Below are 144,179 nucleotides of genomic sequence, written 5' to 3'. Positions count from 1 at the left end.
GGTTGCTAAAATGGGAAGAGGTCTGGCCATGTAGCGTTGCTCTGTCTTCTTAACATCTCAGTCGACCAGACAGGTCGTACAGGCCCTAGTTTTGTCGCACCTGGACTACTGTATGGTCATGAGCGGCAAAGAAACAGAAACCCATTGGTAAATTGTAGTTGGTCCAGAACAACGCAGCACGTATCGCACTTACAATGTATACAGAGGGGAAGTGTCAGTAACAAGCATGTAAGTCTCTCCTGGCTCAAAGTTTAGGAGAGATTTACTGCATCACTATTGGTTTTTGTGCAAGGTATTGATGTGTTGAAGGGAACTGTCTGTTCAAGCAGTTGGCACAGTTCGGACACAAGACATGCAACCAGAGGCCGCTTTTCACAGTACCTAGGTTCAGAACAGAGGCAGGGAAAAGCACAATATTAAATAGAGCCATGACTACATGGAACTCTGCCACCCTACGTAACTCAAGCTACCAATACAACCAGTTTAAATTAACATAAAATAACACCTTACTGCACAAAGGGGACTGTGAAGAAAAAGCCATTTCATATATATTGAATTGTAATTTGCATTGTACCATGTATTAGACCTAGTTTGTGTGTATGTACTGATATTTAGGCTGTGTGTGACATTTTAAATGCATGTATTTCAGTCCTTGACTAATAATGTTCTGTACTATGTATTATGTCATGTTTCATGTGGACCCCAGGAAGAGTAGTTGATGCTTTTGCAGTGGCTAACGGGAATCCTAATATATACACCAATCTCGTGAATGCTAACTTAAAAGTAATGTTAAAACATCATTGGTCCAACTTTTATTCACCATTTTTAAAAAAGTGCTTATTCACATCCTAACTTCCACATTCATACCCACAGCTTAAATAAACAAAATAACAATTTATAAGGCACTCAGTAGGCATAAACACAAAATATTTAGAATACTATGAAATACTCATAGGTATGTTTAGTTATAAGAGCATATATAAGTAAGAGCATCTTGCAGCACAAAAGTACAATAAATAAACCTTTTGCCAAGTCATCACAACAGAAGTAACACATCCTTCAATAAACGTAGAAACATTGACAAAAACATGTTTGTGTTTCTTCATCTTTAGCACACATTCATTCAACATGACAGGGGAGTAGCCTACAATTTCTACAGGCAAGAGAAAATACTGCAGACTTAGATTGTCACCATCTTCGCTCCACAGACAGGAGCAACGTCCTGTAGCGTCACCCTTATCCAGCGTCACCCTTATCCAGCATCACAAATGTACACATGATCAGAATCAATTTGTCTGAGGACGCCTACATTTACACCACAAGTCCTCTCACCCAGCCTCTCTTTGCCTTCTCTTTCTTCTTACTTTGTTGGTACTCTGCAATTTTTTGGTGGAAGAATCCTACAAAAAAAAAAAGGGAAAAACAAAATGATTCATTGCTAGGTAAGTGAATCTTGGTAAGTGAATATGCTCCTATGAAAAAGTTATTTTTTGTTGTGAACCACACATCTTCCTACAGCTTTGGTCAGTGCTTGGCCCAAATCTGTTTGTTGTACATCAATGATCTACCATAGATCTGCCCAAGTGCCAGCCTTCAAATGTAGACCAATGACAATTGTCCATGTGTCTGGTAAAACCTGTGCTGATGTCTCTAAACAACTGACAGAACATCTGGACTCCTAGAGAGACAGCCAAGACCCCTAGAGAGAGTCACTGTTCCAATGCTTTGAAAATCCTGGACCAAAAGCTTATACAGTGCCATCACGGTCACATCTTAAAAAAGTAATGTACTGAGCTTTGAACACTTAAAATCAGATTTGCACATGTGAAGCTTGTGTTTAAATGTCTCAATGGTCTTGAGAGGTTCTAAAAAAAAAGTAAAAAATTAAAACATGTCCCGAGCTACTTATTTTTTCCTAGCTTTCAAATAGGCACATTCTTCTAATCTCCTCTCTTACAACTCTTCCCGGGCCTTAGTGTACAAGAGAAAGTAGTGCACTATATTTTCTGTCAATATACACAAAAGTATGTGGACACCACTTCAAATGAGTGGATTTGGATATTTAAGCCACACCCATTGCTGACAGGTGTATTAAAAAATGAATTTAAAAAAGAGCACACAGCCATGCAATCTCCATAAACAAACATTGGCAGAAGAATGGCCTCACTGAAGAGCTCAGAGACTTTCCATGTGGCCCTGTTATAGGATTCCACCTTTCCAACAAGTCAGCTAGAGCTGCCCAGGTCAACTGTAAGTGCGGTTATTGTGAAAATGTCTAGGCGCAACAACGGCTCAGCCACGAAGTGGTAGGCTACACAAGCTCACAGAATGAGACCGCCGAGGGCTGAAGCAACACTCACTACCGAGTTCCAAACTGCCTCTGGAAGCAACGTCAGCTTAAGAACTGTGCGTCAGGAGCTTAATGAAATGGGTTTCCATGTCCGAGTAGCCACACACAAACCGAAGATCACCATGCGCAATGCCAAATGTCGGCTGGAGTGGTGTAAAGCTCGCCGCCATTGGACTCTGGAGCAGTGGAAATGCGCTCGAGTGATGATTCTCGCTTCGCCACTTGGCAGTCCGACACATGAATCTGGGTTTGGCGGATGCCAGGAGAACAGTACCAGCCCCAATGCATAGTGCTAACTGTAAATTTTGGTGGAGGAATTATGGTCTAGGGCGTTTTTTTGTGGTTCGAGCTAGGCCCCTTAGTTCCAGTGAAGGGAAATATTAACGATACAGCATAAAATGACATTCTAGATGATTCTGTGCTTCTAACTTTGTGGCAACAATTTGGGGAAGGCCCTTCCCTGTTTCAGCATAACACTGCCCCTGCGCACAAAGCATAAAGAAAATGGTTTGTCGATATCGGTGTGGTAGAAATTGACTGGCCTGCAAAGAGCCCTGACCTCAACTCCGTCGAACACCTTTGGGATGAATTGGAACGCCGACTGCGAGCCAGGCCTAATCACCCAACATCGGTACTCAACCTCACTAACGCTTGTGTCTAAATGGAAGAAAGTCCTCGCAGCAATTTCCCAACATCTAGTGAAAAGCCTTCCCAGAAGAGTGGAGGCTGTTATTGAGGCAAAGGGGGGGGACCAAGTCCATATTAAACGGCCGTGATTTTGGAATGAAATGTCCGAATAGCAGGTGTCCAAACTTTCAGTCATGTAGTGTACCTTTTAAAATAATGATTCATAAACAACTAAGGGCGTGCCCTCTTAAATCTGTGAAGGCACCCCAAATTTTGTTTTATATTTTCACAAATTATGTTCAGTTAAATATTTGCTGGTTTTAGATTGTCGTTTTTCACTCGTAATTTGTTTTTACAGTTGTTCATTGAGAAACAAAGAAATTGGAATTTCTGAGTCCATGTCAATGCTTAAATCACATCAGAAGACAATAATTTTCTAGGTCTGGAAAAAACTGATTTCAGCGTAATAACCCTTTAATTGCGCATCTAGTGAATGAGGAATGTGCAGGTCTAGTGAGGTTTCAGATCTGCTGCTTCTCATTTCATGGCAAAGATAACAAATAACGTTAGACAAATTCTACAGTCGTGGCCAAAACTTTTGAGAATTACACAAATAGACATTTTCATAAAGTCTGCTGCATCAGTTTGAATGATGGCAATTTGCATATACTCCAGAATGTTAAGAGTGATCAGATGAATTGCAATTAATTGCAAAGTCCCTCTTTGCCATGCAAATGAACTGAATCCCCAAAACATTTCCACTGCATTTCAGCCACAAAAGGACCAGCTGACATCATGTCAGTGATTCTCTCGTTAACACAGGTGTGAGTGTTGACGAGGACAAGGCTGGAGATCACTCTGTCATGCTGATTGAATTCAAATAACAGACTGGAAGCTTCAAAAGGAGGGTGGTGCTTGGAATCATTGCTCATCCTCTGTCAACCATGGTTACCGGGAAGGCGTCAGCATTGCTTTGCACAAAAGGCTTCACAGGCAAGGATATTGCTGCCAGTAAGATTGCACCTAAATCAACCATTTATCGGATAATCAAGAACTTTAAGGAAAGCGGTTCAATTGTTGTGAAGGCGGCTTTGGGCCCCCAAAAAAGTCCAGCAAGCGCCAGGACCGTCTCCTAAAGTTGATTCAGCTGCAGGATCGGGGCACCACCAGTACAGAGCTTGCTCAGGAACGGCAGCAGGCAGGTGTGAGTGCATATGCACGCACAGTGAGGCAAAAACTTTTTGAGGATGGCCTGGTGTCAAGAAGGGCAGCAAAGAAGCCACTTCTCTCCAGAAAAAACATCAAGAACAGACTGATATTCTGCAAAAGGTACAGGGATTGGACTGCTGAGGACTGGGGTAAAGTCATTTTCTCTGATGAATCCCCTTTCCGATTGTTTGGGGCATCTGGAAAAAAAACTTGTCCGGAGAAGACCAGGTGAGAGCTACCATCAGTCCTGTGTCATGCCAACAGTAAAGCATCCTGAGACCATTCATGTGGGGGGTTGCTTCTCAGCCAAGGGAGTGGGCTCACTCACAATTTTCCCTAAGAACACAGCCATGAATAAAGAATGGTACCAACACATCCTCCGAGAGCAACTTCTCCCAACCATCCAGGAACAGTTTGGTGACAAACAATGCCTTTTCCAGCATGATGGAGCACCTTGCCATAAGGCAAAAGTGATAACTAAGTGGCTCTGGGAACAAAACATCAATATTTTGGGTCCATGACCAGGAAATTCCACGGACCTTAATCCCATTGAAAACTTATGGTCAATCCTCAGGAGGCGGCTGGACAAACAAAAACCCACAAATTCTGACAAACTCCAAGCATTGATTATGCAAGAATGGGCTGCCATCAGTCAGGATGTGGCCCAGAAGTTAATTAACTGCATGCCAGGGCGGATTGCAGGTCTTGAAAAAGAAGGGTCAACACTGCAAATATTGACTCCTTGCATCAACTTCATGTAATTGTCAATAAAAGCCTTTGACACTTATGAAATGCTTGTAATTATACTTCAGTATTCCATAGTAACATCTGACAAAAATATCTAGTCACTGAAGCAGCAAACTTTGTGAAAATTAATATTTGTGTCATTCTCAAAACTTTTGGCCACGACTGTATACTTACTCTTGATATATTTCTACCAGGTAAGCCTACTTTGCAGTTAAATGTTAATTGAGGTTTTGGGGAAAGTACTTCTGTCAACTCACAAGACAGTTATCACATCAACTGGCCACACACAAAGTGATAGACAAATGCACGCGCCACACAAATGGGGGCAATATTGCTGGAAATTAATTGGCAGATATTGTGTTAAGGTTGGCCTTTTAAACCAATAGTGGCTAACCAGGGGTGGGATAATGTTGCGTTGATTACATATTAGCTGGGAGCGTGCGGAGTCTGATAATTGTGAGATTTGTTTATGACTGTTTGCGGAGAAAATGGCCCAGAAGTGAAAATTGCATGTACTTTCAGAATTGTTTGGCGAGGTACTCATAGGTGGACTGCTAGCTACTGGTAGCTTATGATCAAACTGTTGGAGACCCCTGCTCTGTATAAAGCTTCTATAGGCCATTCTTTCTCCTACAGAGGAGCACATGCATGGAACACTTTATCAGAACAAACTATTTAACATTTGAATACATTAAAAATAAATACCGAAAACTTGTTGCTACAGCTCCACCAGTGCAATCATATGAACTGATGGGCGTTATCCAACAGACCCATTAAGACCCTCCAAGTCATACATAGGCCTAATAGAGGTGGGTGGGTATGTTTGTACACACACACAGTTGAAGTTGGAAGTTTACATACACCTTACATACACCTTAGCCTAGTGGTTAGAGCGTTGGACTAGTAACCGAAAGGTTGCAAGTTCAAATCCCCCAGCTGACAAGGTACAAAATCTGTCGTTCTGCCCCTGAACAGCCACTGTTCCTAGGCCGTCATTGAAAATAAGAATGTGTTCTTAACTGACTTGCCTAGTAAAATAAAGGTAAAATAAAATAAAAAGATCAGTTTCACAATTCCTGACATTTAATCTTAGTAAAAATTCCTCGTCTTAGGATCACCACTTAATTTTAAGAATGTTAAATGTCAGAATGAGAATTATTTCTTTCTTTCATCACATTCCCAGTGGGTCAGAAGTTTACATATACTCAATTAGCATTTGGTTGCACTGCCTTTAAATGGTTTAACTTGGGTCAAATGTTTCAGGTAGCCTTTCACAAGCTTCCCAGAATAAGTTGGGTGAATTTTGGCGCATTCCTCCTGTAACCGAGTCAGGTTTGTAGGCCTCCTTGCTCGCACACACTTATTTAGTTCTGCCCACAAATGTTCTATAGGATTGAGTTAAGGGCTTTGTGATGGCCACTCCAATACCTTGAGTTTGTTGTCCTTAAGCCATTTTGCCACACCTTTGGAAGTATGCTTGGGGTCAATGTCCATTTGGAAGACCTATTTGCGACCAAGCTTTAACTTCCTGAATGTTGTCTTGAGAGGTTGCTTCAATATATCCACATAATTTCCCTACCTCATGATGCCATCTATTTTGTGAAGTGCACCAGCCCTTCCTGCAGCACAGCACCACCACATGATGCTGCCACCCCCGTGCTTCACGGTTGGGATAGTTCTTCGGGCTTGCAAATCTCCCCTTTTTTCCTCCAAACATAAATGGTCATTATGGCCAAACAGTTCTATTTTTGTTTCATCAGACCAGAGGACATTTATCCAAAAAGTACAATCTTTGTCCCCATATCCAGTTGCAAACCATAGTCTGGCTTTTTTATGGCGGTTTTGGAGCAGTGGCTTCTTCCTTGCTGAGCGGCCTTTCAGATCATGTTGACATACATTTGCCAGCAGCATATCACCCTGCATACCACTGCTGACTTGCTTCTGAAGCTAAGCAGGGTTGGTCCTAGTCAGTCCCTAGATGGGATACCAGATGCTCCTGGAGGTGGTGTTGGAGGGCCAGGAGGAGGCACTCTTTCCTCTGGTCTAAAAAAATATCTCAATACCCCAGGGCAGTGATTGGGGACACTGCCCTCTGTAGGGTGCCGTCTTTCGGATGGGACGTTAAATGGGTGTCCTGACTCTGAGGTCATTAAAGATCCCATGGCACTTATTGTAAGAGTAGGGGTGTTAACCCCGGTGTCCTGGCTAAATTCCCAATCTGGCCCTCAAACCATCACGGTCACCTAATAATCCCTAGTTTACAATTGGCTCATTCATCCCCCTCTTCTTCCCTGTAACTATTCCCCAGGTCGTTTCTGCAAATGAGAACGTGTTCTCAGTCAACTTACCTGGTAAAATAACGGATAAATAAAATATACGACTCGTTTTACTGTGGATATAGATACTTTTGTACCCGTTTCCTCCAGCATCTTCACAAGGTCCTTTGCTGTTGTTCTGGGATTGATTTGCACTTTTCGTACCAAAGTACGTTCATCTCTAGGAGACAGAACACATCTACTTCCTGAGCGGTATGACGGCTGCATGGTCCCATGGTGTTTATACTTGCTTACTATTGTTTGTACAGATGAACGTGGTACCTTCAGGCGGTTGGAAATTGCTCAAGGATGAACCAGACTTGGAGGTTTACAATTTTTTTCCTGAGGTCTTGGCTCATTTCTTTTGATTTTCCCATGTCGTCAAACAAAGAGGCTCCACTTGACTCAAATGATGTGGGGTAACTGTCCACCTGTAGCTCTGTCTTAAACATCTCACAGTACGGACATTGCAATTTATTGCCCTGGCCACATCTGCAGTCCTCATGCCTCCTTGCAGCATGCTTAATGCACGTTTGCGCAGATTAGCAGGGACACTGGGCATCTTTCTTTTGGTGTTTTTCAGAGTCAGTAGAAAGTCCTCTTTAGTGTCCTAAGTTTTCATAAATGTGACCTTAACGACCGTTCCACAGGTACATGTTCATTAATTGTTTATGGTTCGTTGGACAAGCATGGGAAACCGTGTTTAAACCCTTTACAATGAAGATGTGTGAAGTTATTTGGATTTTTACAGATTATTTTTGAAGGATAGGGTCCTGAAAACGGGACATTTCTTTTTTTGCTGAGTTTATATTTGTGGGTCTGTAACTTCCTCACTCATTATTTACGGCCAATTCAGGACTATCCATATCCCAATTATTTTGGTCCCCAAAAATGGGGGGACCATGTACAAGAAGTGCTGTAATTTCTGAACGGCTTACCCAATATCGATGAAAACACACTCAAATGCAAGCTGACAGTATGCACTTAACCTCAATCAATGTATCATTTCAAATCCAAAGTGCTGGAGTACAGAGCCAAAAAAAGGAACATGTTACTGTCCCAATTCTATCCAGGTCTGTACCCAAACAATTTGAACTTCTACTTTTAAAAATCCACCTCTCTAAAAACAAGTCTCTCACCATTGCCGCCTGCTATAGACCACCCTCTGCCCCCAGCTGTGCTCTGGACACCATATGTGAACTGATTGCCCCCCATCAATCTTCAGAGCTCGTGCTGCTAGGCGACCTAAACTGGAACATGCTTAACACCCCAGCCATCCTACAATCTAAGCTTGATGCCCTCAATCTCACACAAATGATCAATGAACCTACCAGGTACCACCCCAAAGCCGTAAACACGGGCACCCTCATAGATATCACCTCCACTCATCACTGTCAAACGCTCCCTGAAACACTTCAGCGAGCAGGCCTTTCTAATCGACCTGGCCGGGGTATCCTGGAAGGATATTGAGCTCATCCCATCAGTAGAGGATGCCTTGTTATTTAAAAAAAAATGCCTTCCTCACCATGTTAAATAAGCATGCCCCATTCAAGAAATTTAGAACCAGGAACAGATATAGCCCTTGGTTCTCTCCAGACCTGAATGCACTTAACCAACACAAAAACATCCTATGGCGTTCTGCATTAGCATCGAACAGCCCCCGTGATATGCAACTTCTCAGGGAAGCTAGAAACCAATATACACGGGCAGTTAGAAAAGCCAAGGCTAGCTTTTTCAAGCAGAAATTTGCTTTCTGCAACACAAATTCAAAAAAGTTCTGGGACATGGAGTCCATGGAGAATAAGAATACCTCCTCCCAGCTGCCCACTGCAAGGAGGATAGGAAACACTGTCACCGCCGATAAATCCACTATAATTGAGAATTTCAACAAGCATTTTTCTACAGCAGGCCATGCTTCCCACCTGGCTACCCCTACCCCGGTCAACAGCACTGCACCCCCCCACAGCAACTCGCCCAAGCCTTCCCCATTTCTCCTTCTCCCAAATCCAGTCAGCTGATGTTCTGAAAGAGCTGCAAAATCTGGACCCCTACAAATCAGACGGGCAAGACAATCTGGACCCTTTCTTTCTAAAATTATCTGCTGAAATTGTTGCAACCCCTATTACTAGCCTGTTCAACCTCTCTTTCGTGTCGTCTGAGATTCACAAAGATTGGAAAGCAGCTGCGGTCATCCCCCTCTTCAAAGGGGGGGACACTCTTGACCCAAACTGCTACAGACCTATATCTATCCTACCCTGCCTTTCTAAGGTCTTCGAAAGCCAAGTCAACAAAACAGATTACCGACCATTTTGAATCCCACCATACCTTCTCCGCTATGCAATCTGGTTTCAGAGCTGGTCATGGGTGCACCACAGCCACGCTCAAGGTCCTAATCGATATCTTAACCGCCATCGATAAGAAACAATACTGTGCAGCTGTATTCATTGACCTGGCCAAGGCTTTTGACTGTCAATCACCACATCCTCATCGGCAGACTCGACAGCCTTGGTTTCTCAAATGATTGCCTCGCCTGGTTCACCAACTACTTCTCTGATAGAGTTCAATTCCAATTCTTCCTTTGGCCGCCTCTCCTTCCAGTTCCCTGCTGCCAATGACTGGAACGAACTACAAAAATCTCTGAAACTGGAAACACTTATCTCCCTCACTAGCTTTAAGCACCAGCTGTCAGAGCAGCTCACAGATTACTGCACCTGTACATAGCCCATCTATAATTTAGCCCAAACAACTACCTCTTCCCCTACTGTATTTATTTATTTTGCTCCTTTGCACCCCATTACTTCTCTCTACTTTGCACATTCTTCCACTGCAAATCAACCATTCCAGTGTTTTACTTGCTATATTGTATTTACTTCACTACCATGGCCTTTTTTTTTTGCCTTTACCTCCCTTATCTCACCTCACTTGCTCACATTGTATACAGACTTATTTTTCTATTGTATTATTGACTATGTTTGTTTTACTCCATGTTTAACTCTGTGTCGTATGTGTCGAACTGCTTTGCGTTATCTTGGCCAGGTCGCAATTGTAAATTAGAACTTGTTCTCAACTTGCCTACCAGGTTAAATAAAAAAAATACTTTGAGCTCACTGTATGTATGATATTTACTTTGTGCATATAATTGCGTTAATGTAGTGATATGTGATTTAGTGATTATGCATTTCTTTCTTTTGTTTCTATTAGAACCTTAGAAAGACATTCACTGGACCATTGTTTATTCAATGTGTTTGTACTTGTCCCTATCCAAATAAACCAAATTAAATTCAAGTTGTAGTCTATTCCATACTATTGTTTCAGAAAGTGATGCAACCAGACCTTCCTGTGTGGGCTGTCTCTCCACTTCCTGGATGAAGAGGTCAAACATCTGTGTCTGGATGAAGCGTTTGACAAATTGGCGGCTGGCCTTCGGCTCGGAGGCCTTGCAGAAGCTGTTGATCTGGAATACTCCAGGCTGCCCGCCGCTTCTGCGTTTAACATGGGAGGGGAAGTGACCCACAGTCTTCACAAAGAAGGAGAGGAAGGCCTCCGAGACCACCTTATTCAACTCCTCCGAGGCTAGATAGAAAACACAGAGTACAGAGAATACAGGTGATACAGTCAGGATGCTGAGGTGTCTACAAACACTGGTTGAAAGGCCTCAGACAACACCCCTCATATATTCTGAGGCTGGACACAAAGTGTACAGAAGATTGTCAGTTTTTCAGTGGCGTCTTCTTTGAGATAGCCAATATGTTGTTGACACAATCATAGTTTGGAAAGCCTCCAAGACAACTTTGTTAAGCTGTATGGCAACCACAACACATGGTGGATTGGCATGTGTGTGGATCGGGGTTGGGTTTGTGTGTGAGCACTGAGGGATTTCAGAAGTGCATCTGTGTCTGAATCCACTTAGGCACCGTCAACAGTATCCAGAATAGAATTTCCAGGGTCGTGACGCTGGTCAAACCCTGGGTGTATGTTTCTACAGTATTTTCTCCAACATCACAACCCTCCCACACACACACTCAGACTAGCATAAACTTGGGACATTCCAGGGTTCATACTGTGTGGTATGTGAGAGGTTTATGTTCATATTACAGCAACCATCCAGAACATTTCTTTGCACATCCACCTCATTATTTCTCTCATTCTGCACAGAGGATCTCACTTCTATCATTGGGTTTGTATGGACTATGATAGAGGATCTCACTTCTATCATTGGGTTTTATAAACTACGATACTGCCTCATGTGGTTTGATTTGTTGCTGATGGAGTCCGTCTTATCTCAAATCGAATGAAAGCCGGAGTCACTGTGTTTACAGAATCCTCTTAAGCCCTATAAACAAGAGTAAAAATTCTAGTCAGTCATCAGAAAAAAAATGGAGAATGGGTTCACTCACTGGAGTTGTCTTTCCTGCAACACAAGGCCTGGAGAAGCTCCTCCTGTAGTTTCTCTGGTAGGATGGTGCTCTCGTCTCCTATCTGTGCCAAAGAGAGGACAGAGGAATCTGAGAGGTTGTTGCCAGACCAGCGAGAATGTTTTGGTATTTCTGAGTATACACACATTCAGCCAGACAGGGAAGAACATTTGAACTGAACTGGTCTGAACCACACACGATCAAGTTGGCTTTCAAAATTAGAATCATGGGAGTAGTGACGCTAGTTTACTAATCTGATTGTGAGATAAGCGTTTTAGTTTATTTATGTACTTTTGTTTATGAACTTGAGGGGAAATATGGGGCATGCAATACTTACACAAGTGATGAAGGTGTTCTCTGCTCCCTCTGTCAGATCTACAATGAGCATCTGTTTATAAGACAGAAATACACACACAAAATCTTCAGGTCGGAGATAATACGCACACTGGCTGGATTCCATAGGCTGTAATTGTTTTAGTGGTAGCTTAATGAGTGTCACTGGATATATATTCTCCCATCTGCAGTCAGTCACAGTGTAGAGACAGGAATGCCTGATCCCAAACATAACAGTAAAACATTGTTTACAGCAATCAGCAACTGCCCTTAACTTTCTTTAAAAATCAGTCTTTGTCCCCAAAACATTTCATCAAATAGTATTTTCTGAAGCCAACGTGTACAGTACGTATACAAAACACATTCCCCTCTGCCATACACACTCACGTCGCTCTGGTCAATGACATCATCCAGTTTGTTCTTTTGCACACCAAGCAGGTAGGGAGTGGGTGCCATGACGACATCAATCAGCACTGAAGGAACGATGGAGATGAAGGTGTGTTGCCATGTGAACGGATAGAGCAGCGCCGCAACCGCATGCAACACCTGGGACAGGGTACTGTAGGAGGGGAAGCAGGTACAAACTTTACACCCATTCAACATGCAGACAACAGGCCTGCCCTTGTCCCAGACAACCCAGGCTCAGTGATGTCCTTTTGGCGTTAGGATTAGGGTTGGTACTGCACCTGAGTTCGTCAGCCATGAAGATGATTCGTCGTTCGAGAACGGTGGAGGCAAACACCCGCAGCACCTCCTCGTCTGTGAGACAGCGGAACAGTGTCCGGAAATCCACATGCTCCAACCACGAGTCCAACGGCCTTGTCAAACTGATGACCTGGAGACACACAGGCCAGGAACAGAGAGACAAAAGGTCTTCAGGAAGAGAGAGAGAGCGAGAGAGATCTGAGAGCTCTCTTTCAGTGTTGGACTCTAGGATGAAGGTCTTGATCCTCATCGTGATGCCAAGGGCTTTGTGTGTGTCTCCAAACTCCAAGTGTCCTCAAGAGCTGCGGGTTTTTGCTCCTTCTCTGTACTCGATTGATCGATGAAGGTTATTGATTAATTAGGAACTCCCCTCACCTGGTTCACTAGGTTTTAATTGGCCATGAATTTAAAGGAATTAACAAAAAACAGAAGACACACAATCCTCTAGGAATTGAGTTAAATACCCGTTATTGATAACTTTGACACCTTCTGGAAACAGAAGATACTCTACAGGAATGACGGAGTCCATCCAAATCATCTTGGCTCCTGGACTCTGTCCAGGCATTTCAAGGCTGCGTTGAAACAATGACTGGTAAATGATCCAAGACCAGCTCAATTAATCCCTACCATTGTGACAATGAGTCGTCATAATGCATGATCTTAGGGGCATTGGCAAACAATGCAAGTCATTTAATTTATGTATCCCTAATTGCGTCAAATACATCCGTTTATCCTACAGCTAATGTAAGCAGTAATCATGAGCATATAAGCCAGAGTTAGAGTTACATTGTTAGCACTGAGGCGGTGTGCAATAGTAGGAGGACCACTTCATGCAGTTCACCCTGCACTATCAGCTCCTATGTAAATAACATGAGTAATTCTACCTCTGTTTTTAATGCTTTACTGGGACGCTTATCAATCAAGCAACCCAGAAAATCACCACTTCATTTTAAGAATGTGAAATGCCAGAATAATAGTAGAGAGAATTATTTATTTATTTCAGCTTGTATTTCTTTCATCACATTCCCAGTGGGTCAGAAGTTTACATACACCCAATTAGTATTTGGTAGCATTGCCTTTAAAGTGTTTAACTTGGGTCAAACGTGTTGGGTAGCACACAAGCTTCCCACAATAAGTTGCGTGAATTTTGGCACATTTCTCCTGACAGAGCTGGTGTAACGGAGTCAGGTTTCTAGGCCTCCTTGCTCACACACGCTTCTTCAGTTCTGCACAGAAATGTTCTATAGGATTGAGGTCAGGGCTTTGTGATGGCCACTCCAATACCTCGACTTTGTTGTCCTTAAGCCATTTTGCCACACCTTCGGAAGTATGCTTGGGGTCATTGTCCATTTGGAAGACATTTGCAACCAAGCTTTAACTTCCTGACTGATGTCTTGAGATGTTGCTTCAATATATCCACATAATTTTCCTGCCTCATGATGCCATCTATTTTGTGAAGTGCTCCACAGCTAACAGTCAGTATCTGTGTGTGAAATCAACAGAGGTATATTTTCTGGGTGACCTAAAAACCGACTGGCTTTCATCAAGCTGCTCACTCAAGAAAAAGCTTCAAACTGTAACCAGTGTCTGCAACCTGGATCAGGTTGTCAGTCAACCTACCAGCGTAGTTACAAACAGCACAGGAATGAAATCATCAACATGTATTGATCACATCTTTACTAATGCTGCAGATATTTGCTTTAAAGCAGTATCCAAATGATGTAGCGATCACTTCAGATATTTAATTCGATTTCTCTTCTTTCCTCGAAGCCAACTGGCTAGTACTTTAGTTAGCTAATCTAGCTAACGTACATGCAGGCACAAGTCCCAGTGCCCTCCCATTAATTATATACTAATGGTAGCCTCAAATATAATCCAGTTAGAATCAGGAATTCCCCAGCTTAGATGTTTAGGCCCCTTGCTTTATTACAATTTTTACTAACAACATGCCACTGACTGAGTAAAGCCAGCGTGTCTATGTATGTGAATGACTCACTATGAATGTCAGCTACCGAATTGACTGCAAAACTCAACAAAAAGCTGCAGTTAGTTTCAGAGTGGATGGCAAGGAATAAGTTAGCCCTAACGATTTCTAAAACTAAAAGCATTGTATTTGGAACAAAACACTCACTAAACCTCAACTAAATCTTGTAATAAATAATGTGGAAATTGAGCAAGTTGAGATGACTAAACTGCTTGGAGTAACCCTAGATTGTAAACTGTCATGGTCAAAACATATCGATGCCGTAATAGCTAAGATGGGGAGAAGTCTGTCCATAATAAAGCGTTACTCTGCCTTCTTAACAACATTATCAACAAGGCAGGTCCTACAGGCCCGAGTTTTGTCGCACCTTGACTACTGTTCAGTCGTGTGGTCAGGTGCCACAAAAAAAAGAAAATCGCAATTGGTTCAGAACAGGGCAGCCCGGCTGGCCCTTGGATGTACACAGAGAGCTAATATTAATCATGTGCATGTCAATCTCTCCTGGCTGAAAGTGGAAAAGAGATTGACTTCATCACTACTTTTATTTATGAGAGGTATTGGCATGTTGAAAGCACCGATCTGTCTGTCTAAACTACTGGCACACAGCTCAGACACCCCCATCCATACCCCACAAGACATGCCACAAGAGGTCTCTTCACAGTCCAAAAGTCCAGAACAGACTATGGGAGGCACACAGTACTACATAGAGCCATGACGACATGGAACTATTACACATCAAGTAACTGATGCAAGCATTAAAATTACATTTCAAAAAACCACAAAAAAACTTACGGAACAGCGGGGACTGTGAAGCAACAAACATTGGCACAGACACACATGATAACATACATACACGTGGATTTAGTACTGTAGGTGTGGTAGTGGTGGAGTAGGGGCCTGAGGGCACACAGTGTGTTGTGAAATCTGTGAATGTATTGTAATGTTTTGAAAATTGTATAAACTGCCTTAATTTAGCTGGAGCCCAGGAAGAGTAGCTGCTGCATTGGCAGGAACTAATGGGGATTCATTATAAATACTCCATACCTCTGTTCCAGACTCTGGTATGAAGCTCTTGATCTTGACAGTGTTTCCAGGAGCAGGGAACGGCGCCTCCCTCAGGCTCTGCATGAATGGATAGATCATCGCCATGGAGATCTGCCTGCGCTTCTCCACCTCATCAAAGATCTGAAAAACACATTTAGAATTATATAAATTGTGAGCACCAATCACACTGTAATAAAGCTCTGTTATGGGTAGACCAGCCTCCATATTAGGCCTACCATTTAGAATGTGTCATCAGCCCTATGTATATGTATTGCAACCTGACTTTTGATGAATGCTATACTCATCTAGTTAACACTTATCCCAACTAGTCAGTGTATGTAGAAGAGTGGCTCTCAGGTTCTAAATATAGTTGTTCATAAACAGTTTGACTCATCCTGGAATTTTGGCCTAATGAAGTAGTAGGGAATGTCATTACTAGACCAGCCCGTTTTTCTCTTCGTCTGACTCACCACTACTTGCCTGCCGCAGCATAGATCATCTACTGTAAGGGTTAGAAGTCACCCTACAACAGGGCATGGAGCTGAAGAACACCCCATTCTCTGTTAATGAACAATTTCCCCATTCAATAGCGGAGAGAAGACATGCCCTGTACCCCACTTTCAAGTCTCAGAGCAGAGAAGCAGAATGTCTACTGGTCGATAAATTGTACATAAACAACCAAGAGTTCAAGGACTCGAAGATTACAACGTGGCTGTGAGTGATAGCTACCTCCTGCTGAAATCGTCCCTGATACATGATTGTAATGTGGTGCAATGTGTATTAAGTGTTTAAATATTTTGATTCATGCAGTGCAGAACCGTGTGGACTTAAAATAAAGTTGGATTTAGGGGAAGGAGAAATGGGTATGATGAATTAATTTTTTTAACTTATGCAATATGGAACTTTGGACTTAAAATCAGGTTTGGATCTAGGGGAAGACTAAGGAGGGTAAGGCTGATCTTTTTCCTTTTTTTTGTTTGTTTATTTAAATTTGAAGACTGCACAGGTAGTAAAATACAAAACCAAGGTTGTTTTTTTGAGTTTGACATAATAATGGCACAATTGTAAGAATCAGGGTATACTAGGACTTAAAAGCGGTTATACAGTGCGGCGCATTTTGGGGATGTGAATCGGAACGAATAGAATTTAAGCTATACGATCCTAATGTGCCATTATCTTTTTTCCATTTAAAAAATAGAGATCTTAAAAATGTAAACGGAATATTGTTCCGATACACACCGGCAGATGGATTGGTTATTGTCAACAGGGTTGTTGTCTATATTAGTGTGCTGCTGGATTGGTTAACACTGGGTTAAACTGACTAAAGTTAAATGGTAGAGCCAGCACAATAACTGGCTTATGGAAGCACTTCTAAGTGAGAAGTGTATTATGTTTTTACATGAGCTACCGCTGAAGTCGAAAGTTTACATACACCTTGGCCAAATATATTTAAACTCAGTTTCCCAATTCCTGACATTTAATCCAAGTACACATTCCTTGTCATAGGTCAGTTAGGATTGCCACTTTATTTTAAGAATGTGAAATGTCAGAATACTAGTAGAGAGATGACTTATTTCAGTTTTTATTTCTTTCATCACATTCCCAGTGGTTCAGAAGTTTACATGCACTCAATTAGTATTTGGTAGCACTGCCTTTAAATGGTTTAACTTGGGTCAAACATTTTGGGTAGCCTCCCACAATAAGTTGTGAACTTTGACCCATTCCTCCTGACAGAGCTGGTGTAACTGAGTCAGGTTTGTAGGCCTCCTTGATCGCACACGCATTATCAGTTCTGCCCAGAAATGTTCTATAGGATTGAGGTCAGGGCTTTGTGATGGCCACTCCAATACCTTGAGTTTGTTGTCCTTAAGCCATTTTGCCACAAATTTGGAAGTATGCTTGGGGTCATTGTCCATTTGGAAGACCTATTTTCAACCAAGCTTTAACTTCCTGACTGATGTCTTGAGATGTTGCTTCAATATATCCACAATTTCCCCTCATAATGCCATCTATTTTGTGAAGAGCACCAGTCCCTCTTGCAGCTAAGCAACCCTACGTTGCCACCCCTGTGCTTCACGGTTGGGATGGTGGTTTTCGGCTTGTTATCCTCCCCCTTTTTCCTCCAAACATAACGATGGTCATTATGGCCAAACAGTTCTATTTTCGTTTCATCAGACCAGAGGATATTTCTCCAAAAAGTACACACTTTGCCCCCATGTGCAGTTGCAAACTGTAGTCTGGCTTTTTAATGGCAGTTTTGGAGCAGTGACTTCATCCTTGCTGAGCGGCCTTTCAGGTTGTCGATATAGGACTCATTTTTACTGGATATAGATACTTTTGTACCCGTTTCCTCCAGCATCTTCACAAGGTCCTTTGCTGTTGTTCTGGGATTGATTTGCACTTTTTGCACCAAAGTACGTTCATCTCTTCTTCCTGAGCGGTATGACGGCTGCGTGGTCCCATGGTGTTTATACTTGCGTACTATTGTTTGTACAGATGAACGTGGTACCTTCAGGCGTTTGGAAATTGCTCCCAAGGATGAACCAGACTTGGAGGTCAACAATTTGTTTTCTGAGGTCTTGGCTGATGTCTTTTGATTTTCCCATGATGTCAAGTAAAGAAGCACTGAGTTTGAACGTAGGCCTTGAAATACATCCACAGGTACACCTCCAATTGACTCAAATGATGTTAATTAGCCTATCAGAAGCTTCTAAAGCCATGACATCATTTTCTGGAATTTCCCAATTTGTTTAAAGGCACAGTCAACTTAGTGCATGTAAACTTCTGACCCACTGGAATTGTGATACAGTGAAAAGTGAAATAATCTATCTGTAAACAATTGTTGGAAAAATGACTTGTGTCATGCAAAGTACAGTCATGGCCAAAAGTTGAGAATGACACAAAATATTAATTTCCACAAAGTTTGCTGCTTCAGTGTCTAGATATTTTTGTCATATGTTACTATGGAATACTGAAGTATAATTACAAGCATTTCATAAGTGTCAAACGATTTTATTGACAATTACATGAAGTTGATGCAAAGTCAATATTTGCAGAGTTGACCCTTCTTTTTCAAGACCCCTGCAATCCACCCTGGCATGCTGTCAATTAACTTCTGGGCAGCCCATTCTTGCATAATCAATGCTTGGAGTTTGTCAGAATTTGCTGGGTTTTGTTTGTCCACCTGCCTCTTGAGGATTGACCACAAGTTCTCAATGGGATTAAGGCCTGGGGAGTTTCCTGGCCATGGACCCAGAATATCAATGTTTTGTTCCCCGAGCCACTTAGTTATCACTTTTGCCTTACGGCAAGGTGCTCCATCATGCTGGAAAAGCCATTGTTCGTCACCAAACTGTTCCTGGATGGTTGAGAGAAGTTGCTCTCGGAGGATGTGTTGGTACTATTCTTTATTCATGGCTGTGTTTAGGCAAAAGTGTGAGTGAGCCCACTCCCTTGGCTGAAAAGAAACCCCACACATGAATGGTCTCAGGATGCTTTACTGTTGGCATGACACAGGACTGATGGTAGCGCTCACCTTGTCTTCTCCGGACAAGTTTTTTTCCGGATGCCCCAAACAATCGGAAAGGGGATTCATCAGAGAAAATGACTTTACCCCAGTCCTCAGCAGTCCAATCCCTGTACCTTTTGCAGAATATCAGTCTGTTCTTGATGTTTTTCCTGGAGAGAAGTGGCTTCTTTGCTGCCCTTCTTTACACCAGGCTATCCTCCAAAAGTTTTTGCCTCACTGTGCGTGCATATGCACTCACACCTGCCTGCTGCCGTTCCTGAGCAAGCTCTGTACTGGTGGTGCCCCGATCCTGCAGCTGAATCAACTTTAGGAGACGGTCCTGGCGCTTGCTGGACTTTCTCGGGCGCCCTGAAGCCTTCTTCACAACAATTGAACCGCTCTCCTTGAAGTTCTTGATTATCCGATAAATGGTTGATTTATGTGCAATCTTACTGGCAGCAATATCCTTGCCTGTGAAGCCCTTTTTGAGCAAAGCAATGATGACGCCACGTGTTTCCTTCCAGGTAACCATGGTTGACAGAGGATGAACAATGATTCCAACCACCACCGATTCACCAAATTACATAATTGATAGAGGAAGCAAAATATTTTAAGAATACAGTGTCTTCGGAAAGTATTCAGACCTAGACTTTTTCCACATTTTGTTACGTTACAGCCTTATTCTAAAATTGATTAAATATTTTTCCTCAGCAATCTACACACAATATCCCATAATGACAAAATGAAAACAGGTTTTCAGAAATGTTCGCAAATGTATTTACTTAAAAACAGAAATACCTTATTTACATAAGTCTTCAGACCCTTTGCTATGACACTCCAAATGAAACTCCGGTGCATCCTGTTTCCATTGAAAATCCTTGAGATGTTTCTACAACTTGGAACCCACCGGTGGTAAATTCAATTGATTGGACATGATTTGGTAAGGCATACACTGGTCTATATAAAAAGGTCCCACAGTTGACAGTGCATGTCAGAGCAAAAACCAAGCCATTAGGTTGAAGGAATTGTTCGTAGAGCTCCGAGACAGGACCGTGTTGAGGCACAGATCTGGGGAACTGCATGCCAAAGTTCTTTCTAAAGTCCGCAATCTGGATCCCTACAGTCCCATTGAGAGCTTGATCACTTTTCTAGCCTCTCTGGACTAAAACCCAATTATGACAAGTATTACCATATTATGTATTGATCGTTAAAAGACAATGTCACACTACCTTGTAGTTTACCAATACTATGAGCGGATGGTGAAGTAGACATACTTGGTATTCATCTAAAAAGATAAATGAACGTAAATTTCAATAGAAAAATCCCATTGATTAACTATTTGGTCTGATCAGTTTACTTAATCATATGAGCAACTTCACTTTATTTGGAATGCCAACCAGAAAAATTAAATGTGCCTATTTATATAATGAATAGAAGTTTGGGGGCTAAAATTATTAAAAGTAGTAAACCTCACTAAAAGCTATACTTAACCTACTGGAGAACCAGCTGGGTTTAAGGCAGGCTCATCCTTTGTTAAATTGCCTTTCTACAAAGTGTCAACTTTCGACCAATTGAAAATGAAACTATTTAAAGTATCGCCCTTTCTTAAAGAAGTCATACAAAACTGGTTACAATTTTGTCCTCCAGAAAAGATCATTTGTACTATGGTTCAAATCAAATACACTGATTGATAAATGTAAAAAAAAAAAATCTAGCTTGATTTCATTATATTTATTAATAATATTATGAATATAAACTGGAGTTACGCAGCTATCGAAAATATATGGGAATGTCTGCTCAATCCAAAGTTACAACCAACTGATTGCAGCACTACTGCAAAAATGGATGAGGCAAGTAGAAGAGGGAGAAGGTAGAGAACTTGTTTGTCTACATATATTAAAATATAGAAATTGGCTGAAAAGGATTGGCATTAATAGAAAAATAACAGTTTCATTTGAGGACAAAAAAAATCTCACAGCTGAGCCACAGGTTGCTAAATAAATGGGAAGAGATTTTAGGATTTCCCAATTCCAAGGCACATGGTATATGAACTGAAACAAGAAAAACACTTGATTCAACATGCTTCTACACCTGCATTGCTTGCTGTTTGGGGTTTTAGGCTGGGTTTCAGTACAGCACTTTGAGATATCAGCTGATGTACGAAGGGCTATATAAATAAATTTGATTTGATTTGATTCAACACTGAGTTGTTGACTATAAATGATAGTACAAAATGCTATAAAATATATATCATAGTCTAAGCTCTGTAGATTTAGCTGCAAACAGACAATCACTAGATCATTTATTTTGGTATGGCCCCTGTGTAGCTAATTTCTGGTAACAGGTTCAGGAATTAAAAAAGATTCACTTCAAATTAACCTTACAAATAGCAGTGTTGAGCGATTTGGAACGTCATAGTCAATCAATAATATTTGTAGGAAAGGTTGTCATCTTTAAACTCACAATCTGTGGATACTATGGGAATAGAAAGGTTCAAAATTGATGTAAAACGTCACAGCACAAACAAAAAAAAGACATGGCACATGGAAACCAAACGAGGGTGGTCCACAGTGATAGGTGGGATGGGCTGAGAGTTGAGGGGTGGGATTAAAGAGCTTGTTAATGTATTATTGTTATGTGGTTGCTGTATATTAAAGTACCACCTATGTAAAATGTAGCAAAAAAGCTGTACAAATATATATATATATATATCCTCTGAAGGGGGGGGGGGGGGGGGGGGGAGACAGGTCGTGGATGAGTTACTAATAATAAATAAAATAAAATAAAGGGAACACTTAAACAACACAATGTAACTCCAAGTCAATCACACTTCTGTGAAATCAAACTGTCCACTTAGGAAGCAACACTGATTGACAATAAATGTCACATGCTGTTGTGCAAATGGAATAGACAACAGGTGGAAATTATAGGCAATTAGCAAGACACCCCCAATAAAGGAGTGGTTCTGCAGGTGGTGACCACAGACCACTTCTCAGTTCCGATGCTTCCTGGCTGATGTTTTGGTCACTTTTGAATGCTGGCGGTGCTTTCACTCTAGTGGTAGCATGAGACGGAGTCTACAACCCACACAAGTGGCTTAGGTAGTGCAACTCATCCAGGATGGCACATCAATGCAAGCTGTGGCAAGAAGGTTTGCTGTGTCTGTCAGCGTAGTCCAGACCATGGAGGCACTACCAGGAGACAGGCCAGTACATCCATGTGCTCGCCAGAGGTAGCCTGACTGCCATTAGGTACCGAGATGAGATCCCCAGACCCCTTGTGAGACCATATGCTGGTGCGGTTGGCCCTGGGTTCCTCCTAATGCAAGACAATGCTAGACCTCATGTGGCTGGAGTGTGTCAGCAGTTCCTGCAAGAGGAAGGCATTGATGCTATGGACTGGCCCGCCCGTTCCCCAGACCTGAATCCAATTGAGCACATCTGGGACATCATGTCTCGCTCCATCCACCAATGCCACGTTGCACCACAGACTGTCCAGAAGTTGGCAGATGCTTTAGTCCAGGTCTGTGAGGAGATCCCTCAGGAGACCATCCGCCACCTCATCAGGAGCATGCCCAGGCGTTGTAGGGAGGTCATACAGGCACGTGGAGGCCACACACACACACACACACACTACTGAGCCTCATTTTGACTTGTTTTAAGGACATTATATCAAAATTGGATCAGCCTGTAGTGTGGTTTTCCACTTTAATTTTGAGTGCGACTCCAAATCCAGACCTCCATGGGTTGATAAATTTGATTTCCATTGATAATTTGTGTGTGATTTTGTTGTCAGCACATTCAACTATGTAAAGAAAAAAGATTTGAATAAGAATATTTAATTCATTCAGATCTAGGATGTGTTATTTTAGTGTTCCCTTTATTTTTTTGAGCAGTGTATAATGTGAGTGCGTATTATGACGCCCTCCCCGCTCACCTTGGAGAAGAGTCCAAAGCAGGCCACCTGGCTGATGATGCAATAGGCCTCCGGAGGCCGTGCCCCTTTGCCACTGGGCTGCAGGAAACAACATCATGTCATGAGAAACTAAACACCGGAGAATAATTCTCATGTCCTATGAATGACACCATGGATCATTTACCAGTAACCTCCTGCAGTAGCCATTCCTCCTACTGCCATCGACCTCTGTCAACACGAAGGAGAATGTCTCACTGCAGAGAGAGAGAATAGAACACGTTGATCAACTGCACATTTTTGTGCTTAGTACTCAGAGGAAAAGGTTCAGATTGAGGCTCAGAAGAATACTCAGATGTCATGATTAGTTCTTAATTATTTTTTTTTACCCCTTTTTCATGATATCCAATTAGTAGTTACAGTCTTGTCGCTGCAACTCCCGTACGGACTCGGGAGGTGAAGGTCGTCCGTGTGTCCTCCGAAACACAACCCAACCAAGCCTTACTGCTTCTTGACACAATGCCCACTTAACCCGGAAGCCAGCCGCACCAATGTGTCGGAGGAAACACCGTAAACCTGGCGACCGTGTTAGCGTGCACTGCGCCCAGCCCGCCACAGGAGTCACTAGTGCGCGATTGGAGGATGAAGCTGGGCCAATTGTGCACCGCCCCATTGGTCTCTCGGTCGCGGCCGGCTGCGACAGAGCCTGGACTTGAACCCAGAATCTCTAGTGGCACAGCTTTAGAACACCGCCCCACTCTGGAGGCCCCATCGGAGTAGTTTTCATTCAGATTTTGTAGCAACGCTAATGAATGCATCCATTCCTCTTGGTATTCTTGCAGTTGTCAATTACGCACACAAACACTGTGTACTCCAAGTAGGTCAGAGTATATAACATTGAGATTATAATTAGAATAGATGAATATAATACAATGACCCATCCTGTTCTTCATTCACAATTGGTGGTTACATAATTATGCTTCCTCTCGCTCATCAACTCATCCTCCCCCATCATACTTTAGCCTACATCATTTGTTTAATCCGATATAATAGCCTGTGTGTGAAAACCATAAACAAATGACAAGTCCTCTTTAAACTCTACAACACCAGTTATGTTTGTGATATTAAGATTCTAACAACTGTATTAAATACACGTATTTAGGTAAAGCCAGCCAAGGATGAGGGGATGCAGGACTTAAATTATGGCAGAGTAATACTTTTTTTTAATTCATGAGCAAATGACTACTTTAGAGGTTTTATAGTAGCGACATGTAATTTAACTGGAAAAATGTATTAACCTACCTTTTAATGTGGCATGAACACAACCTGTCATGAGGTCATCGGATTAAAAACAAATCACTTCAAAAGTAGGTTACCTTGGAACATTAGTCCAAAATAGAATCCGATCAACTGAAACAGCACCCTTCTGTCTTACAGTATGTACCATTTAACTATGTCATGCCATACTCTTAGTCCAGATCGCATCAGATACATGGGCTACACATACTGAGAGAGACAGGCTTGCTCTGATCAATATTTAAATACTTTAATTTGGATGGGCAAGGAGGTACGGTATGGCTGGCAAGGCCCCCTAAGGCCCGCCCATAACACTGACCCTGGTCAAAGCTAGGTTGTTTGCAGTGGTGTAAAGTACTTAAGTAAAAAAATACTTTAAAAGTACTACTTAAGTAGTTGGGGGGGGGGGGGGGGGGGGTGTATCTGTACTTTACTATTTAGGGCAACTTTTACTTCACAACATGCCTAAAGAAAATAATGTACTTTTTACTCCCTACATTTTCCTTGACATCCAAAAGTACTCGTTAGCAGGACAGGAAATGGCCCAATTTACGCACTTATCAAGACAACAACCCTCATCATCCCTACTGCCTCTGATCTGGCAGACTTAAACACAAATGAATCTTTTATAAATGATGTCTGAGTGTTGGGGTGTGCCCCTGGCTATCCGTACATTATAAAAACAAGAAAGTGGTGCTGTCTGCTTTGCTTCATGCAAGTAATTTGAAAGGATTTATATACTTCTGTGATACTTAAGTATATTTAGAACCAAATACTTCCTCTAGTATTTTAATGGGTGACTTCCACTTAATTAACAGTCTATTAAAAAAAGTATCTATACTTTTATTAAAGTATGACAATTTGGTGCTTTTCCACCACTTGTTGTTTGCAAGAGATGACAGATGATGCTTTGCTGTCGTCGCACACAAACATTTCATACTGTAAGCAGATTTGTTCTGCGTGTAGGTAGAACGGTTCATGTAAAGCTCGCTGGAAACACTTCACCACATCCTGAAAACACTCTGCACAACATTGGGGGTGTGGGTTGATGAAGAAAGTAGATGTGTGTGATTGTTTGTCCCAGGTGTGATTGCATGTGCACACACACACACACACACACACACACACACAAGAAAGCAGGTGTGGTTATTTTCAGCCAAGTGTGACACTGAACTGAAAAAATGGTAGAAAGAGAAAACGCTCAGTGAGGGGGACCCAGAAACAGAGATCATCACAGAGAAAGAGAGATGAGCACAGAGAGAGATGGTGAGAAGTGGCATGTACCTGGCGTATTCAGTCAGGGGGGCCCAGTTCACCCCCTCTGGGAAACAGAAAAGGAGGATGGCTTTCAGGGACTTCTCTTCTTCCTCTCTCTGAGAGCGCCTCATGTTAGCCAGCTAAAACACATTTTAGATTAGTGCTAATTTACTATCACAAATACTTCCTTAATGTATGTACACAGCTGAAGTCGGAAGTTTACATACACTTTAGTCAAATACATTTAAAACAATTCCTGACATTTAATCCTAGTAAAAATTGCCTGTCTTCGGTCAATTAGGATCACCACTCAAATGATGTCAGAAGCTTCTAAAGCCATGACATCATTTTCTGGAATTTTCCAAGCTGTTTAAAGGCACAGTCAACTTAGTGTATGTAAACTTCTGACCCACTGGAATTGTGATACAGTTAATTATAAGTGAAATAATCTGTCTGTAAACAACTGTTGTAAAATCAACTGTTGTAGATCTAACCGACTTGCCAAAACTACAGTTTCTTAACAAGAAATATGTGGAGGGGTTGAAAAACGAGTTAATGACTCCAACCTAAGTGTATGTAAACTTCCGACTTCAGCCGTACGTACATACATACATGCATACATACAGTGGGGCAAAAAAGTATTTAGTCAGCCACCAATTGTGTAAGTTCTCCCACTTAAAAAGATGAGGCCTGTAATTTTCATCATAGGGACACTTCAACTATGACAGACAAAATGAGAGAAAAAAAAATCCAGAAAATCACATTGTAGGATTTATGAATTTGCAAATTATGGTGGAAAATAAGTATTTGGTCACCTACAAACAAGCAAGATTTCTGGCTCTCACAGACCTGTAACTTCTTTAAGAGGCTCCTCTGTCCTCCACTCGTTACCTGTATTAATGGCACCTGTTTGAACTTGTTATCAGTATAAAAGACACCTGTCCACAACCTCAAACAGTCACACTCCAAACTCCACTATGGCCAAGACCAAAGAGCTGTCAAAGGATACCAGAAACAAAATTGCAGACCTGCACCAGGCTGGGAAGACTGAATCTGCAATAGGTAAGCAGCTTGGTTTGAAGAAATCAACTGTGGGAGCAATGATTAGGAAATGGAAGACATACAAGACCACTGGTAATCTCCCTCGATCTGGGGCTCCACGCAAGATCTCACCCCGTGGGGTCAAAATGATCACAAGAACGGTGAGCAAAAATCCCAGAACCACACGGGGGGACCTAGTGAATGACCTGCAAAGAGCTGGGACCAAAGTAACAAAGCCTACCATCAGTAACACAGTACGCCGCCAGGGACTCAAATCCTGCAGTGCCAGACGTGTCCCCCTGCTTAAGCCAGTACATGTCCAGGCCCGTCTGAAGTTTGCTAGAGAGCATTTGGATGATCCAGAAGATGATTGGGAGAAAGTCATATGGTCAGATGAAACCAAAATATAACTTTTTGGTAAAAACTCAACTCGTCGTGTTTGGAGGACAAAGAATGCTGAGTTGCATCCAAAGAACACCATACCTACTGTGAAGCATCGGGGTGGAAACATCATGCTTTGGGGCTGTTTTTGTGCAAAGTGTAAAGGAAAGAATGAATGGGGCCATGTATCATGAGATTTTGAGTGAAAACCTCCTTCCATCAGCAAGTGCATTGAAGATGAAACGTGGCTGGGTCTTTCAGCATGACAATGATCCCAAACACACCGCCCGGGCAACGAAGGAGTGGCTTCGTAAGAAGTGGCCTAGCCAGTCTCCAGATCACAACCCCATAGAAAATCTTTGGAGGGAGTTGAAAGTCCGTGTTGCCCAGCAACAGCCCCAAAACATCACTGTTCTAGAGGAGATCTGCATGGAGGAATGGGCCAAAATACCAGCAACAGTGTGTGAAAACCTTGTGAAGACTTACAGAAAACGTTTGACCTCTGTCATTGCCAACAAAGGGTATATAACAAAGTATTGAGATAAACTTTTGTTATTGACCAAATACTTATTTTCCACCATAATTTGCAAATCAATTCATTAAAAACCCAACAATGTGATTATCTGGATTTTTTTTCTCATTTTGTCTGTCATAGTTGACGTGTACCTATGATGAAAATTACAGGCCTCTCATCTTTTTAAGTGGGGAAACTTACAATTGGTGGCTGACTGAATACTTTTTTGCCCCACTGTATGTATGCACGTTTGCATGCATGCACGTTTGTACGCATGTATGTATGCATGCATGTTTGTACGCATGTATGTATGCATGTATGCATGCATGTATTTCAGTTTGACCTTGGGGAACTGATATGTGATCTGGGGTTCGTACGTTCCTTCTCCTCTCTTCTTCCGTAGGCTGACCACCACCAGGTACTCAAAGAAGAGGTGACTCTGGTTCTGGGCTGAGGTCACCACTAGGGCTGGGGCTGTAGGCCGAGGCAGGGTGGAATCCCTATCACTCCCTAAAAGACAGACCGAAGACAGCAGTGAAGACAATTATTCATAAACCTCAATACTAACGGTGGCATGGACTCCAAGGCAGCTTTTCATTCCAAACATCACTCGGCTGGGAACTGAAAACAGTACTTTGGTATGCAGCTAGTCAAGTAGGCCAAATAACTAAATCATGCATTGATGTTTATGGAATAATAAATAAATAAAAATTATGTTAGGATTTAGCACTGTGTAAGTATACTGAATAAATGGCATATTAAGAAGCTGATTAAACAGTATGATCAGTACATAAGTGCACCTTGTGCTGGGGACAATTCAAGGCCACTAAAATGTGCAGTTTTGTTACAATGCCACAGAGGTCTCCAAGTTCAGGGAGCGTGTAATTGGCATACTGACTGTAGGAATGTCCCCAGAGCTATTGCCAGAACATTTTCATTTCTCTACCATAAACTGCCTCCAACGTTGTTTTAGAGAATTTGGCAGTACGCCCAATCTGCTAAACAACCGCAGATCACGTAACCCCGCTAGCCGGGGACCTACACATCAGGCTTCTTCACCTGCAGGATCAGAGACTGGCCACCCAGACAGCTGTTGAAACTGCGGGTTTGCACAACAGAATAATTTCTGCAAACAGTCAGTAACAGTCTCAGGCAAGCTCATCTGCATGCTCGTCGCCCTCACCAGGGTCATCTGACTGTAGTTTGGCATCGTAACCGACTTCAGTGAGCAAATGCTCAGCTTCGATGGCCTCAGGCATGCTGGATAAGTGTGCTCTTCACAGATGAATATTGGTTTCAAGCGTCTTGTGGGAGATCGGTTTGCTGATGTCAACGTAGTGAACAGTGCCCCATGATGGCGGTGGGGTTATGGTATGGGCATAAGCTACGGACAACAAACACAAATGCATTTTTTTTTAATGCACAGATATACCGTGACGAGATCCTGGAGGTCCATTGTTGTGCCATGTATCTGCCGCCATCATGGCAGACAAGTTTCAGCGTGATAATGCACAGCCCCCGTCGCAAGGATCAGTACACATTTCCCGGGATCTGAAAATATCCCACTTCTTCCATGGCCTGCATACTCACCAGTTTGAGATGCTTTGGATCTACATGTACGACAGTGTGTTCCCGTTCCCGCCAATATCCAGCAACTTCACACAGCCATTGAAGAGGAGTGGGACAACTTTCCACGTCACAATCAACAGCCGGATTAACTCTATGCGAAGGAGATGTGTCGTGCTGCATGAGGCAAATGGTGGTCACACCAGATACTGACTGGTGTTCTGATCCACGCCCCTACCTTTTTTTTTTTTTAAAGGCATCTGTGACCAGATGCATATCTGTATTCCCAGTCAAATGAAATCCATAGATTAGGGCATAATGAATTCATTTCAATTGACCGATTTCCTTATATGAACTGTAATATAGTAAAATCTTTGTTGCGTTAATATTTTTGTTCCGTGTAGTTCAAGAGGATGCCTAAACCATGCTCAACAGATTTTAAACACACAATACTCAAAGGAAACCACAGAGCTAAAGAACTAAGAGGGAAACTGTGTTTACCAACCGAAACCACAAGAGGAGAAAACACACAGATATACAAGACTGTATATGTGCACAACTAACCTTCAGGGGACACAATTCAGTCCCATTCAAAACCCTATTTTCCCAAACCCCTAATCTAAAAACAACCTTAACACTAAAAACGAACCCCCTTAGAAATAGTATTTGACCTTGTGGGGAATAACAAAATGTCCCCACTTGGTCAAATCTCTCCCTCCCTCTCCCTCGTGTGTATGAAGTACCACGTTGTCACAAGGCGGTCTGCCATAGACAGGTAGTGGTGGCCTGATGGGTAGAAAATGGCACAGCAGTGTTTCCCATATATTCATTTAGTAGTGACAGGCCGCTGCAGCTAAATCGTTGCCACTACTCCAAAAAATAGGATTTAAAAAAAGTCAGTTGGGAGAATCTAAAATTCCATTGTATGGGGTCCCCATTGATTTTGTTACAATGTTTGAACCACTCATGTCCAGCATGGTCAAGCATCAGGCTGGTTCTCTCAAAAATTGGAATTCCTCACATATCTCCAGAATAAGTGAATTTAGGAAAATGTGCCTGTTTCATAAGTGTTTATAAGAGGTGTCCTTTGTTTTATGAATCCAATGGGTATGCCTGAGTGAGAGGGGAACAAAGCAGTCGAGGCCAAATCTTTGTATGCTTGACAGGCATGTTTAGTTCATGACCAGCATGATTCATGCTTGCCTCTTACTGTCTGTTTGCTTAGAGTTCTGTGTTGAACCTTTTCCAATAATGTATAATTTGTGTTCTATACACACACTTGGGATCAGTTCCATTTGAACCCATAGCCATTTTCCCTAACCCCAAGTCACTATAGGCCCAAAATGGAACGGACCCACTTCTATACAAGACACTCACGGTCTCTGTGGAACTTCTCCTGGAGGGACGAGAACATGGTAGTGAACAGTTTCATTGGCCCATGGTCCCCCACATCACGCTCATTGGACATCTTGGCGCCTGCAGAGGAAGGAAGAGCAGGGGAGTGAAGGACTGATAAGAGGATAGAAAGTAGCATGTTAACATGGTGGAAAGCTCCTTGAGTTACTTTCACTTATCCTTATGGTTAGAAAGAAAAGGTTGGAGGGGATTATTCAGTGATTATCATCATGTTAGAGATTGATAGTAGGAAAAATGACCCTCACTTTAAGTTTGACTTCCCTTTTCTGTTGAACTCAGACAATAGTTAAGGGACAGGAAGTTGACATCAGGAAATTGACAAATAGGTCATTAATGAGAATGTGTCATCTTTTGTTGATGCCCTCTACACAGACCGGAGGTTGAAAACTACATGAGAGAGAGTGCAAGAGAAGAGGTGAAGGAGACAAAGGGAGAGAAATAGAGAAACATTTGGTTGACAGAGATTGAATATGAGAGAGAGAGAGAGAGAGAGAGAGAGAGAGAACTCCCAACTTGAAAGTAGGTAAGAAAGACTGCTTAAACGTGTGTTGAAAGATCAAGCACAACAATTCCCACTTATTCAGCCCCTAAACCACAAGCCTTCAAATCAATTAAGCCAGGACAAAAATGTGGATAAGAGTTAACATGTCACATGCTGTAATTCAACATTCACGGTGTATCATACCAATATATGATAGCAATCTGGAATGGCATTTATTCTGTGGAGGTTGGATCTATAATCAAGCCTGAGAATATAGTGGGGGTAAACAGGAGGCATTTCAGGTGAAGTTGCACAAGTCATATGACCAGCTTTCCATGGCAACAAATCACAGTGGATCTGAAAGATTTGGATAGGTATTAGCACAGCCCTTTTGGTAAGGTATGGTAATAGCTCTGATCATCTGAGTTGGATCACTAATCCCTACACGACAATGTGGATTGCACTACTATAATATTATTTGTGTGTATTTAATGTACCGTCTAATGTATTGTGAATGTACACTAATGCCAGACATCTGAAATTGTCTCTGGAAAATCCAGTTCTATTCTACAGACGTGACAAAGGCAATTTCTTTCCAGCCAGCTGTCACTGAACCAGTAGCACCAGATTGGTGAGTTTTGTTTTTCAAAGTTATTGCCCTGACACACTTATGTAACCATTTGAACATAGTCCCTAAGTTCAATATAAAAAAGTGTGTTTGTAAGAAAGACTAAACAGTCAGATCCTGTAACAGACAGCCATCTAGAATGGCGTAGTTAGGAAAGATGGTTTCTTACTGTCGTCAACAACAGCCATACTTTTACTCATAGGTATCTGAGTAGCCCTGGATTGATTGCTTAAATCTGTGAGCGCTTTAGTAAGATTGAAACGTGTAGATGAACTTCAGACCGTAAAACAAGCTTACTTTACGGTTTGGATTTTTCAGTATTTGATGAGGCAGCATTCTGCCTTCTCCCTCCCTCAGCCGTTAGCGTCACCCAAGATGGGCTCATGTGAACTACAATCCTGACGCTGTGTTTTAAGGTTTAGAAACGTCAATAATCATCACTTGCAATATGGCTTTCGAAACATTTGGCCCTCATCTTTCATCAGCGAGAATGAATCCTTAAGATAAACTGATACAGTAAGTGTTGCCCATAGCTGTCTGGCTCTGTGCGCCTCCATCTGATGAAAGTACACTTCTGCTATACACTTCCCGAGTCACGCTTTCGCAGATGTTCGGAGCAGGATAATTAGCACAGTGGTCACCTCGTCTTCCATAAACAAGCACTGTTACATGGAGATATGGCTGTGTGGGAACACTAACCCTACCAAGGCGTGTATCAATTTAACCTTTAATTTTTTTTGAAAATTATTTCTCGTTGAACTGAAAGAGAATGTCCTCATGCTTCCAAAACTGGGAAGCGACATGTGTTAATGTTCAGATTGAGCATAGGGGCTGTTGAAGCAGAAATCCATGAGGTCAAACAATTCCAAATGATAAACCTTACTCCTTGGCTGGAGCTAAGAGTAAAGAATCTTCCCTCAGACCCTCTAAGACAACAAAACGGGCCAAACAGGAGTGACTGAAAGATAACACACACGGAAGTGAAAAGGTTTCTAGTAAGTAACAAATGAGAGTTGGCCTTGGTGCCATTGAGATTTTAACTGTGGAGATCTACGCTTCCGCTTTAATATTTCCCCATTAGTCTCACAGACCTCTCATCATCCCTGTCTGACATAATGCCTTGAGAAAATATTCATACCCCTTGACTTGTGTGTTACAGCCTGAATTTAAATGGGTTAAATTGAGATTGTGTCACAGTCCTATATACGATACCCCATAATGTCAAAGTCAAATGATTATTTATTTAACAAATGTATTCAAAATGAAAAGCTGAAATATCTTAAGTCAATATGTATTCAACCCTTTTGTTATGGCAAGCCTAAATAAGTAAAAATGTACTTAACAAGTCACATAAAATCCTAGAGGAACACCTGGTGCAGTCTGCTTTCCAACACTGGGAGCCAAATTCACCTTTCAGGAGGTCAATAACCTAAAAACACAAGGCCAAATATACACTGGAGTTGTTTACCAAGACAACATTGTATGTTCCTGAGGCCTACTTACAGTTTACTTAAATGGGCATGAAAATCTTTGGCAAGACTTGAAAATGGCTGTCTAGCAATGTTCAACCACCAACTTGACAGAGCTTGAACAATTCAAAAAAAGAATAAAGTGCAAATATTGTACAATCCCTGTGTGCAAAGCTTTGAGTTAACCATTTTCAATAGCCATTTACAAAGCACAGCATATACAGTATACAGGTGGAACTATATGCCATTGCCAACAGTTGGAGCAATGTTGAGTATAGTTGAGAATAGCCTACTATTGTAACCATTGAAAATCAATACATGCCGATGTGAAAGGAGTCTCTGTGTCTAACAAGCATATCATATGTACAGTTTTCATTAAACAAACAAAAAGAATGAAAAACTTAGATATACACAACCATTACAGCAAGAAAAATAAACTGTATCAATGGCAAAATACTCACTTTCCGCTGAATAATTCAATCAGTTGCTTAAAGTTCCCAAAACGTTTTAGTCGCTGTTCAATATCTGCAGTCTTTCACACCACATAAACAAGCAAGCAACCCGTCGTTCAAATGCCTTAACTACCCCGCACACATGCGATCGATTTCCAGGAACCGTTTCTATTCCGCTCAGTGCTAGATTCTGCGGATGAACACTTGTGGAAGACAGCTAAACCCTGGGCTCTCTTTATTCAGAGATTTTCATTTACAACACAGTTCCTTTGATGTGTAGCGTGAGTAGCCTACGGTTAAATTGGTTGATAGAATATAACCGTACGCAGGTTATCGAGACGAAAATAAAACTCATTTGACAGATACCATGACCCACGTCAGATGTGTGAACCAAGGGGACACTGACACGCCCTTTTCCAAAGGTTTCTTAAAGCCTATTGAAGGGCGCGTTGTCTAATTAATTTAAGGAGGTTGGTCTGCTTTAGAGAATGTGGAAATAATGGATAGTATTATTTAGCCTATCCATGTTTCCTCTAGGCTCTCATATGGTGATGTATTAAGCTAACTAATGTATATTCTCACACTGCACTAGATACTGACATTCGTACATATTAACCATACTCTCTTTCCTAGCTGTCTTTGAACGTGATGAGTAGGTCATCTTTATATTGGGGGTGTGTTTACACAGGCAGCCCAATTATGATTTTTTTCCACTAATTGGTATTTTGACCAATCAGATCAGCTCTGCAAAAGATCTGATGTGATTGGTCAAAAGACTAATTAGTGGGAAAATATCAGAATTGGGCTGCCTATGTAAACGCAGCCATAGTGTCACGACTGATTTCTCACGTCTATGCGCTCATATTATCTGACATGAATACAACAGTCAACAAGCAGGCTATGTTTCTCATGTTCCTGGTTGACTATTATGTTTTCGTTCTCCCTCCTACCATTTTCTAGTCATGCTTATTAAAAATGCATGCATGGGGCAATGGATCATGTACTGTAAATGAATGGCATAGCAGAGGCCCATAGGAGTCATCTCGAGACATTTAACGGAAATGACTCCCCCTGGTGGAAAAGATAAGGATAGCAAAGGCCACTAACATTCCTTTATGTCATCCTTTGTCAGTGCAACAAATGTCCTCTTTATTCCCTTATAATAATACAGTATTTTTTCTTTGTCACTGTAACCTCTAAATCCTGTTTGGGTGTTTTTTTTGCATTTTCTCTGATAACTTGATAACAAAGTTATAGTACCTACTCTCCTACAGATTAATCAAGAGCTTGCTTTGTCCCTGAGCATACACACACTGTTGTGTGTTTGCATAAGAAGCCAACCAGATTCAACCAGCCACCACCGAACCATCCACATGTTCCGGAAGGTGCCTGCTTCTCCGTGATGTGCCCGTTCCTGGTGGGGCCACTGGAGTTGTCAGCGTGTGTGTACCCCATCATCCTGGACAGGCCCTTCATGGAGGGGGGCATGCGCACCGGGGCCCTGCGCTGGAGATTCCTCATGCAGGTCAGTGGGTTAACTAGGGTATCCCGATGAAGGGTTTATAGTAGCACATACAGACATTACCTAGCCTATTAAGTGATTGTTTGGAATTGTTATTTTTATCTGATAGAAAGCAATACAACTCAATATGTTATGAAAGGGACTAGTTGGTCTCTAGAAATGTTAATAGCAACAAGATGCACCAACAGAACTGCAAAATGAGTGGTCGGTCCATACAGAATGGTTTGAAATCAAATTGACATGTTATTCTCCTTGGCCCTGCAGTGTCTGGAAAACCTCCACCGTAGCCTCCAGGCCCTGGGCTCCATACTGTATGTGCTCCAGGGGACCTACCAGGGGACAGTGAGGTGTCTGGTGGCCCAGTGGGGAGTCACCTAACTCAGCATGGACACAGAGATAGAGTCCCACACGACACCCAACTGGACCAGGAGCTTCACATCATGGCCTGGGAACTGGGCCTCAACATACACACCACTGTGGCACACAGTGATATGATGTCCAGGGCCGGATTAATGCAGAGGCTTAACGGGGGTTAAACCCAAGAGGCAGCAAAAAAAAAATGGGGAAAAAAATGTACGAAAAAAGCCAAACGTATATACATTATATATTAAATATGTAGTATATGTATATATATTTTTTTACTGAAACCGCCAACCACAGGAGGATTCAGGAGCCTCAATGAGGGTAGATTAGTAGAGCGACAGCAGACAATCGTCAGATGGGATGAGAAGAGTTGATAGGGCCCCCCATCGTGGGCCCCCTGCCTTGATTGGGTAACTGATAAAAATGTAAAAACTGCATAATAGCCGAATGTGACTGGTCAGTTGTGTGAGTCAGGGGCTGGGCCCAAGCCCATAGGGAGCCCATGAGGTTAATGTTGTATTTAATCCATTTTAGATTAAGGCTGTAACGTAACAAAATGTGGAAAAAGGGAAGGGGTCTGAATATTTAACGAAAGGCACTGTATAAATAGATGAATGGCATACATAAAGCAAATCCTCTGCAATCTGCACACATTACCCCATAATGACAAAGTGAAAACAGGTTTTTTACATTTTTGCAAACGTATTAAACATAAACTGAAATACTTTATTGACGTAATAATTCAGACCCTTTTCATCCTGTTTCCATTCATCATTAAGATGTTTCTACAACTTCCTTGGAGTCCACCTGTGGTAAATTCAATTGATTGATTGGACATGATTTGGAAAGGCACACACCTGTCGATATAAGGTCCCACAGTTGACAGTGTATGTCAGAGCAAGAACCAAGCCATGAGGTTTTAGGGATTGTCAGTAGAGCTCCGAGATAGGATTGTTTCGAGGCACAGATCTGGGGAAGGGTACCAAGACATTTCTTCAGCATTGAAGGTCCCCAAGAACACAGTGGCCTCCATCATTCTTAAATTGAAGATGTTTGGAACCACCAAGACTCTTCCTAGAGCTGGCTGGCTGGCCAAACTGAGCAATCGGGGAGAAGGGCATTGACCAAGAACCCAATGGTCACTCTGACAGCGCTCTAGAGTTCCTCTGTGGAGATGGGAGAACCTTCCAGAAGGACAACCATCTCTGTAGGACTCCACCAATCAGGCCTTTATGGTAGAGTGGCCAGACGGAAGCCACTCCTCAGTAAAAGTCACATGACAGCCTGCTTGGAGTTTGCCAAAAGGCACCTAAAGGACTCTCAGACCGTGAGAAACAAGATTCTCTGGTCTGATGAAACCAAGATTGAACTCTTTGGCCTGAATGCCAAGTGTCACGTCTGGAGGAAACCTGGCACCATCCCTACGGTGAAGCATGGTGGTGGCAGAATCATGCTGTGGGGATGTTTTTCAGCGGAAGGGACTGGGAGACTAGTCAGGATCGAGGGAAAGATGAACGGAGCAAAGTATAGAGAGATTATTGATGAAAACCTGCTCCAGAGCGCTCAGGACCTCAGACTGGGGAGAAGGTTCACCTTCCAACAGGACAACAACCCTCAGCACACAGCCAAGACAATGCAGGAGTGGCTTCGGGACAAGTCTCTGAATGTCCTTGAGTGGACCAGCCAAAGCCCAGACTTGAACCCGATCGAACATCTCTGGAAAAACCTGAAAATAGTTGTGCAGAAACGCTCCCCATCCAACCTGCAGAGTTTCAGAGGATCTGCAGAGAAGAATGGGAGAAACTCCCCAAATACCCAAGAAGATTCTATGCTGTAATCGCTGCCAAAGGTGCTTTAACAAATTACTGACTAAAGGGTCTGAATAGTTAATTTTTTATAAATTAGCAAACATTTCTCAAACCCTGTTTTTGCTTTGACATTATGGGGTATTGTGTGTAGATTGAGGGGAAAAAATGACTTAATCGATTTTCGAATAAGGCTGTAACTTAACAAAATGCGGAAAAAGTCAAGGGGTCTCAATACTTTCTGAAAGCACTATATATTATTGATCCGTGCCCATCCCTGCCACTAAATGAAGCGCTAATTTAGATCAATTAACATTCAGACGTATCCTTATACCCGTCTCCATCTCTCAAGCAAAGACAAGCTTCCCCTGGATCGACGCCATCATGACCCAGTTGAGGCAGGAAGGATGGATCCACCACCTGGCCAGACACGCCGTGGCCTGCTTCCTCACCAGAGGAGACCTGTGAATCAGCTGGGAGGAGGGCATGGAGGCAGGGAAGGATGGGGAGGGAGGGAGGGAGCGGGGGAGGGAGGAGAGGGAGACCTGTGGATCAGCTGGGAGGAGGGCATGAAGGTGCCAAAAATGAGGAGAAGGGGGGCATGCCCTCCTCCCAGCTGATCCACAGGTCTCCCTCTCCTCCCTCCCTCGCTGCTGGCTCTAAAATCAGTCACTCTACAAGGTGTCTCCAGTTGTTGGTGTGCTCCAGTAGCTGACTGCTTCTCTCTGCATCTCACTGTGCACTCTGTGTGTGTCAAGTGTTTGAGGAGCACCTGTTGGATGCAGACTACAGTATAAATGCAGGGAACTGGATTTGGTTGTCTGCCAGTGCCTTCTTCCACCAGTACACATGCATCTTCTGCCCCGTACGTTTCGGATGACACACAGATCCTAAAGAGGGACAGTGGAGCCAAGTCGTTGAACCCTGACACCAACGATCGCAAACGCAATACCAGACCGTGCAAACTGGATCCACGTGGCCGAAGAGGTCATGTGACCAACCACATCCCTAAAAACATAAACCCTGCCCGAGTAATTGAGACCATGCCCCCTGAAAACATATCTGTAAAAACATGGATAGCCTCTTCCCCCACCTTCAACATCTGATCTGAGAGCAGTGGCCAGCTTTTCCATACAGAGTAGTCTTGTTCCTAGCAGTAAGTCTTCAGGATGGGGCGGCAGGTAGCCTAGTGGTTAAGCGTGTTGTGCCGGTAACCATAAGGTCGCTGGTTTGAATTCCCGAGCCGACTAGGTGAGTCGATGATCTGTCGATGAAAGGCACTTAACCCTAATTGCTCCCGTACGTCTCTCTGATGACTAAAATGTAAGACAATCTCTGGTAGGAAGAAGCATCAACTGTGGTGTGGTTGCTTTCCTCCAAGACCTGCTGTAATCCTTTCCAGAGGAGATGAAAAGTTCCCTGTTGGAGCGTATTCTCAAGCCTTTGCAGTAGTCTTAGGTTAAAAGACTGGGATACAGTTAGACTGTGTGTGTGCAAAGACTGTTGGAATGCATTGAATTTCATGTGCACTTGTTTTGTTGCATTTTATCTCATTGTGGTGGAAGGCTGGCTCTGAAGCCGAGGGGTAAACATCGCAGAAATGTTCATTCAACTGCTGTACTTCACCTGCTTTTCACAGGCCTCTGTAAGGTAGAGAGCCAAGGGGCTTAAATCTAGGACATGACAGAGATAAGTATGCTGCAGGTGTGACAGCCAGCCTTCACATCTATTATTGGAAGAGACACATTCTTCTTCAGTACAGTCTCTATGGCACTGCCATCACAGGAGACCATTCAGGAACAGAGAGATGTTATTCTCTAGGCCGGCAGTGGGCCAGGTGGCTGTCTGTTTCAAAGAACTTCGCCACCATCACCGTTGGCATGGCAACCAACACTCACTTGCTTCATGATGAACACAGTGCTTCCTGATGCTATGACTCACTTTGAGATCTCTGTGCATATTGACTACGTTGACGTTATTTGAGGGTATTTTCATAAATATCTGTTTTACAGTTTAGAAATGAAGCACTTTATGTATCCATTTGACTACGGGTTTTTTTTGGGGGGGGGGCAAATTCACTTATAGTGTATTATTATTATATATTTTTTATTTAACCTTCATTTAACTAAGAAAGTCAGTTAAGAACAAATGATTATTTACAATGATGGCCTACCCCAGCCAAACCCTCCCCTAACCCAGACGACGCTGGGCCAATTGTGCACAGCCATATGGGACTCCCTATCACGGCCAGTTGTGATACAGCCCGGGATCGAACCCGGGCCTGCGCCTCTCAGGATCCATTTTAAAGTAGTTAAAAGGTTAGTATTTGTGACTACAAGCTTGTTGGATGCATTTTCAGCTTGTTTTGGATGATGTTTTGCTCGATCGGAACTGCATGGTGAACAATGTATTGTGTCATTTTGGAAACCCTTTTATTGGAAATAAGAAAAGAAGATTTTTCTGACACTTCTACATTCATGTGGCTGCTACCATAATGATGGATAATCATGAATGAATCATGAATAATGATGAGTGAGAAAGTTAGAGGAACAAAAATAGTACCACCCCGCAAAACAACGGGTGAAACGAAAATGTATCTCAGTTGGTAGAGCATAGCGCTTGTAACGCCAGGGTAGTGAGTGGGTTTGAGTCAGACGTAAAATGTATGCACACCTAACTAAGTCACTTTGTATGAAAGCATCTGCTAAATGGCATATATCATTACTTATTATTAGATCAGACTAACCTAGTAATTTGCTTGTGTTACAGCTTTGACGAACGGGTTGAGACCAAATAGACTACACTGAGTCAGTCATGTGTGTCAATAAATGAGGGTCAACACATGGATCATGACACCCGTGTCTTATCTGAAAGGTATCGAGACCACCCACTGAGATGGAAGGTGAGATAGTTCTGAAACACCAGTGGCCCAGTTCAGATACTTCTAGAATGCATTTGGAGAGGTTTTTAACTGGGACCAGTGGCAGTCAGTGCTGTTTAAAATGAGGGAGGACAATTTTAAAGCTATTACATGATACTCAAATTTTCCCTATACCCACCATGAGGTTGCTACAACCTAGCCAATTAATGAAAGTTTACAACGTACAGTTGAAGTCGGAAGTTTACATACACCGTAACCAAATACATTTAAACTCAGTTTTTCACAATTCCTGACATTTAATCCTAGTACAAATTCCTTGTCTTAGGTCAGTTAGGATCACCACTTTATTTTAAGAATGTGAAATGTCAGAATACTAGTAGAGAGACTGATTTATTTCAGCTTGTATTTCTTTCATCACATTCCCAGTGGGTCAGAAGTTTACATACACCCAATTAGTATTTGGTAGCACTGCCTTTAAATTGTTTAACTTGGGTCAAACGTTTCAGGTAGGTTTCCACAAGCTTCCCACAATAGGTTGGGTGAATTTTGGCCCATTCCTCCTGACAGAGCTGGTGTAACTGAGTCAGGTTTGTAGGCCTCCTTGCTCCCACACGCTTTTTCAGTTCTGCCCACAAATTTTCTATAGGATTGAGGTCAGGGCTTTGTGATCGCCACTCCAATACCTTGACTTTGTTGTGCTTAAGCCATTTTGCCACAACTTTGTAAGTATGCTTGCAGTCATTGTCCATTTGGAAGACCCATTTGCGACCAAGCTTCAATTTCCTGACTGATGTCTTGAAATGTTGCTTCAATATATCCACATAATTTTCCTGCCTCATGATGCCATCTATTTTGTGAGGTGCACCAGTCCCTCCTGCAGCGAAGCACCCCTACAATATGATGCTGCCACCCCCGTGCTTCACAGTTGGGATAGTGTTCTTTGGCTTGAAAGCCTACCCCTTTTCCCTCCAAACATAACAATGGTCATTATGGCAAAACAGTTAGATTTTTGTTTCGTCAGACCAGAGGAATATTTCCAAAAAGTATGATCTTTGTCCCCATATGCAGTTGAAAACCGTACTCTGGCTTTTTTATGGTGGTTTTGGAGCAGTGGCTTCTTCCTTGCCTTTCAGGTTATGTCAATATAGGACTCGTTTTACTGTGGATAAAGATACTTTTGTACCTGTTTCCTCCAGCATCTTCACGAGGTCCTTTCCTGTTGTTCTGGGATTGATTTGCACTTTTTGCACCAAAGTACGTTCATCTCTAGGAGACATCATGGGAACATCCTTCCTGAGCGGTATGACGGCTGTGTGGTCCCATGGTGTTTATACTTGTGTACTAATTGCTCCCAAGGATGAAACAGACTTGTGGAGGTCTAAAAAAAACAATTCTGAGGTCTTAGCTGATTTATTTTGATTTTCCCATGATGTCTAGCAAAGAGGCACTGAGTTTGAAGGTAGACCTTGAAATATATCCACAGGTACACCTCCAATTGACCCAAATGATGTCAATTAGCCTATCAGAAGCTTCTAAAGCCATGACATCATTTTCTGGATTTTTCCAAGCTGTTTAAAGGCACAGTCAACTTAATGTATGTAAACTTCTGACCCACTGGAATTGTGATAAAGTTAATTATAAGTGAAATAATCTGTCTGTAAACAATTGTTGGGAAAATGACTTGTGTCATACACAAAGTAGATGTCCAAACCGACTTGCCAAAACTATAGTTTGTTTAAAATAAATTTGTGGAGTGGTTGAAAAACGAGTTTTAATGACTCCAACCTGAGTGTATGTAAACTTCTGACTTCAATTGTAGGTGCACACAGGTCAAGAGAAAAAATGTAGGTGACAGACAGTGACACATTCAATACCGCCTTGCTCACTCTTGCCTGCATCTAGCTGATATAGGGTGTAATTATTAGTCCAACAGTTACAAACAAGATCAATGTTTTTCAACAGAATTGGCGGAATGAATACACCCCTGATCACTCGTAAACACAATTCACTTTCATAGCAGCCACGTTGTATTCCTTCTCGCATCTATGCGCTCTCCTTTTCTCACCTTTTCCCTCGCTTGTGGACTTCAATGCACAACACATCAGCTGTATGTGACCAGGCAAAAAAAAACTTCCCAAGCCAAACCATATAATAACTGCAACACACAGCCTAAATCGTTGTCACCATATTAGTTAAAGTAACATCATAGTCAACATAGCTTATAGAACTAACATGTTAGTAAACCTGCTACAATAATGCAGTAAGGTTACAGTGTGCAGTCAGTAAGCAGTTTAGCAATGGCCCCGGTGGCAATACATTAGTTACACCAAAAGCTTACCTTGACTTGGAAGAGTTCCAGTGTTGTGTTGGATAGTCATAGCCAGCTATCTAACACAGCATTCTTCTGTTTGAGCAGGGTGTTTCAGTAGGCTAAACTAGCTAGCTGCATTTGCTAGCTCAGTAAGTGAAGCTGGAGAAAAAAAACTATGTAATCTCAACTATTGTCTTTCTCTCTCTTTGAGTTAACTACTCACCTACTCACCACTTTTTATGCACTGCAGTGCTAGCTAGCTGTAGCTTCAGTACTAGATGTATTCTCTGATCCTTTGATTGTGTGGACAACATGTCAGTTCATGCTGCAAAAGCTCTGATAGGTATGAGGACGTCCTCCGGAAGTTGTCATAATTACTGTGTAAGTCTATGGAAGTGGGTGAGAACCATGAGCTTCTTAAGTTTTATAATGAAGTCAATGTACCCAGAGGAGGACGGAAGCTAGTTGTCCTCCGGCTACACCATGGTGCTACCCTACAGTGTTATTATGGCTACTATAGACCTTCATTGCAAAATAGTGTGTTCTAATCAATTATTTGGTGACGTGATTATATTTAGTATAGTTTTATCTAAAAATGATAACTTTTTTTTATGTTTTACCATTTTTATTTGTATGAAATTCACTGAGGAGGATGGTCCTCCCCTTCCTCCTCTGAGGAGCCTCCACTGACTGGGACAGATAGAGCTCTTGAACCAGGGGTTGCCATGACATGTATTTATGAATTAGGATGCTGTTACCTAATGATGAACACAATATATTTCCTTCTCTGAAACACAGGATTTATGTGATAAGGGTCCATATAGAGTTGTTATATTGTTGGTATGGTGTAACATATCTTATCTAAACATGGACAAATGCTGAATTAACAAATGTTATATATTACTATATATTACTCACCTGTTGTTATTTAGTTGAATGAATGTATTACCAAAATATAAAACATGTACTGATTCTTATGAATTATATGCCATGTCGTGATTTTTTTGATAGCTATAGTCCAAAGGGTCAATTAAAATTCGTCCATATTACATAACAGTTTGTCATTTTCTCTTTAAGTGAAGCCTGAAAAAGTAAATATGTAGTCCATGTAGTACACGTAAGAAGTGTAGCACTCATGAAGAGAAACAGGCCGCAGCCCGTTTTAGGTGACGCAAGATCCGGAGATCCAGAGCAAACGAGCTCTAGTTGAGGCGCCACGTCGGCAGAACCAACAAGATAAACCGTATACTTTTTTTTTTTTTAGGAAAAGTTTGAAGCCTCACAAGTAGGATTATACGTGCGTTGAAATAGAGGGCAATGCGTTATTCGTAAAGAGCAGCGTTTAATATATATTTTTTTAACAAAAGTAAGAACTCAGAGGCGGAACATTGCGATAGTATTTCTCAAGGAGACAAACGAGCGCACCAGTTATTCTTTGTCTCAGGTGCGTTTTTCTTGAAGACGTAGCATTCTCTTCTGCAAGCGGCCATCGGAAAGTACTGGAAACATGGTGAAGGTAAGGATTTGTTTGGCCTATTATATCGATTTCATTTTCACAATGCATTCCTAAGTGTTTCGACAAGTAAAGTGATACTGCATATAGATTGGGGTATGATAAACCATTGCGTACGAACGAAATGCCAAACCGAATTGATTAGATCCAGAGTGATGCACAGCTAGTCGTTTTACACAACAGGTTAAACTAAAAATAAATATAGTAAAAACGAATATGATTGACGTTTTGCTGTTCGTTATCCACTTTTCGTGAGTGTTATTCACTCAGCGCAGCATACGTATTCCAAACAGAGAAGAGCTTTCACGGCGGGGAGACTTTTTAAGAGCCTTGTTTTTAAAAACCTGTTGCCTTGGCTCTCTTTATTTGTCTTTTGATTAACAAAGGGGCATTAATCTACACGAAACAACCAAGGGTTATAGCCTATTGTTTTACAACAAGAGCATTAACTTTTAAGATCAACAAGCACAGGTTTTGAACATTGTTTGCTTGACGGGCCCCGTCAAATTGAACGTTTTGCGCAAGGAAGCCTCAATAATAGCCTTTCTAATATGCTGTTACTTAACCTACGTATTATGCACGTAGAACGTTTTTCATGGCTGCCCAGTAGGCCTACAGGGTAAAGCCTGAACGCACCCACAACGTGGCAGCGAACATTTTGGATCAGAAAATGTGCACTTATTTCTATTGAGACATGTATTTCCAAGTGAGTTTGATAATACTCTTTTGACTTAGCCTGCAGAGATGTTGTCTATTGCTTATAGGGCTAGTGGGGGTTTAACAACTTCTAAGATATACTACGTGTATCAATTATATATAAAATTGTGTGTGTGTGTGTGTGTGTGTGTGTGTATATATATATATATATATATAATTTTTTTTTTTTTCTGTGTCAGAAGGTGAATGCCACCCCAGAGCCCCAGCCTGAAGGTTGTCTTATTGGAGAAGAACTGGAGCCCACTGAAAATGACCCCACATCAGGTAACTAGGCACAGAACACATCAACAGTGCACTCTGCATTGTGTAATCTTTCTCTGCCGCATCACCCTTGGTGGGCATTTTTAAAGTGCCAGTTTGTCAAGGGACCCTTTAATCATCTGGGATATGGTGCAATTCAGGGTAAAGGGTTGGCTGTTGCTATTTAAGCAACTTGAGAGATGTATCAAGGGAATATATTTGTTTGTGCAAGAGGAAGGGTAAGAGACTGACACGCAGTACAACCATCTTGTGGAAAGATTTCTCAGTAAGTGCATTATGTAGAATACCTCAAAGTATTGACATGTTGCTATTGTTTAACAATATGATTGAATGTGTGTAGGTATAAGCCAATTTCTAAAAAGCAGCCTCTTGAGTGTCTATATCCAAGCACAACCTGTTTTCTGTCTGGTCTCTCACACGCTGGTAATTGTCAGTCTCATAAAAATGGTCTGTCTCTTTCTGAAGCTCTACCGAGGTGTTTTATGTGTGGTCTTTCTAAAAGCTATCTCTTTCTTCTAGATGAGGGAAAGGATGAAGGGAAGGAGCACCCCGTGGCCCAGCCAGGCGTGATCTGGCGGGTCGGGGGTGGCCTGTTCAGCGCCAGTAAAACGATGGTGGGCGCCACGGTAGGAGGAGTCGCCTGGCTGGGTGGGAAGAGTCTGGAGTACACCAAATCAGCAGTCACCTCTGTCCCCTCAATGGGCGTCGGCCTGGTTAAAGGAGTTGCTGGGGGCGTGTCATCGGTTGCTGGGGGCGTGTCATCGGTGGGTTCCACTGTAGCCAGCAAAGTTCCATTCAGATCCAAGACTAAGGACAAGGCAGAGTGAGGAGGAGGAGATGATGGACACAACACACAATGCATTGCCCCCCCCCCCCCGACTGAGCCATAAGAGGATGTGATGAGTTGAGACAAAGCTAGTCACCGTGTTTTCAAAGTTCAATGGACATTTATTTTTCTTCTGTTAGTTTGTACAGCACATTCACTAAGTTGTACTTAGGGAACTTGTTCAGTAGTGCCTTCTGTAGCCTCCCCTTTTTTTGTTTTGTTCTCTAGTCTGTAACCATGTTTTTATGCAAAGTCATATCGTATAAACATTTTGAAATCACGACAGCTGTGATGGAAACAGGTAGTTTTGGTTATTTGCTATTTAACGCAACTGTTATTCTGACAACTATAGGTAGTTGAAAATGCGAAGAAACATTGAACTTGAGATTTTTATTGGTATATGAAAACTTCAAGGGAAAAGTCCATTTTGTGTGCACTACGTCATCACACACTAACTTATCTGCAACAGGTATGTTTGGTGGAAACGCGTGTTTTCTTTATTTGAATATTCGCATCAAAATCTGTCGCCAATTGGATGGAAACGTAGCTGGTGTTGAGGGAGATTCATGTTATTCAGGGCAGGGGTCACATACGTCCCCTTTTTCTGCTGTCCTTACCCCCCTCCGTTTGCCTTCAACACAATTTTGCTGTGCAATGTGTACAGGGGCTTGTCATCCAATACAACATGGGCCCCTGAAGCCTTAAGACATTGTCTAGCAGTTCGAGACAGACATGCTAAGCTGGGTTCTTCTCCAGCCAACTAAAGCCTGGTTTATGATGTGCTGGTATTTTTGTTTGATCTTTTGTGAGAGCTGTCCTAACACAGAACATTGCTCGTTTCAAAATGCTACAGTGAACATGTGTTGAAGATATAGCTGTTTGGGACTTTTGAAAAGAGTTTGATAGCATTTACAAAATAAGAGTTGGAGGTGGTATGATCCCGAGAGAGACAAGGGCCCTGTTAGGTTGCGGTGGTGGCATTATGATAACTTTGACCTTCGTTTTTCAATTGATTTCATATATGAACTGGAAATGTCATCAATTTTATATTAAAAAATATATATTTATTGATGAAGGGCTAGTTTCTCTACTGTCTGTCTGTTTTGGCCCTTTATGTTTATGTGAACATTTCTATGGAAATTCAGCATTTCAATGCAACATTTTGGGTTTGTTTGTCTGCATTCTGCCATGACTGGGCTGTTGCTGGTAGAGAATGCTGATGTCAGAAAGTAAACAAGACATTCACATGGTATTAAAGTGTCATAGGGAAATGTAACTTTGCCTCTGTCTTATTCACAACGTGATGTACCTTGTGGTTTCAAGTCAAAGGCTGCCCAAATCTGTTCCTTTGCTAAATTATTGGTCAATGAACTAAGCAGACCAGACCCAGCTGCTATTGCATTGGTGCCTATGGGAGAGCCACTCTGTTAAACAGACCATTTTTGTTCAATGGTTAACTGCCTGAGTAGGACATCATTTATCCACGGTCTTTGGTACCACCACTAGATGAGGGTAGTCCATTGGGAACTGCATTTCTCTAATGGCATACTCTTGTGTTTGTGTAATGTCTATGTTGCCATGTTGAAAGACTGAGTGTTGCTGATCCTCAAGGGTCTGAGTGTTTGGGTCAATATGGAGTCCTATTATTAGCCTGGGTGCCAGACTGTTGCTGCATGACACAGCACTACATCACTATGGACAAGACAACAGGTTGACTAGTCTATAGCTCAAACTAACTGGCAACCAGCCAGACAAGATATAGAATCCTCTCCTGACAGTTATTTTTACTGCTCTACATGTACCAAAAGGAGATGTGTGCTAAATGACAAATCACGTCTTTTTCAACAGGTTGCTGATAAACCAATGGTGTCTTGTATGTTGTCTCAGGGAGGGATGTTTACAGATGCTTGCCTGCTCCAGATCCTTGGTGTTAGTCTGGAACCAAGATGGTCTCTCAAGTCAACTATTTCCAAACACAGGAGAATGAGTGCCCCAGCTAAATGATTGTAATAACTTTATTACCAATATCTCTTATGAAATATTAATCAAATGTTGCAGATTCCTAAACAGAAATTAAAATACCCTTAGAAATTGGACAAGATGGAAACATTGAAAAGTTGTGTAGTAAAGAGTTGTTTCAACCATTTAATTTCAGTTGAAATAGAATAGTCTACATAGACAAGCAGAGAGAGGTTTACTGTATATACAATACACATTTGAACATATCTGAAGGCTATTTTGGTAATTCTGTAAAAACAAAAGCAGCCATACAAAGTGCCAGAGGGAAAAAAACATGTACAAAAACAACATACTGTTATTTATGTCAACATAACATACACTAGCATTTTCAAACTGAGGATTGACGTCCTGCCTGCTGGTCACTGATATTACATTTGAGCGAGTTGACATTACACTGGAAAACAGTATTAAGGAATGTAATGGTTATACATATTTCAGAATCTGGTGAATCTAAGGTTTTTTCAACGGAGGTGTCTCCAGCAGACTGCTGGATAGATGGAACATTACTGCTGTGTCTAATACTGTCTAGTATAGGACACTGGTCTACCAATAGAAGTACCACTGACCTCGTCTTGGCACTTCATATTCTATACCCAGAATAGCATTCATTCTTCACCCTCCATTTTAGCAGAAATGAAGAAACACGGGAAAATAACATGGACAGCCATATGCTATTACACACACTTTCGCTACAGAGAGCAGCTGGTTTGATTTGACCAATCCACTTGCTGCGATCCTCAGGGTTAGAGGTCAAAGGTAAACACTAAAGGTAATGGGTGATCCAGATCTAAATATCAGGTCTCCTGTGAAATGGTTATATTATTCGTCTGTCTGCTCTGTCAGAATAATTCCAGATGGAATTTGTCTTCAGGCTGTTTCACACATACAGTACAGAAGTAAAGCTACAGTCTTACTGACATTTACATCATCAGTTATGTTCAACCTATGTGAGGAATTTAGAGTCCTAACCTTGGGCTCCAAAAATTAGATTACGATAAATCCAAACTGATGTTAACATTTTTGAGATCACAAATCTGAAAACAGACTCAGGGACTTTCATGTCACATCTCATACAGGAACAGAGGCTTTTCCTTGATACAAAAATGTAAAATATTTTTTTAAACATCTATGTACAGTATGTATAATAATATCCATCTATGACGGCAGCAGCTTATGAAGACACAGCCATCCTCTCATCCTGCTGACCCGTACTCTTCTGAAACACAGAACAAAGGACATTATTATTATGCTTTACTAAGTAAATACCAGATGGGTTTACAGTATCACAATGCAGAATCACTGATAAACTGAGTGTAAAATAAAAAATAAAAAACCCTGGACTTTTCCCCCTACTAGCTCACACTTTGCTGATAGCTACATTATTGAGGAAAATTTTACTTACTATGACTGTGATGTGTGGTTGTTCCACCTAGCTATTTTAAGATGAATGCACAAACTAAGTCTCTCTGGATTAGAGCGTCTGCTAAATGACTCCTAAAAGTCTAACTTCATGAACTCAGAAACATGAATATTCAGATTTTTTTTATAACTTATCGATCCCCCCCAGGTACATTATATTCTGTTTTCTACAGTCTATGTTAACACACACATTCACCCCTGACTTACCTGTTTATTGTGTCGCTGCAACTTGAAGGCGTAAGACAGAGAGTCGTTGCCTCCGACCACTTCCTGTTCCAACTCCCGTCTCCTCTTCCTAGACCTGCACCCGGCCTGGCCCCGGACCAGATAACCTGGATACTGAGGCACAGCAAAGTCATGGGCACATCCTGTCCGACAGAGTTCCTGATTGGACGATTGGGCCTGTTCTGTGTGCGCCATTCCACAGCCTGCAGTGACAAAGAGAAAAACAGAAATATACTGTCTCTAGTTTGATATGATATCCCGTGTCTAGTCTGATATGATATTTGATTAATTTTTTTAACCTTTATTTAACCAGGAAGGGCTCATTGAGATTAAAATCTATTTTTCAAGAGCGCCCTGGCCAAGATAGGCAGCACCAAGTCATTACAGACAGACAACATGAAAAACTACAAGTAATCTAGTAAAAACCATTGAATTCACAAGAGTATAAAACAGCAAATTAAAAACATTGACTGGTCAGGGAATCAACCTCAAAATCCTTCATCAGTGATTTAAAAACACCAATCGGGACAAGTTCTTCCAGTTTAAAAGTATTTTGTAAGGCGTTCCAAGACCATGGTGCAGAGTACATAAAAGCCCTTTTACCAAATTCAGTTCGGACATTTGGAACAGTTAGCAGGATAAAGTCCAGCGAACGAAGAGAGTACCCACCACATTTCTGAACAATAAAAATGCACAAATAAAAAGGTAGTAAACCCAAAATTACTTTGTAAATAAAAGTAGACCAGTGACAAGAGAAGGCCAGCCAACCCTGGTATACAAAGTGCAGTGGTGCGTAAGGGTTTTGCAGTTTAAAATAAATCTCAAAGTGCCGTGGTAAAGGGTGTCAATTGATCTCAAACACTGAGCGGAAGCATTCATATATAAAATATCCCCATAGTCTAGTAAAGGCATAAATGTAGCTGATACTAGCCTCCTTCTGGCTTCAAAAGAAAAACAGGCCTTATTCCTAAAATAAAATCCCAATTTTAGTTTCATTTTATTTGTAAATTGTTGAATATGCAATTTAAAAGAGAGGCCGTCATCAATTAAAATTCCAAGATATTTATATGAGGTTACAACCTCAATCTCCTTGCCCTGACAGGTAGTAATAGGTGAAAGGTTCAGAGGTCTATTTCTTGCATTAGAAAACACCATTAGTTTAGTTTTGTCAGTATTGAGGATACGCTTCAATTGACACAAGGTATGTTGAACAGTATAAAGTTTGCATGTTCTGGAAAGCTTTTGTAAGACGAGGCACAACAGTAAATAACAGTATCAACAGCATAAAAATGAAGTTGTGCATTTTGGAGATTTTTGTCTAAATCATTTATATAAATAGTGAATAAGAGAGGACCAAGTACAGAGCCTTGGGGCACACCATTCAAGACAGACAATTTAACAGACATAAGCCCATCAAATTGAGGGCACTGAGTTCTATCAGACAGATAGCATGCAGTTGCATGGTTTGCTAACTAAGAAAGACCTACACTCGACAATCTCTGCCTTAGTATAGCATGATCAACTGTATCAAAAGCCTAAGAGAGATCAATAAAAAGTGAGACAGTGCTATTTTTTGTCAATGGCTTCAGTGATATCATTTAAAACCTTCATGGCTGCTGTAATTGTGCTATGCTTCTTCCTGAAGCCTGATTGGTACATTGATAAAATAGAGCTAGTAAATAAAAAGTATTTTAGCTGTTCACTTACAAGGGTTTCAAGTATTTTCACCAGGGGTGACAGCTTTGAGATTGGCCTATAATTATTTAAAAGAGCTGGATCTCCCCCTTTTATAAGTGGTAGGAGAAAATGCTGATTTCCAGATCTTTGGAATTTCATTACATTCCAGGGTTAGATCGAACAGAGATGTAAGTGGTTCAGCCATGAAATCAGCTGCCAGATTTAAAAAGCAGGGATCCAAAAGATCAGGACCTGCAGGCGTTCTCTGATCTAAGGATTCCAGGGCTTTATGTACCACCTGCACTGAGAATGGCAAAAAGCTAAACGTTTGACCAGCTCTCACTGATTCATCCACACAGGGTTGTGCAGAGACAGAGGACACTGAATCAAACAGCCTACCAGATGATACAATGTGCTCATTGAAACAATTCAGCATTTCAGTTTTGTCATATATAGCAACAGAGTCCTTCAAAACACATGACGGTAATTCATTAACATTACTGTTACCAGACATAGACTTAATAGCTTTCCAAAACTTTCTAGGTTCATTCAGGTTATCAGTGGTAACAGACATAAAATATTCAGACTTGGCCTTCCTGAGAAGAAAATAACACTTGTTTCGTAACTGCCTAAAAATAAGCCAATCAGCATCAGAACATTATTTCCTTGCTTTAGCCCAGGCTAGATTACGGTCGTGAATAATACAAGACAGGTCAGAAGAAAACTATTATCCCGCCCTTTAACCCTGAATCTGCGGAATGGGGCATGTTTGTTTACTATTTGGGAAAAACCATCATGAAAGAATTTCCAGGCAGGTTCCACATCAGGGATAAGCTCAATCTGCTCCAGTCAAAATAAAACAAATCATGAAAGAAAGCCTGCTCATTAAAACACTTCAAATTTCTCTCACGAATAAAACGTGGGTGTGTCTTTGGAACCATAGTATTTTTAACAGCAACAACAGCATAATGGTCACTTAAATCATTACAAAAAACACCAACCACAGAATATTTATGTGGAACATTTGTCAATATCAAATCAATCAGGGTAGATTTATCTGGACATTTGAGATTTGGGCGAGTGGGTGAGATAATCAACTGGGTAAGATTCATAGAATTACAATACATTTTTAAATCATCAGACTCGGGCTTTAACCAACACCAGTTACAATCACCAATCAATATCATTTCAAAATAAACAAGTTTAGACATAAGGTGCATCAGAGAAGAAAATGCATCACAGAGAGCAGAGGGGGGTCTATAACTGGCAATCACAGTTATAGAGAGCAGAGGGGGGTCTATAACTGGCAATCACAGTTATAGAGAGCAGAGGGGGGTCTATAACAGCCAATCACAGTTATAGAGAGCAGAGGGGGGTCTATAACAGCCAATCACAGTTATAGAGAGCAGAGGGGGGTCTATAACAGCCAATCACAGTTATAGAGAGCAGAGGGGGGTCTATAACAGCCAATCACAGTTATAGAGAGCAGAGGGGGGTCTATAACAGCCAATCACAGTTATAGAGAGCAGAGGGGGGTCTATAACTGGCAATCACAGTTATAGAGAGCAGAGGGGGTCTATAACAGCCAATCACAGTTATAGAGAGCAGAGGGGGTCTATAACAGCCAATCACAGTTATAGAGAGCAGAGGGGGGTCTATAACAGCCAATCACAGTTATAGAGAGCAGAGGGGGTCTATAACAGCCAATCACAGTTATAGAGAGACCCTTTGAAACCTCAATATTCAAAGCATGAAATTCCAACTGTTTACAAATAGTTTCAGACTTTGCCACACTTACATGGAATTTAGATTTTACATATATAGCCACACCCCCACCTTTCTTAACCCGATCAGTGCGATAAACATTGTAACCTCTTATACAAATATCCTTATCAAAAACAGACTTGCTCAACCAGGTTTCAGAAAACACAATTACATCAGCATCAGTTGATTTAGCCCAAATCCTAACCTCATCAATTTTTGACAACAGGCTGCATACATTTAAGTGAAACATACCAAAACCAGATCTAGATTTAAAATCAGAGGGGGTTTGGAGACATTGCATATCAGGGCCAGGGTTAGGTTGCACGTTACCTGATATAAACAAAAGAAGAATAACTAGGCACCTCTGTTTAATAACCTTGCACGCTTCTCTTTTTTAAAAGAGCAAATTCTACAAGTGAGTTTCCAGACAATACAAAACAGTAATTTAAAACCATCAGACTGTGGTAGTGACACAAATTCGTACTGTTCACATCATGCCACAAATACATCAGCACTTGGACGAGTGGACCGAGTGAAAAAGAGCGAGTTCCTGCAGACAAAATGTCTAATGGACGGGAGAGCACATTGTCAGATGTACTCACCCAGCGACAATGTTCATTTTCTCCAGAGTTCAGTAAAGTCAGTGCACAAAGCAATACCACGAAAACAGTCATTTTCTCTGACAAAAATAAATAAAAATTAGAGGCCAACGAAGGTAAGGGGAGAGAGAGAGACAGCGTGTATGTATGAGTCTGAATGTGAGTGTTTGCGCGTGTGAGTAGATTGGGTGTTGAGGTCGATAGGTTAAAATGTACTAGTCACAGACAAACGACTTGACATGCTGCCATCTTGGATTTGAAGTTGGAGAATGATGGGAAGGCTATGCTGTGATGGGAAGGCTATGATATATTTGGCGTGTCTAGTCTGCCATGATATACCGTGTCTAGTCTGCCATGATATACCGTGTCTATTCTGCCATGATATACCGTGTCTAGTCTGCCATGATATACCGTGTCTTGTCTGCCATGATATACCGTGTCTAGTCTGCCATGATATACCGTGTCTAGTCTGCCATGATATACCGTGTCTAGTCTGCCATGATATACCGTGTCTAGTCTGCCATGATATACCGTGTCTAGTCTGCCATGATATACCGTGTCGAGTCTGCCATGATATACCGTGTCTTGTCTGCCATGATATACCGTGTCTAGTCTGCCATGATATACCGTGTCTAGTCTGCCATGATATACCGTGTCTAGTCTGCCATGATATACCGTGTCTAGTCTGCCATGATATACCGTGTCTTGTCTGCCATGATATACCGTGTCGAGTCTGCCATGATATACCGTGTCTTGTCTGCCATGATATACCGTGTCGAGTCTGCCATGATATACCGTGTCTAGTCTGCCATGATATACCGTGTCTAGTCTGCCATGATATACCGTGTCTAGTCTGCCATGATATACCGTGTCTAGTCTGCCATGATATACCGTGTCTAGTCTGCCATGATATACCGTGTCTAGTCTGCCATGATATACCGTGTCTAGTCTGCCATGATATACCGTGTCTAGTCTGCCATGATATACCGTGTCTTGTCTGCCATGATATACCGTGTCGAGTCTGCCATGATATACCGTGTCTTGTCTGCCATGATATACCGTGTCGAGTCTGCCATGATATACCGTGTCTAGTCTGCCATGATATACCGTGTCTAGTCTGCCATGATATACCGTGTCTTGTCTGCCATGATATACCATGTCTAGTCTGCCATGATATACCGTGTCGAGTCTGCCATGATATACCGTGTCTAGTCTGCCATGATATACCGTGTCTTGTCTGCCATGATATACCGTGTCTTGTCTGCCATGATATACCATGTCTAGTCTGCCATGATATACCGTGTCTAGTCTGCCATGATATACCGTGTCTAGTCTGCCATGATATATCGTGTCTAGTCTGCCATGATATACCGTGTCTAGTCTGCCATGATATACCGTGTCTAGTCTGCCATGATATACCGTGTCGAGTCTGCCATGATATACCGTGTCGAGTCTGCCATGATATACCGTGTCTTGTCTGCCATGATATACCGTGTCTTGTCTGCCATGATATACCGTGTCTAGTCTGCCATGATATACCGTGTCTAGTCTGCCATGATATACCGTGTCGAGTCTGCCATGATATACCGTGTCTAGTCTGCCATGATATACCGTGTCTAGTCTGCCATGATATACCGTGTCTAGTCTGCCATGATATACCGTGTCTTGTCTGCCATGATATACCGTGTCTAGTCTGCCATGATATACCGTGTCTAGTCTGCCATGATATACCGTGTCTAGTCTGCCATGATATACCGTGTCTAGTCTGCCATGATATACCGTGTCTAGTCTGCCATGATATACCGTGTCTTGTCTGCCATGATATACCGTGTCTTGTCTGCCATGATATACCGTGTCTAGTCTGCCATGATATACCGTGTCTAGTCTGCCATGATATACCGTGTCTTGTCTGCCATGATATACCGTGTCTAGTCTGCCATGATATACCGTGTCTAGTCTGCCATGATATACCGTGTCTAGTCTGCCATGATATACCGTGTCTAGTCTGCCATGATATACCGTGTCTAGTCTGCCATGATATACCGTGTCGAGTCTGCCATGATATACCGTGTCGAGTCTTATTCTGAGTGTATATTGGTCCAGGTCGTGGTCTAACCCCCCTGGGTCCCATCTGCTCCTCACCGTTCACTATTACACTTCTGTTTTCTCTACCACGGCCTAGATAGAGGAGAAGAGAGGGGGGGGAGGAAAGGAGAGTGGGAGAGGAGGGGAGGGTGAGAGGAGAGTAGAGGAAGAGGAGTTAGAGTGTGCTCACTTTGCAGTCATGGTGTGATAACAACAGTAAAGGTGTTTTAGGCCATGGTCCTTGCTCACCATGATGGCTGTGTTTTCTACCAGTAGTGGGCGACGTCAGCGGCTTGACTGCATTCACATTCAGACTCTCAATAGGACAAGTAATAATGAGCAGGTGTGAGAAAGAGAGAGATAGCGACAAAGATAGAAGGAGACAGACAGAAAGCAAGAGAGAGATAGACAGAAAGAACGAGAGAGAGAGCACTACAAAGAGAAAAATACTTCCCGAGTCCTCTGTATCTGGACAGCTGCTGGTAGATTTGTCTCATCCTCTCTATGTTGAGTCGGCTGGCCTCTGCATGGTTCACCATGGGTTTGGGGTAGTCCACGCCGACCACACACCTGGCCGCCGACTGCACCTCTATGGGGGCGTTCCAAGGGTCGTAGATGTACCTGTCTGGCATGTCTTTCAGGACAGGTAAGTATCGCCTGCAAGCAGAAGAAGAAATTAAAACAGAGCATCGTCACAACTGCCAGAGGAGTTGGTTCAGCACCACATACAGACAGCAGTCAGACAGACTTACATCACAGCCATTGTTAATATATGACTTGTTAAAGCAGATATTTTGATACTTTATGCGTTGATACTTTGTGTGTGTGCGCATGATGTGTGTGTGTGCATGTTGTTTGTGTGTGTGTGTGTGCATGTTGTGTGTGTGTGTGCATGTTGTGTGTGTGTGTGTGTGTGTGTGCGCATGTTTGTGTGTGTGTGCATGTTGTGTGTGTGTGTGTGTGCATGTTGTTTGTGTGTGTGTGTGTGTGTGTGTGTGTGTGTGTGTGTGTGTGTGTGTGTGTGAAGTGTGTGTGTGTGCATGTTGTGTGTGTGTGTGTGTGCATGTTGTGTGTGTGTGTGTGTGTGCATGTTGTGCGTGCGTGTGTGCGCATGTTGTGCGTGCGTGTGTGCGTGTGCGTGTGTGTGTGTGTGTGTGTGTGTGTGCGTGAATTTAGATATACCAACCTGATGAAGTCTCCTTCTGGATCTATTTTTCGTCCGAAGCCCACAGGACAGTAGCAGTGGAAGAACTGCTGGAAGAAGGAACTGCAGGAGTGACACAGCCAGCTGCCTGCATTCACACTCCAGTCTGCATCCAGGAGCCGCTCCTCAAACACCTGACAGACAGGTAAACATAGTCAGATACACAGAACAACACAGTCATTCACACATAATGTCTCTAGTTTTTTTTCATCCCCTCCTCCCAGCTAATCTACATGTCTTCTCTCCTCCAACCCTTATATCCCTCCTTCCACCCTCCTCATTACCTTCATTCCCTCCTCCCAGCTGATCCACAGGTCTCCTCTGGTGAGGAAGCAGGCCACAGAGTGTCTGGCCAGGTGGTGGATCCATCCTTCATGCCTCAGCTGGGTCATGATGGCGTCGATCCAGGGGAAGCCCGTCTTGGCCTCGGCCCACTTGGCCAGCGCCTCTGCGTTGCGGTCCCAGGGGATGCGGATACAGATGGGGTTGCCCTCCATCTTGTCGAAACGAGGGTTGTTAGTGGCAGCAGTACAGAAGAACTCACGCCACAGCAGCTTGTCGTAGAGGGAGATAGGAGGACTGTTGTTCATCTTCACCTGAGGTGAGGACAGAGAAGAGAAATATAACACAAGCAAAAAATAGAAACAACCTTGTGTGATAGTTGTGATCATTGTGAGTTGGGGTTAGTGTTCAGTATGGATAGCTGTGTGTGCATGTACACTACCTCATTGTACAGCTCTGCCAGTTTGCTGTAGAAGAGTCGACAGGACAGACATCCAAAGCGGAGGTAGGGGCTGAGACCCAGAGGACTGGGGAGCAGGGGGCTGGCGGTGTTCCTGGGACGCTCAAAATTCACCTGCCATGTCTGGAGAGAAAGAAAGGTTTAATATATGATACATATATGATATAAAACATAAGTCTGAGTCTGTGTGTGTGTGTGTTACGTACTGTGGAGAGGTCAGGTCTAAGTTGTTTTTCTACCCTGGTGAGAGCTTCACTCTCTCCTCCAGGCCACACAGCTGGAGCCAAGCCGTCAGTGTCAAAGCCTGGGGAGGGAAACAGGCACACAGCATGTTAAGCCACTTGTGGTAAAAGTATTGAGAAAATGTGTTTTTCACAAGTATGGATTTCAATGGGAACAATTGTGAAGTGTCTTACCCAGCTCCTCCAGTAGGGGCACTCCATACTTGTCCGTGTGGTTGTCTAAGACGGGGGTGACACATCAACCCATGCTGGCCTGGGACAGAGCCTCTACTGGGGAGTCCGGGGGCAGCATGGAGCCCACCAACATCTGGAAACGCTTGAAGGTGAGAGGAGGGTGACCCCCGTTCAGCGCCATGATCCTACAGAGAGAAGAGGAGGAGAGGGTTTCAATTCAGGGCTCGGTTTAATCCAAGCCTCCATGTGAAAATATAATCTGTGTGTCCCACTCACTTGTCCAGGTCGTAGAGTGTGTGTGAGGTCCTGCTGACCACCTCCACTCCTGCCTCTGTGGCCAGCTTCTTAATGGCTGCATCCCTCTCCTTACCAAATGGCTCAGAGTCACACTCAAACGTCAGCTGAGAGATGTTCCAGTCCTGAGAGGAGAGGACACAGCAAACACTGATACAGTAAGGTGGATACAGTTGAAGTCTGAAGTTTACATACACTTAGGTAGGAGTCATTAAAACTTGTTTTTCAACCACTCCACAAATTTCTTGTTAACAAACTATTGTTTTGGCAAGTCGCTTAGGGCATCTACTTTGTGCATGACAAGTATTTTTTCCAACAATTGTTTACAGGCAGATTATTTCACTTATAATTCACTGTATCACAACTCCAGTAGGTCAGAAGTTTACATACACTAAGTAGACTGGGCCTTTAAACAGCTTGGAAAATTCCAGAAAATTATGTCATGGCTTTAGAAGCTTTTGATTGACTCAAATGATGTCAATTGGCCTATTGGAGGAGTACATGTGGATGTATTTCAAGGCCTACCTTCAAACTCAGTGACTCTTTGCTTGACATCATGGGCAAATCAAAAGAAATCAGCTAAGACCCCAGAAAAATAATTGTCGACCTCCACAAGTCTGGTTCATCCTTGAGAGCAATTTCCAAATGCCTGAAGGTATCACATTCATCTGTACAAACAATAGTACGCAAGTATAAACACCATGGGACCACGCAGCCGTCATACCGCTCAGGAAGGAGACGCATTCTGTCTCCTAGAGACGAATGTACTTTGGTGCGAAAAGTGCAAATCAATCCCAGAGCAACAGCAAAGGACCTTGTGAAGATGCTGGAGGAAACAGGTACAAAAGTATCTATATCCACAATAAAACGAGTCCTATATTGACATAACCTGAAAGGCCGCTCAGCAAGGAAGAATCCACTACTCCAAAACCGCCATAAAAAAGCCAGACTACAGTTTTCAACTGCACATGGGGACAAAGATTGTACTTTTTTGAGAAATGTCCTCTGGTCTGATGAAACAAAAATAGAACTGTTTGGCCATAATGACCATTGTTTTGTTTGGAAGGAAAAGGAGGATGCTTGCAAGCCGAAGAACACCGTCCCAACCGTGAAGCACGGGGGTGGAGGCATCATGTTGTGGGGGTGCTTTGCTGCAGGAGGGACTGGAGCACTTCACAAAATAGATGGCATCATGAGGAAGGAAAATTATGTGGATATATTGAAGCAACATCTCAAGACATCAGTCAGGAAGTTAAAGCTTGGTTGCAAATGTCTTCCAAATGGACAATGACCCCAAGCATACTTCCAAAGGTGTGGCAAAATGGCTTAAGGACAACAAACTCAAGGTATTGGAGTGGCGATCACAAAGCCCTGACCTCAATCCTATAGAAAATTTGTGGACAGAACTGAAAAAGTGTGTGTGAGCAAGGAGGCCTATAAACCTGACTCAGTTACACCAGCTCTGTCAGGAGGAATGGGCCAAAATTCACCCAACGTATTGTGGGAAGCTTGTGGAAGGCTACCTGAAACGTTTGACCCAAGTTAAACAATGTAAAGTCAATGCAACCAAATACTAATTGGGTGTATGTAAACATCTGACCCACTGGGAATGTGATGAAAGAAATACAAGCTGAAATAAATCACTCTCTACTAGTATTCTGACATTTCACATTCGTAAATTAAAGTGGTGATCCTAACTGACCTAAGGAATTTTTACTAGGATTAAATGTCAGGAATTGTGAAAAACTGAGTTTAAATGTATTTGGTTAAGGTGTATGTAAACTTCCGACTTCAACTGTATTTGCTGTCTCTGGGTTGAGGGTTTGGGTGAGGGGAGAGCGTATGGGTGAGCGGAAGACTGTAGGGGTGATGATGGGGTCTCACCTTAAAGAGTCGGGGGAAGATGTTGGCCGGCTGACCTCGGATCACAAACAGACGGGAGTTGAGCTTCCGGAGGCTTGTGTCTAGATCTTCCAGACACTGCAGCAGGAACCTGAAACACAGGAGTGGGAGGACAACCGTCACTATATGGCCATGCAGGAGAGGACACTGCTTTAAAGGTATTCTCACAGTGTGAAGAGACTCATGTTTGTGAGTTAAACCTGACACCATGTATGATTGAATAAAACCCTAATAAGTGCAACTAAAAGATACATTATTTAGAATGAAGAACGTGGTTGTGGGCCAGGATATAAATAAAAACAAAATTACTTTCCAAGAAGCAGACTGACGCCCTTTGACCATTATTAATATTAAGATGGTGATCGTATATACAGTATAATAGTGCAGGTTTCTGGCACAACCTGCATGACTGTAGGCCACTACAAGAGAGAGCGGTCTACAACAGAAACAGCCTAGCACACAGAGGCCAGTCACACCTTCACAACCTGCATGACTGTAGGACACCACATGAGAGAGCGGTCTACAACAGAAACAGCCTAGCACACAGAGGCCAGTCACACCTTCACAACCTGCATGACTGTAGGACACCACATGAGAGAGCGGTCTACAACAGAAACAGCCTAGCACACAGAGGCCAGTCACACCTTCACAACCTGCATGACTGTAGGACACCACATGAGAGAGCGGTCTACAACAGAAACAGCCTAGCACACAGAGGCCAGTCACACCTTCACAACCTGCATGACTGTAGGACACCACATGAGAGAGCGGTCTACAACAGAAACAGCCTAGCACACAGAGGCCAATCACACCTTCACAACCTGCATGACTGTAGGACACCACAAGAGAGAGCGGTCTACAACAGAAACAGCCTAGCACACAGAGGCCAGTCACACCTTCACAACAAGCATGATTTCACAAAAACATTTGCCTTTTCGCATGTACCTTTCAAGCATTTATGGTCATTGAGGCACAGATTCTGTCCTTACTGTTGCAGCAGTAATATTTGGAATGAAACTGTGCAACGGTTACATGGTTCAGTGATCAGTGTGGGATCCCAAATGGCTGATTGACAGAAAACTCTGATCCTGCTGCCACAGAACAGCCCCCTGAGAGAAGAGCAGCAGGGGGTACATGGTGTGTGTGTCTAGTGTGTTTGTGCAGAGTTAACACCTGAACACCTTTGAAGGCAATAAACAAGCTGTGGATATATCAGGTTATCAGGTTGTCGATTCACAAAAGTTTTACAGATCAAATAAAATTAAAATTAAAAAGAGAAATAAGTATAGGTGTGGACAAATGGACTTATTCCTCAATTTAAAAGATGGCTAATCCAGCTACAGATCTGAGGGCCACTGCTGCTTCCTGCTGCTTGAGCGTATTTAAAGATCCAGCTAGGCCGCTCCACCGCAGCACAGCCTGCTGTAAAGTCGGTCATCCCAATAGCAACCACTAACTCAGGAAACTTAACTCTCTATTGGCCCACTAACCTATCTCCCTGCCTGGAAGATGCCATTTTACAGGCCTTCGCTCTACCCTCGTTGGTTTTGGATGCCAGACAAAATACCCCAGAGAGGACTTAATAATTTGTACAGAAAGTGAAAATATTGTCTGTGTCTATTACACTATGAATGTTCTCTTAACCGTGTCTGGAAGAGAGAAGCTGTTGCTTTTGCCTGCCATTCATTCAATTAGGCCTAGTAGTATTTATTCTATCTTCTGAGTTAAAAGAATCAAGGAATAAGCACCACTATACTTTATTAAATGCTAGCCTACGAAATAACCTAGCAAATAATTGGAGAATACGCAAACATAGAATCCACTAACTTTCAATACAGAAGACAATGCTGTTAACACTACTTGTATCTTCAAAGCAGACAGAATTACAATATAGGCCTACTTCTGAAATCCTGCTCTGTTGGGCCTATACAACTACCTGATCTATGGATGTCAATATCCAGGCCTTCCACTGGCACATCTGATCACTCCATAGCCTACTTCTGTTTTCTCTAGCTTGGCCAGATAGTGGCAACCGTCTAATGGGAGCTGTTCTGAGAACCACTAGATCACTACAACTAACCACTATAACATCTGGTCTGGGTCAATAAATTGGACTTCCAATTCACTTCTTGAATTGAAATGGGTCAGACCACAATCCTGCCTACAACATCAACTTTGTAATACACTGAACAACACTGTTAAATAGTTAACACTGTAATAACACAATCAGAGCATACACAAGTTTGATTTTTTTTGGGTGCAAGTTATACTACATCTTTAAAGAGATGTAGTATAGAGAACTGGTCATTAAACACACTGGAATAGAGCTTTCCATCTTGTAGTCAAAAAAAATGGAAATTAGTTACATCTGTTTCATTCTGCCATTTCTATGAGTGAAATTAATGAGGAAGAATGGGCTTTTGAAACAAATTCCGAAAATAAGGTCTGAGATTAGTTAACACAGGTTTAGGAGATTTTATACATTTTGTTCTATCAGTCAGTTAACATTACCTTTATGAATTAAGCATTTATGTACTTTATATTCTTGTTTAGAATATGTAAATGCATAACAATTCACAAAAAGTGACATTAGCTGATGAAGATTATCACATAGAGCTAAACATTAGATCTCTTAAGCCTGTGTTTACCACATACCTTATTTTCGGCAGTTATCCAAAAACCCTACAATAACCCCATTCACTTCCCTGTTGGCTTTGGCCAAGGAGACATGACACTAAAAAGACTTTAGTCAGAAATAATGTAAAATGCTTGCAATGCTCACAGCACTTCCATTTGTCTTCAACTCTACCATGACATTATTTTCATATTTCTGTGACATGTATATAATATAATACATTTTTATGATGTATACTGTCAAATGGGACTGAAACAAATATGGTCATCCAAAATAGTTTAGTTTCCTTCTACTCACTAAAAATAATAATTACAACAACAATTTTTGGAGACAATTCAAACAAAAATATTATATTCCTAAAAATAACAAAATATTGCTTTAGTTTTTATCAGCAGGCATGAAGAAAATGCAATAAATTTAGTTTCTCGATTTTTGAATAAACAGACGTTATATCACACAGATACAGGGCCGTTTAGAGCATTTCACAATGTAGGTCAATCTGGTGACCATAACAGCTAGACTGTTACAGCATCTGACCACAGCATCTTTCGCATTATATACATTGCATACCTGCACACAAATTGTTCAGAAAACTCAAGACACTTAAACACACATTCTATACCTAATCCAAGGAAATATCACTTTTTTGTTAACTGGCAATGCACAGCCTCGGAAGCGGGTAAATTACACGTACCTTGTGTAAGTGTAATACATGTTCCCCTACTTTATAAGGAATACACCTAATGTGTTATGATAACCAATAATTCCCAAAATGTACCTGTAATGTGTACTCAAGGATGTCTCTTATGTAGAGATTATCAGTGACAGTGTCGTTAAATCCCACGGGTGGTCTCTCAAAATGTAAATTAAACTGTCTAGGGTTTTCTTTCCAGGGTACAGTTCTACCAATGCAATAAATAGTTTCATAACTGTTCTAGCTACAGCTCATGCTCAATGTTCCAGTGAATAACACATGATATAGAAAATATATTAATAGATATGATGTCAGTTTCAAACCACAGTACCTTTACTGTCTAGTTAGAAATATCTATTCTCCCAGCGACAGGTCCCAACAAGCGACCCAGAAAAAAGACGTATCCAAATGGTGGATTTCCACGTTCCGCATTGGACATGAACTCACGTTTCTGTGGCATGGCTCCGGAACACTTTGTGCAATATTTAGAGGCTTTTGGTGCACTAAATATGATTTTTTGGGGGTGAAGTTTTCATTATGTGTTGAGCATTTTTATTTGACATGTAATACCTATATTTCGATGATCCGAATCCCCGCCCGGTTTTTATGTGTAACATGTGATTGGTTACTTTGGGAGAGACCCGGATGATCACTGGTGGTAGAATTTTTGAGTCCACTGGAAGCATTGATGGCTTGTTAAATAAATGGGCACAAGCTCAACTGTGTCGGTATTGCGTATAACGTTAATTTATTCAAATTTTGAATAAGTAGATTAAATCATGCGTACACAAATCTAAGTAACAATAGTTAAACGAAAACACCCCAGTATCGACAAGTGAATCCATTCCTCATTGATTTTTGTTTGGGCAGTTTCAGCATCGCTTTGTTTGGGGTCCTTCGTTAGGTAGGCACCAGTCGCGGTCTTTTTAACGGCAGAGCTACAAACCAGTGTTTTGAATACATCAACTTGACTGTTTATTTTGATAAACGTGGTATCAAAATTGTTCAGCGATGAATTTAGAGTTGCTCGGTAATGATTATTTATCATTCTTCAATAATTGATTGGGGGCAAAAGCGCACGTAAACGAGGATACTGTAATCAGGCAGCAATACTAGCTAACGTTAGTACGTAACGAACGTTAGCTTGTTCGCTACTAGCCCTCAAACAATAAGAAGCAATGAATAGTTCAACTAAATGTCCCTAGTGTTAATCGTACATTGAGGCACAAGGTGAAATCATACAGCAAATGGCAGGAAACGAGTTTACGTTAGACAATGAATGAACGATCTGCGTATGTGAGGAACTGTCACTGCAATTAGAAGGAAAAACAGTAGCTTGATAGTCTATTTACTCTCTGCAGCCTGCGGCTTGTGCTGCCCTATTCCAGTCAGTGATATTGAATCTGTCGTTTTAGCATAACGGCTTGCGATACGGTTTTAGAAACCTTTGGAACTTTACTAATACACAATGGTACTCGGCATCATCTTGATATGTGTAACAAAAGTTTAACATTCACCTTCTACTACCATTTCTGCCAAGCCGTCAACGCATAGTTTGATACATACGTTCGATAAATCCAAGGTATGCACCAGACAACGCAATGCTGCAAGGCAAACGCAGCGTTCCATTGGAAATAAAGTACTTCTGGTATGATCGTGGCGTAATACGCTAGCGTTACCGTCTGAATGGGCAAACCTAGGCATTACAGTACATGAATGGGCTAACCATATTATTTGTTTTCTACTACAGTCGTTCGGGCAGAACTATCCGGAGGTAGGCCATTCTTGTTCTAATGTTACCTGTAACTTGTCAACACATCTCTCACTCACATGCCCTCTCCCTCACAGTGAATGGTTATGCGTATATGCTCATTCTAGTCATCAGAGTAGGACATAGCCAAGCAGTGCTCAACTTGAGGCATAGCAGAAGGTCCATTGAAAATATGACACAAAAATTGTCAACCAAACTTTACTTATTGATACTAATGTAATTCTCGATTTGGAAGGCACTGGTGTCTTATACTATTTTCTATATTTGCCGGTAGGACCCCGATAACAACAAATATTGAGAACAATTTAAAATCCACTTTTTGCACTGAGTTAGTTCTCTTACCATTGTAGCTGCCAGACATCTTACATTTCCCAACATATTTGCTGGAATTAGTTATTTCTAGGCGCCATGGTCACATCATGATAACAGCTTGTCACACATCGATCTACACACATGCTAGAGGCATTTCTCACTTGGTACAAATGTATTTCTGAATATTTCCTCATCGGAGTTCCACCTGCAACTAGAAACATTTGTTTTCCTACATTTTCCAAATCAGGAATGAAGGAAGTTCTATGCTGCTGTGGAGCAGGTTGAGAGCTTCAAGTTCCTTGGTGTCCACATCACCAACAAACTAACATGGTCCAAGTACACCATGACAGTCGTGAAGCGGGCACAACAAAACCTATTCCCCATCAGGAGACTGAAAATATTTGTCATTGGTCCTCAGATCCTCAAAAGGTTCTACAACTGCACCATCGAGAGCATCCTGACTGGTTGCATCACTGCCTGCTATGGCAACTGCTCGGCCTCCGACCGTAACACGGAACCCAAACCGGCTGCGCGCGTGCACTATCGTACATACATTTATTTTGTCCCCCTACACCAAACACGATCACGACACGCATGTTAAAATATCAACACAAACTCAGAACCAATTACATTAATTTGGGGACAGGTCGAAAATAATTTAACATGTATGGCAATTTAGTTCGTTAGCTTGCACTCGCTAGCTAATTTGTCCTATTTAGCTAGCTTGCTGTTGCTAGCTAATTTGTCCTGGGATATAAACATTGAGTTGTTATTTTACCTGAAATGCACAAGGTCTTCTACTCTGACAATTAATCCACACATAAAACGGCCAACCGAATCCTTTCTAGTCATCTAGTAACCAGAAGGTTGCAAGTTCAAACCCCCGAGCTGACAAGGTACAAATCTGTCTTTCTGCCCCTAAACAGGCAGTTAACTCACTGTTCCTAGGCCGTCATTGAAAATAAGAATTTGTTCTTAATTGACTTGCCTACTTGGTTGCCATGGCGCCGACAGAGATGGCCGCCTCGCTTCGTGTTCCTAGGAAACTATGCAGTTTTTAGTTTTTTTACGTGTTATTTCTTACATTAGTACCCCAGGTCATCTTAGATTTCATTACATACAGTCAAGAAGAACTACTGAATATAAGATCAGCGTCAACTCACCATCAGTACAACCAAGAATATGATTTTCGCGAAGTGGATTCTGTGTTCTGCCTTTCAACCAGGACAACGGAATGGATCCCAGCCGGCGACCCCAAAAAACGACTCCGTAAAAGAGGGAAACGAGGCGGTCTTCTGGTCAGACTCCGGAGACGGGCACATCGTGCACCACTCCCTAGCATTCTTCTCGCCAATGTCCAGTCTCTTGACAACAAGGTTGATGAAATCCGAGCAAGGGTAGCATTCCAGAGGGACATCAGAGACTGTAACGTTCTTTGCTTCACGGAAACATGGCTCACTGGAGAGACGCTATCGGAGGCGGTGCAGCCAGCGGGTTTCTCCACGCATCGCGCCGACAGAAACAAACATATTTCTGGTAAGAAGAGGGGCGTGGGCGTATGCCTTATGGCTAACGAGACGTGGTGTGATCACAGAAACATACAGGAACTCAAATCCTTCTGTTCACCTGATTTAGAATTCCTCACAATCAAATGTCGACCGCATTATCTACCAAGAGAATTCTCTTCGATTATAATCACAGGCCATAAAGATCATCAAGGACAACAACCACCCGAGCCACTGCCTGTTCACCCCGCTATCATCCAGAAAGCGAGGTCAGTACAGGTGCATCAAAGCTGGGACCGAGAGACTGAAAAACAGTACTCTATATCATCTACTGCATCCTTATGTAATACATGTATCACTGGCCACTTTAACTATGCCACTTTGTTTACATTCTCATCTCATATGTATATGCTGTACTCGATACCATCTACTGTATCTTGCCTATGCTGCTCTGTACCATCACTCATCCATATATCTTTATGTACATATTCTTTATCCCCTTACACTGTGTATAAGACAGTAGTTTTGGAATTGTTAGTTAGATTACTTGTTGGTTATTACTGCATTGTCGGAACTAGAAGCACAAGCATTTCGCTACACTCGCATTAACATCTGCTAACCATGTGTATGTGACAAATAAAATGTGATTTGATTTGATTTTGATTTACTTAAATAAAGGTTAATAAAAAATCTCTCCTCCTTCCAGGCTTTTTCATCTTTGAACTTAAATGGTGATTGGCATCTACACTTTTACCACACAACCAGCAAAACATTTAGTCTTTCAATTACCCACGTGGGTATAACCAATGAGGAGATGGCACGTGGGTACCTGCTTCTATAAACCAATGAGGAGATGGGAGAGGCAGGACTTGCAGCGTGATCTGCATCAGAAATAGGAATGACTTCTATTTTAGCAACTCAGACTCGTTGGCGCGTGAGAGCAGTGTGGGTGCAATAATTGAATAACATGGATTTCTACATTTATTTTGCGACGGAACGGCCCAGTACATCACTGGGGCCAAGCTTCCTGCCATCCAGGACCTCTATACCAGGCGGTGTCAGAGGATGGCCCTAAAAATTGTCAAAGACTCCAGCCACCCTAGTCATAGACTGTTCTCTCTGCTACCGCATGGAAAGCGGTACTGGAGCGCCAAATCTAGGTCCAAGAGGCTTCTAAACAGCTTCTACCCCCAAGCCGTAAGACTCCTGAACATCTAGTCAAATGGCTACCCAGACTATTTGCATTCCCCCTCCTCCCCATTCTCTGTTGTCATCTATGGTAGTCACTTTAATTAGCTCTACCTATATGTACATACTACCTCAACTAACCGGTGCCCCCGCACATTGACTCTGTACCGGTACCCCCCTGTATATGTTGTTATTTTTTACTGCTGTTCTTTAATTATTTGTTACTTTTCTCTCGGGGCTCGAAAGTAAGCATTTCACTGTAAGGTCTACTACACCTGTTGAATTCGGTGCATGTGACTAATAGAATTTGATTTGAAGTTAAAGGTATAATCCACCCCAAACCACTAATTCCTATGAGCTACACAATAATAGCAATGTCAATTTCAGCATGTGAAGTAACTAGCTAGCTGTAACGTCGCGGTAACAAACTGCACTATCAATTCAGGAGTTTATCTCACCAAGTTCAATTTGCAGTTCTCTACCCTGAGTGAGTGCAAGAGTACTTTTCTGTGGCAACAACGGCCCTTTCCCACGTTTCCGACACAGGGCTCATTGCGTGATGATGGTACTTGAAGGAGAAACTGAGTTGAATAATTTGGTACACTGTTGAGCACCTCTAAGCGAAATATATACATTGTCATGACGATATAAATAGATGGATGTGTTATAGACAAATATGCCCATACCAGCTATTGGCTGATTTGGAGTGCAGGTAATTGTTTTAAAAGTGTTATGAAATGTGATGCAATTATTCCCTATCTCCATTGACGAGAACCATGTAACTTTAGCTAGCTATGACGCGTTCCCACACGATTTTCTAATTTCACAGATGGACCACTTAGAAGTTAAATAATGGGGACATTTTTTATTGAACATAGGCTTTCAACACATTGACAGGAGTCTCATGATTTTTATTTTTGGGGGTGGATTATCCCTTGAAGGTTGGTTGAACTTTTTGTGGACTATCTGCTAGACCACAAGCGTTTAGCTATGCACAGGAGGTTCGAGCACAATTTGGCTAAGTAGAAAATCGATATACAAATATATATGTGTGTTTGTGTGTGTCTTGACATGGTTGATGTCTCGTTGGCAGAAGGCAGATGGCACTCTGGACTATCAGTATGGCTCTCTCGCCTCTGGCGGTGGGGTGCCACGACAGACGCATCGTAATTTCGGACTTCCTGACAAGGGGCATCGCCAAGATTATCAGTGCTCACATCCATCCAGTCTGAAAACAAACTATGGCCACAAGAAAGTAAAAACACCAGCAAGCACACCATTCAGAATCCACAAACCATGTTTATATATGCTCAAATGTTCTTCTTGTATTTTCTCATAAACCATAATTTTGTTCCAGAGCCCTTGTCAAGGGGTGTATTGACTGTGGTTCTGAATCTTAACCTTCCTAAATGTTTCCCTGTGTGTCTGCAGTTGGAGTCGAGATGGGCACAAGCTGGTGAGTGCGTCAACAGATAACATCCCGTCCCTGTGGGACGTCCGAACTGGAGACTGACCAAAGGTTCCGCTTACCCTCGCCCATCCTAAAATTGTATGCAGTTGGAGTCGAGATGGGCACAAGCTGGTGAGTGCGTCAACAGATAACATCCCGTCCCTGTGGGACGTCCGAACTGGAGACTGACCAAAGGTTCCGCTTCCCCTCGCCCATCCTAAAATTGTAGTACCACCCCAGAGACTTGAGTATATATCTATATCTACCTCGTCCTACACCTCAGCCCAGTCTTATCCTTTCTAACTAATTGTAACTCCTAACTTCATCCATCAAACTACAGTTAGTAGTACCGTCCCCACCTACCTGGGAGTATATATCTATACCTCAGCTCAGTATATACCTCCACCTTAGCTCAGCATATACCTCCACCTTAGCTCAGTATATACCTCCACCTTAGCTCAGCATATACCTCCACCTTAGCTCAGTATATACCTCCACCTTAGCTCAGTATATACCTCCACCTTAGCTCAGCATATACCTCCACCTTAGCTCAGTATATACCTCCACCTTAGCTCAGCATATACCTCCACCTTAGCTCAGCCTACACCTATGCCTCTTATGCTTCCTAACTGATTGTCACTCCTAACCTCAACCCATCAAACTACAGTACCACTCAACAGACCTTTGAGTATCTGTATGGAATAATGGAATACTTGTATGGAAAGCACCCCTTGAAATCCCAACCTGTCCCCTCCCGTTGTGTTTCAGGGACAAGGTCTTGGTGTGTCCTATGAAGTCAGCCCCGGTACTGCTGACGCTGTCACTCTAAACATGTGGTTCTGCCCGTGGATGACGACTCTGACCTGAACGTGGTGGCGGCCTTCGACCGGCGGGGGGAGTGCATCTACACCGGCAACACCAAGGGAAAGGTCAGAGGTCACCAGTGGACACAGTTTAGATTTGACACCTTGTTTATTTATTTGTGAATCATACATACTAATTTTGTCATATTATTTTTCTATTTAGCACTTTATAAACAATATATAGGTTGTGTATGTGTGTGTGTGCTGATTGTTTTCATTGATGTGACCTTGCAGATTCTGGTTCTGAACACGGACACACAGGATCTGTTGGCATCGTTTCGGGTTACGACAGGGACCAGCAACACTACAGCCATCAAGTCCATAGAGTTTGCACGCAAGGGCAGGTGAGAGAACTGACAGTGACCTACTCACCCTCACCCCCTTGGTTTTTCTTTGGAGATATTCTTTTTTGCCTCGTTTCTGTTACGGTGAGTGAATGAGGACCCAAAAGCGAACTAACTTAAACAGAGCTTCTTTAATAACCAAACATAGGTAGGCTCAGATAGACCGGCAGATTCCGACAGGACAGGACAAGGTTACAGCAAACATGACGATAGTCTGGTTCAGGCATGAAACACAACAAACAAGAATCCGACAAGGACAGGAACAAAAACAGAGAGAGATATAGGGACCTAATCAGAGGGAAAAAGGGAACAGGTGGGAAACGGGGTGAATGGGTAGTTAGGAGGAGACAAGGAACAGCTGGGGGAAAGCGGGGGAGAAAAGGTAACCTAATACGACCAGCAGAGGGAGACAGGGTGAAAGGAAAGGACAGAAAGACACAACATGACAATACATGACAGTTTCAGGGGGATAAATAATTTTTGTAATTGTCTTTAGACTAACAGGATGAATAGTAACTCATTGTGCTGATGAACTTTGACCTGACCTTGTGCTGACCTATGAACCCTGACCTCTCTTCAGTGGCACCCTTTGCGGCCAATCATCGCCTCCATCTCCAGCGGAGTGGTGTCCATCTGGGCTCAGAACCAAGTGGTTCTGACAACACAGGTTTGACCTGAGTTCTATACCCTGGATCTGGTCTGGGTGCTGGACTGGTCTTTTTGCTATTGGCTAGGTCTTGAGATTGAGTGATTACACTACGTTTGTAAGGCAATGATGAAGGGGTGATTCCATGCCAGCATAATGGGAGGACATTATGAAACTATTCTCCAGACCCTAGCGGGAACACAGAGTACAGAGAGATATAGCAATATAATATTCAGGGCTATCTAACTGGAGTATAAGGCAGCCAATTTCTTTGTGACGTTTTCGGTCCTCAGATACAGAGAGCCGTCAAACCCTGTCTGCAGGTGAAGAGATCCCAATGAATGTCCCAGGAGAATAAAGGTACGTCCTTGTATACCATTGATTATACAGTGCATTCTGAAACTTTTCTGACTACTTGACATTTCCCACATTTTGTGAGATTTTGTACGTGCCTTGTGCTGACATTACATTTTTGGGGTGCAAATTGATCTTTTGTAATCTAGGTGGTGAAATGTCTGACAGCAGGAGATGGGATCCTTAGCTAATAACATACACACAACTACTACTACCACCACGTTCAATGCCAGATACTTTTCTCCAAGGAAGTCTGTGATAATGAAGACCTTTTGCCTAAGACTACCACAACAATGACATTGTCTATGCTAAATGTGTTTAAATTGTAACGAGGAAAAAATAGTTGTGGTATAAGAAATACATTTTATTCAACAGTGCTTGGAAAAGCAGAGATGACAAAATACTTTTTGTTTCACCCATACATCAATATTATTAAAGAACAGTATGTTTATAATATCATAAACCAAGTCTTTTATAAATTACAAATGACATTTTCTATATTCATACGTTTTAAAGGGAGCTTTTGTCATGACAAGGTGAAGGTGCCCTCCTCAAATGGCACAACAGAATCTTTCAGATTGACCAAAGCACAGCATATAGCAACCATCTCGTATACTTGAGGGATGTCTCCTTTCATATCTGGAAAAGGACAAAGAGGTAGAAGTAGATGCTGCTGTAGCATTGCTCATCTTCCCAGTGGGAATCCAGTCGACATGGTGTCTTGATAAAGGTCAACCTACAGTAGTACATCAACAAATGAAAAGCAAACCTGATGTTAGAATATCACTTCTTCAGGTCACCGATACCACCAGGGCTCTTAATAGTTTGCTTCCTGTTTAATTCATTCAGGTGTTTAGTGTCACATAAAGATTACATTTATTGTCGGGCTTGAACAATGAATATATGATATCCACTGGAGTTTTCTGGGACAATAATGTCCTCCAAGCTATATGGATGTCATATTGTATAATTTGTCTCCCCTTTTCATGGTCATGGCTAGAAAGGATCCAGCTTTTGTCAAATGAACATATTTGACATTTCGTAACACATTAGGAGAATTATGTTAAGATTAGGAAACAGGCTAACTAAAATGAACAAAAATTACTTTTGACAAAAGCTGAATCCTTTTAGCCAGGATTCCTTTTTTTATAGGCCTAGATTACGTGGTTGCATTCAAGACAAGGTCGTTTTTATTGATCTGTTGTCAGTAGAGTAGGCCTAGGCTACCGTCCTATAAAAAATGATTTGGCTAATTTCTCCAGTCATATAAAGTGTAGTAGAATTGCATGAAATGTTTATCAAAGGCCACATTTTTCCTTTGGAAAGGAAACAGCTCTGATATAGCCTATTAACCTATGCCACTACGTGCTCAATAGCCTAAATTATCACTATCATATCTAGTCATAACATTAGGAAAAGTAGGCTTACATTTGTCTGCAATTGTGATGAGGCATGCAGTCCTTTGTCATAAAGGACTGCATGCCTAAGACCGAGTGTAAGGTCGCTACTACAGACCCTGGTTCGATTCCAGGCTGAATCACAACCGGCCGTGATTGGGAGTCCCATAGGGCAGCACACATTTGGCCCAGTGTCGTCTGGGTTTGGCGATGGTATGGCTGTCATTGTAAATAAGGATTTGTTCTTAACTGACTTGCCTAGTTAAATAAAAAATGAAAGTAAAATTTGGGGGGTGAAAAATAGCTTCCCCAGTACTTTAAACTCACGCAACACATGCTAATTGCTAGACTACAAGCTCATTTTGGCTAACTTAGTGTTGTTGTTAACACCTAGCATAACAGCTAAACTAAACTCGAAATCATTCAGACTTGATTTACCAGTGAGGAAATGAAACTAATAAATAAGCCTATGTGACAGGGATGATAGGATTTGGCCCACTATTATAAAGTGTTGATATTTACATTTTATTACATCAACTTTTTTTTGCTTATTGTCTCGAGAATAAAAACGTTTTAGTTGGTTCGCGAGTCCTTTATACACACATGTACTGATATTGTATCATATAATAGCACTCACAACTTTCCAAGAAAAACAAAAATGGAGACATTTATTATTATTATGAAAAATAATGTAACCTTATTTAACTAGGCATGTCATTTATGGTCTGTATGCATATATTTTAGGCTATTTATACAGAGAAGGGGTCTAAAATCTGTTTAACCTGGATTTAAGATCATATGACCATAGTTTAGGTTTCTGATATCACATGCCTTACTTTTATTTTCCTGCGTAAGGAAATCAGGATTATGCCTCGACTGCCATTCATTCCAGTTAGACTGATTTGGGTGTCTCCCTGGCCAATATGGCAGCCATTTTAATCCCACTCTGGAACTTTGAGGGTTTATAACATAGCCAGCCAGCACTAGTCATTTAATAGGCTTTCTTTGGTCTGTACCAAGGATCAGAGGGTCTTTAAAAAAAAGGAGGCATAGGTCTATAAAGGTCCTAAAAGGACTACTTTCATCATGATTTAAAAAATAATGTTATTTAGTTTGTTTTGTGAACAACTTTCTATATAGTTTATTTTTTTCAGAAGCGATTTACAGGTATTTTTTTATTTGATTATTTTTATTTCACCTTTATTTAACCAGGTTGGCCAGTTGAGAACAAGTTCTCATTTACATCTGCGACCTGGCCAAGATAAAGCAAAAGCAGTGCGACAAAAACAACAGAGTTACACATGGAATAAACAAATCTACAGTCAATAACACAATGTAAAAATCTGTATACAGTGTGTGCAAATGAAGTAAGGAGGTAAGGCAATAAATAGGCCATAGTGGCGAAGTAATTATCATTTAGTAATTAACACTGGAGTGATAGATGTGCAGATGAGGATGTGCAAGTATAAATACTGGTGTGCAAAAGAGCAGAAAAACAAATATTGTTTGAGGTAGGTAGTTGGTTGGATGGGCTATTCACAGATGGGCTGCGTGCAGCGATCGGTAAGCTTCTCTGACAGCTGATGCTTAAAGTTAGTGAGGGGAAAAAAGTCTCCAACCTCAGTGATTTTTGCAATTCGTTCCAGTCATTGGCAGCAGAGAACTGAAAAGAAAGGCGGCCAACTGAGGTGTTGGCTTTGGGGATGACCAGTGAAATATACCTGCTGAAGTGTGTTCTACGGTGGGTGTTGCTATGGTGACCAGTGAGCTGAGATAAGGCAGAGCTTTACCTAGCATAGACTTATAGATGACCTGGAGCCAGTGGGTTTGGCAATGAATATGGAGCGAGGACCAGCCAACGAGAGCATACAGGTCGGAGTTGTGGGTGGTATATGGGGCTTTGGTGACAAAACGGATGGCACTATGATAGACTGCATCCAATTTGCTGAGTAGAGTGTTGGAAGCTATTTTGTAAATGACATCGCCAAAGTCAAGGATTGGTAGGATAGTCAGTTTTACGAGGGTATGTTTGACAACATGAGTGAAGGAGGCTTTGTTGCGAAATAAGAAGCCAATTCTAGATTTAATTTTGAATTGGAGATGCTTAATATGAGTCTGGCAGAGTTAGCCAGACATCTAGGTATTTATAGTTGTCCACATATTCTAAGTCAGAACCGTCCAGAGTAGTGATGCTAGTCGGGCGGATGGGTGGGGCATCGATCGGTTGAAGAGCATGTATTTCATTTGACTAGCATTTAAGAGCAGTTGGAGGCCACAGAAGGAGTGTTGTATGGCATTGAAGCTCGTTTGGAGGTTTGTTAACACAGTGTCCAAAGAAGGGCCACATGTATACAGAATGGTGTCGTCTATTCAAAGTCATATTCATTCAGATATTTTCATACATTCAGTTATAATATTTGCATTTCATACTTTCCTGTACCTGTGGGCTGCCACTCGAAAGAAGAAAAATGCATACAAAGACAAAGAACTGCATGAACAGTTTTGTAATATTCTGTATGCAAGGAAAATAAAGAAGGCTCTCCAACCCCCTCAGTCCCCATGCACCCGCCCGCACCCTCCCTCCCCACCCAGAAACCATATCTTCCACCCCGCCTAGCCCCCCTTCACCCGCATTATCATATTTCCTCAAACCATTACAATCCATGATATCGCCAAGGGTATAGATACCACATTTGGACCATTGGGGCAAGGCATTATTGTTAAATATTAGAGTGGGTGTGCCATTTCAATCCCAGTTGCATAGATTTTCAATTTTGCAGCAAATAGAAATTGTGTGACTAAATAATAGGGCTAAAGCGTAGTTTACATTTGTTTAAGAGAGAGATCAATGAACACCACATCTTCCAGGGCAATTAGAGCCACCATATTTCTCTCTGTTCTCAGCCAGGGAGAGGAAGAGTCATGTCTAAACCAATTCAAAATTGGGGGATGAAATGCTAAATGCCCTCTCTGTATATTTGTTAATTTAGTCTGGGATCTCTTACCTTTTCATATACATTTTGAATACGCTCTGGATTTTATCCCAATAGCCTGAAGGGGGAGACTCATTCAACCAAGGCAATGTATTCAATTTCACAATAGAAATTCTGCCGGTGAGAGCAACTGCGACTAGTCCATTCTACTGAGGTCTGATTGAATTGATTTTAGCCTTCTGTTAAGTTTTTGGCAATGGTTTTATCTAAAGAAGGAAATATACTGTATATATTCCTAAATATTTAAAATGACAAACAATTGGATTCCATATGTAGAGATGGAGTCATCTGTCGCATTCTTGAGGGGGAGTAAGGCAGATTAGGTTAGATTTATTTTATTTTTGAGATGTAGCTGAATTTGTTCATAATCTTCAAAGTGTTTGGGAGAGATTGAGATACTTTATCTAAATAATGTAAGATATTGTCTGCGTATAATGAGATGACGTAATTCGTAGGCTTGAGAGATATTGGTGTCATTTCTTTTGATTTTCGAACTGCCTGGGCTAGGGGCTCCATTGAAGAAGAAAAACAAATAGCAGAGGTGAGAGAGGTTCACCTTGCTTACTACTTCTAGTGATTCTGAATGGAGCAGAGCGGGTATTGCGTGTTATTACTATGGCTAAGGGAGTTGACATATAGAATCATTACTGCAAAGCTTGCTAGCCAGTAGAACACAGGGTCGATTACCATGGAAGTAATGGTTGAGTCTAACTCGATGGATGGCAAATTCTACTCTCTGTCTAATAAAAGAAAATGGTTTGTGATACAAATGTAAAAAGCATGTTAAAGGTAGACTCAGCGAAATGACGTTACCTCGAGCAGCACCGCAGATATTGAGATGAGTGAGATGAAGACTTCTCTCTAACACAGTCACACACAATGTCTGCACATGTACACGGGTTCATGTCACGCTGTTTACAGTGTGGTAGCCAGTGCACCAAGACAGCAGAGAAGTTGACAGAAATTGACCCATTATGCTGTTTACTTTCTGCATCTACATCATATTGCTGAGTCTACCTTTAAACATCCTTCCTCCCAATGAAGAGTTGAGAATTGCCAGAACAGTTTGGAGTACCAAAAATATTTTGGGGCTATACTGGCTTGGAATCGCTCATGAAGCACTGTTGAAAGAGGAATCATTCAGGAGTCCACAAGATTCCAGAATCATAAACCAAAACTGTCTACTGATGAGGATGGATGTTGTGGATCTAATAGAATGGGTTGGTTAATTCATTCCATCCTGGGATTTTGTGTTCAGGAAAACTGGAGTGCGTTCGCCCCAGACTTTAAGGAGCTGGATGAGAACGTGGAGTACGAGGAGAGAGTCTGAGTTTGATATAAAAGACGAGGATTAAAGTGAACCTGAACATACAGGTACACACACACACACAAACGCGTGCATAAATGGAGAGACATTGCTGCTTGTCAGGGACTTATTTGTGTGTGTGTGCCCCAGGTGCGGATGCTGCGGAGGATGAGGAGGTGGATGTGACCTCTTGACCCCATTGTGGCTTTTTGCAGCAGGTGAGTGTGTGTGATGATGATGAAGGTAGACAGGTGTTGTGGTGGTGATACTTTTATAGCTTTAAATAGGCAAGGCAATTGAATAGAAATATAATTGCAACACAATACTGTGTTAGTGATGAGGAGCTAGAAGACTTCAAGGCCTTGTTCTACCTGCCCATCGCTCCAGAGGTAGAGGACCCTGAGGAGAATCCATTTGGTCCCCCTCCGGATGCAGCCGTCCAGACCGCCCCCACAGAAGATGGTTCTTCCCACACAGGGCGGGGACAAGAAGCAGCACCAGCCATCCTCAGAAGGAGCCCCGCCCAAAAAGAAGGCCATACCACCACCATCATCAAGCTACAAGGGGTGCCCAGTGATGGTGAGAGTCAGAAGAACACACACACACACACACAACCATTTTTAACCATTGATTGGATACCTATTTGACTTGTGTATTCTCCCCCCCCCCAGAGGTGCACCCCTTACTGGGGGTGAAGGGAGACAGCAAGTCCAAGAAGAAGACGGCAGGGCGGCCGAAAGGCTCCAAAGGTAAAGAGAAAGACTTCCCCTTCAGGCCCAAACCCTACAGGGGGGACAGGGTCTACCCTGATGAAGTGGGAGGAGGAGGGAGGAAGGGCAGAGTGGAGGGGGGCATTACTGCTGCAGGTAAGGATGTGATATGATATGACGCCACAATGGGGAGCTATGCTGATCCTGCTAGCTACAATGCTTCACCAGCCATCTGCTCCCGCGGCCTGGCTAGGCCCACCCTACAAACACCCTTTAACTGAGCCCAAACCGCCCACTATCCCCAGGCCCCCAACCCCCCACCCTACATCCCACCCTCCTCCTTAACTCTGCTGATTAGGAACTGATTCTGGGACAGATTTGAAATGTGGTGGGACTAATCTGAACAAAATCAAGAGATTCTCCCCACTGTCAGGGTTTGGGTTAGTTGTAATTCTGGCTTTCTGGTTGTTGGTTTGGTTTCCAATATGGCCACCGGCCAGCCGACTGACCTGGGGCTAGATGGCTTTATACTGACCTGACCTGCGGCTGGTTTGTCTACTTCCTGCTTGCCCTTCCTGCTCCACTCCGGCCTCGCTCTTCCCTGGGCTTGTGTGTCTGTGGTGGATGGGTATATCCAGGTTTGTGTCTATGTTGGATGTGTTTGGGTGTTTTGTATATTTGTGAAATCAATTCTGCTCTAAGATCTGTGATGTTTGCTGTGCTTTTTTTAAAACAACTGTCAAGTCATCCTGCTGGACCACAATGCAATGCAAAACTGAGCTGTCATAAGCTGTGTTCAAAGTTCTTCTCAGTTTTTTGTTGGTTAAAAACAACTCATGGTCCCTTGGGACCTATGCAATGTTATTGGGTCAAATTGCATCAGTGATTCAAAAGGAGAAATTTACAGATGTTTGCTATGAAAATACATTGGTGAAACCTTGCAAGCAAGCAGTGAGGGAATTTCTTCTTTTTATTTTTCAATGCACCTCCAAAAGCATATTTTTTTCAAATTGCATTATTGAAAAACTGTTATGGTAAGAGATTATACACCTGAAATGCCTCCACTTTGAATTCTGTGTTTATTTCATGTTGACCATACTGTCTGTTCTGGGAAAAGCATGAAATTGATAGACTATAATTTCTGTACCTGGGAAGAAGGTAAGACAGACAATATTTAGTGTTCAAGCCAAGGACAGGTCCTGAGTGTTTCTCCTCAGTAGATAAGGAGTATGTTCATTGTGAGATGTCTTCTATTTATTCTATGTGATATTCTTGGTGTCTTTCCTATAGGGAGCCTGGTTTCACAGTCCTTCAAACATCATGATATTGTGGGTCTGGACTGAGACAGCAGCTTGGTTCTGGAAGGAGAAGGACAGGCACCTGAACATTTTTTTTTTACTCTCCTAAACTCAAAAGACAATTTGTGACATCACTCAAGACTCTCATTATGACATCACAGCCTTCTATCAGTCAGGCTGTTGACTGTGGGGTTTCGTAAACCCACAGGCTGTCTCTCTTTCTGTGTTGCCATGGTTACTTGGATTATCTCCCTTCTATCAAAGACTGCTGTATGAGACCTAATAATATCACAGGTTTGGATGAGAGTTCTGACTGGTAACTCTATGCCCCAGCAACATGGCAGATTCTCACTTTCTCTTTTTGCAGTTTTTGGTACTAGTAACAGAAATGGACCAAGAGACGGGTGGCATGTAGCCTAGTGGTTAAGAGCTTTGGGCCAATAACTGAAAGGTTGCTGGTTTGAATCCCCGAGCAGACTAGGTGAAAAATATGTTGGATGTACCCTTGAGCAAGGCACTTAACCCTAATTGCTCTTTTAAGTCTCTCTGGATAAGAGCGCCTGCAAATGACTCATGTAGAAGAGGGAAGCAACAATCTGCAATAGTAAAGGATCACCTCTTCTCCATGTCTGTCTTTTTCTCTGTAGTATGACTACAGATATAATAATCTGCAGTGTAGTGTGTCCCTCCCAACTTGTCTGCTTTTAACTCCTATATATATATATATATATATATATATATTTATTATTATTAAACCTCTTTTGATTTTGGTGATGCCACCTCTGTAATTATTGAGTCTTCCTGACTGGAGTTTCTTGTCTGTGGAAGAATAGGGGGTTTCCTGCCAAAACCCACTGCCTTTTCCCAGGATAAATATGTGAGAAACCGTTAAATTATTTATTTTTAAATTATATGAACAGCATAATGTGAAATGGAACCGTTAAATGATATGAGATGTCTAAACCTGTCTTCTCTGCTATCTGCATGATGAATCATCAACGCTCAGGGTGGGGACAGAGACCGCACCTCAGTAGGCTATGGAGCGCAGTCCATCTATCATCTTATGGGAACTTTTTTTTCTTGTGACAGTTGGGCCTACAGTGCATTTGTGCGTTGCCTATACTACAGTATGAATATATAACAACTGAATGCACATCTAATTTACACATCTCCACCTGGCTTTCAGGGGTCACCTTACTTTTTCATAGTAAAGATCTATATATTTTTTATTTGCAGCTGCAGAGTTTTAAACAGCCTATTACTAGGATACCATTGCTATAAATCAGTGCACATTTGAACACTGTCGTTCTCCATTAATTCCATTCAAATTGAGTCCAAAATAGATAATCCTGTTCAAGATTGGTGTGTGTGTGTGTGTGTGTGTGTGTATATGTGTATATATATAATATGTTTGTATATACAGTTGAAGTCGGAAGTTTACATACACCTTAGCCAAATACATTTAAACTCAGTTTTTCACAATTCCTGACATTTAATCCTAGGAAAAGTTCCCTGTTTTAGGCCAGTTAGGATCACCACTTTATTTTAAGAATGTGAAATGTTAGAATAATAGTAGAGTGATTTTATTTCAGCTTTTATTTCTTTCATTACATTCCCAGTGGGTCAGAAGTTTACATTCCCAGTGGGTCAGAAGTTTACATACACTCAATTAGTATTTGGGAGCATTGCCTTTAAATTGTTTAACTTGGGTCAAACGTTTCAGGTAGCCTTCCACAAGATTCTCACAATAAGTTGGGTGAATTTTGGCCCATTCCCCCTGACAGAGTTGGTGTAACTGAGTCAGGTTTGTAGGCCTCCTTGCTCACACATGCTTATTCAGTTCTGCCGAGAAATGTTATATAGGATTGAGGTCAGGGCTTGGTGATCGCCACTCCAATACCTTGACTTTGTTGTCCTTAAGCCATTTTGCCACAACTTTGGAAGTATGCTTAGGGTCATTGTCCATTTGGAAGACCTATTTGTGTCCAAGCTTCAACATGATGTCTTGAGATGTTGCTTCAAAATATATCCACATAATTGTCTTTCCTCGTGATGCCATACATTTTGTGAAGTGCCCCAGTCCCTCCTGCAGCGAAGCACGCCCACAACATGATGCTGCCAGCCCCGTGCTTCACGGTTGGTTCTTCGGCTTGCAAGCCTCCCCCTTTTTCCTCCAAACATAACAACGGTCATTATGGCCAAACAGTTTTTGTTTCATCAGACCAGAGGACATTTCTCCAAAAAGTATGATCTTTGTCCCCATGTGCAGTTGCAAACCGTAGTCTGGCTTTTTTATGGCGGTTTTGGAGCAGTGGTTTCTTCCTTGCTGAGCGGCCTTTCAGGTTATGTCGATATAGGACTCGTTTTACTGTGGATATAGTTACTTTTGTACCTGTTTCCTCCAGCATCTTCGCAAGGTACTTTGCTGTTCTTCTGGGATTGATTTGCACTTTTCGCACCAAAGTACGTTCATCTCTAGGAGACAGAACGCGTCTCCTTCCTGAGCGGTATGACGGCTGCGTGGTCCCATGGTGTTTATACTTGCGTACTATTGTGTGTACAGATGAACGTGGTACCTTCAGGTGTTTGGAAATTGCTCCCAAGGATGATCCAGACTTGTGGAGGTCTACAAAAACAGACTTGTGGAGGTCTTGGTTGATTTCTTTTGATTTTTCCATGATGTCAAGCAAAGAGGCACTGAGTTTGAAGGTAGGCCTTGAAGTACGTCCACAGGTACACCTCCAATTGACTCAAATGATGTCAATTAGCCTAACAGAAGCTTCTAAAGCCATGACATAATTTTCTGGAATTTTCCAAGCTGTTTAAAGGCCCAGTCACTTAGTGCATGTAAACTTCTGACCCACTAGAATTGTGATACAGTGAATTGTAAGTGAAATAATCTGTCTGTAAACAATTGTTGGGAAAATGACTTTACTTAAAGTCGATGTCCTAACCAACTTGCCAAAAGTATAGTTTGTTAACAAGAAATTTGTGGAGTGGTTGAAAAACAAGTTTTAATGACTCCAACCGAAGTGTATGTAAACTTCCAACTTCAACTGTATAATGTTCGGGAGCCTAGCTAAATATTTTATTTTACCTTTATTTAAGCATGGAGTCACCATATTGGATAACGGCACAATAATTTGGCCTTCTTTGGGCTTGGACTCATAAAGTTTCCATTGTGTATTTTTCATCAGGCTCAGGTTTGAATGTTCAATCAAGGTGTATTTATATGCTTTAGAATGACACTTCCGGGTTTGGCGGGAAATACCGGGGAGGAAAGTGATTTATTCTTGGGATGGAACATTTGTAAAATTCCGGGAAAATATTCAACCCTATTACACAGTACACATACTGTAGTATGCTCTCCACCAATCAGAGCTAATGCAGTCCAGTCACCATTGTAACCTTCAGAATACTATGACACAGGTTTGTGCCACATGATGTCGCTGCTGCAGCACCAATCTCCCAGCACAGCGGAGTGGAGCCTGGTGAGGTATAGCCTTACTGCCTGGCAAAGCTACATGGTGATAATGAATAGCTTTTCTCTGTCATTTGGATTCCATTTTGTGCTTCTGCACAGTTGGATTCCATTTTGCCTTTATTTTAAAAAGAACTGACAAAAAAATTGAGAGAAATATGGATTGTGATTGAGAATAGAGAAAAGACACATAGCCAACTGGCCAGTTCTACATCAGATCCCAGTGTGTGCATTGTTTATCTGGTAGAGTGAACCAACTTTGAGTGTTGCAGATGAAAATGTACCATATAGGAAAAAAATCACAGTTGTCTGACTGTGTGTGTCTGCACATCTGGCCACCCTCTCAGGCTGTCAGGGTGATAAAGGAATGAGTGAATGGGCAGAAAAAGGAGTGTTTCCTTAGCATGGCTGACTGGCTCATCATTCACACTGGTTAAATAAGACTGAGCTCATTAGATGATTGGCCAGATGTATCGCGTGTTGGTGTTCTGGTGTTGGGTGGGTTCTGCTGACGACATGGGTTTGGAGTCAGGCTATGGGCAGGCTGGAAGAATTTAAACCAGGAAGAAGTCTCATTCAGATCAATGTCAGATACTCAAGTGACACCCTATGCTACCTTGGCTGAAGACAGTACTGTGCCATGGCCTATAGCATGCACTATGATGGTGTTGACCAGAGTGTTTATGTGGGGTCGGCGTGCACTTTATGAAGTATGTGAAATAGGGTGTCATTTTAAGGTTTGCTCAAGGAATCTATTTCCCATGGTTGTCAGCTATTTACAGTACATGGTATAATCTTTCCAGATATCAGATCATCTCTGTAATGACTGATGGCTGACCACCAAGTTATCATAATCAAAACCTGTTTATTAGCTAGCCTGTTGTCAACATGACATGAACTACGGAGGCCTACGAGGGTGAACATTGACCACATATTGATGTGGTGTAAAGGGTCCATTAAGAGGAGTGAGTCCATCTACTTGTCTCCTTTTAGTTATCCACACACTGATGTAAAAGTTGACCGGTCGAGTCAAATTCCTGGCAGGCCATATTGCATTCAGCCATCTTGTTTCTTCAGATCAGTTAGGTCCATGTTGGACAGCTCAACGAGGGCAATGGTGTCTCTGTTCTAGGAAACAGAGTGGAAAACCACATGTACATGTGACTCAACATTGTGAATGGATGTGGAAACGACTCCATAATAATACAGATTTACAAAATGACTGGAGGCCAAACTGCTGTGAGAACTAAACACATTAGCCTAGTCTGAAAAGTAAACAACAAGCCCCTCCCCCTTCTGTCTTAGCAAATCTGAAGAAACAGAATAGGTAAGGAGGCTCTATGGAAGGATAGATTAAGCTAAATGTACCTTATCTGATAACATCGTAGAATCTAAATACACTGGACAGATTTTAGTAGCTAATTAAAATATCTTTATTACAACCACATGTCCTCATGTTCCAAAAAGAGTCTTCTGAAAAGTGAAAATGAGCAGAACCAGAGATTTGCAGGGAAACAGTCCGACTGGAAACAGGACAGTGGGGGTAGAGAAAAAACTCTGAGGTGTGCAGAGCTTTAAAACACAAGTGTCTCTCCTGTGTGCTTTCACTTCTCCTAGGAAAGGAGGGCTATTTTCAGCCTTGATAATCCTCACATATAGAGGGAGGAGGGGGATGAAGGGAATAAATCCTATCTTCTCATCCATTATTCAGGGAGTTTGAGTCATGCCGAGTGTGACGTGGAACACCTTGAGGAGAGAGCGAGCAATCCAACATTTTCTCTCTTTTTATTTATTTATCTGTCTATATATATATATATATACAGTTGAAGTCGTAAGTTTACATACACCTTAGCCAAATACATTTTAAACTCAGTTTTTCACAATTCCTGACATTTAATCCTAGTAAAAATTCCCTGTCTTAGGTCAGTTAGGATCACCACTTTATTTAAGAATGTGAAATGTCAGAATAATAGTAGAGAGAATGATTTATCTTTTATTTCTTTCATCACATTCCCAGTGGGTCAGAAGTTTACATACACTCAATTAGTATTTGGGAGCATTGCCTTTAAATTGTTTAACTTGGGTCAAACGTTTCAGGTAGCCTTCCACAAGATTCTCACAATAAGTGGGGTGAATTTTGGCCCATTCCTCCTGACAGAGCTGGTGTAACTGAGTCAAGTTTGTAGGCCTCCTTGCTCGCACATGCTTTTTCAGTTCTGCCCACACATTTTCTATGGGATTGAGGTCAGGGCTTTGTGATGGCCACTTTTCCATGATGTCAAGTAAAGATGCACTGAGTTTGAACGTAGGCCTTGAAATACATCCACAGGTACACCTCCAATTGACTCAAATGATGTCAATTAGCCTATCAGAAGCATCTAAGGCCATAACATAATTTTCTGGAATTTACCGAAGCTGTTTAAAAGCAGTGTATGTAAACTTCTGACCCACTGGAATTCTGATACAGTGAATTATAAGTGAAATAATCTGTAAACAATTGTTGGAAAAATGACTTGCATCGTGCACAAAGTAGATGTCCTAAGCGAAAAATAAGTTTTAATGACTCCTATGTGTATGTAAATTTCCAACTTCAACTGTATATATATATATATAATCTCTCTCTCTCTCTGTTGTTCCTTTCTTTCTTATTTCTTCTGCCTCTCTCTGCTCCACACCAGACAGGTGTGAGTCCTACTTGCTGTGTGTGTAAGAATCACATGCACGCTGAGTGAGTGTGTGAGAAACACACACAGTGCATTAAGGTGTGTGATCCTGCAGCCTCAGTAATGATGAGTGCTGATAACGCTACACAAAAAGCTAATCCCACCTCTGATCACACCTTTCATTTCAGTTATCAATGATAGTATGAGTAGTACCTACCACAGTGACTTTAGTTAACATTTGCTGCATAGCCCTGACATAAGCCTGCATAACCCTGACATAAGCGTACATAACCCTGACATAATCCTGTATAACCCTGTCATAAGCCTATTTGACATCTGACCCCTATCTATTGATCAATTAAGTGAGAAACAAAATGTGACAGACATTAGAGCATGACACCACACCACCAGTGTTGTACCCTAGCGTTGTTCCGTACGTTCCATAATGAATATGTACTAAACAACAACAGCCCCGACCTCCAGAGACCTCCAGCAACAAACCACTAACCCCTGGCCAGCTCAGCCTACACCATCTACTCTGCAGTACCTATCTCTGGAACAACCACTTCAGAATACAGAATGAATACCTCAATAGACATGCAATGTAAACATCATTCCAATGATAGGATGGGTTGCGTTAGTTGTTGTGCAATCAAGAGTACCAGGTAGTTTGAGCACGATCACATCCGGTAGCAAAATCTTCTACTGCAGCACCATTCCCCTTTCAGACTGTCAATGGGATCTCTGTTACAAAAACACATTGATTGTGTAGGGTGGTTATCAATCCACAGAGTTCTCCACTAGCTTTGTTGTGGCATCTCTCCAGTAAGCTGCTGTTTTCTGGTGGATTCTCTTACAATGCAGCATTGCTTTTAGAAATCTCAATCACAACTTTAGTTGAGGCATAAAAGTCAAAATGTAAGAGTTTCATCAATGTCACCAGGCAGCATTTTTGCACTCAAAAGACACCCAAAGATAAAATCAACAAAAATGACATGATATTATATTGTGTTTCAAACTGATTCACAAACCCCATGAGCATGAGGTAGCCATACATGGTGCAGACACACACACAGACCGATCCTCTCTCACACAGACACACAGATTGTAATAGATACACACTTGCAGTGCGTTGCAGTAGTCAGTAAGAAGGTCTGACACATACACACACTTTGTCAGAGGTGCTGTACATTGGTGACACACACTTATATACTCACACGCATACACTTACCCTCAAACAAATGTATTGTCCATGGTGCTTTATGGTGGAAAAACACACAGACATACACGCAGAGACACACTCTATACAGTAGTCACAGTCAGTAGTGAGCTGGGACAGAGGGACATCTCCTCCCCGGTGCCCAGCCTCGTCCCATGAGTGAGCAGCTCCTCCACCGTTGTCCAATCATCTAACAGCTTCCTGTTCCTCAGACGACTCAACTTCTTTTGGCTGAGCTCCAGCACCGTGCTGCACCGGTTGTCTCCCAAAGACCCTCCCCCTCCAGACATAGCCTCTCCTTCTCGGATAACTCCTCCCCTCTGTCCACCCATAGCTCCTCCTCTTGTGTTGACCCCTGTATCTCTCATAGATCCCGATCCTCCATTGGCTCCTGGCCTCGTGTAAGCCTGCTGCCCTCTGGCCTGCTGTTGTTGTTGCTGCTGTTGTTTCTGTTCGCGGGCCAGTAGGAGGTGCTCCCGTCTCTCAGTGCGGCTCCAGTACCTCCCCCTCATCACCTCCTGGCTCTCCTCATCTGTACTCATCCCGCTGCGCTCGTCCGCTAGCCGCGATGCCCGGTCACGGAGAATCTGGTTCCTCACAGCCCTTGGGTTAGGGTTAGGAAGGTTGGTGTTAGGGGTAGTATCAAGGTTGTGGTTAGGGTTGGAGCCCATCCTGGACACTCCAACGACCCCAGATCCGAACGCAGTGTGGCTCTCCAGGGTGCTGTAGAGGCCCCCACCACCCCCGGACCCCTGGCGGGACAGACGGTTGGCTGGTTTAGGCCATGTCTCATGGATGTCCATGGATGTCTGGGGAGGGTGGCTGAGGGTGTGGAAGTGGTGCATCTCTCTTCCTCTCTCTCTTTCCCGCTCTTTTTCTTTCTCTTGTTCTCGTTCTCTTTCTTGCTCTCTTTCTTTCTCTCTTTCTCGTTCTCTTTCTTGCTCTCTTTCTCGCTCCCTCTCTCTTTCTCTCTCTCGCTCCCTCTCCCACACTGGTAGGTCTGTCATGAAGCTCCTCTCCTGCTGCCTCCTGTCATTAACCAGCTGGTCATGACCTCCACTATTGTCCCAGTAATGTCCCCTGGGTAAGGGCATGGCCCCTCTGTGTTCCCCCGGAGAGGTTGCATGGTGCAGAGGTGAGGGGGCAAGTCCTGCTGGGTGTCTGAGCACTAGTTCTGGTTCTCCCTCTTCAGGCAGGCCCAGCTCCAGGCCTCTAAGTGAAGCTACTCCACAGTGCTGCAGGGTGGCGTAAGAGGGGGAGGACGGGTGACTGGCCCGTCTGACACGCTCCTGGGGTGGAGCCCGGTGGTGCAGGGTCCTGCTTCTCCTCAGCTGACCCTCTGAGCTGGAGCCCTGGTGCTGCAGCAGAAGCCTGTGGTGACCGGAGGGGGTACTGCAGGTGGAGAGGACAGGGGCGTGGACAGAGAGGGGGCCAGGGGTGTGCTGGGGGTTGAAGAGGGAGCCACTGCTGGAGCTGTGTTTGCCCAGACAGGGACGATCCGCTTTCCGGAACTGGACAGACGACACCCTGAAGAAACGGAAAACTATTAGACACAGAAGCGATAAATACAATGGTACCGTGGTGAACAACCTGCATTATCATCATTGAACCCTGGACTGAGAACACTTTGAAGATGGGGTTTGGATGGTTATGGATCATGTTATCATGATAAGCTATGATAATCACAGTGATGTTAGTCTGGTGATAAGCTCCTACCTGAAGAGTCCTCGGGGTGGAGGGCCCATGGATGGAGCAGTCAGGCCAGGCGTGAGGCAGGAGTGCTGGGGCTGCATGGTCAGTGCCTCAGGGATGGCCTCCAGCAGCTCTCTGTGGTTCTTCTGCCAGCTGTCGCGGCGCTCCCGTGCACACACCTCCCCTTGGTGGTGCAGACGAGCATTGTACAGGCGCATGCGTTTCTCTAACAGCCTCTGGAAACGGCGGAACTCTCCGGTGCTCACGCTATAGAAGCCAGAGTCACTCAGCTCAGACGAGATGAAGGATTCAGAGGACGGAGACCCACCACCTCCACCCCCTCCTCCACTGACCAGCAGGCCCCCACCGGAGCCTCCTCCCCTGGGGTGACACTCCTCCAGACCCCCTTCCTCAGTCTCCAGGCCAGAGAGGTCTCCCTGGTGCAGGCTACCGTCGGTCCAGCCCAGGCCGCTGTCCAGCTCATGGTGTAGAGGTAGGTAGCCCAGAGGTTTCTCCAACATATAGTCCTCATCCTCAGTCTGAAGGAGAGAGAGAGAACACAGTCACACACACATACAGTATGTAGATATACAGTACACAGACACGTATATAGATATACAGTACATAGACACACACAGTATGTAGATATACAGTACACAGACACACATACAGTATGTAGATATACAGGACACAGACACACATACAGTACGTAGATATACAGGACACAGACACACATACAGTACGTAGATATACAGTACATAGACACACAGTATGTAGATATACAGGACACAGACACACATACAGTACGTAGATATACAGGACACAGACACACATACAGTACGTAGATATACAGTACATAGACACACACAGTATGTAGATATACAGTACACAGACACACATACAGTACGTAGATATACAGTACACAGACACACATACACACCTGGCTGTGGAAACTGCTGGGCTCCTCAAGGTTGGTGTTGCAGCAGCCGGTCAAACAGCTCTGATCCCTTGGAACACGATGGTCCAGCTCTCGGTCCTTAGGGAGAGAGAGAGAAAGAGCGGTTAATCAATGTTTAACTAACTGTAAATAATGTGTGTGTACGTGAATAAACAAGCATTTCATTTTTTATGCTTATTCTAGAACTTTGGTTATGTAATTCAAATGTTCATCCAGCCTCTCTCCCCCAAAAATATCCCTAAAATATCCCTATGTTATGAAGAGTCCTGATTATTAAGTATGGCCTTTAATGGAACTGCATCACATGCTGTAGGTTTGCAATCCAGATTGACTGAACTGAGGCTTGTGTCTTGCAGCAGTGGTTAAATCAGTCTGTAGACAGTAAATGTTTGTAGATGGGAGAGAGGAGTGTGTTTTTCCCTCTGTCTCTCTAAGCTGAGCATCCTTCCATTCTCCAAGGGGATTTCATTAGGCACAGCTCACATTCCACCCACTGAACACGTGAGTTCTGTTTATGACTGTGTGACTGTGTGATGTAGATGTACATGTGGTGGTGATTTAGATGTACACGTGGTGGTGATTTAGATGTACATGTGGTTGTGATTTAGATGTACATGTGGTGGTGATTTAGATGTACATGTGGTGGTGATTTAGATGTACATGTGGTGGTGATGTAGATGTACATGTGGTGGTGATTTAGATGTACACGTGGTGGTGATTTAGATGTACATGTGGTGGTGATTTAGATGTACATGTGGTGGTGATGTAGATGTACACGTGGTGGTGATTTAGATGTACATGTGGTGGTGATTTAGATGTACATGTGGTGGTGATTTAGATGTACATGTGGTGGTGATTTAGATGTACATGTGGTGGTGATGTAGATGTACATGTGGTGGTGATTTAGATGTACATGTGGTGGTGATTTAGATGAACACGTAGTGGTGATTTAGATGTACATGTGGTGGTGATTTAGATGTACACGTGGTGGTGATTTAGATGTACATGTGGTGGTGATGTAGATGTACACGTGGTGGTGATTTAGATGTACATGTGGTGGTGATGTAGATGTACACGTGGTGGTGATTTAGATGTACACGTGGTGGTGATTTAGATGTACATGTGGTGGTGATTTAGATGAACACGTAGTGGTGATTTAGATGTACACGTGGTGGTGATTTAGATGTACACGTGGTGGTGATGTAGATGTACATGTGGTGGTGATTTAGATGTACATGTGGTGGTGATTTAGATGTACACGTGGTGGTGATTTAGATGTACACGTGGTGGTGATTTAGATGTACACGTGGTGGTGATGTAGATGTACATGTGGTGGTGATTTAGATGTACACGTGGTGGTGATTTAGATGTACACGTGGTGGTGATTTAGATGTACACGTGGTGGTGATTTAGATGTACACGTGGTGGTGATTTAGATGTACACGTGGTGGTGATTTAGATGTACATGTGGTGGTGATTTAGATGTACATGTGGTGGTGATTTAGATGTACATGTGGTTGTGATTTAGATGTACATGTGGTGGTGATGTAGATGTACATGTGGTGGTGATGTAGATGTACATGTGGTGGTGATTTAGATGTACACGTGGTGGTGATTTAGATGTACACGTGGTGGTGATTTAGATATACATGTGGTGGTGATTTAGATGTACATGTGGTGGTGATGTAGATGTACACGTGGTGGTGATTTAGATGTACATGTGGTGGTGATTTAGATGTACACGTGGTGGTGATTTAGATGTACATGTGGTGGTGATGTAGATATACATGTGGTGGTGATGTAGATGTACACGTGGTGGTGATTTAGATGTACATGTGGTGGTGATGTAGATGTACATGTGGTGGTGATTTAGATGTACACGTGGTGGTGATTTAGATGTACATGTGGTGGTGATGTAGATGTACATGTGGTGGTGATGTAGATGTACACGTGGTGGTGATTTAGATGTACACGTGGTGGTGATTTAGATGTACATGTGGTGGTGATTTAGATGTACATGTGGTGGTGATTTAGATGTACACGTGGTGGTGATTTAGATGTACACGTGGTGGTGATTTAGATGTACACGTGGTGTTGATGTAGATGTACACGTGGTGGTGATGTAGATGTACACGTGGTGGTGATGTAGATGTACACGTGGTGGTGATGTAGATGTACATGTGGTGGTGATGTAGATGTACATGTGGTGGTTATGTAGATGTACATGTGGTGGTGATTTAGATGTACATATGGTGGTGATTTAAGATGTACATGTGGTGGTGATGTAGATGTACATGTGGTGGTGATGTAGATGTACATGTGGTGGTGATGTAGATGTACATGCGGTGGTGATGTAGATGTACATGCGGTGGTGATGTAGATGTACATGTGGTGGTGATTTAGATGTACATGTGGTGGTGATTTAGATGTACATGTGGTGGTGATTTAGATGTACACGTGGTGGTGATTTAGATGTACACGTGGTGGTGATTTAGATGTACACGTGGTGTTGATGTAGATGTACACGTGGTGTTGATGTAGATGTACACGTGGTGGTGATGTAGATGTACACGTGGTGGTGATGTAGATGTACATGTGGTGGTGATGTAGATGTACATGTGGTGGTGATGTAGATGTACATGTGGTGGTGATTTAGATGTACATGTGGTGGTGATTTAAGATTTACATGTGGTGGTGATGTAGATGTACATGTGGTGGTGATGTAGATGTACATGTGGTGGTGATGTAGATGTACACGTGGTGGTGATGTAGATGTACATGTGGTGGTGATGTAGATGTACACGTGGTGGTGATGTAGATGTACACGTGGTGGTGATGTAGATGTACATGTGGTGGTGATGTAGATGTACATGTGGTGGTGATGTAGATGTACATGTGGTGGTTGGAATTTAGATGTACATGTGGTGGTGATGTAGATGTACATGTGGTGGTGATGTAGATGTACATGTGGTGGTTGGAATTTAGATGTACATGTGGTGGTGATGTAGATGTACATGTGGTGGTGATGTAGATGTACATGTGGTGGTGATGTAGATGTACACGTGGTGGTGATGTAGATGTACATGTGGTGGTGATGTAGATGTACACGTGGTGGTGATGTAGATGTACACGTGGTGGTGATGTAGATGTACATGTGGTGGTGATGTAGATGTACACGTGGTGGTGATTTAGATGTACATGTGGTGGTGATGTAGATGTACACGTGGTGGTGATTTAGATGTACATGTGGTGGTGATGTAGATGTACACGTGGTGGTGATGTAGATGTACATGTGGTGGTGATTTAGATGTACATGTGGTGGTGATGTAGATGTACATGTGGTGGTGATTTAGATGTACATGTGGTGGTGATTTAGATGTACATGTGGTGGTGATTTAGATGTACATGTGGTGGTGATTTAGATGTACATGTGGTGGTGATTTAGATGTACATGTGGTGGTGATTTAGATGTACATGTGGTGGTGATTTAGATGTACGTGTGGTGGTGATTTAGATGTACACGTGGTGGTGATTTAGATGTACATGTGGTGGTGATTTAGATGTACACGTGGTGGTGATTTAGATGTACATGTGGTGGTGATTTAGATGTACATGTGGTGGTGATTTAGATGTACACGTGGTGGTGATTTAGATGTACATGTGGTGGTGATTTAGATGTACATGTGGTGGTGATTTAGATGTACACGTGGTGGTGATTTAGATGTACACGTGGTGGTGATTTAGATGTACACGTGGTGGTGATTTAGATGTACACGTGGTGGTGATGTAGATGTACATGTGGTGGTGATTTAGATGTACATGTGGTGGTGATTTAGATGTACACGTGGTGGTGATTTAGATGTACACGTGGTGGTGATTTAGATGTACACGTGGTGGTGATTTAGATGTACACGTGGTGGTGATTTAGATGTACATGTGGTGGTGATTTAGATGTACACGTGGTGGTGATTTAGATGTACATGTGGTGGTGATTTAGATGTACATGTGGTGGTGATTTAGATGTACATGTGGTGGTGATTTAGATGTACATGTGGTTGTGATTTAGATGTACATGTGGTGGTGATGTAGATGTACATGTGGTGGTGATGTAGATGTACATGTGGTGGTGATGTAGATGTACACGTGGTGGTGATTTAGATGTACACGTGGTGGTGATTTAGATGTACACGTGGTGGTGATTTAGATGTACATGTGGTGGTGATTTAGATGTACATGTGGTGGTGATGTAGATGTACACGTGGTGGTGATTTAGATGTACATGTGGTGGTGATTTAGATGTACACGTGGTGGTGATTTAGATGTACATGTGGTGGTGATGTAGATATACATGTGGTGGTGATGTAGATGTACACGTGGTGGTGATTTAGATGTACATGTGGTGGTGATTTAGATGTACATGTGGTGGTGATTTAGATGTACACGTGGTGGTGATTTAGATGTACATGTGGTGGTGATGTAGATGTACATGTGGTGGTGATGTAGATGTACACGTGGTGGTGATTTAGATGTACACGTGGTGGTGATTTAGATGTACATGTGGTGGTGATTTAGATGTACATGTGGTGGTGATTTAGATGTACACGTGGTGGTGATTTAGATGTACACGTGGTGGTGATTTAGATGTACACGTGGTGTTGATGTAGATGTACACGTGGTGGTGATGTAGATGTACATGTGGTGGTGATGTAGATGTACATGTGGTGGTGATGTAGATGTACATGTGGTGGTGATGTAGATGTACATGTGGTGGTGATGTAGATGTACATGTGGTGGTGATTTAGATGTACATGTGGTGGTGATTTAAGATGTACATGTGGTGGTGATGTAGATGTACATGTGGTGGTGATGTAGATGTACATGTGGTGGTGATGTAGATGTACATGCGGTGGTGATGTAGATGTACATGTGGTGGTGATGTAGATGTACATGTGGTGGTGATGTAGATGTACATGTGGTGGTTGGAATTTAGATGTACATGTGGTGGTGATGTAGATGTACATGTGGTGGTGATGTAGATGTACATGTGGTGGTGATGTAGATGTACACGTGGTGGTGATGTAGATGTACATGTGGTGGTGATGTAGATGTACACGTGGTGGTGATGTAGATGTACACGTGGTGGTGATGTAGATGTACATGTGGTGGTGATGTAGATGTACACGTGGTGGTGATTTAGATGTACATGTGGTGGTGATGTAGATGTACACGTGGTGGTGATGTAGATGTACATGTGGTGGTGAGGTAGATGTACACGTGGTGGTGATGTAGATGTACATGTGGTGGTGATTTAGATGTACATGTGGTGGTGATTTAGATGTACATGTGGTGGTGATTTAGATGTACATGTGGTGGTGATTTAGATGTACATGTGGTGGTGATTTAGATGTACATGTGGTGGTGATTTAGATGTACCTGTGGTGGTGATTTAGATGTACGTGTGGTGGTGATTTAGATGTACATGTGGTGGTGATGTAGATGTACATGTGGTGGTGATTTAGATGTACATGTGGTGGTGATTTAGATGTACACGTGGTGGTGATTTAGATGTACACGTGGTGGTGATTTAGATGTACACGTGGTGGTGATTTAGATGTACATGTGGTGGTGATTTAGATGTACATGTGGTGGTGATTTAGATGTACACGTGGTGGTGATTTAGATGTACATGTGGTGGTGATTTAGATGTACATGTGGTGGTGATTTAGATGTACACGTGGTGGTGATTTAGATGTGGTTGTGATTTAGATGTACACGTGGTGGTGATTTAGATGAACACGTGGTGGTGATTTAGATGTACACGTGGTGGTGATGTAGATGTACACGTGGTGGTGATTTAGATGTACATGTGGTGGTGATTTAGATGTACATGTGGTGGTGATTTAGATGTACATGTGGTGGTGATGTAGATGTACACGTGGTGGTGATGTAGATGTAGATGTGGTGGTGATTTAGATGTACATGTGGTGGTGATTTAGATGTACATGTGGTGGTGATGTAGATGTACACGTGGTGGTGATTTAGATGTACATGTGGTGGTGATTTAGATGTACACGTGGTGGTGATTTAGATGTACATGTGGTGGTGATGTAGATGTACACGTGGTGGTGATTTAGATGTACATGTGGTGGTGATTTAGATGTACACGTGGTGGTGATTTAGATGTACATGTGGTGGTTATTTAGATGTACACGTGGTGGTGATTTAGATGTACATGTGGTGGTGATTTAGATGTACATGTGGTGGTGATGTAGATGTACACGTGGTGGTGATTTAGATGTACATGTGGTGGTGATTTAGATGTACACGTGGTGGTGATTTAGATGTACATGTGGTGGTGATGTAGATGTACACGTGGTGGTGATTTAGATGTACATGTGGTGGTGATTTAGATGTACACGTGGTGGTGATTTAGATGTACATGTGGTGGTGATTTAGACGTACACGTGGTGGTGATTTAGATGTACATGTGGTGGTGATTTAGATGTACATGTGGTGGTGATTTATATGTACACGTGGTGGTGATTTAGATGTACATGTGGTGGTGATTTAGATGTGCATGTGGTGGTGATGTAGATGTACACGTGGTGGTGATTTAGATGTACATGTGGTGGTGATTTAGATGAACACGTAGTGGTGATTTAGATGTACATGTGGTGGTGATTTAGATGTACACGTGGTGGTGATTTAGATGTACATGTGGTGGTGATTTAGATGAACACGTAGTGGTGATTTAGATGTACATGTGGTGGTGATTTAGATGTACACGTGGTGGTGATTTAGATGTACATGTGGTGGTGATGTAGATGTACATGTGGTGGTGATGTAGATGTACATGTGGTGGTGATGTAGATGTACATGTGGTGGTGATTTAGATGTACATGTGGTGGTGATTTAGATGTGGTGGTGATGTAGATGTACATGTGGTGGTGATGTAGATGTACATGTGGTGGTGATGTAGATGTACATGTGGTGGTGATGTAGATGTACATGTGGTGGTGATGTAGATGTACATGTGGTGGTGATGTAGATGTACATGTGGTGGTGATTTAGATGTACATGTGGTGGTGATTTAGATGTACATGTGGTGGTGATGTAGATGTACATGTGGTGGTGATGTAGATGTACATGTGGTGGTGATGTAGATGTACATGTGGTGGTGATGTAGATGTACATGTGGTGGTGATGTAGATGTACATGTGGTGGTTGGAATTTAGATGTACATGTGGTGGTGATGTAGATGTACATGTGGTGGTGATGTAGATGTACATGTGGTGGTGATGTAGATGTACACGTGGTGGTGATGTAGATGTACATGTGGTGGTGATGTAGATGTACACGTGGTGGTGATGTAGATGTACACGTGGTGGTGATGTAGATTTACACGTGGTGGTGATGTAGATGTACATGTGGTGGTGATGTGGGTGTACACGTGGTGGTGATTTAGATGTACATGTGGTGGTGATGTAGATGTACACGTGGTGGTGATGTAGATGTACATGTGGTGGTGATGTAGATGTACACGTGGTGGTGATGTAGATGTACATGTGGTGGTGATTTAGATGTACATGTGGTGGTGATTTAGATGTACATGTGGTGGTGATTTAGATGTACACGTGGTGGTGAATTAGATGTACATGTGGTGGTAATTTAGATGTACATGTGGTGGTGATTTAGATGTACACGTGGTGGTGATGTAGATGTACATGTGGTGGTGATTTAGATGTACACGTGGTGGTGATTTAGATGTACATGTGGTGGTGATTTAGATGAACACGTAGTGGTGATTTAGATGTACACGTGGTGGTGATTTAGATGTACATGTGGTGGTGATTTAGATGTACACGTAGTGGTGATTTAGATGTACATGTGGTGGTGATTTAGATGAACACGTAGTGGTGATTTAGATGTACACGTGGTGGTGATTTAGATGTACATGTGGTGGTGATTTAGATGTACATGTGGTGGTGATGTAGATGTACATGTGGTGGTGATGTAGATGTACACGTGGTGGTGATTTAGATGTACATGTGGTTGTGATTTAGATGTACACGTGGTGGTGATTTAGATGTACATGTGGTGGTGATTTAGATGTACATGTGGTGGTGATTTAGATGTACATGTGGTGGTGATTTAGATGTACATGTGGTGGTGATTTAGATGTACACGTGGTGGTGATTTAGATGTGGTTGTGATTTAGATGTACACGTGGTGGTGATTTAGATGAACACGTGGTGGTGATTTAGATGTACACGTGGTGGTGATGTAGATGTACACGTGGTGGTGATGTAGATGTACACGTGGTGGTGATTTAGATGTACATGTGGTGGTGATTTAGATGTACATGTGGTGGTGATTTAGATGTACATGTGGTGGTGATGTAGATGTACACGTGGTGGTGATGTAGATGTATATGTGGTGGTGATTTAGATGTACATGTGGTGGTGATGTAGATGTACACGTGGTGGTGATTTAGATGTACATGTGGTGGTGATTTAGATGTACACGTGGTGGTGATTTAGATGTACATGTGGTGGTGATGTAGATGTACACGTGGTGGTGATTTAGATGTACATGTGGTGGTGATTTAGATGTACACGTGGTGGTGATTTAGATGTACATGTGGTGGTTATTTAGATGTACACGTGGTGGTGATTTAGATGTACATGTGGTGGTGATTTAGATGTACATGTGGTGGTGATGTAGATGTACACGTGGTGGTGATTTAGATGTACATGTGGTGGTGATTTAGATGTACACGTGGTGGTGATTTAGATGTACATGTGGTGGTGATGTAGATGTACACGTGGTGGTGATTTAGATGTACATGTGGTGGTGATTTAGATGTACACGTGGTGGTGATTTAGATGTACATGTGGTGGTGATTTAGACGTACACGTGGTGGTGATTTAGATGTACATGTGGTGGTGATTTAGATGTACATGTGGTGGTGATTTATATGTACACGTGGTGGTGATTTAGATGTACATGTGGTGGTGATTTAGATGTGCATGTGGTGGTGATGTAGATGTACACGTGGTGGTGATTTAGATGTACATGTGGTGGTGATTTAGATGAACACGTAGTGGTGATTTAGATGTACATGTGGTGGTGATTTAGATGTACACGTGGTGGTGATTTAGATGTACATGTGGTGGTGATTTAGATGAACACGTAGTGGTGATTTAGATGTACATGTGGTGGTGATTTAGATGTACACGTGGTGGTGATTTAGATGTACATGTGGTGGTGATGTAGATGTACATGTGGTGGTGATGTAGATGTACATGTGGTGGTGATTTAGATGTACATGTGGTGGTGATTTAGATGTGGTGGTGATGTAGATGTACATGTGGTGGTGATGTAGATGTACATGTGGTGGTGATGTAGATGTACATGTGGTGGTGATGTAGATGTACATGTGGTGGTGATGTAGATGTACATGTGGTGGTGATGTAGATGTACATGTGGTGGTGATTTAGATGTACATGTGGTGGTGATTTAGATGTACATGTGGTGGTGATGTAGATGTACATGTGGTGGTGATGTAGATGTACATGTGGTGGTGATGTAGATGTACATGTGGTGGTGATGTAGATGTACATGTGGTGGTGATGTAGATGTACATGTGGTGGTTGGAATTTAGATGTACATGTGGTGGTGATGTAGATGTACATGTGGTGGTGATGTAGATGTACATGTGGTGGTGATGTAGATGTACACGTGGTGGTGATGTAGATGTACATGTGGTGGTGATGTAGATGTACACGTGGTGGTGATGTAGATGTACACGTGGTGGTGATGTAGATGTACACGTGGTGGTGATGTAGATGTACATGTGGTGGTGATGTGGGTGTACACGTGGTGGTGATTTAGATGTACATGTGGTGGTGATGTAGATGTACACGTGGTGGTGATGTAGATGTACATGTGGTGGTGATGTAGATGTACACGTGGTGGTGATGTAGATGTACATGTGGTGGTGATTTAGATGTACATGTGGTGGTGATTTAGATGTACATGTGGTGGTGATTTAGATGTACACGTGGTGGTGATTTAGATGTACATGTGGTGGTAATTTAGATGTACATGTGGTGGTGATTTAGATGTACACGTGGTGGTGATGTAGATGTACATGTGGTGGTGATTTAGATGTACACGTGGTGGTGATTTAGATGTACATGTGGTGGTGATTTAGATGAACACGTAGTGGTGATTTAGATGTACACGTGGTGGTGATTTAGATGTACATGTGGTGGTGATTTAGATGTACACGTAGTGGTGATTTAGATGTACATGTGGTGGTGATTTAGATGAACACGTAGTGGTGATTTAGATGTACACGTGGTGGTGATTTAGATGTACATGTGGTGGTGATTTAGATGTACATGTGGTGGTGATGTAGATGTACATGTGGTGGTGATGTAGATGTACACGTGGTGGTGATTTAGATGTACATGTGGTTGTGATTTAGATGTACACGTGGTGGTGATTTAGATGTACATGTGGTGGTGATTTAGATGTACATGTGGTGGTGATTTAGATGTACACGTGGTGGTGATTTAGATGTACATGTGGTGGTGATGTAGATGTACATGTGGTGGTGATTTAGATGTACATGTGGTGGTGATGTAGATGTACATGTGGTGGTGATTTAGATGTACATGTGGTGGTGATTTAGATGTACATGTGGTGGTGATTTAGATGTACATGTGGTGGTGATGTAGATGTACACGTGGTGGTGATGTAGATGTAGATGTGGTGGTGATTTAGATGTACATGTGGTGGTGATTTAGATGTACATGTGGTGGTGATGTAGATGTACATGTGGTGGTGATTTAGATGTACATGTGGTGGTGATTTAGATGTACACGTGGTGGTGATTTAGATGTACATGTGGTGGTAATTTAGATGTACATGTGGTGGTGATTTAGATGTACACGTGGTGGTGATGTAGATGTACATGTGGTGGTGATTTAGATGTACATGTGGTGGTGATTTAGATGTACATGTGGTGGTGATTTAGATGTACACGTGGTGGTGATTTAGATGTACATGTGGTGGTGATGTAGATGTACATGTGGTGGTGATTTAGATGTACATGTGGTGGTGATGTAGATGTACATGTGGTGGTGATTTAGATGTACATGTGGTGGTGATTTAGATGTACATGTGGTGGTGATTTAGATGTACATGTGGTGGTGATGTAGATGTACACGTGGTGGTGATGTAGATGTAGATGTGGTGGTGATTTAGATGTACATGTGGTGGTGATTTAGATGTACATGTGGTGGTGATGTAGATGTACATGTGGTGGTGATTTAGATGTACATGTGGTGGTGATTTAGATGTACATGTTGTTGTGATGTAGATGTACATGTGGTGGTGATGTAGATGTACATGTGGTGGTGATGTAGATGTACATGTGGTGGTGATGTAGATGTACATGTGGTGGTGATGTAGATGTACATGTGGTGGTGATGTAGATGTACATGTGGTGGTGATTTAGATGTACACGTGGTGGTGATGTAGATGTACATGTGGTGGTGATGTAGATGTACATGTGGTGGTGATGTAGATGTACACGTAGTGGTGATTTAGATTTGGTTACTTTTATTTATGCAGCATAGCATCCTGGCTGTTTGGGCCTGAGCAATCAGGATTGTCTGTGTGTACTGTATTTGTATGTGTACGTCTGTGTGTGAGTGTGTGTGAGTGCATGTGTGTGTATAGTTCCACTCAGGTCTCAGATGCTTGGTGGTAGCATGTATAATTCCAGACTGGGTTGGCTGCTCCATTTTTTTTAAAGGCATTTTGCCATTAAAGCCTTAATCCCCGAACTTCAAGGTGCTTTTCCTCCAAGAGAGACTCCAATATGGACACAGGTCTTTTGGACGTTAGCCCTGATTCAGACCAAACAGTTGCAATCTGGATTCTATTCAGTCAAAAAGGTTATCCGGATGTCTACGGTTTATTCCACATACACACACACACAAACAAACAAACAAACAAACCTGGAGAAGTAAGCCCTGAACCTCCTCTAGTGCAGTCCCCTGTTCAGAGCCTTGTGTACACTCTGACCTTCAGAGCCATACAGCCCACCACTACACCCACACAAGCTTCCCAGTGTTGTTTATTTAACATGACAGTTTTCTTCAATAGAAGATGTATTTCCATCCTCTCAATGGACAGAACAACACAGACACACAGTATGCTGTAGTTCTAGCTACTTCCGTCACATGTACTGTACCATACAATACAGTGGGTCAATTCTATTGGCTTTATTATCACCAGTGACAGAATAAGTCATATCAGTCACAATAATTAGTGGGGTGCAGGATTTAACACTGGTGTAAGGCCTTTAATTGATGTGTCTTGCAACTGATACAGGTACTGAGTGATGAATGGTGGTACACTCACAGAGTGCCCACATTTGTAGACCTTACTATAGGGTAGGGCTTTGGCTGGCAACATCAAGGGATTATCTTTCATTCAAAACTAAATGGCATCCTCCTACTACTACTACTACTACTAGTGTGTGTGTGTGTGTGTGTGTGTGTGTGTGTGTGTGTGTGTGTGTGTGTGTGTGTGTGTGTGTGTGTGTGTGTGTGTGTGTGTGTGTGTGTGTTTTGTCTCACCTGGTAGCCCAGTGGATCCATGTCCTCTATGTCTCGTGGAGCGTTGGGCAGGTACTCATATCTCCCGTTGTCACGGTGATCACGAGGCAGACTCATGTGGCTGCAGTAGTGTCTGAGAGAAAGAGAGAGGGAGAGAAGTCGAGTCAATAAATCTAACATTTAGTGGGGTAAGATATTACTGAATTTTATAGACATCTGAAGTGTGTGTGTGTGTGAGAGAGAGACAGACAGAGCATTTGTCTGTGTGTTAGCGTGTGTTAGCGTGTGTGTGTGTGTTAGCGTGTGTGTGTGTGTGTGTGTGTGTGTGTGTCTCTATCTTTGACTCTACCCGTCCGGGTTGACCCTGGACATGGTCTCGGCTGCTGTGACCCCCAGACTGTGCAGGGCCAGGTGGGGGGCCAAGGGGAGGGGCTCCCAGTGTCTTTCTGTCTGTGTGCTGCAGTCCTGTAAGCCATAACCCCTCCCATGCCGGCCCTTGATCTGCAGCGTGATTGGGTGCTCATAGGCAGCCAGGATTCTAAGAGCATCCCGTTTGCTCAGGTGAGAAAGATCCCGTTTAGTCAGGTAACTCAGATCCCGCCCACTGACCTGTGAGGAGACACAGAGACAGACAGATGACATCCTATTCCCCATATAGTGCACCAGGGATGCATTGTGGGGGTTCAGAGGTGACTCATCTACTCTGGAGAACACTCAAAACAAGGGAGGGGATGCAGAGATGAAAACTAAAGGGTTACAACCCAAGACGAGAAACAAAACATTTGGGATTCGATACCTGGCGTTGTACCTGATGCCAAGCATAGCACCAGAGCCATACCACTAGAGCTGTGAGCTAACAACACATGACCCAACCCAACCAGAGTGACAGTTGTACACAGCATTTCAGAACTACTCCCTATCACTAACATGACTCACCACCTACTACAGTACACACACAACTACAGAGACAGCACAGGAGGCTGGTGAGGGGAGGACGGATCCTAATAATGGTAGGAATGAAGTGAATGGAATGGTATCAACCACATTGTAACCATGTGTGGGATGTGTTTGACACCATTCCACTTGCTCCATTCCAGCCATTACTATGAGCCTGTCCTTCCCAATTAAGGTGCCACCAGCCACCTGGAAGAGACAGAGCGAGAGAGAAAGTATTTACTATGTAGATTACAGAGAGAGTACTGTGTGTGTGCCATATTTCTCTGTGAGGGTAACTGAAAAATGTGTTGTATTCAAACACAGTCAAACCCTGTGTGTGGTTCCGATTTGCAGTTGTGGGTGCGTGTGTGTGTGTGTGTGTGTTTGTGTAAACAACGAGTGAGAGCTTGTTTGTGCATCTGCTTGTCGACATGCTAACGTCATTAGGAGATACCCAGCCAAGCACACATCCAGCCTTACCTGAGGCATGCTGTAACATACACACACACTGGCAGTATTATGGTGGCCTTTTAATGCATGCCATGTGCACTGATACAAAATGCCACCTGTACAAAAAAACTCTGTGGAGGAAGAGACAGGGGACTGGCCATCACCCCATGACAGAAAAAGAGAGAGGAGAGGAGACTGGGCATCACCCCATGACAGAAAAAGAGAGAGGAGAGGAGACTGGGCATCACCCCATGACAGAAAAAGAGAGAGGAGAGGAGACTGGGCATCACCCCATGACAGAAAAAGAGAGAGAAGAGGAGACTGGGCATCACCCCATGACAGAAAAAGAGAGAGGAGAGGAGACTGGGCATCACCCCACGACAGAAAGAGAGAGAGGAGATGAGACTGGTCATCACCCCACGACAGAAAGAGAGAGAGGAGAGGAGACTGGGCATCACCCCACGACAGAAAGAGAAAAAGAGAGGAGAGGAGACTGGGCATCACCCCACGACCGAAAGAGAGAGAGGAGAGGAGACTGGGCATCACCCCACGACAGAAAGAGAGAGAGGAGAGGAGACTGGACATCACCCCACGACAGAAAGAGAAAAAGAGAGGAGAGGAGACTGGGCATCACCCCACGACAGAAAGAGAGAGAGGAGAGGAGACTGGGCATCACCCCACGACAGAAAGAGAGAGAGGAGAGGAGACTGGACATCACCCCACGACAGAAAGAGAGAGAGGAGAGGAGACTGGGCATCACCCCACGACAGAAAGAGAAAAAGAGAGGAGAGGAGACTGGGCATCACCCCACGACAGAAAGAGAGAGAGGAGAGGAGACTGGGCATCACCCCACGACAGAAAGAGAGAGAGGAGAGGAGACTGGACATCACCCCACGACAGAAAGAGAGAGAGGAGAGGAGACTGGGTATCACCCCACGACAGAAAGAGAAAAAGAAAGGAGAGGAGACTGGCCATCACCCCATGACAGAAAGAGAGAGAGGAGAGGAGACTGGGCATCACCCCATGAAAGAAGGAGAGAAAGGAGAGGAGACTGGACATCACTCCACAACAGAAAGAGAGAGAGGAGAGGAGAGGAGACTGGGTATCACTCCACGACAGAAAGAGAGAGAGGAGAGGAGACTGGACATCACTCCACGACAGAAAGAGAGAGAGGAGAGGAGACTGGGTATCACTCCACGACAGAAAGAGAGAGAGGAGAGGAGATGAGAGTGGGCATCACTCCACAACAAAGAGAGAGAGGAGAGGAGAATGGGCATCACCCCATGACAGAAAGAGAGAGAGGAGAGGAGACTGGGCATCACTACACGACAGAAAGAAAGAGAGGAGAGGAGAATGGGCATCACCCCATGACAGAAAGAGAGAGAGGAGAGGAGACTGGGCATCACTCCACGACAGAAAGAGAGAGAGGAGAGGAGACTGGGCATCACTACACGACAGAAAGAGATAGAGGAGAGGAGACTGGTTATCACCCCACAACAGAAAGAGAAAGAGGAGAGGAGACTGGACATCACCCCACAACAGAAAGAAAGAGAGGAGAGGAGAATGGGCATCACCCCATGACAGAAAGAGAGAGAGGAGAGGAGACTGGACATCACCCCACGACAGAAAGAGAGAGAGGAGAGGAGACTGGACATCACCCCACGACAGAAAGAGAGAGAGGAGAGGAGACTGGGCATCACCCCACGACAGAAAGAGAAAAAGAGAGGAGACTGGGCATCTGGGACTGGGTGAGGAGGTGAGAAGGGAGCAGTCGTGAGGAGAGGAGAAGAGAGAAGGGAGCAGAGGTGAGGAGAAGAGAGAAGGGAGCAGAGGGGAGGAGAGGAGAAGAGAGGAGGGAGCAGAGGTGAGGAGAGGAGAAGAGAGAAGGGAGCAGAGGTGAGGATAGGAGACGAGAGAAGGGAGCAGAGGAGAGGAGAAGAGAGAAGAGAGCAGAGGTGAGGAGCAGAAAGGAGGGAGCAGAGGTGAGGAGAAGAGAAGAGAGGAGGGAGCAGAGGTGAGGAGAGGAGAAGAGAGAAGGGAGCAGAGGTGAGGAGAGGAGAAGAGAGAAGGGAGCAGAGGTGAGGAGAGGAGAAGAGAGAAGGGAGCAGAGGTGAGGAGAGGAGAAGAGAGGAGGGAGCAGAGGAGAGGAGAAGAGAGAAGGGAGCAGAGGTGAGGATAGGAGACGAGAGCAGAGGTGAGGAGAGGAGAAGAAAGGAGGGAGCAGAGAAGGGAGCAGAGGGGAGGAGATGAGAAGAGAGAAGGGAGCAGAGGTGAGGATAGGAGACGAGAGAAGGGAGCAGAGGTGAGGAGAGGAGAAGAGAGAAGGGAGCAGAGGTGAGGAGAAGAGAAGAGAGAAGGGAGCAGAGGTGAGGAGAGGAGAAGAAAGGAGGGAGCAGAGGAGAGGAGAAGAGAGGAGGGAGCAGAGGGGAGGAGATGAGAAGGGAGCAGAGGTGAGGATAGGAGACGAGAGAATGGAGCAGAGGTGAGGAGAGGAGAAGAGAGAAGGGAGCAGAGGTGAGGAGAGGAGAAGAGAGAAGGGAGCAGAGGTGAGGAGAGGAGAAGAGAGAAGGGAGCAGAGGAGAGGAAAAGAAAGGAGGGAGCAGAGGGGAGGAGATGAGAAGAGAGAAGGGAGCAGAGGTGAGGAGATGAGAAGAGAGAAGGGAGCAGAGGTGAGGATAGGAGACGAGAGAAGGGAGCAGAGGAGAGGATAGGAGAAGAGAGAAGGGAGCAGAGGTGAGAAGAGAGAAGGGAGCAGAGGTGAGGAGAGGAGAAGAAAGGAGGGAACAGAGGGGGGGAGAAGAGAGGAGGGAGCAGAGGGGAGGAGATGAGAAGAGAGAAGGGAGCAGAGGGGAGGAGAGGAGAGAAGGGAGCAGAGGGGAGGAGAGGAGAAGAGAGGAGGGAACAGAGGTGAGGAGAGGAGAAGAAAGGAGGGAGCAGAGGAGAAGAAAGGAGGGAGGAGAGGAGAAGAGAGAAGGGAGCAGAGGAGAGGAGAAGAGAGAATTGAGCAGAGGGGAGGAGAGGAGAAGAGAGGAGGGAACAGAGGTGATTAGAGGAGAAGAGAGAAGGGAGCAGAGGTGAGGTGAGGAGAGGAGATGAGAGTATGGAGCAGAGGTGAGGAGAGGAGAAGAGAGAAGGGAGCAGAGGTGAGGAGAGGAGAAGAGAGAAGGGAGCAGAGGGGAGGAGAGTCGAAGAGAGAAGGGAGCAGAGGGGAGGAGAGTCGAAGAGAGAAGGGTGCAGAGGTGAGGAGAGGAGGGAACAGAGGTGAGGAGAGGAGAAGAGAGGAGGGAGCAGAGGGGAGGAGAGGAGAAGAGAGAAGTGAGCAGAGGTGAGGAGAGGAGAAGAGAGGAGGGAGCAGAGGTGAGGAGAAGAGAGGAGGGAGCAGAGGGGAGGAGAGGAGAAGAGAGAAGCGAGCAGAGGTGAGGAGAGGAGAAGAAAGGATGGAGCAGAGGTGAGGAGAAGAAAGGATGGCGCGGAGCAGAGGTGAGGAGAGGAGAAGAGAAGGGAGCAGAGGTGAGGAGAAGAAAGGAGGGAGCAGAGGGGAGGAGAGGAGAAGAGAGAAGGGAGCAGAGGTGAGGAGAAGAGAAGAGAGGAGGGAGCAGAGGTGAGGAGGTGAGAAGGGAGCAGAGGTGAGGAGAGGAGAAGGGAGTAGAGGTGAGGAGAAGGGAGCAGAGGAGAAGAGAGAAGGGAGGAGAGGAGAGGAGATGAGAGAAGGGAGCAGAGGGGAGGAGAGGAGGGATTAGAGGTGAGGAGAGAGAAGGGAGCAGAGGAGACGAGAAGAGAGAAGAGAGCAGATGTGAGGAGAGGAGAAGAAAGGAGGGAGCAGAGGTGAGGAGAGGAGAAGAGAGAAGGGAACAGAGGTGAGGAGAGGAGAAGAGAGAAGGGAGCAGAGGTGAGGAGAGAGAAGGGAGCAGAGGTGAGGAGAGGAGAAGAGAGGAGGGAGCAGAGGAGAAGAGAAAAGGGAGCAGAAGTGAGGAGAAGAGAAGAGAGGAGGGAGCAGAGGTGAGGAGGTGAGAAGAGAGAAGGGAGCAGAGGAGAGGAGAGGAGAAGAGAGAAGGGAGTAGAGGTGAGGAGGTGAGAAGAGAGAAGGGAGCAGAGGTGAGGAGGTGAGAAGAGAGAAGGGAGCAGAGGAGAGGAGGTGAGACGAGACAAGGGAGCAGAGGAGAGGCGAAGAGAGAAGGGAGCAGAGGTGAGGAGAGGAGAAGAGAGAAGGGAGCAGAGGTGAGGAGAAGAGAGAAGGGAGCGGAGGTGAGGAGAGGAGAAGGGAGCAGACGTGAGGAGAGGAGAAGAGAGAAGGGAGCAGAGGTGAGGGGAGGAGAAGAGAGAAGGGAGCAGAGGTGAGGAGAGGAGAAGAGAGAAGGGAGCAGAGGTGAGGAGAGGAGAAGAGAGAAGGGAGCAGAGGTGAGGAGAGGAGAAGAGAGGAGGGAGCAGAGGGGAGGAGATGAGAAGAGAGAAGGGAGCAGAGGTGAGGATAGGAGACGAGAGAATGGAGCAGAGGTGAGGAGAGGAGAAGAGAGAAGGGAGCAGAGGTGAGGAGAGGAGAAGAGAGAAGGGAGCAGAGGAGAGGAAAAGAAAGGAGGGAGCAGAGGTGAGTAGAGAAGAAGAGAGGAGGGAGCAGAGGGGAGGAGATGAGAAGAGAGAAGGGAGCAGAGGTGAGGAGATGAGAAGAGAGAAGGGAGCAGAGGTGAGGATAGGAGACGAGAAAAGGGAGCAGAGGAGAGGATAGGAGAAGAGAGAAGGGAGCAGAGGTGAGAAGAGAGAAGGGAGCAGAGGTGAGGAGAGGAGAAGAAAGGAGGGAACAGAGGTGAGGAGAAGAGAGGAGGGAGCAGAGGGGAGGAGATGAGAAGAGAGAAGGGAGCAGAGGGGAGGAGAGGAGAGAAGGGAGCAGAGGGGAGGAGAGGAGAAGAGAGGAGGGAACAGAGGTGAGGACAGGAGAAGAAAGGAGGGAGCAGAGGAGAGGAGAAGAGAGAAGGGAGCAGAGGAGAGGAGAAGAGAGAATTGAGCAGAGGGGAGGAGAGGAGAAGAGAGGAGGGAACAGAGGTGATTAGAGGAGAAGAGAGAAGGGAGCAGAGGTGAGGTGAGGAGAGGAGATGAGAGTGTGGAGCAGAGGAGAGGAGAAGAGAGAAGGGAGCAGAGGTGAGGAGAGGAGAAGAGAGAAGGGAGCAGAGGGGAGGAGAGTCGAAGAGAGAAGGGAGCAGAGGGGAGGAGAGTCGAAGAGAGAAGTGAGCAGAGGTGAGGAGAGGAGAAGAGAGGAGGGAGCAGAGGTGAGGAGAAGAGAGGAGGGAGCAGAGGGGAGGAGAGGAGAAGAGAGAAGCGAGCAGAGGTGAGGAGAGGAGAAGAAAGGATGGAGCAGAGGTGAGGAGAAGAAAGGATGGAGCGGAGCAGAGGTGAGGAGAGGAGAAGAGAAGGGAGCAGAGGTGAGGAGAAGAAAGGAGGGAGCAGAGGGGAGGAGAGGAGAAGAGAGAAGGGAGCAGATGTGAGGAGAAGAGAAGAGAGGAGGGAGCAGAGGTGAGGAGGTGAGAAGAGAGAAGGGAGCAGAGGTGAGGAGAGGAGAAGGGAGTAGAGGTGAGGAGAAGGGAGCAGAGGAGAAGAGAGAAGGGAGGAGAGGAGAGGAGAAGAGAGAAGGGAGCAGAGGGGAGGAGAGGAGGGAGCAGAGGTGAGGAGAGAGAAGGGAGCAGAGGAGACGAGAAGAGAGAAGAGAGCAGATGTGAGGAGAGGAGAAGAAAGGAGGGAGCAGAGGTGAGGAGAGGAGAAGAGAGAAGGGAACAGAGGTGAGGAGAGGAGAAGAGAGAAGGGAGCAGAGGTGAGGAGAGGAGAAGGGAGCAGAGGTGAGGAGAGGAGAAGAGAGGAGGGAGCAGAGGAGAAGAGAAAAGGGAGCAGAGGTGAGGAGAAGAGAAGAGAGGAGGGGGCAGAGGTGAGGAGGTGAGAAGAGAGAAGGGAGCAGAGGAGAGGAGAGGAGAAGAGGGAAGGGAGTAGAGGTGAGGAGGTGAGAAGAGAGAAGGGAGCAGAGGTGAGGAGGTGAGAAGAGAGAAGGGAGCAGAGGAGAGGAGGTGAGACGAGAGAAGGGAGCAGAGGAGAGGCGAAGAGAGAAGGGAGCAGAGGTGAGGAGAGGAGAAGAGAGAAGGGAGCGGAGGTGAGGAGAGGAGAAGAGAGACGGGAGCAGACGTGAGGAGAGGAGAAGAGAGAAGGGAGCAGAGGTGAGGAGAGGAGAAGAGAGAAGGGAGCAGAGGTGAGGAGAGAGAAGGGAGCAGAGGTGAGGAGAGGAGAAGAGAGGAGGGAGCAGAGGTGAGGAGAGGAGAAGAGAGAAGGGAGCAGAGGTGAGGATAGGAGACGAGAGAAGGGAGCAGAGGAGAGGAAAAGAGAGAAGAGAGCAGAGGTGAGGAGAGGAGAAGAAAGGAGGGAGCAGAGGTAAGGAGAAGAGAAGAGAGGAGGGAGCAGAGGTGAGGAGAGGAGAAGAGAGAAGGGAGCAGAGGTGAGGAGAGGAGAAGAGAGAAGGGAGCAGAGGTGAGGAGAGGAGAAGAGAAGGGAGCAGAGGTGAGGAGAGGAGAAGAGAGAAGGGAGCAGAGGTGAGGAGAGGAGAAGAGAGGAGGGAGCAGAGGTGAGGAGAGGAGAAGAGAGAAGGGAGCAGAGGTGAGGATAGGAGACGAGAGAAGGGAGCAGAGGAGAAGAGAGAAGAGAGCAGAGGTGAGGAGAGGAGAAGAAAGGAGGGAGCAGAGGAGAGGAAAAGAGAGAAGAGAGCAGAGGTGAGGAGAGGAGAAGAAAGGAGGGAGCAGAGGTAAGGAGAAGAGAAGAGAGGAGGGAGCAGAGGTGAGGAGAGGAGAAGAGAGAAGGGAGCAGAGGTGAGGAGAGGAGAAGAGAGAAGGGAGCAGAGGTGAGGAGAGGAGAAGAGAGAAGGGAGCAGAGGTGAGGAGAGGAGAAGAGAGAAGGGAGCAGAGGTGAGGAGAGGAGAAGAGAAGGGAGCAGAGGTGAGGAGAGGAGAAGAGAGAAGGGAGCAGAGGTGAGGAGAGGAGAAGAGAGGAGGGAGCAGAGGTGAGGAGAGGAGAAGAGAGAAGGGAGCAGAGGTGAGGATAGGAGACGAGAGAAGGGAGCAGAGGAGAAGAGAGAAGAGAGCAGAGGTGAGGAGAGGAGAAGAAAGGAGGGAGCAGAGGAGAGGAGGGAACAGAGGTGATTAGAGGAGAAGAGAGAAGGGAGCAGAGGTGAGGTGAGGAGAGGAGATGAGAGTGTGGAGCAGAGGAGAGGAGAAGAGAGAAGGGAGCAGAGGTGAGGAGAGGAGAAGAGAGAAGGGAGCAGAGGGGAGGAGAGTCGAAGAGAGAAGGGAGCAGAGGGGAGGAGAGTCGAAGAGAGAAGTGAGCAGAGGTGAGGAGAGGAGAAGAGAGGAGGGAGCAGAGGTGAGGAGAAGAGAGGAGGGAGCAGAGGGGAGGAGAGGAGAAGAGAGAAGCGAGCAGAGGTGAGGAGAGGAGAAGAAAGGATGGAGCAGAGGTGAGGAGAAGAAAGGATGGAGCGGAGCAGAGGTGAGGAGAGGAGAAGAGAAGGGAGCAGAGGTGAGGAGAAGAAAGGAGGGAGCAGAGGGGAGGAGAGGAGAAGAGAGAAGGGAGCAGATGTGAGGAGAAGAGAAGAGAGGAGGGAGCAGAGGTGAGGAGGTGAGAAGAGAGAAGGGAGCAGAGGTGAGGAGAGGAGAAGGGAGTAGAGGTGAGGAGAAGGGAGCAGAGGAGAAGAGAGAAGGGAGGAGAGGAGAGGAGAAGAGAGAAGGGAGCAGAGGGGAGGAGAGGAGGGAGCAGAGGTGAGGAGAGAGAAGGGAGCAGAGGAGACGAGAAGAGAGAAGAGAGCAGATGTGAGGAGAGGAGAAGAAAGGAGGGAGCAGAGGTGAGGAGAGGAGAAGAGAGAAGGGAACAGAGGTGAGGAGAGGAGAAGAGAGAAGGGAGCAGAGGTGAGGAGAGGAGAAGGGAGCAGAGGTGAGGAGAGGAGAAGAGAGGAGGGAGCAGAGGAGAAGAGAAAAGGGAGCAGAGGTGAGGAGAAGAGAAGAGAGGAGGGGGCAGAGGTGAGGAGGTGAGAAGAGAGAAGGGAGCAGAGGAGAGGAGAGGAGAAGAGGGAAGGGAGTAGAGGTGAGGAGGTGAGAAGAGAGAAGGGAGCAGAGGTGAGGAGGTGAGAAGAGAGAAGGGAGCAGAGGAGAGGAGGTGAGACGAGAGAAGGGAGCAGAGGAGAGGCGAAGAGAGAAGGGAGCAGAGGTGAGGAGAGGAGAAGAGAGAAGGGAGCGGAGGTGAGGAGAGGAGAAGAGAGAAGGGAGCAGAGGTGAGGAGAGGAGAAGAGAGAAGGGAGCAGAGGTGAGGAGAGAGAAGGGAGCAGAGGTGAGGAGAGGAGAAGAGAGAAGGGAGCAGAGGTGAGGATAGGAGACGAGAGAAGGGAGCAGAGGAGAGGAAAAGAGAGAAGAGAGCAGAGGTGAGGAGAGGAGAAGAAAGGAGGGAGCAGAGGTAAGGAGAAGAGAAGAGAGGAGGGAGCAGAGGTGAGGAGAGGAGAAGAGAGAAGGGAGCAGAGGTGAGGAGAGGAGAAGAGAGAAGGGAGCAGAGGTGAGGAGAGGAGAAGAGAAGGGAGCAGAGGTGAGGAGAGGAGAAGAGAGAAGGGAGCAGAGGTGAGGAGAGGAGAAGAGAGGAGGGAGCAGAGGTGAGGAGAGGAGAAGAGAGAAGGGAGCAGAGGTGAGGATAGGAGACGAGAGAAGGGAGCAGAGGAGAAGAGAGAAGAGAGCAGAGGTGAGGAGAGGAGAAGAAAGGAGGGAGCAGAGGAGAGGAGAAGAGAGAAGGGAGCAGAGGTGAGGATAGGAGACGAGAGAAGGGAGCAGAGGTGAGGAGAGGAGAAGAGAGAAGGGAGCAGAGGTGAGGAGAGGAGAAGAGAGAAGGGAGCAGAGGTGAGGAGAGGAGAAGAAAGGAGGGAGCAGAGGTGAGGAGAGGAGAAGAGAGAAGGGAGCAGAGGTGAGGAGAGGAGAAGAAAGGAGGGAGCAGAGGTGAGGAGAAGAGAGGAGGGAGCAGAGGTGAGGAGAGGAGAAGAGAGAAGGGAGCAGAGGTGAGGAGAGGAGAAGAGAGAAGGGAGCAGAGGTGAGGAGAGGAGAAGAGAGAAGGGAGCAGAGGTGAGGAGAGGAGAAGAGAGAAGGGAGCAGAGGTGAGGAGAGAAGAAGTAAGGAGGGAGCAGAGGTGAGGAGATGAGAAGAGAGAAGGGAGCAGAGGTGAGGATAGGAGACGAGAGAAGGGAGCAGAGGAGAGGATAGGAGAAGAGAGAAGGGAGCAGAGGTGAGAAGAGAGAAGGGAGCAGAGGTGAGGAGAGGAGAAGAAAGGAGGGAGCAGAAGTGATGAGAGAAGGGAGCAGAGGTGAGGAGAGGAGAAGAGAGAAGGGAGCAGAGGGGAGGAGAGGAGAAGAGAAGAGGGAGCAGAGGAGAAGAGAGAAGGGAGCAGAGGTGAGGAGAGGAGAAGGGAGCAGAGGTGAGGAGAGGAGAAGAATGGATTGAGCAGAGGTGAGGAGAGGAGGGAGCAGAGGGGAGGAGAGGAGAAGAGAGAAGGGAGCAGAGGTGAGGAGAGGAGAAGAGAGAAGGGGGCAGAGGTGACGAGAGGAGAAGAAAGGAGGGAGCAGAGGGGAGAAGAGAGAAGGGAGCAGAGGTGATGAGAGGAGGTAGCAGAGGTGAGGAGAGGAGAAGAGAGAAGGGAGCAGAGGGGAGGAGAGGAGAAGAGAAGAGGGAGCAGAGGTGAGGAGAGGAGAAGAGAGAAGGGAGCAGAGGTGAGGAGAGGAGAAGGGAGCAGAGGTGAGGAGAGGAGAAAAAAGAATTGAGCAGAGGTGAGGAGAGGAGAGGAGGGAGCAGAGGGGAGGAGAGGAGAAGGGAGCAGAGGTGAGGAGAGGAGAAGAGAGAAGGGGGCAGAGGTGACGATAGGAGAAGAAAGGATGGAGCAGAGGTGAGGAGAGGAGGGAGCAGAGGGGAGAAGAGGAGAAGAGAGAAGGGAGCAGAGGGGAGGAGAGGAGAAGAGAGAAGGGAGCAGAGGTGAGGAGAGGAGAAGAGAGGAGGGAGCAGAGGGGAGGAGAAGAGAGAATGGAGCAGAGGTGAAGAGAGGAGAAGAAAGGAGGGAGCAGAGGAGAGGAGAAGAGAGGAGGGAGCAGAGGAGAGGAGAAGACAGAAGGGAGCAGAGGAGAGGAGAAGAGAGAAGGGAGCAGAGGTGAGGAGAGGAGAAGAGAGGAGGGAGCAGAGGAGAGGAGAAGAAAGGAGGGAGCAGAGGAGAGGAAGGGAGCAGAGGGGAGGAGAGGAGAAGAGAGAAGGGAGCAGAGGGGAGGAGAGGAGAAGAGAGAAGGGAGCAGAGGTGAGAAGAGGAGAAGAGAGGAGGGAGCAGAGGGGAGGAGAAGAGATAATGGAGCAGAGGTGAAGAGAGGAGAAGAAAGGAGGGAGCAGAGGAGAGGAGAAGAGAGGAGGGAGCAGAGGAGAGGAGAAGACAGAAGGGAGCAGAGGAGAGGAGAAGAGAGAAGGGAGCAGAGGTGAGGAGAGGAGAAGAGAGAAGGGAGCAGAGGAGAGGAGAAGAAAGGAGGGAGCAGAGGAGAGGAAGGGAGCAGAGGGGAGGAGAGGAGAAGAGAGAAGGGAGCAGAGGGGAGGAGAGGAGAAGAGAGAAGGGAGCAGAGGTGAGAAGAGGAGAAGAGAGGAGGGAGCAGAGGGGAGGAGAAGAGATAATGGAGCAGAGGTGAAGAGAGGAGAAGAAAGGAGGGAGCAGAGGAGAGGAGAAGAGAGGAGGGAGCAGAGGAGAGGAGAAGACAGAAGGGAGCAGAGGAGAGGAGAAGAGAGAAGGGAGCAGAGGTGAGGAGAGGAGAAGAGAGAAGGGAGCAGAGGAGAGGAGAAGAAAGGAGGGAGCAGAGGAGAGGAGAAGAAAGGAGGGAGCAGAGGTGAGGAGAGGAGAAGGGAGCAGAGGAGAGGAGAAGAGAGAAGGGAGCAGGAGAGGAGAAGAAAGGAGGGAGCAGAGGAGAGGAGAAGAGAGGAGGGAGCAGAGGAGAGGAGAAGAGAGAAGGGAGCAGAGGGGAGGAGAGGAGAAGAGAGAAGGGAGCAGAAGTGAGGAGAGGAGGAGGGAGGAGAGGAGAAGAGAGAAGGGAGGAGAGGTGAGGAGAGGAGAAGAAAGGAGGGAGCAGAGGAGAGGAGAAGAAAGGAGGGAGCATAGGAGAGGAGAAGATAGAGGGGAGCAGAGGAGAGGAGAAGAGAGAAGGGAGCAGAGGTGAGGAGAAGAAAGGAGGGAGCAGAGGGGAGGAGAGGAGAAGAGAGGAGGGAGCAGAGGGGAGGAGAGGAGAAGAGAGAAGGGAGCAGAGTGGAAGAGAGGAGAAGAGAGGAGGGAGCAGAGGGGAGGAGAGGAGGAGGGAGCAGAGGTGAGGAGAAGAAAGGAGGGAGTGAGCAGAGGTGAGGAGAGGAGAGAATGAACAGTACAGATGGATGTGGAGAGGGATGTAATGTAAGGTCAAAAGATGGATAGGAGAGAGAGAGATTGGAAAGGATAGAGGGAGAGAATTGAGAGAGGAAGGGAAGTGAAAGAGAGAGAGAGAGTCACAGCTCTGTGCTGTTGGATGGGGAAAGCTGTCACTCCTTGTAATCATCAACGCTGGTCACAAGAGGCTGCCATACACACACACACACACACACACATACACACGCACAAATTCACACACAAATGCACACACAACGCTGAATAACCCCAACACAGAAAGCACAATCACGAGCCTCACTATGTTGCTAGAATAGGCAGCAGAACTGATCTGTCTGTAGACACAATCTTTCTACAAGTAAATACAAGTACTATTTCAAACACATTTGGTCATTTCTCTCATAATAAGATCCGTGCCTGTCTAACTCTTATTCTGTACTACTCTCACAAGCACACTCACAGACTCCCACGTATTGACACACACCAACATACACACACACACACACACACACACAGAGAGAGAGCTGGCATCATGTCATGGTGTGTATTCTGTTCCGTTATTCTCCATATTCTCTATCATGACCCTTCCTCTATCCATAAATTCCATCTACACATGTGCCCACACACACACATACACACACATAGAGGCATGCAAAAAAGATTGCACACGCACGCAGGCATACACGCACCACACACCCACAGATTTAGAAGGGTGCACACTAACCCCCATTCCATCGCCGAACCACGGCCCTGAGAGCCGACAGCCCATTGCCACGGCAACGGATGAGCTCTGAGTCCGAGGGTTCCCTCCGTTTTAAAGACAGCGCAGACAACAAGAGGAAGAGGAGGACAAGGAGTTATGCAGGATCCAGCTCGGGCATAGACTCCTGTGCTTCAGCAGAGACCGAGAGAAAGATCTCAACGCTCTCTCTCTTCTCTCTCTCCCCCTTTCACGCTCTCTTTCTCCCTTGTTTTCTCTCTATCTCTCCCTACCAGAGACAGAGACAGAAGGGACTCTCTTGCTCTCAGCTCTCTCTCCGCTTGCTCGCGATCTCCTTCACTCTCTCTCTAGCCTTCTCACACACACATGCTCTTTCAACTGTCATTCTACCCCCCCTCTATCTATCACACTCTCTCTCTCCTTCCTTCCTCTCTATATCTCTCTCTTCCTTCTTATGTGCCAGTCTTGTGTTGAGGCCCCACCCCCCCTTGCACAGCTAGTGCATAGTAACTCTGCTGGACTGTGAATCTATATATACACACACACACACACACACACACACACACACACACACACACACATACACACACACACTTGTGGTTGGTCACTTGCTCTGGGTTATCAGCTTATCACATGGCCAGGCTAGGGGGTAGATGAGAGGGGTACCCTCCCCTGCAGGGTTTTCCTCAGATGGAGGGAGATTCTTCTTCTGTCTAATACAGTCTCTCATATGCTCTCCTCCTCTCTCTCTCTCCCTTTCCATCTTTCTCCTGTTCTTATAGTCTTCTTCTCTCAGTCCTGTACCTCCCCCCCTCTCTCACACCCTTCCCCTTCTCTCTGCCTCTAAAGTACAGTGATCCTCCTTGTTATCCATTCCCTGTCACTCTCTCTCCCTCATGCTCTCACTCTTTATTCTGTAGAAACATTATGAGCTGCAGGGAGGAACCCTTTTCTCCCCAATAGAACACATGAAGCAGGTCACATATGAACACATATTGTATACAGTGCCATGACAGATGTTGTTCACGCTATGTTGCCCCCACACACATAATGAATAATCAGTTCATTGTAGCAGCGCTGTGTCCCAATAATAATGTACTGAGGCAGGCATGGAGATGCTGGACGGACGAGAGAAGGACAGATGGATGTAGGTTTGATTACATGCGACTCATCCTCTGTAACCCCTCACACACTGTGCGTTGCCCTGGATACCAAGATCAGCTCGACAACTAAATGTAAACGTTAACTGTGCGTGCTTACAGTGTCTTCAGAAAGTATTCACACCCCTTGACTTTTTCCACATTTTGTTGTGTTTAAAATGTATTACATGTAGATGTTGTGTCACTGACCTACACACAATACCCATAATGTTAAAGTGGAATTTATTTGACTAATTAATACAACATGAAAAGCTGAAATGGCTCATCTCTGTACCCCACACATACAATTATCTGTAAGGTCCCTCAGTCGAGCCGTGAATTTCAAACCCAGATTCAACCACAAAGACCAGGGAGGTTTTCCAATGCCTCACAAAGAAGGGCACCTATTGGTAGATGGGAAAACAAAAAGCAGACATTGCATATCTCTTTGAGCAATATAACATGGGATTTTACTGAGTGGCCTAATTACCGTTTTGACATAAATGGGCTTGAAAATCTATGGCAAGACTTGAAAATAGCTGTCTAGCAATGTTCAACAGCCAACTTGAGAGAGCTTGAAGAATTAAAAAAGAATCATGTGCAAATATTGTACAATCCAGGTGTGCAAAACTCTTAGAGACTTACCCAGAAAGACTCACAGCTGTAATCAGTGGAAAAAGGAGATTCTAACATGCATTGACTCAGGGGTGTGAATAATTATGTAAATTAGATATATAACAAACAAATTCAGGCTATTGCAGAAAATGTGGAATAAGTAAAGGTGTATGAATACTTTCTGAAGGCTTTATACATGCATGCGAGTGTATAAATGTATTTAGATTTTGTGTGTACTGTGTGTTTGTTACATTTACAGTGCATTTGGAAAGTATTCAGACACCTTGACTCAGTACTTTATTGAAGCAGCTTTGGCAGCGATTACAGCCGAGTCTTCTTGGGTATGACGCTACAAGCTTGACGCACCTGTATTTGGGGAGTTTCTGCCATTCTTCTCTGCAGATCCTCTCAAGCTCTGTCAGGTTGGATTGGGAGCGTTGCTGCATAGCTATTTTCAGGTCTATCCAGAGATGTTACATCAAGTCTGGGCTCTGGCTGGGCCACTCAAGGACATTCAGAGACTTGTCCCGAAGCCACTCCTGCGTTGTCTTGGCTGTGTGCTTGAGGTCATTGTCTTGTTGGAAGGTGAACCTTCACCCCAGTCGGAGGTCTTTCCCTCGATCTTGACTAGTTTCCCAGTCCCACCACTGAAAAACATCCCCACAACATGATGCTGCCACCATCATGCTTACCGTAGGGATGGTGCCAGGTTTCCTCCAGACGGGGCACTTGGCATTCAGGCCAAAGAGTTAAATGTTGGTTTCATCAGACCAGAGAATCTTGTTTCTCATGGTCTGAGAGTCCTTTGGGTGCCTTTTGGCAAACTCCAAGCGGGCTGTCATGTGCCTTTTACTGAGGAGTGGCTTCCATCTGGCCACTCTACCATAAAGGCCTGATTGGTGGAATGCTGCAGAGATGGTTGTCCTTCTGGAAGTTTCTCCTATCTCCACAGAGGAACTCTGGAGATCTGTTCGAGTGACCATTGGGTTATTGGTTACCTTCCTGACCAAGGCCCTTCTCCCCAGCTTGCTCAGTTTGGCCGGGCGGCCAGCTCTAGGAAGAGTCTTGGTGGTTCTAAACTTCTTCCATTTAAGAATGATGGAGGCCACTGTGTTCTTGGAGACCTTCAATGCTGCAGAAATATGTTGGTACCCATCCCCAGGTCTGTGCCTTCACACAATCCTATTTCGGAGCTCTACGGACAATTACTTTGACCTCATGGCTTGGTTTTTGCTCTGACATGCACTGTCAACTGTGGGATCTTATATAGACAGGTGTCCAAATCATGTCCAATTAATTGAATTTACAACAGGTGGACTCTAATCAAGTTGTAGAAACATCTCAAGGATGATCAATGGAAACATGATGCACCTGAGCTCAATTTCGAATCGCATAGAAAAGTGTCTGAATACATATGTAAATTAGGTATTTCAGATTTTTTCTTTTTTTTATACATTTGCAAACCTTTCTAAAAACCTGTTTTCGCTTTGTCATTATGGGTTTTTGTGTGTAGATTGATGAGGGAAAAATGTATTTCATCAACTTTAGAATAAGGCTGCAACGTAACAAAATGGAAAGGGTGTGAAAACTATCTGAATGCACTGTACATTTGAGTCATTTAGCAGACACTCTTATCGAGAGCAACTTACAGTAGTGCATACTTTTTCATACATTTTCATACTTTTTCATACATTTTCATACTTTTTCATACATTTTCATACTGGTTCCTCGTGGGAATCAAACCCACAACCCTGGCTTTGCAAGCTCCAAGTCCGAGCAACTGTCTGTGTGTGTCTGTCTGTGTATGAAGATTCCTGCTAGATGCATGTCTTAGAAATTCTGTTGTTTGTATGTTGATGTGTGGGGGTGTTAGGATGCGGAAAACAGAGAGAGAGGAGAGAGCAGAGAAAGAGAGAGAGCAGAGTATGAAGAACAGAACGACACACACACACTCGTTCTCGCACTCTAACACACACACACACACACACACACACACACACACACACACACACACACACAAACACACACCCCCCATCCATTACACATGGGGTCTGTTTCTGAAACGGTAGTAGAGCAGTGAGCAAGATAATCCAGCCCTTCTGTACATCACAGTCACATTACATGTAGGCCCCTTCAGTGTGTATTAATTAAATAGATGCTCAGAGACTATAAATACTGGTGACTGTGCTCTAAATACAGACCTACACATTCTTCAGTTGCCATCTGTGCCAGGACAAAGAGCCAATCACACCATCTCTGTCTCACTGTTTTCAAGGAAAGAATGAGTGTGTGTGTACGTCACATGGGCTATTAATATATTGCATATACACAAACAGTATTCCATCATTTCTATCTCATTGGTGAAGTTATTTGTGTCTCACCACTGAGTATTAATATGCAGTTAAATGTATTACCTCTTCCCGCTGGAAATCATTTAATTGAGTATGGGATTCCATTCCACAATAGTTCATGTTATAGCATGTACTGTAATCTTTTAAAATAATTATTCCCCTAGAAAAAAAGAGTAGTGTAAATATTGAGCTAAGCTGTCTCAAAGTGAAATAATGAAATTATAACCAAGCAAGTCCACATCGCTAGCATCTTTGTTAAGGCTAATAGAACTGGACGCTTGCTGCATCGCTTTTACATGACCTCCTAAATGTGTTTTCTGCTTTGCTGCTGCTGCTGGTTAGGCTGAACTAACGCTGCCTGGCCTGGCCTTGCTTCTATCTGCACTGGGATGCCACACTGAGCAACACCTAATGAAGTTGGTGTGTACAGTCAGGGTTATGACACAGAGCCTCATTCCCCGCTTTTCAACTAGGGAGGATGAGGGAGGTAGAAGGAGAACGAAAGATGAAAGAAATTATGAGGGGGAGAATGAGTGAGGAATAGGGAGGACAGGGAGGATGTGGGAGATAGAAGATGAGGGTGAGGGAGGAAGAGAGAGAGAATGAGGGAGGGTGAACAAGGGCCTGGGTTCACACAGAGACGAGGAGGGACCAGGGTAACAAACCATACCAAACAGTGATAGTGTGACGGAGAGATGAGGGGTGAGAGGCAATCGCTCACATCTCCATACCACACATCCCTTACATATCACATATCCATATCCCTTACATATCCATATCACATATCCATATCCCTTACATATCCATATCGCATATTCATATCCCTTACATATCCATATCACACACCCATATCCCTTACATATCCATATCACATATCCATATCCCTTACATATCCATATCGCATATCCATATCCCTTGCATATCCATATCCCTTACATATCCCATATCACATATACATATCCCTTGCATATCCATATCGCATATCCATATCCCTTGCATATCCATTTCACATATCCATATCCCTTACATATCCATATCCCTTACATATCCATATCCCTTACATATCCATATCACATATCCATATCCCTTACCCAGTGGCGATTTTAGCATGTAAATATTGGTGGGGGAAAAAAATAAAAGTGGGACGCATGCCAGCAAAGCCACGACACAACACTAAATGAATTGCACTATAACAACGGCCTACATAAAGCTGTCCCAACATCTTACCGCTGCTACACCTGGCTATCAGCGGTGACTTGTCTAGTAGCGAAACAGTTCATTCAGCCTCATTTCCTGACTTTAAAAAAAACATAGCTGATGTGGCTGACTTGCTGAAATAAATGTGGTTTCTGGCATAAGAGGACGACAAGCGGATAAGAGACAATCCGTAATTTTGATTAAGACATTAATGAGCGAGCTAGGACGGACGTAGTCAATATAACTATTTGTTTAGCACTTTTGAAATGTACAGCGACAGAATTCAGAACATGGGGCGTTCTTACAGTGTTCTCCCTGTACACCAAGTCAGAACTGTAGGATAAATAAAGGGGGCATTTAAGCATACAATGAAAGTGCTTACAATATTCGATGATTACATTTCTCTAAAACCGGTTTTAGGCTACATGAGCACCACCAAGTCAGAACAGTAACAGTAGGCAAAGTTAAGAGGGGTAAATAGACTGAATTATTAGGGTGAGGCACATGGGCTACTAACACCTTACTACACAACATAGAGTTGTTTCTTAGCTACAGTGTACATATCTCCCTGGTATATTACATCATTTATGCAGCAGCATACAATAGATTTTTGGACTCATCTTGTTGTGCTGTGCTCACTTGAACAGGAAGGTGGCGCCGCAGTCCTTCGTGGGCAAATTTTGTCATCAAAGTCTGGCATTCTCTGGATATATTGTGCTTTCAAAACAACTGGGAACTCTGAAAAAAACAAGGTTGAATCACGCTGACGACATTGATCTTCAGATCGTAGCTCTAGAAAGAGGCCGGATATACAATTCTGAGTTGGATGACCATTCACAACGTATTTCCCCAGTTGGAGCTCGTTTATTCCCGACTTCCCAGTTGTCTTGAACTCACTGAAGTCAAGTTTTCGCAGTTCCGAGTTGAGTTGTTTTGAGCACGGCACAAATCATGCGTCATTGACAGCATGGCCAATGTTGAATCTTTATCATTTAAACTTGGAAAAGCACCCCTTAATCCCAGATTTGGGACCACACAGCCACTCTACTGAATAGCAGGCTAGTGATTGCTTTGCAATGCTTGCAGTTAGCCACTGTCACTGATTCCTTCCAAACCACTCATTCCTAAATTTGCGATTTCCAACTTGTTGTGTAATGTTCATGTCCAATGGCTGATGAGCACCGATATGTTTACAATTGGCTCATTCATCCCCCTCCTCTCCCCTGTAACTATTCCCCAGGTCGTTGCTGCAAATGAGAACGTGTTCTCAGTCAACTTACCTGGTAAAATAACGGATAAATAAACTCAATTATATATATATATATATATATATATATATATATATATATATATATATATATATATATATATATATATATATTTGACATTGTTTGCAAACTAATATGTGACAGGTATTAATGCCAAAATAACATGCAAGCCCTCCAAAATGTGGATTTATTTTTTATTTATTTATTTCGCTAAAAATGTGGGTCTCAAAACAAGGGCTGAATGATGTGTCGCCACTGCCCTTACATATCTACTGTATATCACATATCCATATCCTTTACATCTCCATATCTATATCACATATCCATATCCCTTACATCTCCATATCTATATCACATATCCATATCCCTTATACACTGAGTATACCAAACATTAGGAACACCTTCCTAATATTGAATTGCACCCCCCTTATCCCTTACATATCCATATCAAATCAAATGTTATTTGTCACATCCACATGTTTAGCTGATGTTATTATGGGTGTAGCGAAATGCTTGGGTTTCTAGCTCCAACAGTGCAGTAATATCTAGCAAATAATATCTAACAAAACACACAATCTAAAGGAATAGAATGGAATTAAGAATATATACATATTTGTACGAGCAATGTCAGATCAGCATAGACTAAGAAACAGTAGAATAAGACAGAATACAGTATATACATATGAGATGAGTAATGCAAAATATGTAAACATTATTAAAGTGACTAGTGTTACAATTATTAAAGTGGCCAGTCATTTCATGTCTATGTATAGGGCAGCAGCCTCTAATGTGCTAGTGAAGGCTAATTAACAGTCTGATGGCCTTGAGATATCCCTTACATATCCATATCCTTAACGTATCCATATCACATATCCATCTCCCTTACTTATCCATATCACATATCCATCTCCATTACATATCCATCTCCCTTACATATCCATCTCCCTTACATATCCATATCACATATCCATCTCCCTTACATATCCATATCACATATCCATCTCACTTACATACCCATATCACATATCCATCTCCCTTACATATCCATATCACATATCCATCTCCCTTACATATCCACCTCCCTTACATATCCATATCACATATCCATCTCCCTTACATATCCATATCACATATCCATCTCCATTACATATCCATCTCCCTTACATATCCATATCACATATCCATCTCCCTTACATATCCATATCACATATCCATCTCCCTTACATATCCATATCACATATCCATCTCACTTACATACCCATATCACATATCCATCTCCCTTACATATCCATATCACATATCCATCTCCCTTACATATCCACCTCCCTTACATATCCATATCACATATCCATCTCCCTTACATATCCATATCACATATCCATCTCCATTACATATCCATCTCCCTTACATATCCATATCACATATCCATCTCCCTTACATATCCATCTCCCTTACATATCCATATCACATATTCATCTCCCTTCCATATCACATATCCATCTCCCTTACATATCCATATCACATATCCATCTCCCTTACATATCCATACCACATATCCATCTCCCTTACATATCCATCTCCCTTACATATGCATATCACATACTCATATCCATTACATATCTATATCACATATACATATTCCTTACATATCACATATCCCTTACATATTCCCTTACATATCCATATTACATATCAACCTCCCTTACGTATCCATATCACATATTCATATCCATTACATACAGTGCCTTGCGAAAGTATTCGGCCCCCTTGAACTTTGCAACCTTTTGCCACATTTCAGGCTTCAAACATAAAGATATAAAACTGTATTTTTTTGTGAAGAATCAACAACAAGTGGGACGACATTTATTGGATATTTCAAACTTTTTTAACAAATCAAAAACTGAAAAATTGGGCGTGCAAAATTATTCAGCCCCTTTACTTTCAGTGCAGCAAACTCTCTCCAGAAGTTCAGTGAGGATCTCTGAATGATCCAATGTTGACCTAAATGACTAATGATGATAAATACAATCTACCTGTGTGTAATCAAGTCTCCGTATAAATGCACCTGCACTGTGATAGTCTCAGAGGTCCGTAAAAAGCGCAGAGAGCATCATGAAGAACAAGGAACACACCAGGCAGGTCCGAGATACTGTTGTGAAGAAGTTTAAAGCCGGATTTGGATACAAAAAGATTTCCCAAGCTTTAAACATCCCAAGGAGCACTGTGCAAGCGATAATATTGAAATGGAAGGAGTATCAGACCACTGCAAATCTACCAAGACCTGGCCGTCCCTCTAAACTTTCAGCTCATACAAGGAGAAGACTGATCAGAGATGCAGCCAAGCCATGATCACTCTGGATGAACTGCAGAGATCTACAGCTGAGGTGGGAGACTCTGTCCATAGGACAACAATCAGTCGTATATTGCACAAATCTGGCCTTTATGGAAGAGTGGCAAGAAGAAAGCCATTTCTTAAAGATATCCATAAAAAGTGTCGTTTAAAGTTTGCCACAAGCCACCTGGGAGACACACCAAACATGTGGAAGAAGGTGCTCTGGTCAGATGAAACCAAAATTGAACTTTTTGGCAACAATGCAAAACGTTATGTTTGGCGTAAAAGCAACACAGCTCATCACCCTGAACACACCATCCCCACTGTCAAACATGGTGGTGGCAGCATCATGGTTTGGGCCTGCTTTTCTTCAGCAGGGACAGGGAAGATGGTTAAAATTGATGGGAAGATGGATGGAGCCAAATACAGGACCATTCTGGAAGAAAACCTGATGGAGTCTGCAAAAGACCTGAGACTGGGATGGAGATTTGTCTTCCAACAAGACAATGATCCAAAACATAAAGCAAAATCTACAATGGAATGGTTCAAAAATAAACATATCCAGGTGTTAGAATGGCCAAGTCAAAGTCCAGACCTGAATCCAATCGAGAATCTGTGGAAAGAACTGAAAACTGCTGTTCACAAATGCTCTCCATCCAACCTCACTGAGCTCGAGCTGTTTTGCAAGGAGGAATGGGAAAAAAATTCAGTCTCTCGATGTGCAAAACTGATAGAGACATACCCCAAGCGACTTACAGCTGTAATCGCAGCAAAAGGTGGCGCTACTGTCACGAATCCCGTTTCCTGAGTCTGTTTTTTGCCTATGTTCTGTCCTGGAGTGTTTTTTCCGGCGTCCTGGAACGCACCCTGTCTGGTTGCCGGGCAATGTAGCCAGTTGGGGTTTCTGATTACCCGCACCTGTATCCCATCAGCTATCTGCACACCTGGTCCTGATCATCATCTCTCCTCTTCATAAGCCCGGACCTGACATCCATTCCCTGCCGGATCGTTAGCCATGAACAGTATGTTGTGCCATAGTATCAGCCTCAAGTTGGATAGAATTAGTTTTGTTGTTTTTTACGTATTGCTTGCCTTAAACTTACCTCCGTTTGTTCTGTCTTCAGTTACTCACCCGGATCATTTACCCCATTCCCGCCTGGTCGTCGGAGGATTCCGCTACCCCATTGGATCCACCTATTTACTCCCATCAACTCACCACCGCTGCCCGCTACGCCACCTGGATATATCTACCCATTCACTTGTAAATAAATACTCACCTTCTTCCTACTCTCCTTGTCCTGGTCTGCTTCTGGGTTCGATTTTGAAAGAACGTGACAGAACGATCCGGCCAAGGATGAACCCAGCGGACCTGGACTCCGTTTGCCATGCCATTACCAAGCAGGGGAAGACATTGGGACAACACAAGACGGCACTACAGGAGATAGCGCGTTCAATCCAGAACTTATCTGCTAGCTTGACACAAATCCAGGATCAGCTCAGTTTGCCAGCGATTCATTCACCACCTGTTTCACCCATCTCACCTGCCGTGTCTGGTGCGGTTTCCTTCCGTGAATCCGTGAATCCGTTCTTTTCTTATGCAGTGTGGGTTAGTGTTTGATCTGCAGCCCCATTCTTACGCCACTGACAAGGCTATGATAGCCTTTGTTATTGAACTGCTGCGTGGAAGAGCTCTGGAATGGGCTTCAGCCGTTTGGGAACGACAGGAGACCTGCATGGCTTCATACCAGGAGTTCACGGTAGAGATGAGAAAGCTTTTTGACCATCCAGTCCGAGGTAAGGACGCAGCTAAACGTTTGTTCACTCTTCGCCAAGGAGCTCGCAGTGTGGCAGACTTTATGATCGAGTTCAGGACATTGTCTGTGGAGAGTTTGGAATGAGGAGTAACTACAAGGGGCTTTTTACCAGGGGTTGTCGGAGCAACTCAAGCACGAGCTGATATCCTATCCAGAGCCTAGTGATCTAGACAGCTTGGTCACCTTAGCTATTCGGGTAGATAATAGAGTCCGAGAGAGAAGGAGGGAGAAGCAGTGGGGTCCATCTAATCAATCTGAGACTCGGTTACCATTCGGGTCAGGAAGTGGACCAGAACGGGTTGATCATTTTCCTTCACACGGGATTAGCGGAGGAGTCCTGCCGCCAGATCCTGAACCTATGCAAGTGGGGCGGCACGGGTTAACTAAGGACGAGCGCCAACGTAGACGTGAGACCAACAGCTGCCTCTACTGTGGTAGCTCGGGACATTACATCTCCGTTTGTCCTCAGCGCCCGTTAAACTGCTCGGCTTGTTAAGTTTGGGAGGTTTGTTAGCGAGCCAGTTTCAACCTCTCAAGAGCCCTGTCAGACCTCGTTTTCCTGCTACCCTCATAAATAAGAATCAGAGTTTAGCGATTAACGCTTTCATCGATTCAGGTGCCGATGACAGCTTCATTGATGCCGACTTAGTGGAACAGCTGGGGCTTTCCAAGGAGCAATTACCGGAAGTCATTGAAGCAACCACTCTGAACGGCAGTATTCTGGCACGGATCACTATGAGGACTGAACCGGTTAAGATGTTGTTGTCGGGGAATCATTCAGAGGTTATTTCTTTTTTCATTTTGCCTTCCCCCCATGTTCCTCTGGTTCTTGGATACCCCTGGCTAAGAGAACACAATCCTTCATTCGATTGGGTGACTGGTAAGGTAACTAGTTGGAGCATTGAGTGCCATGCTAACTGCCTCAGGACTGCCTGTTCTCATGCTGTCCCCAGTCGGGTCAGTGAGTCTGCTCCTCCTGATTTGTCCTTGGTTCCTGAAACATATCACGAGTTGGGTGAGGTGTTCAATAAGCAGAAAGCTCAGTCACTTCCTCCCCACCGACCTTATGATTGTACAATTAAGCTGTTCCCTGGAGCTGCCTTTCCCAAGGGACGGTTATACAGTATTTCTCGACCTGAGCGGGAAGCCCTGGAGACCTACATAAAGGAGTCTCTTGCTGCAGGTCTCATTCGTCCATCGTCATCACCCCTGGGAGCTGGATTTTTTTTTGTGAGTAAGAAGGATGGCTGTCTTCGACCGTGTATTGATTATCGGGGGTTGAATGATATTACGGTCAAGAACAAGTACCCCTTGCCCTTGATGAGCTCCGCTTTCGATTCTTTACAGGGTGCTACTGTGTTTACGAAGCCTGATCTACGCAATGCGTATCATCTGGTTCGGATCAAAGAGGGGGACGAGTGGTTGACTGGATTCAATACACCTATGGGACATTTCGAGTACCAGGTGATGCCGTTTGGACTTTCCAACGCTCCAGCAGTGTTCCAAGGTTTGGTGAATGACGTGCTGAGGGATATGATAGGTCTGTTTGTGTTCGTTTACCTGGATGACATCCTGATTTTTTTCCAAGGAGCTTTCCAGCCACATCCAGCATGTTAAGCAGGTCCTGCAGCGGTTATTGGAGAACCGTCTGTTTGTGAAGGCAGAGAAGTGTGATTTTCACGCCCACACTACATCCTTCCTCGGGTACATCATCTCCAGGGGTGAGATCAAGATGGACCAAGAGAAGGTTCGGGCGGTTCGGGATTGGGCCCGGCCCGGTACGAGATTGCAGCTCCAGAGATTCCTGGGATTTGCGAATTTCTATCGGAGGTTTATCCGTGATTACAGCCGGGTGGCCGCCCCTTTAACTGCTCTGACGTCTTGCACCAGAATTTTCTGTTGGACTCCTGAGGCAGACCGAGCATTTCTGAACTTGAAGAGCCGATTCACCAACGCGCCGATTCTCTCTCAACCTGACACTTCCCGTCAGTTTGTTGTTGAGGTGGACACGTCTGATGTGGGGGTGGGCGCCATCCTTTCCCAGCGTAGCTCCACTGACGGTAAACTCCATCACTGCGCCTTCTACTCTTGTCGTCTTTCACCAGCTGAGAGAAACTACGATGTGGGTAACCGGGAGCTTCTCGCTGTGAAGCTTGCCTTGGAGGAGTGGCGTCACTGGTTGGAGGGAGCGGAGCAACCGTTTGTGGTCTGGACTGACCACAAGAATCTGGCTTACGTGCAATCGGCTAAACGTCTCAACTCCCGTCAGGCCAGGTGGGCTTTGTTTTTTGGACGCTTCAATTTTTCCCTGACGTTCCGACCTGGGTCGAAGAACGGCAAAGCGGACGCCTTGTCCCGGATGTTCTCCAAGACGGATGAGAGTGGGGCCAAGACTGAGGCGATTCTTCCCCAGAACCTTGTCGTGGGAGCCGTTACATGGAGGATTGAGGAGGATGTGATGGCGGCCCTTCGGACTCAGCCCGGCCCCGGTAACGGTCCACCCGGTCGGTTGTTCGTGCCTGAGTCGGTCCGTTCTGCTGTTCTTCAGTGGTCCCACGATAGCTTGTCACCCTGGCGTTGCTCGGACTATGGCGCTACTGCGCAGACGATTTTGGTGGCCTGCCATGGGAGAAGATACCCGGAGGTTTGTTGCCGCATGTCCTGTTTGTGCTCAGAACAAAAGTACCAATCGGCCCAGCTCTGGGCTTCTTCACCCCCTACCTATTCCTTGGCGACCTTGGTCGCATCTGGCCCTGGATTTTGTCACGGGATTGCCCCCTTCTGTTGGGAACACGGTCATTCTGACCATTGTGGACAGATTCAGCAAGTTTGCTCATTTTGTCCCTCTCTCCAAGCTTCCATCTGCCACGGAGACGTCCGAGATCCTGGTTAGGGAGATTTTCAGGGTCCACGGATTGCCCAGTGACATTGTTTCTGACCGTGGTCCTCAGTTTACCTCTGCTGTCTGGAGATCCTTATGTTTGGCCATTGGAGCTACAGTCAGTCTCACATCTGGATTTCACCCACAATCTAATGGTTCTGGCGGAGAGAGCCAACCAGAAGATGGAGTCTACGCTGCGTTGTCTTGTCTCCTCTGATCCCACCTCTTGGTCATCTCAATTACCCTGGGTTGAGTATGCCCATAATACCCTTCCTTCATCTGCCACTGGGATGTCCCCCTTCCAATGCCTGTACGGATACCAACCTCCCTTGTTTCCTTCTCAGGAGAGGGATCTTTCGGTCCCTTCTGTCCAGGCCCACATTCGTCGTTGCCACCGGACCTGGCATCGGGCCAGGAAGGTCCTCCTTAGAGTTTCCATATTCCTGCTCCCGCTTATACCATCGGAGATAAGGTTTGGTTGGCTACACAGGATCTTCCTCTACGGACTGAGTCGAGGAAACTGTCACCAAAGTTCATTGGTCTGTTTGTGGTGGAGAGAATCATTAACCCTGTTGTGGTCCGACTCAAATTGCCGGCAACGCTTCGAGTACACCCCACCTTTCATGTCTCCTGCCTCAAGCCGGTTCACCTCAGTCCTCTGTTGCCCCCTCCTCCTCCTCCTCCTCCTCGGATGATCGGAGGTGGTCCTGTCTACACGGTGCGCCGCATCATGGACTCCAGACGGCGGGTAGACACACAGGTGGATTGTATTTATCATCATTAGTCATTTAGGTCAACATTGGATCATTCAGAGATCCTCACTGAACTTCTGGAGAGAGTTTGCTGCACTGAAAGTAAAGGGGCTGAATAATTTTGCACGCCCAATTTTTCAGTTTTTGATTTGTTAAAAAAGTTTGAAATATCCAATAAATGTCGTTGCACTTCATGATTGTGTCCCACTTGTTGTTGATTCTTCACAAAAAAATACAGTTTTATATCTTTGTTTGAAGCCTGAAATGTGGCAAAAGGTCGCAAAGTTCAAGGGGGCCGAATACTTTCGCAAGGCACTGTATCTATATCATATATACATATTCCTTACATACACATATCCCTTACACATCCATATCACATATACCTTACATATCCATATCCCTTACATCTCCATATCATAGTGTATATCTGTCATTCTATTTTTGCCCAAGAAATGAGCAATGTTTTTGACTGAAGAGACAATTATCAGCAAATTACAAAGAAAAGGTCCTTCATCATACATTAAACACACCGATTGTTTCTGTTCATTTTCCAACTCCACATTCGACAAGCAGGTGTCCACATATGTTTGGTAATGAAGTGTAGTTTTGGCCATATTGCTTTCACCACTGTCATCTATTGGGGACAACTATTTGGAATGAAATTGAAATTTTTTCTTGACCAGAATACATGTTTTTATCTATGCATCACATTGCAGTAGACAAAGAGAACCTTCTCATATCTCTACCTCACTGTTTCATGGCCCCGTTTCCCTGGTCTGGAAGAAGCCTTTCCATCAGTAAGGAGAGCACAGCACTCTAAAGACCTCTGTTACGTCACCACCTCAGAAAAGGCTCATGTCAATCATTTATTCCCTCCCTTTTCCCAGAACTCTCCACTCACTGACGAGAGCAACACAGATCTGCACTTTCCTGGAGCTTGTCTGAAATATCCTTACCACACACACACACACACACACACACACACACACACACACACACACACACACACACACACTGGCCTGTCTGAAAAGCTCTATCGCGTTTACATTGCCCCGCATTTATTTTCCTCACCACTGTCAAATGGTGTTACATCTTCCTCTTCTCCACCCGCAGATATACAGAGCCCAGCCTGGGGTTTAAATCACAGTACTGGAGGCACAATAACAAGAAACTCTCCCTATCCTTCTCCTGTTCAGACATGATAACGCTTTAAATCCATCAAATCACAGACTGCACCCTACTGTACAGTATAATGAACAATTGTTCACTACTTTGCAACTATACTCAACAACACTCAACTTGCTACTCAACTACAATGAACACATGTATATGTGGGTTTTTTGTAGTGGTCATGGTAATCATCATGGAAAACAATAGATGATCTAAACCCACAGGATCAGGAATGTAAATATTAAGGGGTTGAACTCTTCAATTTTCAATGTACCAGAAACCAGCCATGCCCTTATCCTGTGGGAAGACCGATAAAACATTGATAGAAAAGCTGAGCTTCTCTCTCAAGGCTGAGCTCAGAGCGCAACACAGAATTTTCTGAGAAATACATGTATGGTAAGAGAGGTGGGAGGGAGTATGTGTGTGAGAGAAGTAGAGAGAGGGGCAGAGACAAAGAGGGAGGGAGAGCGAGAACAACCAGAAGAAGTGGAGAGGGAAGAAGAGAGTGAGAGAGAAAAAAAAAGAGAGAGAGAGAGAGAGAGAGATGAAGTGGCTAACAAACACAAGGGGCTTGAGGGAGATGTCAGCTCTCATCAGACAAGCTATAGGAGAAGAGCTAAGGGGTGTGTGTATGTGTGTGTGTGCATGCTTTCTGTGGGTGTGTATGTGAATGGTTACATCCATGCATGTGTGTGCTTATACGTGCCTGGCTGTGTGCATGTACAGTAAAAGTCAAAAGTTTGGACACACCTACTCATTCAAGGGTTTTTCTTTATTTTCACTATTTTCTACATTGTAGAATAATAGTGAAGACATCAAAACTATGAAATAACACACATGGAATCATGTAGTAACCAAAAAAGTGTTAACCTGTCTACGATACTGGTTCCCAATTGGGAATCAACCCTCCCACGTTCAGCTGAAACGGTGGCGCATGGAACGCAAAAATATTCTTAAAAATATTTAACCTCCACACATTAACAAGTCCAATAGCTCAAATGAAAGATAAACATCTTGTTCATCTAGCCAGCAAGTCAGATTTCTAAAATGTTTTACGGCGAAAACATAGCACATATATATGTAAAACCACCACCAGACACAGCTCATTTCAATAGCCAAAACATGCAATCAACAAACGCAAGATTAAAAAATAAATCGCTCACTAACCTTTTGAAAATCTTCATCAGATGACAGTAATATGACATATTACACAGTACATATTTTTTTTTTTCAATAATATGCCATTTATATCCATAAATGTCCATTTACAGTGAGTTCACCTTCAGAAATTACTCAAAAATGCCCGCAGGAAATCTATGTAGCGCGGCAAGATAACGTAAATAGACAACATAAACTTTGACTAAATATACATGTGTCAGGTGCGTGAATGAGGACCCAAAAGCGAATTAACAAAACAGAGTTTCTTTAATGACGAAACACACGTAGGCTCAGATGGACAGGCAGATTCCGACAGGACAGGACAAGGTTAGCTGAACAGGCAGATTCCGACAGGACAGGACAAGGTTGCAGCAAACACGACGATAGTCTGGTTCAGGCATGAGTAACACAAACGAGAATCCGACAAAGACAGAAGCAGAAACAGAGAGAGATATAGGGACCTAATCAGAGGGAAAAAGGGAACAGGTGGGAAAAGGGGTGAACGAGGTAGTTAGAGAAGACAAGGAACAGCTGGGGGAAAGAGGGGAAGAAAAGGTAACCTAATACGACCAGCAGAGGGAGACAGGGTGAAGAGAAAGAACAGGAACAGGACACAACATGACAATACATGACAACATGTTCTACATATAGTTAGAAAGATACACTGCTTCTTTATGCAACCGCTGTGTTAGATTTATTTTTAACGTTACAGAAATCGCACACTATTCCATATTGTGAGACAGCGCTCAGTTCCAAGCTACATTTCCACGTAATGTTGGAGTCAACAGAAACACAGATTTAAGCATAAATATTCCCTTACCTTCGATGGTCTTCGTTCAGAATGTTCTGGAAGGCTTCATACTTACCCAATACATCGTTTGGTTTCAAGTCTTGCGTCTTTGTATTAGCTACTGCTAATAACATCAGCTGAAATGCACCCAAAACGTCCTCTGGTCCGGATAAGTTGCGCATCAAAACTTCAAAATTACACATTATATGTCGACTAAACAGGTCAAACTAAGTGCAGAAGCAAGCTTTATGATGTTTTAGACGTGCAAAACAAACTTCAATTCAATCGGCCATCGTCTGCCCTTCTCTTGAGTGCTGGAAACAAAGGAATGGCTGGGACCAATTCGCGCCCATACGCACAGCCTATTCTCTCGTGGCACGCACTAATTTCACTCCCATAGGGTCAATTCTCGCGGGATTTGAACGATTTGAAGCTCTAATGAAAGAGGACATCTAGCGGAAGAGATATAAAGTGTCATAGCCCAGAATCATAGCTGGTTGGGAAGGGTGGGGGCCATGACGTCAAAGTTGCTCCAACTTTCATGGCCACAAAAACTAGTTTGGAAGAATGCCTGCCCTGTGAGTTCTGCTATACTTACAGACATAATTCCAACGGTTTTAGAATCTTTAGAGTGTTTTCTATCCAATAATAATTTTTATTTGCATATATTAGCAATTTTTGACAGATTTTTTTTCCAGTTTACTAGGGGTACCCAATCTCTCCATTTTTAAACAAATCAAAAATATATTTTAGATTCTTCAAAGTAGCCACCCTTTGCCTTGACGACAGCTTTGCACACTCTTGGCATTCTCTCAACCAGCTTCACGATGTAGTCACCTGGAATGCATTTGAATGAACAATTGTACCTTGTTAAAAGTACATTTCTGGAATTTCTGAAGGTCAGTCAATACAGAAAATGTCAAGAACCATCAAGTGGTAAGATGAAACTGTCTCTGTGGGAAGAGAGGCCTGTGACCATGCCATATGTGTGAGAGCAGACATCACCTCAGGCTCCAGAGTGTAGGGTCAGCCTTCACCTGTAGGTTGCACCTTGCTGCTCACACAGCGCAGGGGTCAAAGGGCACTCAATCAAAGCAGGAAGTGGCCCTGAGGCAGCAGGAGGCCTATAGCCTAGTATGAGGGATCAGGGATCCTTGGGACGTCCATAACTTAAACCCTACACTCTTAGAAAAAAAGGTTCCAAAATGGTTATTTGGCTGTCCCACTAGGAGAACCCTTTTTGTTTGCAGGAAGTACCCTTTCTGGTTCCAGGTAGAACCCTTTTGGGTTCCATGTAGAACCCTCTGGGGGTTTTACCTGGAACCAAAAGGGTTCTACCTAGTACCAAAACGGGTTCTACAAAGGGTTCTCCTATGGGGACAAAGAACCCTTTTAGGTTCTAGATAACACTTTTTTCTAAGAGTGTAACCTTAACCCTTACCCTAACCATAACCCTTACCTTTACCAGGATGACAGGTAGCCTAGCGGTTAAGAGCATTGGGTCAGTAACCAAAATGTCGCTGGTTCGTATCCCTGAGCCAGCAAGGTGAGTTCCTGGACTATAGTCAATACAAGCATTTCTAAAACTAAGAGCATTGTATTTGGTTCAAATCATACCCTATGTTCTAGACCTCAGCTGAATCTGGTAATGAATGGTGTGGCTGTTGAACAAGTTGAGGAGACTAAGTTACTTGGTCTTACCTTAGATTATAAACTGTCATGGTCAAAACATATATATTAAATGGTTGTAAAGATGGGGAGAGGCCTGTCCGTAATGAAGAGATGCTCTGCCTTTTTTGACACCACACTCCACAAATCAAGTCCTGCAGGCTCTAGTTTTGTCTCATCTTGATGTCCAGTCGTGTGGTTGAGTGCTGCAAGGAAATACCTAGTTAAGCTGCAGCTGGCCCAGAACCAAGCGGCACGTCTTGCTCTTCATTGTAATCAGAGGGCTGATATAAATACTATGCATGTCAGTCTCTCTTGGCTAAGAGTTAAGGAGAGACTGACTGCTTCACTTTTTCTTTTAATAAGAAAATTCCAAATTGTTTGCATAGTCAACTTACACACAGCTCTGACACACACACTTACCCCACCAGACATGCCACCAGGGGTATTTTCACAGTCTCCAAATCCCAAACAATTCAAGAAAACGTACAATATTATAGAGCCATTATTGCATGGAACTCCCTTCCATCTCATATTGCTCAAATTAACAGCAAACCTGGTTTAAAAAAACAAACAGATAAAGCAACACCTACTTAGATAGTGTATGCCTTTTTAAAATTGATGTAGTTCTGATCTTGTCTATTAATGTTCTGTATTATGTCATGTTTCATGTTTTATGTGGACCCCAGGAAGAGTAGCTGCTGCTTTCGTAATAGCTAATGGGGACTCTAATAAAATACCAAATACCAAGCATTCACACCTGATTCAAATAATCAGGTAGGGCTGATCCTAGATCTGTGGCTACAGGCTACTTTTACCTGCAGCTGTGTTCCAATAGACCAACATGCAAGGCAAGAGAAAAGTCTGATTAGCATAGTTAGTTCCATTAGTTGACTATTACATCAAACAGGACACCTTTTTATTATTTTTTACCTTTTTTGTCTCCCCACTATTCAGTTCAGAACTGAGCCTGAGTGGGGGAAGTGAGGTCCTGAGAGCCAGATAGCTGAGACGACGCTCTCTGTCCATCCCACTCCAACACAGCCCCGTTAGAATCTCACTCCTCAACACTGTCTCCTCAGGCATCTCTCTCCTCAACGCTCTCACTACAGGCATCTCTCTCCTCAACACTCTCACTACAGGCATCTCTCTCCTCAACACTCTCACTACAGGCATCTCTCTCCTCAACACTCTCACTACAGGCATCTCTCTCCTCAACACTCTCACTACAGGAATCTCTCTCCTCAACACTCTCACTACAGGCATCTCTCTCCTCAACACTCTCACTACAGGCATCTCTCTCCTCAACACTCTCACTACAGGCATCTCTCTCCTCAACACTGTCTCCTCAGGCATCTCTCTCCTCAACACTGTCTCCTCAGGCATCTCTCTCCTCAACACTCTCACTACAGGCATCTCTCTCCTCAACACTCTCACTACAGGCCTACATTTTACTATCTCTGCCCTTGGTTTGTTAAGCGCAGCAGCTGCAGTCGAAGAACATCACCTGTCTGGAAAGCACATCATCGGCTCCAAGAACAATCCCAGGCAGCACATGTATAACAGAGTGTCAAACGCAGTAATTAGATGGTTAGGACATTTGTGACTCATAGCTCAAGGCAGGAGAGACTTTTCACAACTTTCATCGCTTGACAAGTAGGACTAATACAGTACCTTTCATGCGTGAAGTAATCGGATGGATTTCTGAGAAACTGATTTGAACTGTGTGATGTAGACTGGAGTTATAGAGGATTTCAGAGCATGTGGCATAGACTTATAGACATGCTGGAGTTATAATGCATGTATACCGCTCGGAATAAAATAAATAGAATGATATTTAGATGTCCTATTTCACTGAAAAAGGCTATCACAGTGCACACAGCGAGCAGCCAGCCATCTGCATTTACACACCTAGCTACAAACATACACAAATTGAGAGAAATAAACAATACATACAGAGTGAAAGGTTGCAAGAAAATCAACAGCAGTGGCAAATCAGACAACAACAAAAAACAACAGCAACAAAAACATCCCTCTTTTGTCCGAAAATCATTCTGGTGTTGCCATGGTGAGGGGGTCCTGTGCTTGAATATAACTGTTACAATGACATCATCATATCCAAACATAGCCTGGCATTTAGGACGGGTGTCATGGGCTGAATAATACCCTGAGGAAACATAATGGGATTCTGCTTAAACACTTAGTGTTTATACATTCTAGATGGACCATAGAGAGTTGCTGGAGTCTAGCCAGTGCCGGTCAGTGCTTAATTTGTAAGTCGGGAGGTGCCCGAACAAAGAGTGAGCTTGAGAGGTACCAGAACTCATTAAAAAATCCCCTTTATAATAAAGCATTGCATGCATATTATAGCATTTGCGTAGTGGCATACAGCAGTAGAGTAGAGGCATACAGCAGTAGAGTAGTGGCATACAGCAGTAGAGTAGTGGCATACAGCAGTAGAGTAGAGGCATACAGCAGTAGAGGAGTGGCATACAGCAGTAGAGTAGAGGCATACAGCAGTAGAGTATAGGCATACAGCAGTAGAGTAGAGGCATACAGCAGTAGAGGAGTGGCATACAGAAGTAGAGGCATACAGCAGTAGAGTAGTGGCATACAGCAGTAGAGTAGAGGCATACAGCAGTAGAGTAGAGGCATACAGCAGTAGAGGAGTGGCATACAGCAGTAGAGTAGAGGCATACAGCAGTAGAGTATAGGCATACAGCAGTAGAGTAGAGGCATACAGCAGTAGAGGAGTGGCATACAGAAGTAGAGGCATACAGCAGTAGAGTAGTGGCATACAGCAGTAGAGTAGAGGCATACAGCAGTAGAGTAGAGGCATACAGCAGTAGAGGAGTGGCATACAGCAGTAGAGTAGAGGCATACAGCAGTAGAGTATAGGCATACAGCAGTAGAGTAGAGGCATACAGCAGTAGAGGAGTGGCATACAGAAAAATGAAATTAAATATTTTGTTAGCCTACAGCATAGTCTTCTCTTTTCAGCTGGAGCCATTTGGTTTCAAACCTATGTATCCCGCAATTGTATTTGAAATATTGCGAAAGGCCTGTTTTGTCTGCATGCTGTTCACTGACAGATTTGCCGCATGATCCCGACTGTAGGCTATATAATGTTATTGGGCTACACACAATTCACAGCAGTGGAGGCTCCTCAGAGGAGGAAGGGGAGGACCATCCTCCTCAGTGAATTTCATAAAAATCTAAATCGTGAAACATTAAAAAAAATATATACTAAATATATTCACATCACCAAATAATTGATTAAAACACACTGATTTGCAATGAAGGTCTGCAGTAGCCTCAGCAGCACTCTGTAGGGTAGCACCATGGTATAGCCTGAGGGCAACTAGCTTCTGTCTTCCTCTGGGTACATTGACTTCAATACAAAACCTAGGCGGCTCATGGTTCTCAACCCCTTCCATGGACTTACACAGTAATTATGACAACTTCCGTGGGACGTCCTCAAACCTATCAGAGCTCTTGCAGCATGTTGTCCACCCAATCAAAGGATCAGAGAATGAATCTACTACTGAAAGCATTAGCTACAGCTAGCTAGCACTGCATAAAATGTGGCGAGTAGTTGACTCAAAGAGAGAGAAAAACAATAGTTGAACAAAATAATTTCTTCCAAAATTAAGGAGAAGCGAGAGCGAGAGAGAGAAAGAGCAGGCTAGCTATATTTGATTGTATTTTTTAAACTTTCACTTAGCTAGAAAATGCTGCTAGCTAGTTTAGCCTAGTCAAACACCCGACACAAACAGAGAGGGATGCTATGTTAGATAGCTGGCTACGGCTATTGACCAAAGTGCAGCGGGGTAAGTGTTCCTGATATTTTATTACTCAAAAAAACACTCAAACAAAATAACAAATAACAAAGTGAAAAAAACAAAACAGTTCTGTCAGGTGCAGACACTAAACAGAAACTAACTACCCACAAAACACAGGTGGGAAAAAGGCTGCCTAAGTATGATTCCCAATCAGAGACAACGATAGACAGCTGCCTCTGATTGGGAACCACACTCGACCAAAAACAAAGAAATAGAAAACAAAGAAATAAAGAACCTAGAATGCCCACCCTAGTCACACCCTGGCCTAACCAAAATAGAGAATAAAAGCCTCTCTATGGCCAGGGAGTGACAGCTATCCAACACTGAAACTCTTTTAAGTCAAGGTAAGCTTTTTGTTTTATTAATGTATTGCCACTGGGACACACCAGTGTAGCTGCTAAACTGCTTTCTGACTGTACATTGTACTCTAGCGGATTTACTAACGCATTAGTTCTAGTAGTTTTGATAGTAGATTTGACTTGACTTCTAGTTGGCTATGACATGACAACTACAGTATGTAGAATGTGTGCAGCGGTTAGCATTCATGATATGAAGGTTTGGCTTGGAAAGGTTTTTTCGCCTGCACACAGACAGCTGATATGTTGTGCACTGAAGTTCACAAGCGGTGGGAAAAGGTGAGAGAAGAGCGTGTAGATAGTTGTGAGAAGGAATTATATATACAACGAGCAAAGTGATCATGCTGTTTTTATGTAGCTGCTATGAAAGTGAGCTGTTTGCATGCGATCAGGGATGTATTCATTCCGCCGATTCTGTTGAAAAACTTTTCTAAAACTGAAGCAAACAGAAGAAAACGGGGATAAACATACCTGAAGAGTGTTCAATAGAAACTCTCATTTGCAACTGTTGGACTAATGATTACACCCTAGATCAGCTAGATGCAGGCAAGAGTGTTCAAGGCAGTATTTAATGTGTCACTGTCTGTCATCTTGAATACTCCAAATTCTCTCGACCTGTGCAGCAACGTTTTAAACTTGTATTCATAGCAACCTCATGATGGGTATAGGGAAAATTTGAGTATCGTGTAGTAGCCTAAACCTATCAATGTTACATTGAGCTGGGTGAATGGAATATGAATGACAGTCATCCAATATGCTGTAAAAGGCCATGCTCACACAAATGATAATTCTCCTTCATTTTAACTGATTCACAGCTAGGCAATTTTTTAAAAGAAGCTATTGATCCTCCGTGGCTAAATGATGGGCATTTTCATGGTGTAGTATGCTATTCTAAATGATGGGCATTTTCATGGTGTACTATGCTATTCTAAATGATGGGCATTTTCATGGTGTACTATGCTATTCTAAATGATGGGCATTTTCATGGTGTACTATGCTATTCTAAATGATGGGCATTTTCATGGTGTAGTATGCTATTTTAAATGATAGGCATTTTCATGGTGTACTATGCTATTCTAAATGATGGGCATTTTCATGGTGTAGTATGCTATTCTAAATGATGGGCATTTTCATGGTGTACTATGCTATTCTAAATGATGGGCATTTTCCTGGTGTACTATGCTATTCTAAATGATGGGCATTTTCATGGTGTACTATGCTATTCTAAATGATGGGCATTTTCATGGTGTAGTATGCTATTCTAAATGATGGGCATTTTCATGGTGTAGTATGCTATTCTAAATGATGGGCATTTTCATGGTGTAGTATGCTATTCTAAATGATGGGCATTTTCATGGTGTAGTATGCTATTCTAAATGATGGGCATTTTCATGGTGTAGTATGCTATTCTAAATGATGGGCATTTTCATGGTGTAGTATGCTATTCTAAATGATGGGCATTTTCATGGTGTAGTATGCTATTCTAAATGATGGGCATTTTCATGGTGTAGTATGCTATTCTAAATGATGGGCATTTTCATGGTGTACTATGCTATTCTAAATGATGGGCATTTTCATGGTGTAGTATGCTATTCTAAATGATGGGCATTTTTATGGTGTAGTATGCTATTCTAAATTATTTTATTTATTTCTGAACAGGCGGCAGTTATTCTATAACTTTGGCAAATGTATTTAAATTTATCAGGGGTGTTGCAGGCAGGTCCTCCAGAACCGTTCACACGGCTATGATTCTATAAAGAAAAAAATTATGAAGTGCAACGCTGGGGAGATGAGAGTTGCAGGCTCAGGTCTACAAGAGCATCACAGAAAGTGAATCTCATTCTATTTCTGTGAGAGATACAGGCGTGCTACTCACACAGCTATGGCCACGCGTTGGTCTCAAACATAGTGACAATGTTACGCAAACTATAAACCGCAAATCTACTTTTTCACATTACGTTTTCTTTTGGGGGCGGGGGTGGAGGGTACCAGATCCGGCCAAATAGGTTCCGGAACGAAACAGTCCAAAAATGAAGCAGTTTATGGTCATTGTCGATGGTCAATATCAGAGGTGTCGTAAGCATTGAAACTGAGCGGCCACTTACCCCCTCACTTTCATACAAAAGTTTCAAGACATATGATGACGACATGGTTACAACACACACACACACAAACACACACACACCACTTCAGGAGCTGCTGTGTGCCATGCTGTGCGAGCATAAATGCTAAAGTTCATTTGCAATTCAGAAGAGTAGGTCAAGCATGTGGTTGTGGCATTTAAGCAACATGTGGTTGGCCACAAGAGAAAATGAATATCAGTGGAGAACTAGATATGGATCTTATGTCCACCTACCAAAATTCTAACCTGAATACCACGAAACTAATAGCCAGGTCAAACGGCCTAGGAGGACAAAGAGCAAATCAGATAGCTCTAAACAGAAAGTATTTCACCTGAGACCTACTGGTGCTGTTGATAATGGATTTCTTATATATCCAACATGTTTACATTGTGATGTGTAAAGTGCATTTGGAAAGTAGTCAGATCCCTTCACTTTTCCACATTTTGTTACGTAACAGCCTTATTCTAAAATGGATTAAATAAATACAAATACTCATCAATCTACACACAATACCCCACAATGACAAAGTTAAAACAGGTTTTTAGAAATGTTTGCAAATATATTAAAAATCAAAACAGAAATACCTTATTTACATAAGTATTCAGACCTTTTGCTATGAGAATCGAAGTTGAGCTTAGGTGCATCCTGTTTCCACTGATCATCCTTGAGATGTTTTTCCAACTTGATTGGAGTCCACCTGAACCCGATGGTCACTCTGACAGGGCTCCAGAGTTCCTCTGTGTAGATGGGAGAACCAAGATTCTCTGGTCTGATGAAAACAAGATTGAACTATTTGGCCTGAATGCCAAGTGTCACACCTGGAGGAAACCAGGCACCTCTCATCACCTGGCCAATACCACCCCTACGGGGAAGCATGGTGGTGGCAGCATCATGCCGTGGGGGAATTTTGTCAGCGGCAGGGACTGGGAGACTCGTCAGGATCGAGGGAAAGATGAACGAAGCAAAGTACAGAGAGATCATTGATGAAAACCTGCTCCAGAGCACTCAGGACCTCAGACTGGGGTGAAGGTTCACCTTCCAACAGGACAACGACCCTAAGCACACAGCCATGACAACGCAAGAGTGACTTCGGGACAAGTCTCTGAATGTCCTTGAGTGGCCCAGCCAGAGCCCAGATTGAACCCGATCATCAAACATCTCTGGAGACCTGAAAATAGCTGTGCAGTGACGCTCCCCATCCAACCTGACAGAGCTTGAGAGGATGTGCAGAGAAGAATGGGAGAAACTCCCCAAATACAGGTGTGCCAAGCTTGTAGCGTCATACCCAAGAAGACTCAAGGCTGTAATCACTGCCAAAGTTGCTTCAACAAAGTACAGAGAAAAGGTCTGAATACTTGTGTGAATGTATTTATCTCAGTTTCTTCTTTTTGTTGACATTTGCAAAAATGTCATTATGGTTTATTGTGTGTAGATTGTGGGGGGAAACAATGTAATACATTTTAGAATAAGGCTGTAAGGTAACAAAATGTGGAAAATTGAAGGAGTCTGAATACGTTCAGAATGCATGGTATAACTGAAAGTTGAGCCAATGTTACAGGAAAACAAATGATCAATGAGAAGAAACTGACTACACCGATGTAGTGTCTTCACAGACCTTTTCAATCTATCCTTGTCCCAGTCTGTTATCCCAACATGTTTCAAGCTGACCACCATTGTCCCTGTTCCAAGATAACCTGCCTAAATGACTATAGCCCTGTAGCACTCACATCTATAATTATGAAGTGCTTTGAAAGGCTGGTCATGACACACATCAACACAATCATCCCAGACACTCTAGACCCACTCCAATTCGCATATCATCCCAACAGATCCACAGATGACGCAATCTCAATTGCACTTCACACTGCCCTCTCCCACCTAGACAAGAGGGGAAATAACCATGTGAGAATGCTGTTCATAGACTACAGCTCATTCAACACCATAGTCCCCTCCAAGAGCATCACTAAACTAGAGAGGCTAGGACTGAACCCCTCTCTTTGCAACAGGATCCTGGGCTTCCCGATGGGCCGGCCCCAGGTGGTGAGGGCATACGGTTTATGAAATGGTACAAAAAACTACACTTGATTCAACATTTTTTTTCAATTTAAATGATTATATAATATTATTGCCACCAACAGAATGCTATATATATGGGGCATACAACAATCTCAGCTCTGTAGATTTTGCTGCGAAGAGACAGAATCGATAGATCACTTATTCTGGTATTGCCCTATTGTAGCTTGGTTCTGGTCACAGGTTCAGGAATGGATAAAAAATCACAACATGCACCTGAAATTAACTTTACAAATAGCAGTGTTGGGCGATCTGGAACGCCATAGACAGTCAATAAATAATATAATAATACTCGTAGGAAAGGTTTTCATCTTTTGCTCACAATCTGTGGATACTATATGATTAGAAAGGTTCAAGAATGTTGTAAAACATCACAGCACAATTGAAAAACATCTGGCACATGGAAACCAAACAAGGGCGGTCTATGGTGATAGGTGGGATGGGCTGAGAGTGGCTGAGGGTTGAGATTAAAGAGCTGAGGTCTATGGTGATAGGTGGGATGGGCTGAGAGTGGCTGAGGGTTGGGATTAAAGAGCTGAGGTCTATGGTGATAGGTGGGATGGGCTGAGAGTGGCTGAGGGTTGGGATTAAAGAGCTGAGGTCTATGGTGATAGGTGGGATGGGCTGAGAGTGGCTGAGGGTTGGGATTAAAGAGCTGAGGTCTATGGTGATAGGTGGGATGGGCTGAGAGTGGCTGAGGGGTGGGATTAAAGAGCTGAGGTCTATGGTGATAGGTGGGATGGGCTGAGAGTGGCTGAGGGTTGGGATTAAAGAGCTGAGGTCTATGGTGATAGGTGGGATGGGCTGAGAG

At 43.7% G+C, this 144,179-nt stretch overlaps 4 protein-coding genes, 1 long non-coding RNA gene and 2 pseudogenes across 11 annotated transcripts; 3 read left to right on the top strand and 4 right to left on the bottom strand.

Annotated features, from left to right (window-relative positions):
- Positions 1-800: 800 nt before the first annotated feature.
- On the bottom strand, positions 801-34,288 carry LOC110528380 (DENN domain-containing protein 2D). Of its 4 annotated transcripts, XM_090241776.1 has the most exons (14): positions 33,660-34,285; positions 33,073-33,158; positions 30,582-30,680; positions 27,982-28,148; positions 25,730-25,842; positions 23,337-23,406; positions 23,174-23,251; positions 15,730-15,870; positions 12,683-12,831; positions 12,384-12,555; positions 12,001-12,051; positions 11,646-11,727; positions 10,582-10,821; positions 801-1,400 (listed from the first exon to the last, which is right to left on the bottom strand). In XM_090241776.1, exons 3-14 carry the CDS (start codon positions 30,670-30,672, stop codon positions 1,312-1,314), a joined length of 1,443 nt encoding a protein of 480 aa, XP_090097902.1. In that variant the 5' UTR covers positions 30,673-30,680; positions 33,073-33,158; positions 33,660-34,285; the 3' UTR covers positions 801-1,311. The 4 variants fall into 4 exon arrangements, with proteins under 4 accessions (XP_090097902.1, XP_021466075.1, XP_090097904.1 ...); XM_021610400.3 differs by lacking the exon at positions 33,073-33,158 and having other exon boundaries at positions 33,660-34,288; XM_090241778.1 differs by lacking the exons at positions 23,174-23,251; positions 23,337-23,406.
- A 9,337-nt stretch (positions 34,289-43,625) lies between these two features.
- On the top strand, positions 43,626-47,125 carry LOC110528377 (transmembrane protein 263). Of its 2 annotated transcripts, none has more exons than XM_021610397.3 (3): positions 43,626-44,048; positions 44,942-45,026; positions 45,543-47,125. In XM_021610397.3, exons 1-3 carry the CDS (start codon positions 44,040-44,042, stop codon positions 45,848-45,850), a joined length of 402 nt encoding a protein of 133 aa, XP_021466072.1. In that variant the 5' UTR covers positions 43,626-44,039; the 3' UTR covers positions 45,851-47,125. The 2 variants fall into 2 exon arrangements, with proteins under 2 accessions (XP_021466072.1, XP_021466073.1); XM_021610398.3 differs by having other exon boundaries at positions 43,697-44,048; positions 44,945-45,026.
- An 832-nt stretch (positions 47,126-47,957) lies between these two features.
- Positions 47,958-60,524, bottom strand: LOC110528378 (cryptochrome-1-like; annotated as a pseudogene). The gene is made up of 12 exons (XR_016497403.1): positions 60,178-60,524; positions 58,276-58,418; positions 58,000-58,184; positions 57,790-57,887; positions 57,566-57,706; positions 57,126-57,437; positions 56,824-56,975; positions 56,086-56,294; positions 55,887-55,982; positions 55,620-55,730; positions 49,495-49,715; positions 47,958-49,084 (listed from the first exon to the last, which is right to left on the bottom strand). The product of XR_016497403.1 is annotated as a cryptochrome-1-like (transcript).
- Positions 60,525-64,411: 3,887 nt separating this feature from the next.
- LOC149982635 (uncharacterized) lies at positions 64,412-72,420 on the top strand. Its single transcript, XR_016497404.1, has 8 exons — positions 64,412-64,554; positions 69,394-69,555; positions 69,732-69,882; positions 70,519-70,679; positions 70,848-70,957; positions 71,538-71,624; positions 71,897-71,963; positions 72,107-72,420. It is a non-coding gene; the product is annotated as an uncharacterized LOC149982635 (long non-coding RNA).
- A 5,143-nt stretch (positions 72,421-77,563) lies between these two features.
- Positions 77,564-80,430, top strand: LOC110529012 (retinoblastoma-binding protein 5-like; annotated as a pseudogene). The gene is made up of 5 exons (XR_016497501.1): positions 77,564-77,721; positions 77,804-77,871; positions 77,988-78,232; positions 78,325-78,402; positions 79,654-80,430. The product of XR_016497501.1 is annotated as a retinoblastoma-binding protein 5-like (transcript).
- A 4,121-nt stretch (positions 80,431-84,551) lies between these two features.
- Positions 84,552-116,304, bottom strand: LOC110528375 (uncharacterized). The gene is made up of 6 exons (XM_021610396.3): positions 115,843-116,304; positions 102,659-102,918; positions 102,331-102,442; positions 89,657-89,752; positions 88,741-89,255; positions 84,552-88,551 (listed from the first exon to the last, which is right to left on the bottom strand). Exons 1-6 carry the CDS (start codon positions 115,885-115,887, stop codon positions 87,108-87,110), a joined length of 2,472 nt encoding a protein of 823 aa, XP_021466071.3. The 5' UTR covers positions 115,888-116,304; the 3' UTR covers positions 84,552-87,107.
- Positions 103,008-114,923, bottom strand: LOC149982634 (uncharacterized; the record flags this gene model as incomplete). The annotated part of the gene is made up of 6 exons (XM_090242180.1): positions 103,008-103,012; positions 105,401-105,542; positions 106,658-106,702; positions 108,626-108,730; positions 113,416-113,656; positions 114,811-114,923. Coding segments are annotated over 6 exons (651 nt in total), but the record flags the coding sequence as incomplete, so codon positions are not given.
- Positions 116,305-144,179: the final 27,875 nt, after the last annotated feature.

This window comes from Oncorhynchus mykiss, chromosome 7 (assembly GCF_057628025.1).
Source record: "Oncorhynchus mykiss isolate SJ-2025 chromosome 7, ASM5762802v1, whole genome shotgun sequence".
Taxonomy (NCBI): domain Eukaryota; kingdom Metazoa; phylum Chordata; class Actinopteri; order Salmoniformes; family Salmonidae; genus Oncorhynchus; species Oncorhynchus mykiss.
This window is presented reverse-complemented; position numbering and strand designations above follow the sequence as displayed.

Excerpts from the sequence above, each read along its gene's own strand:
- LOC110528380 (XM_021610400.3), bottom strand. The coding sequence starts at position 30,672 with ATGTCCAATGAGCGTGATGTGGGGGACCATGGGCCAATGAAACTGTTC. Across the intron at positions 25,843-27,981 it reads TCACATATCAGTTCCCCAAG|CTGGCTAACATGAGGCGCTC; the intron begins GTCAAACTGAAA and ends AATGTGTTTTAG. Across the intron at positions 12,052-12,383 it reads ATGTCATTGACCAGAGCGAC|ATGCTCATTGTAGATCTGAC; the intron begins GTGAGTGTGTAT and ends TCTTATAAACAG.
- LOC110528377 (XM_021610397.3), top strand. Across the intron at positions 45,027-45,542 it reads TGAAAATGACCCCACATCAG|ATGAGGGAAAGGATGAAGGG; the intron begins GTAACTAGGCAC and ends TCTTTCTTCTAG.
- LOC110528375 (XM_021610396.3), bottom strand. The coding sequence starts at position 115,887 with ATGGGCTGTCGGCTCTCAGGGCCGTGGTTCGGCGATGGAATGGGG. Across the intron at positions 89,256-89,656 it reads CCAGCAGTTTCCACAGCCAG|ACTGAGGATGAGGACTATAT; the intron begins GTGTGTATGTGT and ends TCTCTCCTTCAG. Across the intron at positions 88,552-88,740 it reads CCACCCCGAGGACTCTTCAG|GGTGTCGTCTGTCCAGTTCC; the intron begins GTAGGAGCTTAT and ends CCGTTTCTTCAG.